The sequence below is a fragment of the Gossypium arboreum genome, chromosome 12, assembly GCF_025698485.1.
Source record: "Gossypium arboreum isolate Shixiya-1 chromosome 12, ASM2569848v2, whole genome shotgun sequence".
Classification (NCBI taxonomy): domain Eukaryota; kingdom Viridiplantae; phylum Streptophyta; class Magnoliopsida; order Malvales; family Malvaceae; genus Gossypium; species Gossypium arboreum.
The window spans coordinates 7,690,290-7,829,914 of NC_069081.1; the positions used below are offsets into that span (position 1 = coordinate 7,690,290).

Consider the following 139,625-nt stretch of genomic DNA (forward strand, 5'->3'; position numbering starts at 1 on the left):
ATAACCTTAATGAATGCTTAATTTATTTTAAATAATATACACTTTTACACTTATTTCTACATGAATGATAAAAAATTTTATCTTCAAAAACTTTATTATTCATATAAAAGTAAAATGAATAGGTATAAACAAAAATATATATATATAACAAATAATAAATTCACATTACTAATATATCACTATGGTTAGATAATTTTTTATATATATACCTTAACCCAAAAAATACAAAATATTATAATGTCAAGAACTTTACAACTATAAATGTTTATATTAACGTTCACCTCAATCATAAAATTATCCAAACTGGGTGATATCCCAAAGTTCATAACAAGTAAGTACTTTTACTCCTATTCTGCAATAATCATATATCTTAATCAAAATTAAAATTAAACTAATCAATTCTATTAAAATGAACCAATAAAAATAAAAACATTTATCTCCACATAAAATCTCATTAACTAAATGCGTGAAGAGTTTTAAAATTCATAGAGTTACAAATAGAGAATTATATGAATTAAACTTCTTTTTAGAAATCAAATCAAATTTCAAAAGAAGTTGATTAAACTAACTTAGGTTATCATGGATGATAAGCAGTGACTATAAACATATTTTGTAATGACGAGTAGTCATTGATTCTAATGATTCTTAAACCAAACAATTTAATTTTAATGCTTGGATCCCAATGAAATTTTGACACAAACTAAGAACATATTAATTATCCTTGTATGCATGGTCAACTTTAGCATCATAGTAAAAAATTTCATCTTTTGCCGAATAATTATCCTCCATTTCATCATTTTGGGATAACGAAATTTATCTCAATATTATTTCCCCTTTTTTTAATGGATGCTTTGATAAAGTTTTACTAAATGCTTAAACATACGATAGGTACATGACCAATGCATTTTCATACCATATTGGTAGCATAAATTTTCAATAACCTTCGAATATTTTAACCACAATTTTCTTGTTTTTCCTTATTATTCTTTTTCTAGTGGTTAGAAGTATCACTATTATGATGTGAGCTCGCAATCAGTTTAGAATTACAAGTCACTCGAATGCCCGATCATTTCTAAACAGGTACTTGTTACGAAAGAAATAAAATAGAAATCTTGAAAACAAAGATTTATATGAGAAAAGAGCCTACGTTAAAGAACGTGACTCGTTTTCTAAACGACAATCAATTGGAAACAAGAATTAGAATCAAACAGACCTCGACCCGTTGTTTATAAAAGAAACAAGAACCGAAGGTATAGGAAATGAAGAAGAACGCCACAAAGCAAAAAGCTTTGACAAGTTTAGTTTGTGTGTTCTAAAGAACTCAAGAGAGAAATCTCACAATATGCAAATTCATTCATCAATCCCCAAAGTACAAATTGAGTAATTATTTATAGTCTATTCTTAGGCATAGAACAGCCAAACCAGCAATGAAGTTAAATTCCTTAATTATGCATGAATGCATGAAGCACACAAATAGTCACAAAACTCCCATATTGAATGTTGGCAATTAAATGGACTCTGGCTTGCCGAATGGTCACTTAAAATGAATGTGAACCCTTTGATATTTCGTCCCTTAAATCTGACGAATAAATATGTGAATCCTTAGGTCTTCCTTCTACTAAATTTAGACAATGAATGCTTGTGTCTTTAAATTTCCTCTCTATTGAATGTGTATATTCAAGACTGGAATTTTAAAAGCCACGTGGTTGCTAAAAAGTCACTTGTTTTTCCAAAGGTCATGTTTAGTTTCCATCTTGAATGCTTTATTAAATTCGTCCATTGAATCTCCATTGAATGATGAATTCTTTAATCTTCCCTCCATTGAATTCTGGTTTGGAGATGAAAGGTATTCAACAAAAGTAACCTGCAAAACATTATAAATAAAGCTTCAATTCATAATTTAAACAAACAAATGCATAACCGAAAAAAATGAATGCAACAAAAACAAACAATGAAACATAATTAAAAACACCACTATATTTATAAATGCAACAAAACAATCAATGAAAGCATAAATAAAATAACTTTATTTATGAATGTAACAAAACAATCAATGAAGCATAAGTAAAGAAAACACAACTTTATTTATGAATGCAACAAAACATTCAATGAAACATAAATAAATAAATAAAAACAACTTTATTTATGAATGCAAATTTGATTAAAAGGTAAATAGACTTAAAATGCTTATTGAGCAATAGATAAAACATTGCAAAGTTGATGCTTCTTGTTTAATTCAGATTGAAATATAGATTGTTCCAATTTGGCACAAATGGCTTGTAAGAAAACATTGAGCGCCTCTTTAAGCTTTCTAGCCCTTGCCTTCGTAATTGGTCCCATAGGTACGTACAAAGCATCTCCAAGTATTGGAACCTTCACGTTTGGAACTAAGGTCGTTCCCATGCTCACATCATATTATAACCACCATGATAACAATTATTAGTACGTCTCCAACCACATCCTCAATTACTACGACAATCACAATCTCTATATTTTGATTTTTCATAATTGTTATGTATTGTTACATTCACTTCAAGGAATAAAGACTTTTTCACTAGAAAGCATGAGATCATTTTAAAATACTTTTTAAAGTCTTTTTCACAATATTGCTACTGCAGGAGCATATAAGATATTTCAATCATAACACGCTTTAGAGAGTATTATTGTTTTCTAATTGTCAAATCATTCTTTCAAATTATTATGCAATTCAAGAGTCAAGAAGATTTTTCACAATTAGATATTTCACTTTTAATCCTTCATGTAGATGATGTTGGACAAAAACAATGATTTTTGCTTTGTCTATGTAAAAAGTCAAATTCGTTTATACTCACAAATCATGTGTGGCTCTATTAGAAATAATCTAATAGCCAACGTAGTTCATTTGGTAAATGTTACCAAATAAAATAAAAATTTTAAAATGGCTACTATTTTTAATCATATCAATAACATATGCTATGAAATATATACATATTTAAGCAAAAATATTCAATTTGTTGATACTTTAATCTTATTCAAAATCTTAGATCATAAACAAGCATACCATGAAATATATAAAACATAAATTCATACTTAAATACGAAAAAAATTAGCATCATTTTTAAAAAAATTTCATTAAGAATATTGAAATCTCAAAATCTTTCAAGCACGTATAAAAATCACCTACCTTAGGAGCCTTGCTTCAACAAGGATGTTATATGTCTAAATTACTTGTTCTCTAATGAAATAGTGAATACTATCGAGCAAGCTCATGCTAATAACATATTATGAAATAATAATAATACAAAGAACTCAAGAATAATAGATGGGAATAAGGGGAATTTCTATTACATTCCTCTTCTTTTTCATCATAATTTCAAGTAGTATACTCCTATACATATATATAGGGAGATTAGACTCCTCATTTTTCTAGTACATGAATAAGAAATGAGCTACAATGAGATGAAATGTGAAGAGTTAAGGAATATGAAAGGTGAAAGATTGATTATAATGAACATCCACTTAATAGCATTCATAACATGTAGACCTGTCCATGGGTCGGGCCACCTGGCTCGGCTCGAAGGCCCGTTCAAAAAGTAGGAGGGTTTGGGTAAAAATATAGGCCCAAAAATGAGCTTGAGCAAAAAAAAAAGGCTTGTATAGAAAACGAATCGGGCCTTGGGTAAGGCTTTTTTGGCTTGGGCTCGGCTCGGCCCAAAAATGCAAAAAAAAATATTATTTTTTTACTGCTTTCTTGTTGTTTCTTTTATCGTTTTGTTGTTATTTTCTTGTTGTTTTTTTTTTTCACTATTTTGCTACAATTTCACTATTATGTTGCTATTATTTTGTTGTTATTGTTTGGATATTATATAGCTCTTATTTTATTGTTAATTTTGTTATTATTTTAGAGTCATTTGCTTGTTAAGTTGCACCTATCTTAGTGTTATTTAAATATACATATTATTTTTAATTTATTTTTAATTGGTTGGAAAACATTTATTTTAATGTTTTTAGTATTTTGATGTATTATATTTTTAAAAATATTATAAAAATTAATCTTGGTAGACAGCCCAGGCCCGGGTTTTAGTATTTTTATCTAGGCCGAACTTGGACAAAGTTTTAGGTCCATTTTTTTGACCGAGCCCGGGCCTACCAAATGGGTTTAAAATTTTGATTGGACACGTCTAATAACAGGGTTAATTTTCTATTTTGGCTTATACATAAAATGTCAAATTAATAATTTAATGTCACAATTGGTAAAAAAACTTGCACTAGTTCTTCTCAAATTTGAAATTAAGCAAATTGACTCCTTTAAAAAAATCAAAGAAATTTAATACTGTCAATTTTGAAGTAAGCAGTTAAGGATAATTAATCAAGATATTAATATTTCCCATCAATTGTACAGGATTTTATTGGTATAATAAAAAAATTAGCCCTCAAAGTTTACACATTTTGTTAATTTGATTTTAATTTAAGAAATTTATCTTGCAATATTTGTGTAAATGTGTAAATGTTGAAGCTAAATTTGTTGAGTTTTTTTAGAATTAAGGTCAAAATGACAAAATATATAACCACCGAAGGCTAAATTTGTTACTATATCAATCAATATTCTGTACAATTGACGAAAAACATTTATATTGTGCTTAATTATACTTAGTTGCTCACTTTCGAAATTGATATAGATTAAATTGCTCCAAATTTTTTGAAAGGGAGCAATTTGCTCAGTTTTGAAATTGAGAAGGACTGGAGAGGCGTTTTTACTATCCCAATTTTAATGGATGGACTATTTTGCTCATCGATCGAATGTACAAGGACTAGTTTAATCATTTTTGAAGTAACAGGTTCAAAATGAAATCCAGAGTATAATACAAGGATTATTATGGTAGTTTTACCTAATAGAGAATATAAACTTATGTAAATCAAAGGCTATGAGATTTTAGTCTTAGGATATAAATAAAGAGGCGAAGAAGAAAATATTGGATGATAATTGATAGTATCATCATAATCTACAAAAATTTCTGGTACGAACTTTTTTACTCCTTTAATTTGACTAATTAATTAATGGAATTAAATTGTTAATCAAAAAATTCGCTCGCTATTTTTGACTTTAAGTTCACAATATTTGTCTAATTTCTCCAATTTAGGGTTTGAGTTTCATTCCGATTTGCTCTTTGCTTTTGGGGTTTGTTCTATCCAGTTTCATGCGAAGCTTGGCTTTTTGAGATCGTTGATATTCATTCGCAGGTAAGGTACGCCTGCGCTAGGGCTGCTTCTAATGAATTAAGTTTACTGCTTTTTGGTTTCTTTTATTTGTTTAACGGGGACAAATGATAGCAGGAAAGGGATCTTGACAAACAAATATTCATCTGCTAAGCTGATAACAAGATCTAGTAAGATGATTTTTTGATTTTTCAGCTCAGCAATATTGAATTTTCAGGTCAATATGATTTAGGATTAATACAGTTGTACTCTTTTTTCTTAAGAAAAATCCTTTAAATGGTTTACTGTATTGACTTAGCAAGTCAATTTTTAATTTAAATTTTTATATTTTGCAGGAGAAGCATTTGCTATAATCTGTGTGATTTGCACCACATATATAACATTTTTTGTGGTAATTTACTGATCGGAGATGCCTAGAGACTTGTCAAGATCACGATCTCGTTCACCCTCTTATCGACGTAGACATTCGCCCTCTCCCGCAGGGCATAGGTATGGGAGGAGGAGCAGAAGGGACAGAAGCCGATCGCCATATTCATCTTATTCTTATAGCAGGTGATCCCGTTTATATTAATACTATTTATGTTAATTTTGTTAACATAAAAGAAACTGTAAGGATTATTGTAAGAAAGATTGGGACTCTGAAAGTTGTCATGCGGATTGGAAATACAAATACTTCAAGTTTATCTGTACACAACCCATACTTGTTTGCATATATTTTGGTGTTCCCTCAACTTTACTGGAAAGAATGTCTAGTTTGCTTGTTGTTTACAATTATATTCTGTTTTGGAATCGCATCCTAGCCAAGAATCCAGTAAGGAGTGCAATTAAGTTAGTTGAATGTGCCAAATTGAAGTTGCTGCTGCAGTTGAGGATTGTGTTGGCAATTTGTACACCAGGTGCTTTTGGCTTCACTTTTACCATGCAGTTGAACCTTTTGGTTGTCTACATTTTGGCATGCGTGTGATATTTTATGTTCAGATGGCATCACGGCTTGACATCCTTGAGGACCTTCAGGATTATAGATTTATGTTTAATGACCACCATTCTTATTGTGAAGTGTTGCTGAATATTGAAAGTTGATGGTGTATTGCTCAACGTCTTCTATGAAATTATCAACATCTCAGTGGGCACCTGACATGTGAGGAACTGTTCTTTTACTTGTTAAAATGGAAATATGCTAACTACAAGTACATTTGGAGCAAAACATAGAGTTCTATGAGAGTTATAGGAAGCATGCCCTTCTTTAGGAAAAAAGACAGTTTCTTCCCATTACTTGAGATGGGAAATGAGCAGGTGATGGGTGTCGATGGGTTCCTTTCGTTGCTTGATTCTGACATTATCTACTTCCTGTCATAAAAGATGGAGCTCAATGCTTATCTTAACAATGTATGAGGTAACTGTATATGCTTTTGTATTTATTCTGCAAGGTGGTGAGCTGTCCGTGTTCTTAGTTAATGTAGCTAGTGATGCCCAAAGTCTATTGCTGTGGCTCAATAAGTTGTGTTGTTGTACAGACGGAAGAGTTGTTCTATTAGTCCACGCCGCCGCAAAAGTCGTTCTCCAATTACAAGGCGTCATAAAAGCCGTTCTCCTACTCCAAAGCGTTATAAGAGGCAAAGAAGTAGGAGTTCTTCATTGTCTCCTGTTCATAAATCATCTAGCCCAAGTCTCGGGTCAATAGAGCGCAAAAATGCTAGTGAGAAATTGAAAAAAGAAGAGGAAGAGAGGAAAAGGTATATAAAATATTATCTTCTTTATGCAGACTATTTTTGTTTTTCTTTTCATGGTTCTTTTAGATATCTTGATTTCTATCAAGTCTACTTGATTTTTGCAACATTTTCTAAATATATTGACTTTACTATCTTTGGGCCACAATCACATTGAGGTTTAGATTCTCTACAGTTCTGATTTATCGGAGGCTTCTATATTATTGGATAGTTTTTGTCATTGCCCTATGATAATTCCTCTGCTGAGGTGATATAGGAAGCCATGAAAGTCGGATCCTTTTTGGGTTGTCAGGTCTTGTCACTTGTGGAAATCAAAACTTATTTTTTGGCTTTTATTTTGGTCCTGTTGGGAAAAGAGTATTCAGTTGCATGTGCACAAACCCCTTTTCCTTCCCTCTTATACTGCATGTTACCTGTTGATGGACTATTTTGTACAGCAGAGGAAAATAAAAAGAAATACCAGAGAGAGAGACAGAGAGAGAGAGAGAGAGAGAGAGTTTATATGCTTACCATTGTAGAACATGCAAAAAGAAATTTCTGCCCTGTCTGAGTGTTTTAACTTTGTTGGTTTGGACATTTACGTGGATAGCCATTCTGACTAAATGTTTTTGACTTGAACCATTTTTATTCACCATCCATTAAAATGTGAGGATATCTATGAAAAGATGTAGTCTTGTAAAAAATGTATTTTGGTGCAAGGTTTGAAGTACTACGGTGATTAGTTATAAAATTGCAGTAAGTTACTTGGCATTCTTCTCCACAGGATTTTCTGAAGGAAGATACTGCTATAAGTCAACTTGTTATATTTGATGATCTGATTGGATGCATCTAATGTTCACCAGTTTTGAAACTCTTTTGTTTGGATCAGGTTCGATTAGAGGTATGCCTTAAAAGCATAGCATATTTTAGTGCTTTTGTCGTCATGAAGGTTAGTTTGCCCGTTTATCATAGTTCATGGTGAATCAGGAAAGTAAGTTAGTGAGAGAGAAAAAAAAATCAAAATGACTTTGTAAGCAGTTTTTATGTAGTGTTTGTCTGGTTTGGAAAGACGTTTGTAATGGATAGTTGCGGAATGCATGTGTCAATTTCTTGCTTGACATTATATTTTATTTTCCCAGGCGTCAACAGGAAGCAGAATTGAAACTGATAGAAGAAGAGACTGCTAAGAGGGTGGAAGAAGCAATTCAGAAGAAGGTTGAAGAGAGATTGAACTCAGAAGAAATCAAGCAGGAAATTCAGAAGCGACTAGAGGAAGGACGGAGAAGACTTAATGATGAAGTTGCTGCACAACTTGAGAAAGAAAAGGAAGCTGCTATTCTTGAAGCCAGGCAAAAAGAGGTAAAACTAAATATCAAAGAAAAAAAAGTCATGTGAATGCTGGTCTGTCGTTTGTTTTGTTATTCTTTTTTATGCAATGGATAGAGCAGGGTGAAGCTCTAGTCTAAAAAGAAACAACATGGTTTTAATTTTGAGTGAAGGAAAGACTGTTCTGGTTGTGGGACATGTTTGGTGTCATTTTGTAATGAACCTTGTTTGATAATTTGATACAGGAGGTAGCAAAAAAAGAGAACGAAGAGTTGGAGAAGATGCTGGAAGAGAACAGAAAGAGGGTAGAAGAAACTCAGAGAAGAGAAGCAATGGAGCAGCAGCGGAGAGAAGAGGAACGATATTGGGAACTAGAAGAGCTGCAAAGACAAAAGGAAGAGGCAATGAAGAGGAAGAAACAACAGGAAGAGGAAGAACGATTAAATCAAATGAAATTGTTGGGAAAGAACAAATTACGGCCAAAGTTGTCATTTGCGCTTGGCTCCAAATGATTGGTTTGGAGAAGGTGGTGTTAGTTGTTGTAATATGTTTTTTTGTTTCTTTTGAACTTTGCTTTTTTGCATTGTAATTTGAAGAAGATACTAATATTTTTTAGTGAAGTAGTTTTTGGAAGTATGAGAAATCTTTGCCACCTCCATAAGAAGAGTAATAGAAAGATGAGAAAAGAGAGAAGAATATAAAAATCAAAGATTGGTCCAACGAGGAAGCAAGGCTTCAACCAGTGGGTTCCTGTAATTACATTCCCTCGGCCTCTTTTCAAGTGTTCATATATACCAAGGTAATTGAACTTGATAATTTCTTGATAATTTGGTACTTAAATATTTTGGATTTAATTGGTCCTTAATTTTGGAAATCATAAGTCAATTTGGTGAACTTTTTAAGTACCTAATTAACACCATTAAAATATGTGGTATTGATTATCAGTAACATGGTGACATGCTATGGTTTTATATTTTGACACGTAGAAGAAAATAAAAATAAAAAGGTTAATATTTATTAAAGAAATTTTGTCACGTGTCAAAGTGTGAGGCCGCTACATGCTACCATGCTATTTTGTTTATTAGTTATTAGTGTCACGCCAGTTTTTTAATGGTAGTAATCAGGTACTTAAAAAAAGAGTAACCGATTTCTAAGTTTAGGTACCAATTAAGTTAAAAAAAATTCATGTATCTTCGAATATATTAATCTTGAGTAAAATTGAAGTATATGCAATTTTTGAAAAAAAAATTACGATTTTTGGGTTGATTTTTATTTATTTATTTAAGAAAATAGACTGATTTTGGAGAGAGAAACAAAAAATGTGTGTTGGACGCATTTTCAGCCAACGGTAACTTCTCCTAATGATAAAAAAGTCCAATGATAAATTTTTTTTTCCAATGGCTAGAACGGAGAGTTTAATTGCTATATAAACCTAAACCATTTTCTTCATTTTACATTCAAATCTCATTCTCCTAATTATCTCAATTCATCTATTCTCTCAAGTTTTTAGTGCTCAAGTTTTCATTCAATCTCTCTCAAAATCCGAAGATCGAATTTTTGAGACATACATACACAATTTAACTACGAAGGCACCGCGTGTTATTGAACAACACTTGTAAGAGGCAAGCTTCTTGCATGTGTCTCGTATGCTAAGGGGGACTAAATTAAATCCCACACTTATTAATGCTTTGGTGGAAAGATGGAGACTTGAGACACACACATTCCATCTTTCGTGTGATGAGTGTACAATTACACTCAAGGATGTAGCTTTATAACTCGGTCTACCGGTGGAAGGGTCAATTGCTACGGGGGCAGTGGTCATAGGTGATTGTTGCGACATTTGTGAGCAACTATTAGGCAAGGTGCCGAACAAGTTTTTTGGTAGTCGGATAGAGATGAAATGGTGGAAGAATATTTCAATTATATCGACAACTCCGTGAGTGCTGTTGAAAAGGAACAATACGCCCGAGCATTCATCCCAAGGTTAATTGTAGATCTTCTAATGCCCGATAAATCTTAAAATCTGGTACATTTAAGGTGACTATTACAACTCGCTGACTTAAAAGAAATGGGGCAACTCAGTTGGGGATCAGCTATGTTGGCGACATTGTATCGAGAGAAGTGTTAGATGACACAACCACAAAAATAAAATAAAATTGGTGGTTGCATACTCTTTTGCAATCATAGGCATGCTACCGACCACCATTTTTACGTCACTAAGTAAATGCCCTTTATTCTTTCCCACTTGTAATAAAGTAAAATTCATTTGATAATATAGTTATCATAATATTTTATTCATTATTATATTTTTGAAATAAAATATTATTTGAATAGGTAGAACAATGAGGCGAGTCATGTGGATATAGCGGACGAGCTCGAAGATATTCAACTATTGTTAGATTAACGATCAGAAGCTGATGTTAGTTTTTAAAATTTTAAATTATATAATATTTACGTAAGGATTTGAAATTTAATATTAGGTACTTCATAAAATTTATAATTTTGTACTATAGTTTGAATGGATCCCATACGCTAATTCGAGAATTCAAGAACGCATCTCAGCCGAATTTTTGGCCAATTGCAATATCCGGCACGTCAAGGTGCCATTGATAGTATTTGCGATGGCTGAGATGCAAAAATTTGATCGAGTGATGCACCAATTCAGGTTTAGGTAAAGTACTCCGCCATAACCCCAAAAAATCGAAGAACTGTACAAGGTTAACTTGCAAAGGAGAATAGACGAAGATTGGGCGAAAGTCCACGAGAAATATATCTACATTTGGAAGCATAGGTACAATTTCATACCTATGTGCGAACCAATTTTCGCACCGAATTTGATGACCTCTCTATTTACATAACATGGTTTAGACATCACGGTAAGTCATATCTACTGTCGGATGAAGAAAGGACTAGGCAATGTCGTCATAAGAGGCCAAGACGACCCCATATGAATCCCAAGTCGGGAGTACATGCCTCAATGGAGTCATCATTAGCTTAAACCCCACACATGACATTGATGGCTCCACCACCTCCTGGTTAATATGGTTCATATTATGCTGGTGCTTTCACTAACCCCGTTATTTTTACACAAGCACCACATTATGCACCACCATACCCGCATCAACCCCTTTTGTAGGTATATTTTTTTACACCACCTTCGTCCCCAACACCATATTACATGCCAATGTCGAGAACAGCACTGACATATCTGTCATCTTCGACAATCCCAACATTTTATCAGTAACACAACAACTTCATATGCGCATGGAAAACAAAGTGCTTGAAATCTCCCACTATAACAACTCGCTTTTAATAGTGTCAAAAATGGTAGTTTCAGAACATCATTTCTGATGAGTGAGTCCGCAAATATTATTATTTAATATTTATAAGGTTAGTATAAAGTTTAATTAAAGTTTCATCCTTTAATTTTTTCAATTGGATAGTTAATTAATGTACAATAATTAAATTATAAAATTGGTAAAAATTAATCGCTATGGATTTTTAATTAATCAAAGACTCAAATGAACAATTAAACCCTTTTAAAGTGACTAAACGATGATGAGCGGTTGTGGAGTTCACTAACTTGGATTAATTATGTTAATGTTTAATTATTAATCTTAATTAATTAAAGTTGAACATTAGTATAAATGGTAAAAAAAAGTAAAGTGGTGTCATCATTTTCTTTTCTCAACTGAACACATAAGAAACCTAAGAAGCCTTTGTTAAAAAGCTTCAACCATTCGACCCTTTTGTATGGTATGTTCAATCTAATCTTTTATTGTCATTTTTATGTTTTTGAGGTCATAAGAACTTGATTTAGCTAACATGTGTACTAATTTGTAAAATAGTTTAATTTTTCAAAAGCTTTCATTGATGAATACTTGATGAAATTGATGTTAACTTGTTAGATTTTAAGCTTAGAAGTGAAAAATGACTACTTTGTAAAGCTTAATTGTTAATTTTTGAACATAGGGACTAAAGTCTAAATATTTCAACATTGGTATGAAATTTTTGCAATTATGGATAGCAGAGAAACTTAGAAGGATGTAATTGAGATCAGTTTCAAAATTGAGGCCCAAATTTGAAAGTTATGGTAATTTTGGTTTTAGGGACTAAATTGAATAAAATGTGAAACTTTAGGAAATATTTGAAAAGTAAAATTGAACTATTATATACATATAACATGATGATATAAGATACTTGGAATTGATAAATTGAAATGAATTATCATATAGATCGAGATTTGAATCAATCAGACGATAATCGAGGAAAAGAAAAAAAATTATAGATTAGTCCTTGACATCCTTTTTTTTTTTTTTTTGCCAGGTAAGTTCATATGGAACTTACTATGTTATTTGTCATATGTTTGAATTATATTATAATGTCTATTGGTTGAGGTTAATTGTAATTTGATAATGTTGGCATATAAATGACTAAATCATAAAGTATAGAAAATATGATTATTATGAATAGATGCAATGTATTGAATGGATGTGAATTTTTATATGATTGAATGATATGTATATGATGATGTTACAAGACTTCAAATGATATGGAAGCAGTAAAAGTACCTGTGTGAACTTAGTAAACAATTAGGATACGAGCCATTCGGGTCCAAAAAGGAAATAGGGTGTTTGATCAGGGATTTATTTAACGATGTCTTGAGATCCAACATGTGTTGCAAATTCTCTGAAGCTTGTGTGAGCAACATCGAATATGTCAACTTGTGTGAACAACCCTGGCTTGAAGCTTGTGTGAGCAGCCCAAAAATGTTAGCTTATGTGAGCAAATCAGTCTCGTGTATCTGAATTCATTTTTCTATAGTTTTTCGGGAGAAAATAAAAATGAAAACGTATTAAATGGAAACAAAATAGTTGAAATGAACGTAAGTGAATGGAATGGATTCTTATGAATGTGAATTGAGCATTATAGTTTTGCTATGCGAATGAACTAATCTATATGTTGTTGTTGTTGAATTGCACTTGTTAGTGAATGGATGCCAATGGACGTCATGTGCTATACCATTGAGTTCAATTGTTTAAATTGTTATAAATGTCAAGGTAAGTTAAATAAATTTCATATGGACTTACTAAGCACCCGTTATGCTTACCCGTTACTTTTTATTTTCTCTATAAATTGTTGAATGCGGAACCTATTGGTTGGATCAACTCGAAGACCACACTATCCTACCATAGACTCGATAGTCTTTTGATAATTTTTAGTCCGGTTATGTAGCATGTACATAGGTGCTTATATGTTTGTATACTTTGAATTGATAATTTAGTTTAGACCTTGATTAATGTTGAATTTGGTATGTTAATGCTCATAATTATGCATAATTTGGTAATGTGTTGAGAACAATAAATGGTATTCAAATTGACATAATTGAGCTTAAAATGACATAGCTGAATGTTGGTGTGAATGGTTAAAAGCATGATTGTATAGGTGAAATTTGAATAGGCTAAATTAGTATGTTTGGTGGCAAATTGTGGCTTATTGGATTGATTGATTTTAGAAATAGTTAAATGAATGTTTTGGTATGTGTTTTGGTTGGTTTTATGCAGGTTTTAGTGTACATTTAAACACCATATGAGTTGATTGTTAAGGTGGCATGAAATAGGCACCAAAATGCAAGTTTTTGACATTTTTGGCACAGAGGTATTGATACCTTAGGGGTATCAATACATTGGTGATTGTTCTTATTTTTTCAAACACTGAACCTAAAAATGGTATCAATACGAGCATAAGGTATTGATACCTTGACAAGGGTATTGTGTTGGATTCGGTGCCCTAAGTGTAGCATTTTCATCTAAGCACACTTGTAATTTTTCGAACAGATTAGTTAATAAAATTATTCACGAATTACATTAATACTTTTTATATTGTCCTCACATGGTTTTTGCACGCAAAGCAAAATGGAAGCAAATGTTGCTCATTGGTTGTCTAATGCTTAAACTAATACTGAACGATATCACGTGGTAGGATTGTGTACAGAAAGACAACTTGTATTAGTAGATGAAACTAAACATGTCCTTAGTCTAATAAAAAATGAGCAAACCGATTGAAAGACTAATATGTCGTCTATCAAGTCCAATTGGGGAGATGTTTTGTCTTGGACATCGGAGCCTCAAAAGATAGAGATATAGATATGACCAACTGGATTGACAGTACATCAAACTGGAACCAAGAATAATGGATCCTAAATTCTTTTATGGATTTATTCACTTGTGATGTTTATAATGTGGCATACCTAAATCCTGAGTGGGTGACGGACTATGTATACGTGACTCGTACACTTTGATGTAAGTAAAAGCCCAAGTTTAAATAGATAAGGAATCGAAAGCTGGTGCATTGGGTGTATGAATTCTACAGTATGTAGCATCATTCACAAAAATGGAATTCATAGCTAGATACATGGTTAAATTATATCCTCTTATTGGCATTACATGGTTGATGAAAATTAAATATGGCCACGAGTTGTTCTTCTTTATGATGAATAACTTGATTACTATTTGATAGTAATTGACTTTTCATGAAGGAAGATGTAATTGTTACCATGAGATAAAATAGGATTATATTGGGAGAACGAATATTATTCCAAAGAGAATAAAGATATTCTATGAGGGTAACACACTTATAACAAGGTTATTGGACGAGCACTATTGCTTTCGTAATGGTATGCCATTGGGGAGAGCTCAGTCATGATACTAAAGTGGAATGAATTCGTGACTAAATGAGTTTATAATTAATAGACGAAAAGCTAGAACTTAATTATAAATCATTTGAGCCTCAAATGCATATATCCAATCGGTCCCTCTGCTAGCTCGTTGAAACCAAAAATGAATTGCATGTTGAATCAAAATGAGCACAATGAATAGAATAAAGAAATGGAAAACATTCAGAAATGGTTATGGTTTTCTCTAAAATGGAGAAATGGAATCATTTGGAAATGAATGTGTTTTTCTCAAAATGAATATGAGAAATGATTTACTTGCAAATGAGCATGGATTTCTCATAAATGATTGGAAGAATGAGTTTATGTTTTCGATCTATTTTAAAGCCTGAAAACAAAAATAAACCATTTGGTCATAGTGAATAAGTTGAACAATTAAATATTAAATATATTTTCTTGAAATTTTACTAAGGGTAAAATCGTCATAATGTTACAGGGGGTAAAATTGAGATAAAATAATTATTTAATATAAATATTGAAGTTTATTTTTGGGAAATGAAAAAACAAATATTGTGTTGGATTAAATTATAAAGTATTGGGTAAAAAGCTCAGGAAGTACTTGTAATTGGACCTGATATGGAAGAGGCCCAAAAGCCCTTTATGTTAATAGGGTGGATTGCTAACCCTAGTTAATATTAACTAGGGTTGTCGCCACCAATACTCCTAATTAGACAAGTAGTTCGTTTTTTAATATATATGCTAGATTAAAGAAAAGAAGCCCAAGACAAGGCCTTTGGGCCACCCAATATACCGAAAACACAAGAGACAAAATATTAAACCCAACTATTTACTCTAGAACGCTTCATTAAGCATAGAGATTTGGAATTCTAGGAGCTAAGAAATTAATACCAGTATCTAAAAACAAAAAAAATTAGGGGAAGAAAAACCTTTTAGTTTCTAAGATTAAACACCCAGCAGACAAACCAATCTTTTGCTCGCCCTTCTTTCGAAACAGTAAAAGTTTTACCCCGGTGCCTCGAGCTAGCACCGATCTTTTTCAACCAACTACTTTGGGAATTTTGGAACACCATTCAACTCGAAAAACTCCAATTTCAGTTTAAGCCCTTCACTCGCTAACTGGTACACCACTCCGTTTGCTGATCTATGAATATGCACAAAAGTATAGATCTGAAAATCTCTACTCATCTTTTTCATGTCTTCAATATATGCTAAAATTTCAAAGATGTCATCCTCATTGCTTTTCATTTTCTTAATCACTGTGAGGGAATCCCTTTCAACTTCTAGTCTCCTTAAACCCAGATCTAAGCACAACTTTATGGCCATGTGCAAGCCACTGCTTCCGCTGCAAAAGGCGACAGGATCCTCTCATAACAGGTGATTTTTGAAGCAATTACAAGTAGTTTGTTTTCCTAGTTGAAATACACTTTTAAAATTCAACAAGGGTTCTACTTTCTTTTCTTATAAATAGATGACACTGGTAGAGCTATTTACACAACTTTCAGATATCGTTATTCTACCAGAAAATGGAGAGACTTTAATTCTTTTATAATTAAATAAATTTTCATGAATAACGATTTTGTTGGTTTTTATTTGAGAAAAAAATTTTTCTTTCCACATAAAAAAAAAGAATTTCTAGTTCTGTGTTTTGATTCAATTGGTTCAAACCCACACTCAAAGCAATTCGTGTTACAAGAATAACGTTGAAGATCAATTGGTTAAAAGTCAGAACGACAAGGATCCGTTTATCGAAAACACATATATGATTTCGGTCTAGGATTTATTGTTATAAATATCATAAACCAGGTAGGTTTTCAAAATTTTAATTTTCCGTTGTGCAAAAAAACTATTTTAAAACCAGATTTTTTCCAACATATCGGTGCTTTAGCTTTGGTATCAATATTTTCATTTTTATCTCCATTTTTCTAAAACGTCAAAAGTCGAAATGGTATTGATACCTTTATGGGATATCGATACCTATTCTATACACTTTGAATACATTACAATTTGGTCATTTTTCATACTCGAGTCTATAAAAGAGCTTTCGTAAGCTCGATTTAGGCTTGAATTTAATTATATCATAATGTGAATGTGTTTAAGATATGATGGAATGTTTGAATGGTTTATTTACAGTGTAATTGACGGTATTTGCTTTGACGACAACTGTAGTATCTTGTAACTCAAGCTCGACAATCGAGTCAGGCGAGGGGTGTTGCATGTAATAGTATCAAAGTTATGGTTTAGTCGATTCTAGGAATAAAACATAATGCGTACGAGTCTAGAAATACATGCCGCAATAAACTGTGATAGTTTAATGCTTTCCGGTCCAGTTTAACTCTATTTTTCTTATAAATAACCATGTCGTCCAAAACAAATCATGTCGTATCTGACGAGGTAGATAGTAATATCCCAACTTTCGATCAGGGAGCCAGTCATAGTGTTCTGATCCCACAAATGCCTGGAAGTGAGGCAAGAGGTGACTTTTTTCTGAATGATGAACAGCCGATCCAAGTAGTTTTTGAGAGCTAACCCTTTAGCTCTGCAACCTTAAGGACAACCTCCACCCTCGATCGTGCCTCTAGTGGCACCCTTTTGTCCTCTGAATCCTAATACAATATCATTATGATATCAACCTATGTAGCTAGAACCTATATTTTGTATAGAATACCTATGGTGTGTACGACTCCAAAGACTTCTACGCCATTCAATTTTGACCTGTATTACATGTCCCCTATCAGAAATGATGCATATATCGAGTTGTGACACAACATGTCTGTTCAAGTTAGTTAAGAAGAAATCCCAATCATTAGTGGATTTTACTCCTGTTATTGCAAAAGTTATTAACAGGATTTTTGGTTAGCATCTTGTGCAATATCCAACAACAACCGATGATTATATCTCCTGTACATGAATGTGTCGTCAATTTATACTAATGACTTATAGTACCAAAATGCTACGATACATTGCTTGAATGTCCAAAAAAATGATGGAAAACTCTTTGCCCATGAACCAAATGGTTGCGAAAATATGTAGGTTTTTTTTACAGATCAGTTATAGAACTTAGGGCATACCGATTCAGTACTTGACACCATTGCCACAAAATCATTATATAATTTATCCCACCCATTATGCATCTTTTCTATAGCCTTCTGTTTTGTGACTCATGCATTGTATTGTGACACGATGTAATCGTACTAACTATGGATATTGGCAATTAAAACCAACATAAGAACCTTAGGACTCACATTCACCATAGGTAAGATAATGTTAGATATCATGTTAGAATCCAATTTGGGATGATCCTCTATCATACCTGCAACAACATAAATATTTCAAAATGAGTAAGAAAATTTCAAAGATAAGGCTAGAATCGAATCTTGGATGATCATGTAACATACCTGCGACAACACAAGTATGTGGAGCATTATATTTTTTAATTGTCCATAACTTCGTTTTCTTTCTAACAAATGCCATGATTTTCCATGAACATTTGATATCATACATTGCGCACTTGGCCTTAAATTTTTCTTATCAGGATTTTCTAACATGGTAGTTGATCCCATGTTTTATGTTGTACCACTTCACTAGAACAACAAAAGCATCTTTTGAGGAAAACTCTATTCCATCTTTTAAATCATCAACATTTAATGAAGAACTTTCATGGCTCGGTCTTCTATAAGAGAGTTCTAGAAATTCTAACCTACCTTTAGCATGGAGGTTGACATTAACTGGAACTGTTATTGAATTAGAAGCACCTTCATCAACACCAACAAAGTGGATATATAACTCTAGTATAGCTAATCCCTAAAATAATATGAATCAAGCATCTCCTCGAGCTTCATGTTGCCTCTGAGCTCGAATATATCATATCTAATGGGGTTCAGTGATGTTAGATATCTATATTTCAAGCTCAAAATTCTTCTTTGGCTTGTACTCGCCACTTTCCTCCTAATTCTTGACAGAAGCTCATGCAATTTTATACTTCGGTTGAAAGCCAATTTTGTGGATTGGGCTAATGCAAAAATGACCCCAATTTTAATGTCACAAATTTCACTATCATAATAAATAATGACTCTAAATCGTCTACTAATCTTCAACCAAATAACTTGTTTCACATGTTTAAAACGAAAACATTATGTAGAAAAAAAGAGTAAGAATTATCTAAAAACAATACCAATGAAACTTACTTGAACTAATATAGTTTGTTGGGTTTGATTTTTGAAATTTAGGTCTTTCACATAAACAAATTTCTCTGTATGCAAATCTCCTTATGAAAACAATTTGCTCGAAATTTCAGTATAGAAGTTCTCAAATAGATAATGGTTCATTTTATAGCAAATACTACCTCTGGATATCAAACATAACTTCAAAATGTTGGAAAATATTGGACTTGACTTATTAGAAGCGTTTTAAAAAAAAATGGATGTAATGTCTAAAATTTATTCGAGAGATTCTCTAGCCCAAGAATTTCTAATTTAAGGTTAAGGTTACAGTTTTGGGGATTTTTCACTGGTTAAGGTTGAAAGTGGGAAGGAAGAAAATGTGCTTTTTAGGACGCTTTTTTAGCTAACTTGGCTACCATGCAGGCCGAAAGCGTGTCCTACAGGGAGCTCTTTTAGAGAACATTCTGCCACCTCAACTGAAAACGCGTCCTGTAGGGCATGTTTTCTTCCCTCGCATTTTCAACCCTAACCCAAACCGTGAAAAAAATTCTAATATCTGGGGATAATTTTCAAACATCCTAGGATAATTTTCAGACTGGGCTCCCACATTGTTTTTTAAAATTTTCCTTCTGGTTTCCTATATAAATGGGGTTTTTCTTCCCCTACTCCATCAGCTCTCTTGGCCACCGTGCCGTATAAAATAAAAAAAATTATCTCATAAATTGTTTTTTTTGTTGAATGTTAAAATTTTTGGATAGAAATATTTATTTTTGTTTGTGTTTAAGGGAGACAGTGTGATAATTTTAAGGTGTGTTTGAGTTCACGGTGATACAGTGGCACTCAGAGACCCCCAGCTTTCATCTACAGTATGGGGATCAAACCATCACCTTAAAAGCCCATCACATTGCAACTTGGGCTCCAATTCATGGTAGTCATACAATTACGAGTTAAAGTATAACTACGGCTCCTAGTTGACGATTGTTATGCGGTCACAGGTTAAAGTATAACTCGGAAGCCCAGTTGACGATGGTTATGCGATCATGGGTTCAAGTTTCATGCCACCCAAAGAGGATGCTTTATAAACCCTATACATAATTTTGAGACCATAATTATAACACCCCTAACCTGTCTCCGTCGTCAGATTAGGGTTACAGAGCATTGCTGTATAAATCAGAACAATAATGTCTTTTAACATTAATTACTTAAAAATCATTACAAACCTAGCCAAGATATACATTTAGGCCTTAAATTGAGCCTTAAAGGCCCTAAAAACAGTTCAGAAACAATTCGAGACTAATTTAAAACAATTACGTCAATTTTGGAAAAAGTTAAAAATTTTGAAAACAAGGGTCACACAATCGTGTGGGCAAGCCATGTGACAAAGCCCAGGCCGTGTGGTATTCGAACAATGGGACACATGGTCGTGTCCCAGCCTATGTCATAAACCATGTAACTTTCTGACTTGTGTCACACAGCCGTGTTGTAGAATGTGTGCTAGATCGTGTAACTCACTGACTTGATATACACGGCTGTGTCATACTCACACCTAAAATAATAAGTGATACAAGGTCGTATAGCCAGGCCATGTGATAGCCCGTGTCCTAGGCTGTGTGCTCCATAATTGCCTCAAAACAAGCCATTCAAAGTCCAAAACTTGTCCAACAATCTACTTCATTAGTGCATACATTCAATAGACCTAAACATACTTCAAACACATATAAACATACCAATTCAATCAACCTATTTCTCCTAGCCAATATGTCATTCAAAGGCACCTCATTTACACCAAAACAACTTCAATCGAAACAAAGCTATATTGCCACATCTCAAGCACAAAATCTAGTTTAACCCTATGCCAACCATGCCAAAATAACCATTCCAAAACATGCCATCATGCTATATACTATTTAGAATCTATGGAGTATGCATGAGGGTTCATTCACCCATATTTACAACTATTATTCATGCCATCATTTACCTTATTAACCGTGACAAGCTTGACACAACTCAAGACAAACAATTTCACTTGAATAACCTTTCAACCCTATTACATGTCATTTATAACCATTAACCAAAATAGCCATAAATACTAATATTTTGAATAAATAGTTTGACAATACTCTGATGAGATTCCAACCGGCTAAGCTTTCTGATAATCTATAAGACAGAGGAAACGATTACGTAATCATTTAATGCTTATTAATTCATATAAGTGAAACTTAAACTTACTAAATATATTAAATTAAACAACCAAACCTACTCTCAGCATGTCATATGCCAAACTTCTTTTCCTATACACATCACCTCATAAGGTTGGTAAATATATCATCACAAATAAATCCCAATTAACTCATGGCATATACATGATAAACATTTAGGCTTTATCCATAATCCATCACCCATACATATATCCTTTACATATATTTTCCATTGAAATTATATGTTTAGTAGATAGTAAGTAAACAATACATCTATGAAACATAACATATATTAAGAAATGGATTCCATGCATATTTCATCCATCACTTGATAAATTATCATCCATTTTCATCTCGTATATGCATATTCATTTTTTCCATATCATATGAACCTTAAGTCTTTATACATGTCTTTCCATTGACCTTTTATTATCTATTGAACCTTTTCGAATAACATTGGATACATGGAATACCTTTTCATGTAAATGTAACCTCTCTTTTTCCTTTTCAATAATGCTTACATAAGCTATGAAGTGGGTCTGCTCATACAAGCTGTGGGTCAGGGCGGTAGCTACACGATGTTTCTCACATGAGCTGTGGAGAATCCACAACACATGCTGGATCCCAATACATATACTTTCTAATGACATGTCATTTGTATCCTAAGCATTCTCTAGGTTTAATGGGTCTCTTTCAATATCCTTATCTCTAACCTTCATCCTCATATTCATGAAATTTACAAACTCATAATTTCATCATAACTCAATTTAATTATTAAATACAATACCATCATCCATGTTATACATAATAATCCATCCAAAATCCATTTACCTTAATTTTGCTTTCTATTTTATCCTTGTTCCAATATACAATTCCTTTACCATAATTCCTCTTTTAATTTTTTTATTCAAACCAAAGCACTATGTCATTATTAATTATCATCATTTTTCGGTCTATATTACGGGATATTGTATAATTGTAAATATAATCATTTATAACATAGTAATTATAAACATGACATACAAAATAACTTATAATAACTTAATCCTTATACAAACTTACCTCGATTAAAACAATTGCTAAAATGGAGTCGACAACTAGACCGAAACTTTTAGCTTTGCCCTCTATTTAAATCCAATCGTATTGTTTCTTAATCTAAAAATAAATTTCATTCAATTAATACAATTTTTGCACTTAAATAATCAGTTTTATTCAATTAAATCCTTCTATCACCATTTTACAAAATTACTCTAACATTTTTCTTTTTATGCAATTTAGTCCTTAAAATCCAAAACTTGCAATTTTACCATTTCTAGCCAAAATTTATGTTAGCCAAATTTCTTTATACACACAGTCCACCCATGTTGGAATTTTCAAGAAAACCATGCATATTTTGATTTAATTTCATTTTAATCCCTAAACATAAAAACTAGCCTAAATCATTTTGCAAATTTAATCAAAACCATCATCAAGCCTCAAGTTCAAAACTTAACATCAAGAACATTCCAAAACATCTTCAGCAAACTTTATAAATTTTGACAAAATCTCAAATTAGTCCTCAAACTAGTTAGCTGCCAAAACAATGATAACAAAAATACAAATCTCATTAAAAAATGGATCAAGAAAACACTTGCATGCATAAATACAACTAGTCGAGCTTCCAAACTCACAACCATGGTGATTTTCGGTGGAATAGCCAAGTGAAAAAGATAACTCCCCTATCTTTTGTTTGATTTTTTTAATTTTAATGCTTAGTTACCATTATAACCTTTAAACTTCATGAAATTTACCATACAACCTATCCAAGAATATCCACTATCTTTAAATATGGTATAATTACCATTAAGGTCCACCAATTCACCTTTTCATAATTATTAGACTCTTTTAACATATAAAATTCAACTTTTGTATCTTCTACAATTTAGCCCCTTTCACTCAATTAATTATTTAAATGTTAAAATTTCTTAACCAAAATTTAATATAGCCCTACTAACACTCCGTAAATATTTAATAAAACCACTTAACTTTAATGATTTACCACATAAACCTAATTACTCATTCAAATAGTATAAATTGTCAATTTAAAATTTATTTTAATACCATATTTGAGTCATAAATATTAAGTAATAATATTTACGGACTTACTCGTAGGATTTGTGGCCCCGAAGCCATTGTTTCCAACACCACTGAAAAATGAGTTGTTTCAATAATAATAGGGAAAAAATAATGGGCTTTACGATATAATCAACTTATTATATTTTTCATCTCCACCAAAGCAATATCCTTAACCCCCTGTTCGAAACCCATGATGAGTTGGGGGCAAGAGGACTTTCAAGGGAAGGAGTGACTGTGATGGTGAAGAAATGACGAAAGCCCTTTCGAGCCAATAACAGTTGTTATGATTAAAGAACTCATTAATAACTACAACCACTGTCGCTCCGACTCGAGTTTTATCTTCTCTCCACTACAACAATCATTTCCCCTTGAAAGTCTTTTTGCATCCAACTATGTCACAGGTTTCAGACAATTAGGTTAAGGATATTATTTTTGGTAGAGATGGAGAAAAGAATAAGTTGATTATACTAGAAAGCCCTTTTGTTTTTCCTTATGATTATGGTCTCAAACTTATGTATGAGGTTTATTAAGCATCCTCTTTCGGTATCATGATACTTGAACCCTTTACTGCATAACTACTTTTAATTAGGCTCCTAAGTTATACTCCAACCCGTGATTGCATAACCATCATCAACTAGGATCCCTAGTTATACTTCAAACCATTACCGTATTAGCACCGTGAATTGGGAGCCTAAGTTCTAATGTGATGGGCTTTTAAGGTGATGGTTCCAACCCGACACGATAGATGAAATGTGTATGTCTTTGATCACTATCGCATCATTGTGAACTTGAATATACCTTAAAACTATCACAATTTCTACCTCAAACACAAACCCAAATAAATCTTCCTCTTCAAATTTCCAACACCCAACACACACAAAAAAAAAAATTAGAGAGAAACAAAAAATGTGTCCTCTAAAATTGACCTATTTCCCTAAATATTAGTAAAATCAGCCTAAAACTCTAATTTTTTAAAAAACTGGCATATACTTCAAAGTTACCTTATTAATCCTTTTTATCAGACAACTCCAAATCCTCTTAAGAAAAAGCTTGGCCTTTTCCTGCATTAGCAACCAAGTGGAAGAAGGCAAAGTATACAACCTTAACTTAAGCCTTTTGTCATTTCTATAATACCATTTTTGAAAGTTTTTACCTTTCCTTTCTTCCATTTCTTTTCTTTGAAGTGATTTTTTTAAAATTATCAATAAATGTTTTTTTTTTGGATGAAAGATGAAATTGATTAATCCAAAAATGCAATTAAACTGCTACAAAAGAACAAAAAAAACATTGTACAGTAACTTTAAACTATACAAACAAATTAACCAATGATACCTTAAGAAGCACAAAGTGAAGCATTAATAAGATCAATTCTATTGATTGGTCTTCCTCCTAAGGAAGCTCGCACACTCTATTTAATTTGCACTAAGACAACATCTTCAATCAAGAAAGATACACCAAAATACCTCTTGTTCCTCTGTCTCCATATCGCATACAAATATGCACTCCAAGCAAGCTTGAGCATAGCAACAAGCAAGGACATTCCTTTAAGTTTCAATATCGCCTAAGCTAACTCTTGCATCCAAGTTCCCACAACCCTATGAATATAGCAAATGCGCAAAACTGATTGCCACACTGTATCACCCCTAACCCTATCTATCACTGGAATAGGGTTACGAGGTATTACCGATCAACCACAACACAATTCATACATTTGTGCAATCATAATTAAAATCCATTCATATAAAACACATTGTCCCTTATAAGGTCCTACGAGACCTTAAAACATGCTAAAAAGTGGTCCGGGACTAAACCGATAATATATGCAAACTTTAGGAAACTTAGAAAATTTTATTTAATTTTAGGGTCACACACCCGTATGAACAGGCTGTGTGCCTCACACGGCCACCAGACACGCCCGTGTCACAGGTCGTGTGAAAACAGGGCATACATATTGACTTGTACCAAACGGCCAAAGACACGCCTGTGTGCCAAGGCCGTGGAAAAACTAGAGGGGTTATTGACTTGGGTCACACGACCAGTAGACACGTCCGTGTGTCTAGGCCGTGTCAAAACTGTAGGGTATACTACCTTAAATCGAAAAGGTACCCCAAGGGACACATGACCATGTGTCTCACACGGATGAGACACACGCCCGTGTCTCTACCCATGTGGACAAAAATAGGCCATTTACAAAGCCAATTTGCCACCCTTCACTCATGCACACATAGCAACCAAATTGGTACCATTTCAACTCATATTTTAGCAACCAAAACATGCCCATTTATACACATACCATGCCATCTATCCACAACCATTTCAACTAAATCATGCCTCTCAAACATATCAATTCCTCATCTATAAATCATACCATAATATACTATTCCTCAAACATTAATAAAAAAACAAATGAGCAACCCTTTAATCATATCAACAACCATGGCAAACAATGCCAAACCATAAGGCATTATATATATTACATATATCATTTATCAAACACATAATTTAGGCCAACTTAAATGACCAAATACATACCAACATTTACAACAAAAAGTAAGTCAAATCTCAAGGCTATACCATATCTCGGAACATATCATCAACACAATAGCCTATACATCCCATATACCAAATTCACAAGTATCCAAAAATACCAACAAGTAGTCAATAGTGTGATGATGGTTCTCGATGATCCCCGATGTCCGAGCTAGTTTCGATAATCTATAAAACACAAACAAATAACACACAGTAAGCTTCATAGCTTAGTAAGCTCGTACTAAATAAACTTGATAGTTCATAACATTCAAATCATCAATTAATAAACACTTAATAAGTCTCATATCATCACTCAATTCTAACCCATAACCATTTATCATATATATTCAAATCTATCAAGCTTCATGCACATAGTATCAACTACCATATAGGTATCGTACGTACCTGTATTCTCCCGTATTTATTTATTACATTTTCACCTCTTTGTTCAATACATTAATCCATCCGGAAATCTTTTGATACTCAAGGAACTCACACACTTAGCGCAAAAATGATTAGCCGAAGCTATAACTATATCGTACACTTAGTACCATCACATTAAACCGAAGCTATCTCAATACCGCACACTTAGTGCCACATATAGCTGAAGCTATTCCAATTCGCACACTAAGAGCCAAATATAGTTAATTTGTTGTCATACTCAACCATAGTCTCATATATACAATTTATGCAATATTAATTCATTCAAAACATAATTGTAACAATGCTTATCATGTAAGAACTTACCTTGGACGTAAAATCGACGAAACTAGTCGATTAGTCGAGTACTTTGTTCTTGCCTCAATCTAAGTCTGAGTTCCTCTTTTCTTGATCTATATAATATCAAATTTAACTTGTTTATTCATTGATTCATTCAATTCAGTCCGCAAACACATATTTAAGCCACTTTAAACTTTGGCCCTAAACTTTCACATTTATTACAATTTAGTCCCTATTTAAAAAATACACAAAATTTCACAATTTCTTTCAGATACATGTTAGCCAAATTTTCCTAGTGTTCATATCAGCCCATATTTATCAATATTTTACGTAATTAACCATACATTTTCATCTTTTCACAAATTAATCCCTTTTATGAAATTTCACTAAAAATCACTTTACAAAACATGATAATCTATCAACAAATACCCATTTTCCATCATCAAACATTCAAGATTTCAAGCATTCATCAATGGTACTTCACAAAATTGGCAACAAACTCAAAAATTAGGGCACAGGCTAGTTAGAACACGAAGCAATGATCACAAAAATATAGAAATCATCAAAAATCGAGCAAAGAACATACCTTAATCAAGCTTAATGTTGGCTGAAAAACACAAGCCCTAAATAGATTTCTGATTCCTCTAATTTTCATCTAGAACAAAGATGATAACTTAAAAATTATAACTTTTATTTTATTTATGTTATGTTAATTAACATTTTACTAATTTACCCTTAATGAAACCATTATGAAATCACCTAATACAAGCCCATTTATGACAATTTCTACTTTCAATAGTATAATAACAACATAAGGACCTTTCATTTAATAAGCCATAGCAATTAGACACCTTTATCAAATAAAATGCAACTTTTTCATTTTATGCGATTAAGTCCTTTTCTCAAATTAAGCTATTAAACTATAAAATTAGCTCACGAAATTTTCACACATGCAGTAAACACATAAAATAATATTAAAATAATTTTACGATCTCGGATTTATGGTTTTGAAATCACTTTTTCGATTTAAGCTAAAATCAGGCTGTTACAAGTCCCCCCTTAGGGATTTTCGTCCCCGAAAATCTTATCAGTGAATAGGTTTAGGTATTGTTTTCTCATAGCATCCTCGGGTTCCCACGTAGCTTCTTCAACCCCGTGTTGATGCCATAATACTTTTACTAACACTATTCTTTTATTTCTTAGTTCTTTGATCTCACGAGCTAGAATCTGGATCAATTCTTCACTGTACGATAAATCTGACTGAATCTCAACTTCGGTTGGGGAAATAACATGTGAAAGGTCAGATCGATATTGTTGAAGCATCGATACATGAAATACATTATGGATCTTTTCTAACTCAGACAACAATGCTAGCCGATAAGCAACTGGTCCAACTAGCTCGATAATTTCATACAGCCCGATGAATCTTGGACTCAATTTACCTTTACGACCAAATCAAAGTATTTTCTTCCATGGAAATACTTTCAAAAACACTCTACCCTCGATCTGAAACTCAATATCTTTCCGTTTCAAATTTGCGTATGATTTCTGGCGATCTGACGTTGTTTTCAAACTATTGTGAATCACTTTTACTTTATCTTTTGTTTCTCTAATTAGATCAACCTCGTGAATCTTATTCTCACTAAGTTCAGTCCAGTACAATGGTGTTCAACACTTCCGACCGTATAAAGCTTCGTAAGGTGCCATTTTAGTACTTAATTGAAAACTATTATTATACGCAAATCCAATCAATGGCAAGTACTTTTCCCAAGTACCTTCGAACTCAAGAATGTAACATCTCAATATATCCTCGAGTATCTGCATAACTCTCTCGGATTGACCATCCATCTAAGGATGAAATGCGGTACTAAAATGTAGTTTTGAACCCAGTGCATCTAGCAGTTTCTTCCAAAACCTCGATGTAAATCTCGGATCTCTATTTGAAACAATAGAAACAGGTACTTTGTGTAATCTCCCAACCTCGAAGATATACAATTCAGCTAACTTTTCAAACGAATAGTCCATTTGTACCGAATAGAAATGAGCTGCTTTCGTCAATCAGTCAACAACAACCCAGATTGCATCTTTCTTACTCGGAGATAGGGGTAAACCCGAAACAAAATCTATAGTCACTCTATCCCATTTCCACTCGAGAATCATAAACGGCTGCAATAATCCTGACGGTACCTAATTCTCAGCTTTAACCTGCTGACAAATCAAACATTTAGAAACAAACTCTGAAATGTCACGTTTCATACTATGCCACCAATAAAGCTGTTTCAAATCGTTATACATTTTTATTCTTCCCAGATGAATAGACAAACGACTATTATGTGCTTCGTCCAAAATCACCTGAATTAGAGGTGCTCATGGGCCGGGCCGGGCTCAACTAAAAATTTAGGCCCATTCATTGGGCTGGGGCCGGGCCGGGCCTAAAAAATGGGCCTAAATTTTTGCCCAAGCCCGACCCAAATAAAAATACTAAAACCCGGGCCCAGCCCAACCATATTTATTTTTATATTATTTTATATAATTTTTAAATATATATATACATCAAAAATACTAAAAAAATCAAAATAAATATTTTCCAACAAATTGAAAATAAATTTTAAAAATATGTAGACTTAAATATTACTAAGATAGATGCAACTTAACAAGAAAATACCTCTAAAATAATAATAAAATTAACAAATGCCTTTAAAATAATAACAAAATTAATAATAAAATAAATTTTATACAATATCCAAATAATAACAACAAAATAAGAGCAACTAATAGTAATATGGTAGCAAAATAGGGAGAAAATAACATTCAAAATAAAAAAAATAGCAGAATTTTTTTGTCATTTAGTGAATTCGGGCCGGACAGGGCCTAGGCCAAAAATACCTTACCTGAGGGGGCCTTATTTTTTTGTCCAAGCCCATTTTTTGGGCCTATATTTTTGCCCAAACCCTCTCACATTTTGGGCGGGCCTTCGGGCCTGGCCGGGTAGCCCGACCCATGAGCAAGTTTAATCTGAATCAACTCTGAATTCCTCAGAACACATAATCGGCCTCTAAATCTTAAACAGTCATCTGAATCAACTTAAAACTCTGAATCAGTGTTCGAGTCACATTGAGCTCGTTTTGCTAACATTTCATTATCAATTTTTTGATCTTCGTAAATTTGCTGTAAAAACAACGATCTTACTTTTAACTCAGCTACAATCAAGCCATCATCATATAGAGCCAACTGAGTATTCGTTGCACGTAGAGCATACAAAGATTTTGGGCTTAATGCATCATCAACAACATTTACTTTTCCCGGATGATAATCAATCACTAGATCGTAATCTTTTAGCAATTCTAAGCATCTCTGTTGTCTCAAACTTAAATCTTTTTGAGTCATCAGATATTTCAAACTTTTGTGATCTGAATAAACATGGCATTTCTCGCCAAATAGATAATGGCGTCAAATCTTCAATGCAAACAAAATTGCTGCTAACTCTAAATCGTGCGTCGGATAATTCTTTCCATGTGGCTTTAATTGTCTCGAGGCATAAGCTATAACATTATCTTCCTGCATCAAAACGCAGCCCAGACCATTCAACGATACATCACTATAGATCACAAATTCTTTACCCAATTCTAGCTGTATTAACACTGGAGCTTCAGTCAAAAGAGTTTTCAACTGATCAAAACTTTTCTGACATTTCTCATACTATTCAAACTTTACATCTTTCTGAAGCAATCTCGTCAATGGAGTCGCAATCATCGAAAAGCCTTTTACGAATCGTCTGTAATTAGCGGTGAATCCCAGAAAACTTCAGACTTCAGATACATTTCTCGTAAGCTTCCAATCTATAATCGCAGAAATCTTGCTCGGATCGACTTGAATACCTGATGCTGACACAATATGCCCCAGAAAACCAACCTCACGTAACCAGAATTCACATTTACTGAACTTTGTATATAATTGTTTATCATGCAGAGTCTGCAATACAATTCTCAGATGCTCAGCATGCTCAAATTCATCTCGTGAATATATCAATATGTCATCAATAAACACAACAACAAATCAATCTAAGTACGGTCTGAAAATATGGTTCATTAAATCCATAAAGACAGCGGGTGCATTCGTTAGTCTAAAAGCCATAACTAAAAATTCGTAATGTCCGTACCTCATTCAGAAAGTTGTCTTTGGCACATCAGAGTCTCTAACTCACAACTGGTAATAACCCGATCTCAAATCTATCTTTGAAAATACTGTAGCCCCTTTTAATTGATTAAACAAATCATCTATTTTGGGCAAAAGGATATTTATTCTTGATCATCACTTTGTTAAGCTGTCGATAGTCTATAAACATTCTCATCGTGCCATCAATCTTTTTCACAAATAACACAGGAGCACCCCAGGATGAGTAACTCAATCGTGTAAATCCTCTATCGGTTGATTCTTGCAATTGAGATTTCAATTCTTTTAAATCTATCGGACCATTCTGTACGGAGCTATCGATATAGGCGTTGTACCTGACATTAACTCAATGTCAAACTTAACCTCTCAGATCGGTGGTAAACCCGGTAACTCTTCAGGAAACACATATGTGTATTCACACACAATTGGTACTGATTCGATCTTTTTTTCAGTCACTTTCGTACCAAAGACATAAGCAAAATAAGCTTCGCAACCCTTTCTCACATATATTTCTAAGCTAACATTGATGAAATCACCGCTGGCAAGCCATTCAAATCATTTGACTCAATTCGGCATAATCTCATTATTCTGACATCTTAAATCAATCATCTTTCTTTTACAATTTACAACAGCATCATGCAACGTTAACCAATCCATACCCAGAATTATATCAAATACATCAAATGGAAACAATATCAGATCACTCGGAAAACAAATATCCCGAATCATCAATGGACAGTTTTTGCACACTTTATCAACCAACACACACTTGCCTAAGGGGTTTGGTACTTTAATTACAAATTCAATAGACTCTATGGGCAAAGTCTTACTGGATACTAAATTCACACATATATATGAATGAGTTGATTCTGGATCTATCAATGCAATAACTTTAGTATCATAGAGAGTAAAAGTATCAGTGATAACATCTGGAGATGATGTTTCTTCGCAAGCGCAAATAGCGTAGGCTCGTGTAGGTACTCTAACTTCAGATCTCGCAGCAGTGTCTCATGTCGCACCTCTACCACCACTCACATTTCCCGTGTTTCTAAGTGGTCTACCCCTAGCAGTAGTGTTTCTCGACCTCGTATTCTGAGCATCATCTTTTTCACCTAACTCTAGGCAATCTTTAATAAAGTGATCTCATGAACCACAACTGTAACAGGTTCTATTATTATTTTTCACCCAACAATTTCCAAAATGTCATCTTCCACACTGTTGACAATCAAGTTTAACATATTTTACATTACAAACACTCGATATCGATGTGGCTTGAGTTTTAGATTTAGTGTGTTGCTTTCCACGATCTTTATTCTGATATCCCACTAAAGCTATCGATCGGTTAAAATAATCTCTAGATTTCTTCGACGAGGAATGATAAGATTTACTCATCGATCTCTTCCTCGAATCTCTTGCCTCTGAATCAGCCTTTCTCTTTTCTTTGCTGAGATCCTCGGCTTTACAAGCCCTCTCAACCAGTACTACAAATTCCTTCAATTCAAGTATCCCAAGCAACAGCTTTATATCTTCATTTAACCCATTAACAAATTGTTTGCACATAATCTCCTTAGTAGACACATATTCTCGGGCATACTTACTTAATCGTACAAATTCTCTTTCGTACTCAGTGACAGTCATTAGGCCTTGCTTCAATTCTAGAAACTCTTTATGTTTCTGATCGAGAAATCTTTGACTTATGTACTTCTTCTGGAACTTGGTCTAAAAGAATTCCCAGGTAACTCGTTCTCTAGGAACCACCGATGTCAATGTTTTCCTCCAATGATATGCATTATCTCTAAGCAAAGATACCACACATTTGATACATTTATTTGGAGTATAGGATAATTTCTCGAATACTCTGATTGTATTCTCGAGCCAAAACTCAGCTCTTTCAGCATCATCATCAATAGTAGCCCAAAACTCTTCAGCCCCGTGTTTACGAATCTTATCAACAGGTGGCTTAATCGAATTGGATCTATCACTTGTGGCACAACTGGGATTTGTTGAGGAACAGGTGGGGTTGGAAGTTGTTGAGCAGCCAGATTCGTTCTTACGAATTCTACGAACCACTTACTCATCTTGGCTACTTGAAATAGGCTTAGAATCGGTTGACACTTCCCCTTGAGCGGGATCAGGTGCATTACTTTCCACATCGTCAACTAAAACTTGTTCAGGATCTATTTACTATATAAAAACATATTTTAACTGCCAGAAATCATCACATTATCGCAGTTTATATATATGGCATGTATAGTTAGACTCTCACACGCTACGTTATTCCTAGAATTGACTAAATCGTAGCTTTGATACCAATTAAATGTAACACCCCTATCCTGTATCTATCACCGGAATAGGGTTACGAGGCATTACCGATCAACCATAATATAGTTCATACATTTGTGCAATCATAATTAAAATCCATTCATATCAAACACATTGTCCCTTGTAAGGTCCTATGAGACCTTAAAACATGCTAAAAAGTGGTTCAGGACTAAACTGATAGCATATGCAAACTTTAGAAAACTTAGAAAATTTCTTTAATTTCAGGGTCACACGCCTGTGTGAACAGGCCATGTGCCTCACACGGCCACCAGACACGCCCGTGTCACAAGCCGTGTGAAAACAGGGCTTACATACTGACTTGTACCACACAGCCAAAGACACTCCCGTGTGCCATGGCCATGGGAAAACTAGAGGGGTTATTGACTTGGGTCACACGGCCGACCACACTTCCATGTGCCAGCTCGTGTCAAAATTGTAGGGTATACTGCCTTAAATCGAAAGGGTACCCCAAGGGACACATGACCATGTGTCTCACACGGATGAGACACACGCCCATGTCTCTGCCCGTATGGACAAAAATAGGCCATTTGTAAAGCCAATTTTCCACCCTTCACTCATGCACACATAGCAACAAAATTAGTACCATTTCAACTCATATTTTAGCAACCAAAACATGTCAATTTATACACATATCATGCCATCTATTCACAACCATTTCAACTAAATCATGCCTCTCAAACATATCAATTCCTCATCTATAAATTATACCATAATACACTATTCCTCAAACATTAATAACTAACCAAATGAGCAACTCTTTAATCATATCAACAACTATAGCAAACAATGCCAAACCATAAGACATTATATACGTTACATATATCATTTATCAAATACATAATTTAGGCTAACTTAAATGACCAAATACATACCAACATTACGACAAAAAGCAAGTCAAATCTCAAGGCTATACCATATCTCAAAACATAGCATCAACACAATTGCCTATACATGCCATATACCAAATTCACAAGTATCCAAAAATACCAACAAGTAGTCGATAGTGTGATGATGGTTCCTGATAATCCCTGATGTTTGAGCTAGCTTTGATAATCTATAAAGCACAAACAAATAACATACAGTAAGCTTCATAGCTTAGTAAGCTCGTACTAAATAAACTTGATAGTTTATAACATTCAAATCATCAATTAATAAACACTTAATAAGTATCATATCATCACTTAATTTTAACCCATAATCATTTATATATACAAATCTATCAAGCTTCATACACATAGTATCAACTACACATAGGTATCGTACGTATCTGTATTCTCCCGTATTTATTTATTACATTTTCACCTCTTTGTTCAATACTTTAATCCATCTGGAAATCTTTCAATACTCAAAGAACTCGCACACTTAGTGTAAAAATGATTAGCCAAAGCTATAATGATATCGCATACTTAGTACCATCACATTAAACAGAAGCTATCTCAGTACCACACACTTAGTGCCACATATAGCCGAAGCTATTCCAATTCGCACACTAAGTGCCAAACATAGTCAATTTGTCGTCATACTCAACTGTAGTCTGATATATACAATTTATGCAATATTAATTCATTCAAAACATAATTGTGACAATGTTTATCATGTACGAACTTACCTCGGACGTAAAAACGACGAAACTAGTTGATTAGTCGAGTACTTTGTTCTTGCCTCGATCTAAGTCCGAGTTCCTCTTTTCTTGATCTATATAATATCAAATCCAACTTGTTTATTCATTTATTCATTCAATTAAATCCACAAACACATATTTAAGCCACTTTACACTTTGGCCCTAAATTTTCACATTTATTACAATTTAGTCCCTATTTAATATAAGCCCATATTTATCAATATTTCACACATTTAACCACACATTTTCATCTTTTCACAAATTAATCCCTTTTATGAAATTTTACTAAAAATCACTTTACAAAACATGATAATCTATCAACAAATACTCATTTTCCATCATCAAACATTCAAGAGCTCAAGCATTCATCAATGGTACTTCACAAAATCACAAAAAAACTCAAAAATTAGGGCACGGGATAGTTAGAACATGAAGCAACGATCACAAAAACATAAAAATCATCAAAAACTGAGCAAAAAACATACCTTAATCAAGCTTAATGTTGGCCAAAAAACACAAGCCTTAAATGGCTTTCTTCTTCCTCTAATTTTCAGCTAGAACAAAGATGATAACTAAAAAATCATGACTTTTATTTTATGTTATGTTAATTAACATTTTACTAATTTACCCTTAATGAAACCATTATGAAATCACCTAATACAAGCCCATTTATGACAATTTCCACTTTCTATGGTCTAATAACAACATAAAGACATTTCATTTAATAATCCATAGCAATTAGACACCTTTATCAAATAGAATGCAACTTTTGCATTTTACGTGATTAAGTCCTTTTTTCAAATTGAGCTATTAAACTATAAAATTAGCTAATGAAATTTTCACACATACATATTCACATGCCGTAAACACATAAAACAATATTAAAATAATTTTAGGATCTCAAAATTGTGATTTCAAAATCACTATTCTGATTTAAGTTAAAATCGGGTTGTTACACACACTTTCCTTGAAAAATTGCACTCAAAGAAAATGTGATCACACCTCTCTGTAGCATCTATACAGAAAAACCAATAAGTATCAATAGAAATCCTAAAATCAAGCAAACGATCCTGGGTTGGGAGTCTATTAAGAATGACCATCCAAGAAATAAGAGCATGCTTGGGAATATGTAAAGGGAACCATAGCAGACGGTGTCATTACACCTTCATACCACAAGTTCTAATTGCCTCGCACAAATGAGAATTACTCACTTTAGCATTAGCAAACTTTTGAGAAGTGGCAGTATCCAAAGGCTTCAACTTAAGCATCATTCTGTAAATTCCATCTACTCATTGAAGTAGAGGTCACATCTAGAAAACTCCTACTTTTAACACATATTCACTAACCCAAGCAATCCAAAGAGACCCCTATCCTGCAAGCAAGGCACATATAAGCTATAAAATACAAGCTTGATTCCATTTTATCACATTTTTTAGTCCCAAGCCCCCCTCAGATTTAGGTAAACAAATTGTCTTCCAACAAACATGAGCTCCTCAACTCGAGCCAACTTTCCCTTTCCAAAAGAAGCTAAAACATAATTGATAAACCTTCTTAAGAACACTCTTAGGAATTAGAAATTGACGACTCTAATAGGCTTGCACACTAAAGATCACAGCCTTAATAAGTTGCAGTCTACCAGCATAACTCAAGTGATTAGTAGACCACCATTGAATATTGCCTAGAATTCTATTGGTTAAAGCAATACAGGTAGACCAAGATAGCTTTCGAGAAACAAGAGGAACACCAAGCTACCTCACTGGTAGTGTACCAACTTTAAGCCCTATGCAAGTAGTCATGAGAGCCAACTACTCTTAAGACACCTCAGAAACAAACAATTCACTTTTGGATGCTCTAAGTTGCAATCCAGAAAGTAAATAAAACTGCTTAAGAACATAATAAACATCAGCCACTAAATTAGTAGTACCCCTAGAAAAATAAAAAGATCATCGGCAAACATTAGAAAAGTCAACTGCACTCGAGGGCACTTAGGATGATACTTGAATACAGAATTTATGGCAGCAAAATCCAATAACATGGATAACACATCCATTGCAAGCACAAAGAGGTAAGGAGAAAGAGGATCTCATTGTCTAATACCTTTCCTTCCTCGAAAGAACCCCACAAGGCTTCCATTAAGAGAGATAGAGAACCGATGAGTAGTTAAACAAACTTTAATCCACTTCAAGAACTTTTCAGAGAACCCTTGAGCTTTAAGTACTGAAAGAAAAAACCTCGGTGCAAAGAATTAAACGCCTTTTGAAGATCAACCTTCAAGGCACATTTAAGAGAAATATGTCTCCTACCATACCCTCGCATTAGCTCATGAGCTAACATGGTGTTATCAGTGATACTACGCCCTTTAACAAAGGCACTCTGACTATTAGAGATCAAAATAGGCAAAAAAAAAGTCATTCTATTAACCAAAACCTTGGTTATGCACTTATAAACTGCACTGCAACAAGAAATAGGCCGAAAATCCTTTACATAGCTAGGATTTTCACACTTGGGGGCTAAGGAAATTGAAGTAACATTAAAGGTAGCCAAGAGATTGGAGGATGCAAAAAAATACTAAACAGCCTCAAGAAAATCAGGTCTTACTATACCCCATGCAGATTTAAAGAAAAAAGTTGTAAAACCATCATGACCAGGGGCTTTTTCATTCCCCTGCCCAAAAATAGCTAACTTTATCTCTTCATTGGTAATAGGGTTAGTCAACACACGATGAGCATTATTAGACAGTTTAGGCAGTAACTCCTGAAGTAAAAAATCTGAGCAGTCAACAACATTGGAATCAATTGCACCAAGAAGATTTTGATAGAACCTCAAAATCTCTACAGAAATTTGATCAAAAGATTCCAACTGATTACCTACTACATCAAAAAGAGAAGTAATAGTGTGCTTATTCCTCTTATCTGCAACAGTATTACGAAAAAATTTAGTGCTTTGATTTCCCTCCCCCATCCACTACACCTAAGCTTTTTTCCATAAAAACAAGCTTCAGCCTCTTGCAAAACCAAAAGATCAGCACTCACTCGATCAATATGACCATTTCTAACTAGATCACCCCGCAACAAAGCAAGCTGCAAGCTCTCCAGCTCCTCAGCCTTAGCCTTAAATCGAGTAGAAATATTACCAAAAACCTCAGTGTTGAGCATCTTCAAGACAAGCTTAAGTCTCTTAGGCTTGGTAAATAACTTTTACATAGGATCACCTACTACAATAGGCTGCCAAGATTCAGCAACAAGCTGCAAAAACCTATCATGCTTAGCCCATAAATTAAAGAACCGAAAAGGCTTTGACAAGGATTGCACAGGCCGCTCCAACCAGACAAAAGAAGGACAATGATCCGAACAACCAAAAGCAGCAAACTCAACCCGTGAATGAGGTAGAAATCGCAACCAAGCTGCATTAACAAGAACTCTGTCAAGCTTCTTTGCAATCGGCCTATCTAAGTGATGATTAGACCAAGTGAAAATAGGACCAAAATAAGCATGATCAAAGACTTCAATCTCCCTAACCAAAGCTTGAAAATCCTTCATGTCAACAGTAAAAAACTGAGAACTATTGACAGAAGAACTCTCCTTAGGCGAAAGCGTGACATTAAAGTCACCACCCAACAACCATGGAGCATCACCAACTTGGGCACTCATAGAACACAATATTATTGGGTGTAATAGTAATACATATTGCATTCTTAAAAGAGAATATAAGTTCGAATTTTGGAAACAATATTATTAGGAATGGTAATTACGAATCCCGAACATGGATAACTATGAAAATAACGAAAAATCTAAATTTTATAAAAAAGTAAATATTATTAGAATGATATTTTTGCCTTTTCATATTTTAACATAAAATTTCAATATATTTATTAAAAATACTACTTGAAATAATTAAGAGTCCAAGATTTATGAAAATCTATGCACAAAATCTTTACTACACCGTAATTCATTCAATAAATGATTTTTAATAATATATATATTATATTAAGAATTTTATTCCATTATGATTTAATTTAAAGTAAAAGTATATTCGATAAATTTTCATATGGTTAAAATGAACATTTTCAACTTTTAATATATTAAATGTTTTTGAAAATCAAATTATTATTTTTACTTCATATACATTTTTCAAGATATGTTAGAATAAAATAAGCATATAGTAGTTATCGTTTTTTTAGAATTTATCATATTTGAAATTGTTAAGGTGATTTTACCCTTTCTTGTAATTATATTTGAATAAATTATCTCTTTAAAAAACATATATTCAAAATATCTTATTTAACTTTGATTCAGAATATCTAAAATAATATATTAATAAAATTTAAATTAAGAAATAAATTATTTTTTAAAAGTCAAACTCTCATAATCATATTTAATATTTATTAATTTATAAAAAGAAAAATAAAATAAAATTTATCCTTAAATTTTGAGTTTATGATGAAAATAAATACAAGAATGGACAGAGCATTTATAAGCGAGTAAAACAGCATCTTGGATAAGCCATAATAGAAGGCCCAAATCTATTTTCAAAAGCCTGTGTTGCTCTGTTCTCCATCCTTCTGAAATTTTCTGTTATTAAATTGCGAAATTCAGCAAGAAGCCAAAATCTCCCGTTTCTCCCACAATCGAAAACCAAATCTATTTCCCGGCAACCGGCGATGAACGTCTCTCTGTTCCAGTTTTCCCCGAATTGCCTCCCACAGGTTGGGAAGTTCCGAAACCATCCTTCCATCTCCAACAATAGACCCAATACTAAGATTCCATGCACCAAAAACAAGCTCAGCGATTCAGCCCTGGCTTTAGATTTGGCAATCAATGTGCAAAAGATTAACACCCATTTGGAGCAAAAAGAGAAAGCCATGAAGAAAAGCAAAGAGTTTCTGTTCACAGAGTTGTGCCAGTATTTGTCATTGAAAGAAGAGGAAATGAACAAGAAATGGAGAAAGATGAGAGAAGAGGAGAAATGGGTTTTGATTAACAAGTTCGTTGATGAATGGAGTGTTCATTTTTATCCTTTATCTGCTAGATCAGTTAAGGAAATGGTGGATGAATATTTGCAAGATGATAACAGGTCTGATCCACCTATGTTTCCTGGTTTGAAGAGATTGCTGGGGATGTCAAAAGATGCTTAAATTGCTTAACATACTTGTAATAAGTAATCAGCTGCTTGTTTAATCTAGAATTTCTTCAGTTTTAGTTAAATGTTTGTTCTTTTTACATTTGTTTATTTATTTCATGACATCCTTTCATACAAATTATTAAACCTTCAAATATATATATAAAACCATGAATGTACAAAGAATTTCTTTGTAATATATGTACTGTATGTATATACAGTCTTTAAAAAAATGCTAGAAAAGTGCAAGTTCAATTAACGACCAGGAAAAAAGCAGCCTAACATTTTAATGTTATTAGGCCATCAGAAGTGAAGTTGCCTGCACTGTGCAGCTGAAGCCTCTGTTGGACAGTAAGGACATTTAAATGTCCGAGATGTGTTTTTTGACAGCTTCATGATTGATTGATTGCAAAGGACATGCAGGCATGGCATTAGCATTGGTGGATTCTCTTCGCTGCCTTGATCTCTACTTACAGGACATACAAATATGGAGTGGAACTGGAGTTCCTTTCCTAACTCCACAGGGACTGGTAATTGTTTCATTTCTTGCCACTCTTGCCTCTTTGCTGCCATTACATTAGCCAGCTTCAGCAGTGTAGGCAACCCTTCAATGCCGGCTGCTACGGCCACACTCAATGGGCTCCAATACGATTGTCCCACGAGACTGCAGAACTGTTTGATGATCTCCTGAGTAAATTCTTCCCAATGGGTAGGAGCCATTAACTCAGCATGAGGGCAGCTATCGAGCTTTCCCACCCATATGATGCAAACCACAAGCTTCTGAAACTCGTTCATGTGCAGAGAAGCAAACGGGGCAAGGTGAGTTCTAGCATAACTAAGTGCATCAGCTTTAGTTCCTTTCTTTACAATCTCCACGAATTGAAGCCTGTGAAGTTTCAGCTCAAGCATTGAACCATTTTGGTTGAGCTTCTCACGATTGAGAGTGATCCAATTCAAAGCAGGCCCGAGGTTCTTAACCTTCAAAGCTTCAAGTACTTGATACATTTCTAAGAAATGAGATCTTATCGCAATTGCCTCTGGTTCTCCAGCTTCATCTATGAGGCAATCTCCAAGGTCAAACAAGCCTTGCTGATAAAAGTGATTTGCAACTATCTGGTTCACTAGGTGGAAGTCAAAGTCAACATTTCTATACGCCTTGGATATGTCGGGGTTGAAGGACTTTTCGAGAAGTTTAGGGTACTTGCTGAAGTTTATGTTACGCTCCTTCTGCAGTCCTTCTAACAGGTTCAGTGGACCAACAGTATTGAGCTTCAGTTTTAACTCAGAAAGAATAGATTTCAGATGAACAGGGGACAAGGGATCGTTAATGGCCTTGATTTTTGCCAAAGCCTGCTCAATTTCATGCCCAACTTGATCAACTATTTCTTGGGATCTAAAGGAGGACAATTTCTGTCTCTTAACAACACGGTCAAATGCATCTTTTAGGGTGTCCAGTTCCATTTCTTAATCTCAACTTGATGCTTCCTGCACAAAATACACAAAAGTGATAGAACATCGAACAACTAAGAAAAACAGAAGAAAACTTCTGGTCATCAAAAGGGTGTAACTTATTGAAGAAAGGAGAATCCAGTCTATACAATGAACCTATATTGCTTCACTAAATGATGCTTTTATCTTTTCTAGTCGTATTTATTTGTTAGAAGTTATGGTGGATAGAGTGTGAAGAAAGGATTGATATGCAGTAGGTAGGAAATGGTAACATAGAAAGTGGCCCTCTTGAAAATGACAAGAGAAGATATTTGTAAGGTATTTAGTAATGGAACTGATAAAGATTAGTCTAAAACAATAGAAGTTCCAAATCAAAGCTTTAAATTTGGCACAAATTACAAATGCATAATGTAACAATCACAATATCTTATCAAGCAAAAATATCACAACTAAAATACGAGCAACTTGTTCTTAAACATGAATGTATAAATCAACTAGAAGATTACCCAAGGATGTAAAAGCACAGTAAGATGGCTTTCAGACACACAAAGTTGTAACCCCCACATCATGCACCAAATAATCACTAGTATTAAATTTCAATGGGTTTGATGGATTAGTTCTTTGTCTGAGTATAGGGTAAAGTTTAAACTACCAAAACCCAGAGCTGCCCAGTATACTAGCCGAAAGAACAAAATGAAAGCATAGCCATGCTAGATGTAATGTTCTAACTTCAACCGCTTTGCTTGGTAGAAAGGATCAAAAGGGGTAAAGAAGGAAACCACTTTGTAATTTAACCGTCGCTATCCTTTTTTCATCTTTCTTACCAAGCAAAGCCTTATAATGTTCATCAACAATGGAAAGGAATAAGAAATAAGACATCATATTTTCAATTAAACCTTTTGCAAACCAAGCTAAATTTGTAAAGGTTACTACATGCTATCTAAAAAAATTATATGAACATTCAATTATAGAATCAAAAACATCATGAAAATGAAAATTTAAATACCTTTGATTGGCAGTTTCAGCAAGTCTTTTACTGCATTAGAGAAACAAAGTCAGGACCGCAAATTGAGAATTCAAACTAAAATTTTAACTGATAATTAAATTATAAAAACATAATTAACAAAGGTCTAATTTTCAGCATCAAAGATAATTGTTTGATTACAGAGAAAACAAAAATGGGAAAAAAAATCTACCTATTTCACTCAGTTCCGATAATAAAAAAGCAAAAGGTTTAAGCATAAAGGAGATGAATAGTAAGAGGCAAAACTCAAATATAATTTTGACATACTTATTCCTGGGTTTCTTCTAGTGAAACAAAATCATGAAAATAAAAAAAAATAACGATAAAAGATATGAAACAGAGATTTGAGGAAACATACCAGATTTGAGATCGAAATTGGAAGAGCGAAAATCGCAGAAGAGAAGTGAGAGCGCAAGAGTCTCTGAAAGGCAGGGAAGCTAAGCTAAGTGAGAGAGAGAGAGAGTCTCGAAAAGCGTACACGTGCGAACAATTCGGTAGCAAACCAACACTCGTGTGAAATTTTTTCATTTCCTCAAATACCCTTGTTCGATTTCGATAATTTCGGTTTTGAATTCATCAACCAGGAACTTTCGAGCTCCTCTGGTCATCAGATTCGGGAAAACAGAGAGAAAAAAGAAGTCCTCCTAACTGTTGTCTCTCAATCAAATGGGCCTTCACGTCCTTAAAACGACGCCTCTTTCGTCTTCCTACTCCAAAGCTTTACTCCTCGCCACCGCTGCAAAACCCGCCGCTTTCGCTGCTGCTGTTCTTCCTTGTAATCCCCGCTTGAGATTTCCATTTTCTTCGCCAAAGGCCATCACTTCATCTGGGTATGGGAGTTTCCTTCATCTGAGGAAGCGTGGGTTTCGTGGGAGTGTCGTCTTAACCATGGCTGCTTCTGGTTCCGTCCAGAAGTCTGAGGAAGAGTGGAGTGCTATTCTTTCCCCAGAGCAGTTTCGAATTTTGAGACAAAAGGGCACCGAGTAAGTTTGCTAACCTATTCATTCATTCTTAGTGTTGATTAATAGTAGCTTAAGTTTCTGTCAAATTGTATACATTTTTCTTAGTGTTGATTAATAGTAGCTTAAGTTTCTGTCAAATTGTATACATTTTGAGCTTCTATGGCTTTTGGATGAAATAACAAGTTTGTAATTTGATTCTTGACATTTTGTTTTGGTACTGTAAAGGTATCCAGGCACCGGAGAATATGATAAGTTCTTCGAAGAAGGTATCTATAAATGTGCGGGATGTGGGACTCCTCTTTACAAGTCCACTACAAAATTTAATTCAGGTTGTGGGTGGCCAGCTTTCTATGAGGGTCTCCCTGGAGCCATAAATCGCCATGTGAGCTACCTTCCACTTTTGCTCAACTTGTTTTCTTCTATTCCAGATTTTACTAATCGAGTGCGTGATGTTTAACCAGCCGGACCCGGATGGGATGAGGACTGAAATCACTTGTGCCGCTTGTGGTGGCCATTTGGGCCATGTATTTAAAGGTGAAGGGTTTCCAACACCCACCGATGAGCGCCATTGTGTCAATAGCATATCACTCAAGTTTATTCCTGCAAATTCTTCGGAGTGAATCGTATTATAACAGTTATCCTAGTTGTGTGTATAGGACATGGGCATAATGTGATGTTTTGCCAATAAGAACTCGAGTTTTTCTACTTATGGTCGTCATTGTATTTGGACTTGAACGTTTTAATGCAATATATATGCAAAATACGGTTACCAACCATGGGAATTTCCGTGGCAGTCTGAAAAGATGAACCCCGTGTGTAGAGTTTGGTTGCCTATTTCAATAGCTGTTCAAGTTTAGAATTATTAAAGGGGCCTGATAAGCTTGAAAAACTCGCATGCCTTTTTCTTTTATTCACTTCAGACCAACCATGTGAATGGTGAAATGCTATTCCAATTAAAAGAGTTCTCTAATTTCTCCAACCAACCCACCCCCCCCTCCCAAAAAAAAAAAAGAACTACAAATTGAAACCATTGCAGTTCTCCCAGTGCTCCTGGTAGCCTTCATGCAAGTGAAAGCTCTCCAGCAGGAATTGATCTTTTGACAAGTTTGGCCCAAGACTCGTTGGTCTCTGTAATGACCTTCAGAGCATATTCCTGTTCATCATCTAGTGCAGGTAAAAATCCTAACAAAAAGAAGCTGATAGGCACTATGGGAATAGGGGAAAATGAAACAAAATCAGTACACACCTTGTTTGCTGCCTTGTTGCCAAGACCAAACTTGTTTGCTGGTTTTCCATCAGGGATCTTGTAGTCTCGAAACCAATCCCTGATTGCTGTTAGTGTCCCCTGAAATTATCACCAAAAGGGCTCTTAAAGTTGGCATTATAAGTGAGATAACCATGCTTAAGACCAGTTTATATAACAAATAACACACAAGTCTTAAATGGCAGTAGTTACAGTACCGGGAAATGCTTCTCAACATCATCGACATCGTTGACAAGGGAAGCCCTTGGATCATCTAATGAGATAGCAACTATTTTCCAGTCAAGTTCCCCTTCATCAATCATGGCTAATGCAGCCAAAGGCTTGACCTTCAGAATATCACCTATCTTTCTCCGGGTTTCACCGATCTCAACAACATCAACTAAGATTTGAAAGAAACAAAAACATCAAGACTTGCAAATCTACTTTTTTCTCAACAACAAAAAAGGAAACCTTATCAATAATAAATGTCAATCAAATACTGTAACCAAGAAGGGGAAATACCAGGGTCATTATCACCAAATGCTCCTTCAACTTCAGAGTTTGCTAAAGAAGGGTCTTCCCATGTTTGTGGAAGCAATCCGTAATTCCAGTTTATATTATAGCTGAGGTACAAGTAATGGGATTATAGCAAGAAGCCAAAACAAAGTGCTGAAAAATAGCCTAAAAAGCATTTAAGTGAGTAAGAAATTAAACATACTCAAAATCAGAGAATCTTACGGGTAATATCGAAGTTTGCCCTTCTTAGTATCCTGCTTAATGGGAGTGTATGGCTCATCAGTAGCAACCTCCATTTTTGCACTTGACTCTTTGGGTATCTCCACAATGAAGTTAAAAACACCATCTCCCAAGTGCAATGGTATATCATGCCAAGGAGAAATCTAAAACACCACTAAATCTCAATTACCATCCAAATACTGGACAATTTCAATTTCAAAAAATTTAGGAAAAAGAAAGTTGGGACAAATACCTTTTTCCCCGAAGTATCTTCGAAGAAGACTCTGTAGTCAAGGGTTTCGGGTTGACCTTCATGTTTGATTTGAACCTGGGGATTATAAATGGCATTGCAAGAAAATAACCTTTTGGATAATCGTCTGCCGTTGTTGAAGCTAAGAGCGTTACGGCCGTGTTTCAAAGCGAAGGGCGCTTTGAGAAGCAAGCAAGAAGAGGAGGCAACGGTGGAACTTCCGGCGACGGATACCATTCTAGCTGCTGCTGCTGCTGCCATGGCTGATTTATCTTTTGGTGGTGGACTGTCGGGTCGGGAGTATTTGGAAGTTTGGTGGTTTACATTCACTGGCTTACCTTACTTTTCCAATTCCTTCCTATATCCTTCTCTTTTCCTATTTTTCCCCTTCAATTTTTTAAGGTAAATTGCATCATCGATTTCCTATAATTTGTTTAAAATTATATTTTAGTCATTCAACTTTTAACAGTTACATAATAATAGTTAATTTTACCAAGTTGTTACATTTTAACCACTCATATATTAACTTCCGTTACTCATTACCAAAATGATTAAAGGATTAATAACTAATTTAGCCCTTGAATTGTATAGCTAATAGACTTTTTCTTAAATAATTCTAAAAAATTTAAATATCATAAATTCTTTAAAATTCTTAAAAATAATTTCTTAGAAGATATTTTTAAAAAATTAAAATATTAGAAAATTCTTTTTAGAGAACTATCGATAATCAAAAAATAAATTATGAACCGTGCAAAAAGATAACAATTAAACATAAATGTACTTCATTCCCATAAATAGGGATTGAATTCTCAACCACATGATTAGGAAATGAAGTGAGCAACCACCACAACTTATTACTTTAATTAGAAAGTTTCATTCTAAGACCAAATCGCTTGTTGGTCTATTTTATTATTAAAAAATTACTTTTAAATTTATTTTATAGTTAAATTTAAATTAAAAAATTTACCTACCAATCTAAACATATCAATCTCCAAAGTTGCTAAATTATTAATAAGTTTATGCTTTGGTCACTTAACTCCAAAAAGTTAAAAAATAGTCACTAAAATATTTAAAATTTTCATCCAATCACTGATCTATAAAAATTATCTTATAAAAATCATTATTGTATGACATTTTTTGTTTACATCGCCTCAACTAATCGAAAACTCTCATTCCCTTCTCCTCTGTAATTCAATTTTTTTTTCATAAAATAACTTCAAACGTCACAAATCTATTAACCAAAATCTAAACTTTTTTCCACGATCTCCAACACTAATCTCCAAATCGACTTGGATATAAGACATATTATTCTACTCATCGATAAATATTAATCCACCATATTGATCATCAAATTATTGCTTAAAACTCACTAGCCAAATTTTTTTTTAAGAAAAAGAACTTCATAGTTCAATAACTCATAAAAATTTTCGAATAGTTCAATGGACATTTTATAACTTTTAAAATTAAATGACCCAAATGCTGATTCTTTTATGAAATTTTAGAGCAACAATGATTAGCTGGCATCCAAGCAACAACAAATGGTATTGTTTAATGCATTGTAAATTCATGTTTTCACCAAGCTTGAATGAGACTCAACTAATGTGGGGTGATTAACAACACAACAATTTCAAGCCCAAACACTTAGATATTCAATGAGACAGACTCCTCATTATTTCAATCATACTCCTTAATCGGACAGTAGCAAGTTTACTTGGACAGGGAAGGAAATTTTTGTCATCTAAATACTAGTATCATAACAACAGAATGGTTGCCCCCATTCCATGTGGGAGAACATATGCATACAATAATAAAAATACGGGTCGATGTTGTTGCTCAGCTTTGTTGAATTCCGCTCGGCCATGTCTGATTCTTCACTGGCTTCAGGATTGCTTCCACCTCAGCTAGAGTTTCATGATCTTTCCCGAACAGTGCAAGTTCTGTTGCAGCGGCAACATTCTCTTCAACCTAGTTATTTACAACCCCGGCATTACTAACAGCCGAAGCAGCAAGCTCGTGAAAAAAAATGCAAACATGTTTTGACAGGTATGAAGATTTAGTAACAAAATTCTATTATCAGGCATAAAATAGATTTCATAAAGTTCAAATGATGAACCAGAACCTGTTTAACCGAGTTCATGCCAACCAGCACTGTCGAAATATCTTTGTTTGACAAGCTGTATTGCATAGCTAACTTCGAAATATTTTTTCCTTTCTCTTTACAATATACAGCAGCAGCTTGGCAGGCAGACTGCAGAGAGGTTATGAATACATATGAAAGCCTTATAATCAAGCACATAAACTATGGAAACGACACATTCATAACATGACTTCGTGGTGAAATAAAATGTGGAAGTATTTAATATTAGGTGTGTTGTGGTGAAATGAACCACAATGTAGCTAGACTGGACAGAACACAAACCCAGATATATAATTTATTTTTAATCCATAGTCCTAGAAATCATATACTTGTTTTACAACGAAAGATTTGTGTTACAACTTCTAAATCAGCATGCAGTATAGTCACTCAAAAACCTAGTCCATTTAATTCACATAAACCATGTCCTGACATAAACTTTTACAGGTTAAAGGCTACCATGTCCTGACATAAACTTTTACAGGTTAAAGGCTATCATTTACACATTGGTTAGATCCAACAGAATATGAAGGCATTTAATTTTTCAGAAACCACCAATCAAGACTGACTAGGTTGCATAAATAGCTTCGTATTTTGAAACAAATGGTCTTATTGTATCGGAGGCTGATAAAAGTCTCACCTTGAGTTCGGGAGATGCTGGATGCCACTCCGGTGGACCAAACTCAGTAAGAAGTCCCATAGCAAGTGGAGATGCACTGATTATGCCAACACCTTTGGTTTTCAAGTAAGGCAATAAATCCTCCAATGTTGAATCATTAATGCTATAATGGCAATATGATAATATTACATCAACAGTGCCTGGTGGAACCCTATCAAGCACATAAGTAAAAATTTCCAAGGGCAACCCGGTGATACCAATGAAACGAATCTTCCCTGCTTCCTTCAGTTTTTGAAGTGCCGGAATCGTCTCATTCACAACCTGTTACCACATACAAAACGAACCAAATTAGCCTAAGCTTTCACATGACAAGGGGTATATATTTGTTAGTGGTGTATTTCTGAAGTGGCAAGAAAGGTTTTTATATAGAAATTATGAAAACGAAAATGGTATTGAAACGTAATTAAGAACCTGATCAAGAGAGCCGAATTCAATGTCATGGCATTGAAATATATCAACATAATCAAGTTGCAACCTCTCCAAGCTTTCATCAATGCTTTTAGTTACTCTCTCAGCACTGAAATCAAAACCTTCACGATATCTCCCACATTTTGTCGAAACTATATATTCACTTCTAGGAACTCCAAGAGCTTTAAGTCCCTTACCCAGCATCTTCTCTGACAATGTCGCTCCATAATACCTTCAAATTATTAACAAAACAAACATACATACATACATATATACATACATATAATTCATCAAATTAAATATAAGACAAGAACCCAGTTAGTTAAAGTGAAGAAATTTAGAATTACGGAGAGGTGTCGAAGAAGTTGATTCCGAGGCGGAAGGCTTCGAGGACGGAGGCGACAGCGTCGCTTTCGGAAACGGAACCGAAGACGCTGCCGAGAGGAGAAGCTCCGAACCCCACGCTGCTGAGCTTGAGGCCCGTGTTTCCGAGAGGTCTCATTTCTAGTTTGGGAACAGCCATGTTTAGCTAGGGTTTCTTTTTCTTGAAGAATTGGGCAAAAATTGTTTATGAGAGGAAGGAGAGTTGAGTGTTTGGGAGTGTAGCCGACAATGATCTTGTTTGTTTTTCTCCTTAAGAAGTAAGATGCGAAAATAAAGAGCAAATAAGGGATGGGATTTTCTTCCTTCTGAAGAAACACAAGAAAAGGAGCAAAATTTGTTGTCTATTGCATACAATGGGTGGGAAAGAGTAGAGCAACAAACTTTATTTAAAAAAATAAAAGAAAGAAAAGAAAATTGCTGTGGAAGATATTTTCTACGAAGTTTCATTCAAAGGCCCCTCTCTCATCTACGCACATCTACTTACAATTCTATCATTCTCGCTTCTCCTCTCTATCATGTTTTATGTCCATTATGCTATTTCTACTTTACTATTTCTAACTTTGTAATTATATTTATTTTGGTCCCTAAACTTTAAATGATATAACCCTTTAAGATTACTTTTATTATTGTTATTAAAATATATTTTAAAAATAAAATATTTATTTTAAACATAATATCGTGAAGTAAAAATATATATATTTAAATAATATTTAAATTTATTAATATTATAATATTTTAGTATAAATATAAAAATAATTTATTGTATCTCATTATTAATATTTTAATATACAAAATATAAATTTTAAATATTTATAAGTATGTAATTAATATTAATTATTTGTAAATTTTAATTTGAATATATAATCTATATTTTAACTATTATTAAAATATAACCATTATAAATTCAAATGTATACTTTTATATATTTTAAATAAATTTCAATAGAAATATACTTAATATAAATATTACATAAAATATATTAAAGTATAAATAAGGGTTAAAAGATGCCATTTTGACTCCAAAAATGCTTCTCAAAAAGCAAAAATAAAATAAAAAAAGTTACTTACGCTTCTGGGTTCAAAAATCAAAAGTTGTCTTTGATTAGCATTGTTTATGGCTCCAACTCTTTGTTGCGAAGTTCAATGGTCAAAAATCATATTATTTATATCTATATATATAGGAGAGATTCAATTACATCAATAATTTTATATTATTTCATATTTTTTAGCTTAACCCAAAAATTGGTATTTAAACTTACTATTTTTCCTATCTTAGTACCTTTTTTTTTTTGTCAATTGGTACTTAAACTATTTTTCTCAATTTGATATATCTATTAGTCAAATTGTTAAGTATATTTAAAAAAAAACTTAACCCACAATTTGGTACCTTAAATTATTTTTTTCCATTTTGGTACCTAAATATTTTTTAATTACAAGTGGTACCTAAACTATTATTATTTTTCCCAAGTTGGTACATTTGTTAGTTCAATCATTTGTTAAATTGATAAGTCTATTTAAAAAATGATAACCAATTAAAATTTAACATGTGACAAAAATGGCAAAAAATTATTTTTTTTTGTCTTTTACATGTATCTTTTTCCTCTTTCTTTTTTCTTCAAAACCAAACTAATTGTTAAATTAGTCGCGCCCTAGTTTATAGTTTAATCAGTTTGTTCAGTTTGATCAAATAAATTATTAAAAAATTATAAAAATATTTAAATAATTGAGAAAATCAGTTCAATAGCTCTCTATTAGCTACAAGTCAATTGGTCCAACCCCTATCTATAAACTAGTACCTTGATCGGTCTCTGATTTGACCGACCGTTCGATCCGGTCTAGTTTTGAAAACATTGGTTTTGATCGGTGAAATAACTTTTTCAATCTCGTTAGGTACAACAAGCGGGTGGTGAAGTTCAAAATTAGAATTAACCACTTGTGTCTTGACCTCGAGGGGGCGAATTTCAGGCATTGTTGATATTGCTAGATATTATAAAGTAAGAATAAAGAAAAAAAACAAAGAGAGGAAATTTTGAAAAAAAATAAAAAGAGAAATAAAAGAATTAATTTTTTTAAAGTTTATATGACATGAAATTTTATTATTTGGTTGGAATTTTTTAACGGAGATAACATTTTGGTGTAAAATGAGTAACAAAATGATAGTTTAAGTATTATTTGTGATAAAAAAAAGTTTACATACCAATTTAGGAAAAAGAGTATAGTTTAGGTACTAATTTGTAAGTTAAGCCCACCATGTCAGCTTTTTTTCACGTCAAATTCCACAGTAGCCGCCATACCATCATTTTTTTTCTACATCAACCACCACATCAACAATTAATGGTCCATCAAGGGCTTTAACAGAAAGTCATATTTAAAGGGCTCAATTAATTACTACCTTTCAATTAAGAGCTCAATTGATTGAACTTTTCAACAAATGGCTCAATTTTTTTAATTATTTTTCAAAGTATTTTTAATACTTAAGCCTAAATGTATTCAAGTCTTTTAATAGTTTATGTAAAACCTTTAAAAGAAACTACTTTAAGATAGGCATAATGATAAATCTAATATTTAACATTTACTCAATTTAGTCCTAATTTTTTTTATGACTTTGGTCTTAAACCTTCAAATTTTAGTCAAATTATTTTCTTTAGATGGAAATGTTGACTAAACTATTAAAATTTCAATGGTATTGACATGACAACTTATGTGACATCTGTACGTAATAAAAATTAAAAAAAAAATTAAAAACTTCACCAACTTTCAAATAAATCATAAAACTATATTTTTTTTAATCTTCATGTCTGCAATGAAGTACACGTAGGTTGTCATGGTGGGTCACCATGTCTGTGCCATTAAAATTATGTTTATCTAAATCAGACCAAATTGGTTAGGATACCGGTCTAAAGAAAGGATTTAGATTGATTGAGCCGTGAAGCATTTTGAAGCGGTTGAACCATGTAACACTCCATACCCGTACTCGAGACCGGTATAGGATATGAGGCATTACCGAAATTTTCAAAATAATTTCAATTAATTTATATCGTTTAGCATTCATTTTCATGTTTCATGTAACATCCTTTTTATATTATAATTCTCGTATCATATCAAATATTCTATCCATTGAATCATTGGAGTTCCAATGGATTTTTCAACAGTACACTCAAAGCGTACATTTTCATATTCCATCAATTCATATTCAGAAATAATCCTTAGGGCGTTTAATCATCAAGCACTCTCTCGAGTCACATCTCATGTAATTGTAGTGAATCAGGATTACCTTTTCAGGTCAAACCTATCCACCTTAGGTTACCATAATGAATCATATATCATGTAACTGTAGCGAATCAGGATTACCTTTTCAGGTCAAATCCTATCCACCTTAGGTTACCATAATGAATCAGGAATAAATCATATTCACTTTAAAGCACCATAGTTAATCAGAAACAAATCCTATCCACTTTGAGGTATTATAGTGAATCAGGAATGAATTCTATCCACTTTATATTCTCGAGAAGGCTTTTGTCAAATTAACCGTCTGGGTTATCTATTTCTGCAACACATGCAGGAACTCTTTAATTTGGGAAATCACCTATATCCATCCGGAACCCATTATTCAAACAAATTTTATCCCTTTCAAGTAGTTTCAGAACATGTATTATTTCTTTCATTTCAACATCCATACATTTCATATATTCAATTCAAACATCATATAAAATACAATATAATATTTAAATTGACATATTTATATGCTCATTCAAGTTATACAAACCTACATGACTAAATTGTAGAAATACTAAGATTTAGGGGTATTTTGATAATTTATCATTTTCCCAATTTTCACCCGGTCTTAAATTAATAATTTCATTCAATTTATTAATTTAGATAATAAAACAATTCATTCCTTTCAATTTGGTCATTTTGACATTTTTACAAAATTGCCCCTTAAAGTTTTACTTTTATTCAATTTAGTCCTTAAGCCTAAAATATGCAAATTAACCATACTAGCTGAATATTCATATATATTTTCCTCCCCCTCCTATCTATTCCACATCCTTAATGTATATAACACACTTGTAAGTAACATTATCTAAAATTTTTATTATTTACTTTTATGAATATTCAAACTGTCCATCTGTGTCATAGTCACTAAATTATTTATATATGCAGTTATAGAGCTCAAAATTAAGATCGGCTAATTTTTCATGAAAATAGACTCATATATATTCTTACCATAAAATTTTCAGAATTTTTACTTTAGCCAATAAGTACAGTTTATTCTTTAAAGTTACCCCTGTTCTGCTATCTGACAGTTCTAACCCTTCTTCACTAAAAATTAATTATCTACTCGTACAGAATTCAAATGATATTCATGTTTATTTCTATTGAAAATAGACTCATTAAAGATTCTAAACATATAAATTTAAGCCCCTAATTATTTTTATCCAATTTTTTACGATTTTTCAAAGTCAGAACAGGGGAACCCGAAATCATTCTGACCTTGTCTCACAAAATTTATTATATCTCATGATTTACAATTCCATTGCTTACATAATTTCTTCTATAAGAAACTAGACTTAATAATATTTAATTTCATATTTTATTCATCCTATAATTAGATTTTTACAATTTTTGGTGATTTTTCAAATTTAGACTACTGCTGCTGTCCAAAACTATTTTAGTGCAAGATATTAATTACCATGTTTATAACACCCTTATTTTCTTTTTCTACACTATTTCTCATCACTTTCTCTTATTTTCTCTTCACTAACATATCAAGAACATAGGAACATATGTAAGGAAACTCTACATTAACATTAATCCCATGCTTTTTCAATAATATCAAACTTAAAAATATATTGAAATCATGATGTTCTTACCTTGTTCTATTTATTTCACTCTTCATCTTGATTTTCTCTCTCCTTCATCTTCCATTTCTTGAATCCAACTTGATATTCTAACTTCCCATAGTCTCCTTAACATTTTTCTCTCTTGGTAGCTATGGAAATTCTTTTGATTTTTGGGTGAAAATGGTGAATTTTTTATAGAAGGACTAAATTGTAAAGAAAGTAAATCTTTCTTTCTTTCTCTCTTTCTCTCACGTTAGTGCATGGGAAAAATTTCCATCCTCCTCTTTCTTTCCTTACATATATATATTAAATAAAATAATAATAAAATAATAAAATATCACTTAAAAATCAATTTAAAGTATTAATAAACTAATATTTATTTAATTTATCTAAAATATCTCCAACATCATCATTGTCTCTAGATTTCTCTCTCCTTCTAATTGACCATATTTCCCTTGATGATCTTTTAAAATTCCATCCTTCAGTCATCATTTAATTTGGTAAAATTGCAATTTAGTCCCTATAATTCTTCACTTATTCAATTTGGTCCTAATTCATCAATTTTCCTTAGTTTCTAGATCATTCCACTCTTAAAATATTTGCATTATTGGTCTTTAAATTTTTTCATATTTACACTTTAACCCCTCCAGTTTTGAGTATTTACTCTTGTACAATAAAACTTTTCACACTTTTACAATTTAGTCCTTTCTTGAATCAAGATATCATAATTTACTTCCTAATGTTGTCATAACTCAAAACTTCCCTTTTTATCACTTATTTCCTTATTTTTCTATATCAAGGATAATATCTTATTATAGAAATTTTTTGGGTATTACAAACCAGGCTAAAAAAATCAGCCTACAATCAAAGTGGTTGAACCAGTTTTTAATATTTTTATTTTTATGTTTTGTAAATGATTTATTTAATTGAATTGTCTGAACCAATCGAATCGACAAATTGGTGGCATGATCGATTCGACTGCTAGTCCAGTTTCTAAAAATCTTGGTTAAAATTTTAACAATTCAATTTACTTTTCCATAGAAAAAAATACAATTTCACTAAAATTTAAAATTTATAGACAAAAGTGATCGAAAAAAAAAAACTTAGTCGAGAGTGATAAAATTGTTGGACGTTTAAAGCTAACTTATTATATCTTTAGAATACAACATCAGAGTTTGATATTCAAACATTAATGAATTAATAAAAAATATTTCAACAAAAGCTTCAAAAGAGTGTTATGTATCATTTTTATAGTGTAAAATTTTAACCCTATCATGTAATCTAGTAGGATTACTAATCTCCAATACATATATTAATACTAGTTACAAAGTCCCTGCATCACACGGGATTTTACGTGTTTATTTTAAGTTTGTTAAATAGTATTTTTAATAATTTTAAAAATATATATATTTACTAATTAAATTATTATTGGTCTAACCTATAAAAAATCAACTAATTTTGAAAAATAACTGGGATGATAAAATAACATTTCAAAGGTAAAGAAAATAAAAATTTGAGAAATAATTTATAGTAAAATATTAAGCAATTAGATAAAATAACTTGTCATTGGAATATGAGTCAAAATCTCGTCTAGATAAAATCATTAATTTAATACTTCATTATCTTTGACATAATATTTCAAACATAATGGTAAAAAAAACCATTTACTATTGTGTAAGTCTTATTAAAATCAAGAATAGTAAAACTATCGAATATTAAATAATAATAACAACTAAACATATCAAATAATAGTGAATATCTTTTCTTTTCTTTTTTTGGTGATGGAAATAAGACCTACTAAATAATACTAAAATATAATTTTTCCAGTAATTTCCTTATATGCCATTGATAGAATGGTAGTATGAATGTCTTGAATCTGTTATCCAGCTGTTGTAACAGCTCAGTTGATTAGTTGTTAGCCAAGTTCTGTTAAAGTTGTTATGCATACGTATAAGCATGTTTTACATGATTACCAGCTTCTCTCAGTCAATATATATACACTGAGTAATAGTTACTGATATAGTTATTTTGAATTTCAGTTCAATAATTAAAAAATATTCATCTCCTTACTTTTCTCAGCTGCCAAACAACAACTAAACATGATATTTTACTGTATTTCTAACTTGGTATCGAAGCCACTATTCCTCTTGGTTTAAGCTCTTTGATTTATCAGTTGTCGATGATTTGTCCTCCCTGTTCACTGCCAGTGTTTGTCATGAATCCAGATCACTCTTCTTCTTCGTTTGGAAATGATATAATTGATAGTCGATTGTTCACTACTAAAAGTCTTACCATTGTACTTGATAATTCAAATTATTTGTTGTGGAAATAGCAGGTTCTGTTGACTCTCAAAACAAACAAGCTTCAACATTTTGTTGATGCTTCCTTTCCTTCTCTGCCTCGATTTCTCACAGATCCAGTTGGTGTTGTTTAGGTCATTTCCTGATTTTGACAATTTTGAACAGCTGGACAGCGCATTGGCATCATGGCTTCTTTCATCTGTTAGTCAACACGTTCTTCCTCATTTGATAGGAATGGACTCCACGGTTTAGATCTAAACAACCTTAAGCAATTTGTATGGTAGCAAAACCACCTCCAAGCTGATGTATTATCGTCAAGCTTTGCACTCTCAAAAGAAAGGTGAGTTATCAATTAAAGATTTTCTCATAAAGATTAAAATGTTTTGTGATCGGCTAGCAAGTTGTGGAGAAGTGATAAGTGAACCTGAGCATGTTACAGCCAATCTTAACGGTTTTTCTCTAGAGTACAAGCCAGTTTTCACAATTATCTCTACCAGCACAACATCGTACAATGTTTAGGGTGTTTCAACAGTACTCTTTGATGTTGAAGCACGATAACAGAAGCTAATGATTTACGTTTCAGTTGTAAGTAATGTTGTTGTTCATGATTCTAATGCAGATCAATCTAGTCATGAGTCTACTCCTACTTATCAACCATCTTCTATTATATCTAGTTTTGGTTCATACAGAAGACGTGGACGAGGCAGATCAAGCTTTAGGTATCAATGTCAACTCTGTGGAAAAATTACACATCTAGTTTATTGGTGCTATAATCATTTCGATACAAGTTACAAAAACACTTCCTATCGTCCACCAGTTCAAGCTCATATGTGTGGTTTTATCATTCCATCAATGCACCCTCAAATGGTCTCCCCCACTCCATCAATATGGTCTTCTCCATATGCACCTCCTCAATTTGTTGGGTTCCCTTCCAACCTGATGGTTTTAGGATATTATAGTGTCATGAGGTTAGAACTCTAGGTGCGGCCTTAGGCGATCTTTTCTTGCAAACACACCTAAGTCAGTCTAACCACTAACAATTGAGGAATCAACTAGAATTCCTTCAAGGCACTAATTTGTATAGTGGAAGCAACTTAGCCAAAAGAAAGCACAAAAGAATAAAAAGCCACAGAAAACAACGCACAAAAGGTGTTTAAGTAAATGCTCTCTAAGAATTCTATTACTCTTAAGAATTCAAGATACAATGGAAGATTTACAAGTAAGGGGAAGATCTCTATTTATAGTTGATCTTCCCCACAACCGATGGTCTTGATTAAGTTACACCGACGGACAAGATTAAGCCTATCCATTAAATCAAGGGATTTATAATATTACAATATCAAATCTAATCTAATATTTACAAGATATGATTCCTATTAATCTTCTAAGATTAGTTCCCATATTTACCAAGATAGCCTATGTTTCTATATCTGTATTATTAGTCCAACCAGGCTTCAATCTGACAGGCTTCTCCAACAACTCTTTGAATCGAACTAGTTCTCGTGGGCTAAATGATCCCCATTTAATCGATAGACCTCTATGGGACGCATCTTGTGTGATGGTCATGAGCTTTGCGCTTTGGCTTATGACACTAGTGCATGGTCTTATCTACAACCTTAGTCTAATCCATTTGTGGTTTTTTCACCATTATGGAGTTCACCACTAGTGCCTTCACCAACGACTTGTTTTTCTCTTCCTATTGAAAATGATGCTTAGATTTTAGTTGCTACACTTGATGTTGTTGATGAAATGGTTGGTATCCAGATTCAAAGGATACACATCACCTTACTTATAATGCTGCATCTCTTACCCCAAGTGTGCCTTCATGTAAGGTTCTTGCTGGTAATGGTAGTGCTTTGCCTATTGCTTGAGTTTGATTATTGTCTTTATTTTCAAGGTCTCACCTTTTTTCTCTATGTTTATTGTTATATGTTCTTGGTATAACCAAGAATTTGTTGTCTGTGTCCAAGTTCACAATAGACAATCAGGTACTTGTTGAGTTCCATCCTACACATTGTCAAGTTCAAAACTTGAAACCAAAGGATGTGTTACTCAGTGGCTCTTTACAACATGGTTTTTATTGTGTTCAGACGTCTTCACACTAAATGCCTGTTACTTCTTTACCAGGTAGTTGTTATGTAGCTAAAAAGTCTATTTCGTTAGATGTTTGGCATCATAGATTGGGTCATCCCTGTGACATAGTTCTTATGTAGGCATTGGATCATTGTAATGTTGTTTTTTAAAAGAATAAAGTTGATGTTGTTTGTGTAGCTTGTCATCTTGGTAAACAACATAAATTTCCTTTGACCAAGTCTGATACTCAATATACAACTCCACTTGCATTAGTTGTTGCTGATGTTTGAGGTCTTGCTCCTTTGCTTTCCAATGGTTTTTGTGTTGGGAAATGTTCCCATATTGTAGTAAACATGTAACTATTTTCTATTTATTTGAACGGTGAATAAATAAATAAATAAAGTTAATTTCACATTCCACTATTATGTCTTTTTTATTTTCTGTTTTTTATATTTTACATGCATAGCGAAATTGTGACAATCAAATATTAGCTCATTGATTGCCTAAAGTTCAAATTGAAGATAAGTAGCATTGTATTGAAGGTTACATTGCGAGAAAGACAACTTACTTCAATAGATAATCTAAATGAGCCCATAATCTCATTAAAAAAAATCAAAGTAAGCATTTGATTCAAATACTAAGAAGGGTTATTATGTCATCTACAATTCCAATTGGGGAGATTGATAGTCTTGGCTATCGGAGCAGTTGACTCCACGAGTAGAGACATAGATGTATTCATTGGTAGAATGATACATTGGATTGGACCCAAGATGAATTAAAAATGTATACATCATACTTTATGAAAGAAACAATGTGTGTAGATTACTATTTTTGTAATATTTTGTAATAACCCTAAACCGAGTCTAGTAGTTTCGAGTATATTTTTCAGGTTCTGAGCCTGAATTTAGGAATTTATCGGGTTAATAGTAATTTTTAATTTAATTTAGGAGGTTAATTTCATCTAAAATCGATTAAACAATAATTCGGAAAAATAAAAATATTTTTGGAAATTTAATTTTAAAGTAATTAAATAATTATTTGTGAAAATAATTAATTTGGGTCGGAAAAGAATTTTAAAATAATTTTTATTGGGGTTAGTTCGAGTTAAAATTAAATATTAATTAAATTAGATTTAATTGTAAAATAAGGGAAATTTTGGAGTATTTAATTGGCAAATAAACATTTAAATTCAGAAATTTGGAGGAAAATGGCCAATTGGTAAAGTAAGGGAAATGTGGGAGTGGCCAATGAGCAAAATTTCCCAATTTTTAAATTTTAGATGGGTTGTTTCAGTTTTAGACACAATGCATCTAGCCTACTTTTCACACCATTTACATAAGATTAGAGAGCTATAAAATTCGTTTTCTTTGCATGGTTTTAAAGATCTATCATCAGGTAATAGATTCAACAAATTTCCTTCTCAAAATACTCTCTCTTTTCACCTGAAATTATTCACAAAAGTAGCCAAAAATATTCTGAAATTTCTCAAAATTCTTGAAGCAAGATTTTCAATCAAAGGATTTAGAACGAATCAAAGGTAATTATTATTTCTAAACTTATTTTTATGATGATTAGAAGCATATTTATATGATTTGAGTGATAATTATATGATTACATGAAAATTTGCCTTTATTATATCTTTTGAAAGGTGGTAATATCTATTTTATCTATGTTGAAGTGCCGAATCTTGAAGAGGATTGAGTTAATTGAAATTGAAGCTTGGATTTGCTTGGTTGATCACTTGGTTATGGTTGAGTTAGTTGTGTTGTGAGTGTTATTAAAGGGCGATTCGGTAAATTGACCCTCACTTATGCTTAATTGGATGATTAATTACTGATTGCAAATATTTCATTGAGTTTTGGTTGGTTAATTTTTCAAGATTATTGATATATGTTTAAATGATGAAATTTTTGTTGAGTGTTGGTAAGTGAGCATCTAGTAATTTTATGTGCTTGATTTGATTGATTATAATGGTGAACTAAACAAGTATGCTGGGGTTTTTGGTTCATGTTATGTTGATATTTCAATTGATAAATGAGATTTGATAATAGGTAACTGGTATGCTAGATTTAATTTGATGTTAAAATGGTTATGTTACATGATTCACATGTGCATTTTGGCATTTCAAATTGAGCACATTATTGACTGAAATTATGTTATGATTTATTGATTATATTAGCATTAGAGCATGGTGGATCCATTGGATATAGTTGGCATGCCATAGGATTTGTGAGTACTCACCAAATTGATAAGTTATTTGTGAGCAATAAGGCTCTAGATGGACTAATTTGGAGTAGATAAGGGAGTGTTGAGTTTGTGTCTCCACTCAACAGGACTGATTTGAGGCAATATAAGGGAGCAAATGGCCTTAACCTGCTCAATCCGAGATTGATTTTGGTTCTGATTGGGAGTAGGATGATTCGTTTATCCGATGTATGATCACCCGATTAAGCCATGATTGTATATCCCAAAATAAATGTATGAAATCTTATATGCTAAATTGATGATTATATGCCATGATTAATTATGATTTTTGATACATGGTTGAGTACATGACATTGAACTATTATGGATTGATGTTGTGACTGAAAATTTGTATTTGATTGGTCTCGATTTAAGCATGATTTGGGTGCTAATTTACTCATCGTTTTATTAACATTCACTAAGCTTCTTAAGCTCATACCCTCACATTCTTGCAGTTAACCGACAGGATTGAGGAGCTAAGGAGCCAAGAAAGAGAGTTCTAAGAGATTAAGGCTCGGTAGAGATTTAGTTACACATTTTAAAATTGTTAATCGGGCATTGTGGAACTTCCGAGACTTAATTTTGGTTGTAATTGGACTTGGACATTTGACATTTTTAATTTTGGATGGTCTTATAATATCATATATGCATGTTTGAGTTTAATTATTGAATAATTTACGGTGTATTGTTGCTTGATAACACAGTGTGTGAGGCATGATGTTTACACTAACCATTGTTTAAATGAAGCTTCCCTGGAGTGGTTTACTAGTGACTAAGGTACGCCACTTGTTTGAATTAATCGATGGGTGATATGCATGAAATTGAATGTTTAATTCTATTTAATTGAGGCTTAGTTGGTGTTAATAAATTCAATTGAATGTGTATGAATATGTATGATATTTAATTATAGCTAAATCGGGTTTAATTGACCATTAAAATACTCAAAATCGGGTTTAAAATAGAATTTTTCGCACAAAAAAACTACAGTGGATTGTTGGGGGGTCGAATTCTGGTCTTTTTAAATTGGTTCTCTAGTCCGTTTAAATTACAAATTAGTCCTGTAACTTGATAAGTTTAATTTGTAACGCCCCAATTTTCCAGAATTCTGTGAATGTTGGCAAAATTTCATGCTTTAATTTTGTCATTTGTGAGTGAAATTATGAAATAGGACCTATGTGAAAATGTTTGAAAATGCTATAGGCTAAATTGAAGTGACCAAATAAATAGGAGTGCAAAATAGGAGGATTTGCATGACAAACCTCCCATTTTACATGAAGTGGCCAGCCATCATGTTGTTGTAGACAAAATGTACACTTGATATCCATAATTTATGGTACAAATTGATACAAATTGATAATAGGTTAGGTAAATGTTCCATGATAATGGGTTAGGTAAATGTTTCATGATAATGGGTTAGGTAAATGTTTCATGATAAGAATTTCATGTCTTTTGTATTAAAGAATTAAATGGATGAAATATGAAGTTTTATTAAAAGAAAAAGGGGTGAAAAGAACAAAGTTTTGTCCATCTTTGTTCATCATAGCCTAAAGTTAGAGAAGAGAAAGGAGAGGAGAAAGCTCTTGAATGTTCGGTCACTTGGGGAAGAAAATTGAAGGTAAGTTCATGGTAGTTTGCTTCTATCTTGATGTTCATGAGTTCTTCTTGATTCTACCTTAACTCTTGAAGCATATTTTGATTTTTGGTTGTATTGTGAGCATTTGGTCATGAATTAAAATGAAGGAAATGGTTGTTGTTTCATGTTCTTTTGATGAAAAATGGAAGATAGGTGAAGTTGAGCCAAACAAATGAACATGCATGTGCCTTAGATGCTAAAGGGAAAAATCGGCTAACATGTTGTGCTTTAAAATGATGAAATAGAGATTATACTTAAGTAAAATCATAGATATGTGATGATTGATTGGTGATATACATGTTTAAATACATGCATGCAAGTTATGTGTGAAAGAGTGAATTTGGTAATAAATCTGCTTGAGACAGCAGCAGTAACGTGACTTTGGAAAATCGCCATAAATTGTGGGAGATGAATTAGAAGCTGAATAAATTATGTAATTAAAGCTTGTTGAGTCTAGTTTCAAATGAAATAAACGAGAACATATTTTGAATTCTGTACAATGAGAAACTTAATTCATAATGAAGAGTGGTCAGATTAGTCAAACAGTGAAACATGCGAAACTTTGAGAAAAATCTGGTATTGATTGGCCAAACCAAAAATTCTGAAAATTTTATGGATATAAGATATATGAGTCTATTTTCAGGGAAAATTAACGGCACTTGATTTGGAGTTTCGTAGCTCTAGTTATAAATGATTTAGTGACTGTTGCTCAGGAAGACAACTTGCAGTGAAATTATGATTATGTGGTAAACATTGACAAAAATTTGTTAATGAGTTGTTTATTGATTTCTTATAAGCTTACTATGATCTGTAGGTGTGGTTGGCCGAATATTGTAAGGGGTTAATACGTAGTTCGTATTTGAATAGTTAGATTAACGTGTTAGTAATCCAATTGTAGGCAGTTCGTGTGTGGATCTCGTCAGCATATCGTCGCAAACAAGTGTGTAATTAACACCCTCTTTCTTAGTCTGGATCGGCAAAAGTCGAAAAGTCGAAATGCTGAAAACCGGTATTTTGTAGATTTGCGAGTGTGCGAATGCTCGTGAGGTAAATCGATTAATGTTTTTGCTAAGCTGCAAAATTTGGACTGCAAAGTGCATGATTTCTGTGCCCTAGATATTTTTGGGCTTAATGGGCCAAAATTGGAATGATGGGCCAATGGGCCCAATTCGATAAGAACCCTCGGTACGTGATTCTGTTAGTACGTGAAAAGTAGGAATATGCATGAAAACCCTAAAATAGATAAATTATGAAATACCTTTAAAATGGAAAATTTACGCTTTTACCCCTAGTAGATAAATTATCGAAATACCCTAGGGTAAAATTGACCTAAATGCATGTTTGATTGTTGTTATTTATCGCATGCCATGTTGTTATTATCTGATGCATGGGATTGGGATATTGAAGGAGGAAGTACTGAAAGTGGCTTGTCCACGTCTTTGGAGGCTTTGCCTCAATTCTTTGATAATCGAGCAAGAAGGTTTAATCGTGGAGTGTGGGTGGGTTGAGCTATTCCCACATGGAGTGTATGGCTGGTACGGTGGAGTGTAGTGGTTGGTGGGTTGAGTAGTCTCCCAAATGGGCTTGCATATGTTTCTTGATGTTGCATGTATTTTGAAATGGGCCTATAGGCCATCTTGTTATTTGAATAAGGGCTAAGGCCCGTTTATTGTAATCTGAAAAGGGCTCGCCCAAGACCACTGTTACTGAGCAGGCTTAGGCCCAATAGGCTTGAGCTGACTTGGGCTTTGAATGGGTTTTCCTTACACACGAGTTTCCCAAACTCACCCCTTTTATTTTCATCCACGCAGAAATCCCCAACCATAGTGGGCTTGGAGTCATGAGGGAATTCGGAGTGGCCACCCGTTCTGAAAGTTTGATTTTCTTGTGGTGAACTGGACATCCTTTTATTTACGTTTGAAGTTTTGGGTTTTTAAATGTAATAAGGCCGCTTAATTATTTTTGATGGTTTTAATATGTATTACTAAGATAGGTATTACTTATTTTAACTGTTGAAATTGGATAGTTTAGGGCGCGTTTTCAAAAACAACAATTGATTTCAAAATAACACGACAACAAGCAAAGCTTCCGCAATGAAAGTATTTTCCAAAATTAATCACTTTTCCTAAAAATGACTTAATCGAATCGGTTTCCTAGAAATATCCATGACGTTAAGGTGTGGCAATGGTGGTATGCATGTCTAGGATTGGATCCGAAGGAGCTTGGTATTAGCGATCCGATGGACTCACCACCTCTTTTCGGTTTCCTACCGGTGCACACTTCCGTTCACTTTGACCTATAATGAAATTATCTTTTAAAACACTAAGTAGGTTTTTCTGGATCAACAATATAAAATGTTTTGAACGCTTCGATGTGGCATGCCGAATCCGGCCATAACTTCTGGGCCGGGTTTGGGGTGTTACATAATTAAAGTCTTTTTTTTTAAACAAAGTTTAATTAGAGTCTTAAATGATAAGGAAACTTAATAAAATTTTAGGATTAGACTTGTAATTTATCAAATTTGTTAGAAACGCACTCAATTTAGTATTTGAGTATAGTACTGATAGTTTGAAATTGTTATGATTTAATTCTTAATGATAAAACTTGAATTAGACATATAAAATAAACTCGGATTAAGCTAAAATTTTTAAGGTTTACATAAATTGACTAAAAGAGGGTTGGTAAATGTATAGATTTAAATTCGGGTTAGTTTAACCGTAGGTGATAAAATGACAAAAATTCCCTTAGGTTAGATTACTTATAAAAAGTTTAAAATTAGTTCACAAATTACTTTTGCATTAATAAATAACTAATAAATGGATAAGATTAAGGTGTTATAAGGTCGAGGTGTGTCTTGTTAGGTCGTTAGCCGGAGAGTCACTTAAGTGACTAATGTAATGGTTCGAATTTGAGTCAGTCCGTCTCGATCAAGTTTGGGGTGTCATATTTTTAATTTTATTTAATAAATAAATGCAAAATTAAGAAATTAGAACATATATAATGCAACATAGTGAATATTAAAATAAATATATTACACCTTAACTAAATTAATAATTTAATTAAATGAATAAACAACTAGAATGTCTTTAAAATAATACATATTTCAATCAATAACTAAAACATTAAAGATTAAAAATAAAACATTTCATCTAAATAAACAATCTAAAATAAATGAAGGAAAGACAATATTGAAAATATTTGATAAACATAATTTTACCAATGCATATTCTATAGAAACATAATTATAATAATGTATTTAAAAATGAAAGTAGGAAATAGTATAAAATAATTTGTGATATATAATTTAGGATTACTTTGAATCAAAAGAGAAATTAAATTTGATTCCAACCAAAACTTTAAGCAAATTCGTGCTTATAAGTATTGTAAAACAATGAGAATTATAGAATGAACAAAAGAGAAAAATGAAAGGATGCTTCAACTTTTACTTAGGATGCAAACAAGCTTATACATACCCTCTATTTACAGGGCCTTAATTATCATAGGTTACAAAACTAATAAACACAATTAAGGTACCTTATAAATTTTTAGGGATTAGAAAAGTTACAAGAAAATGAATTCTTGAGGGGTTATGAGAGCTATATGGACATCCATTTTACAACATAATTATAATTATTTTATATTAATAATTTATTACAAAAATAAATTTAAAGCATATCTATTAGTTATTATAGATTAAAAATATGAGAAACATAGATAATATAAAATACTAATTCTTAATTGATTCATTTTCTTCATCTTAGTTTCTCAAATAAATATAAGTTATACTATTTGTATAGTCTAGATTTATGTTGGATTGAACTAATTTGATTAGATGCAATTAGTATTTATAAAACCTTAAATATAATGATAAACACATTTCAGTCCGCTCAAACCCACATACTCTTACAATTGCAACAATACTGATGCCAACCGAGTTAATACTCAATCAATACTATATATATAATGTTAATCTCACGCGTTTAACTTCTATTAATTATAAGAAATTTGATTTTAACATTATTAATTATTATAATAAAGGCTTAACTCACAAATTGGTATCTAAACTATCTTTTTTCCTTCTTGATATCTAAATTTTTTTTGTCACAAATGATATCTAAACTATTTTTTCCCAAGTTGGTATCTCAATTAGTTAAATTGTTAAGTTTATTTAAAAAAAAGGCTTAACCCACAAATTAGTACTAAACAATACTTTTTTCTCAAATTGGTACCTAAAATTTTTTGGGTCACAAGTAATACCTAAAATATTCTTTTGTTACCTACTTTTATAGCAAAATTTTATGTTTGTTAAAAAAATCTCAACCAATAATAGACTGTGACATTAAATAAACTTTAAAAATAATAATTAATTATTTTCTTCTATTTTACATTATTTATCTCTTTATTTTTCTATATTTTTTCTTTTCTTCTTTTTATTCCTTTATAATATTTGACAATGCTAGTAATGCTAGAATTTGGCCCACCCGAGGTTGAGACACCGACAATTAATTTTGTTTTCAAACTCATTGCCTACTTGCTCAACTTGACAAGATTAAAAAAGTTCTTTTATCGACCAAAATCAGTGTTTTTAGAATCGGACTGGATCAGCCGGTTGGACCAAGAATTAGTGCGAACATAGGGGTTGAACAAGTTAACTCATGAACCAATACAAATAAGTTGAACTAGTATAACCAATTCTCTCTATTTTTTATTTTAAAGAAGTTTATATATATATAAAATAATATTTTTTTGGCTACATGAAAATTTTGAATTGATTATATTTTTTAAATAAGCTTAACAATTTTATTATTGACAGAGGTATCAACTTGGGGAAAAATAATTTAGGTACCACATGTGACCAAGCAATGTTTAGGTACTAAAATGGAAAAATGTCATAGTTATGTACCAATTTATGAGTTAAGCATTCTTAAAAATAAACTTAAAGGTTGACTTGAGAAAAAAAATAATTTAAGTACCACGTGTAAAAAACAAAAAAAAACACTTAGGTACCAAGAGAGGAAAAATCTTATAGTTTACTACCAATTTGTAAGTTAACTTATTTAAAATAAAATGATAATTTTAGATAAAAATATATTTATTTAATTAAAAACTTAAATTTTATTATTTTTAATTTTTCCAATGAATTTAAAATTTTATTATTAATAATTTACTATGTTAATTATTAAGTAGAATTTTTAAAAAATATGACCAAATTAATTAATTTCATATTAATATATTATCACATTAATTAATATTATTAGTATTAATATCGCATAAGAATTACTGATATACTAATAAGTTATTTTTAATGTAACTTTAATAATATAATTAACAATTAAAATTATTTTGGTCAATTAAAAAATTTTTATGAACTTGCGTTTTTATATATTATTATAAGAAACTCGGAAGAGAGACTCTCACAGTTAAGGTATTGGTGTCGTGGTGTAGTTGGTTATCACGTCAGTCTAACACACTGAAGGTCTCCGGTTCGAGTCCGGGCGACGCCATTTTGATATTAATTTTCTTTTGGTAATTTTGCGATGCAAAACCCAAACGACGTCGTTAAACTACTCCTTGCCCTTTACGTCAGTCACCCGCTTATCACGGAAAGAAGTGCCAAGTGCCAACAAAACCGACCAATAGTATTTGTGTTTCGCATAAATTCCTGTCTCCTGATTGGCTATTCAATGCCACATCACCTTTTCTAGAGTCTCCACCACTCATCTACAAATCTCCCATATTTAGGTTCCCTTTCCAAGTTAAAATATATCCAAAGCAAACGAACCACTCGAATAAAAATCTTTGGAGCTCGCCTCTGTATTCGATTCTCTCTCTCTCCCTCTCCCTCTCCCTCTCCCTCTCCCTCTCCCTCTCCGGTGTTGTTATCGGTGGACGGACGACGATGGCGTTTGCCAAATCTTCATCTTATATCTTGCCATTGGTTTTCGCTTTATTTACGCTTCTGTCCTCTTCCAACGCCTTGGTTTCGACTCCTCACCCAAAAGCCATTGCTGTAAGCCTTTTTATAAAAATATATTCCAATTCTTTGATATTTTGTAAAAATATAATTTGATTTAGCTTTCGGGTGTAGGATTTGATAGAAGGAATTGTGAAGTTATTGGGATTCCAAGCCGATGATGTTGAGATATCAGGGTTCGATTCGCGGGATGCACTTGTGGGTCATTCAGTGGCATATGAATTCGACGTTGAAATCGACAGAAAGGTGATTCCTGTTAAGCTTTTGGAGGATGTGAATCGATGGGAGTACGTTGATTTGCCCTTTTTGAGGGTTGAAGAGCTAGCTAGACCCGGTGTTGATAATGGGTTAGTAGAGCAGAAGAGGATATCGGACGATGGGCTACCCGTTTTGGCCCCCTTTCAGTTGGCTGGTCCCATGGAGCTCTGGATTCAGGATGCCAAGAATATACGCATTTCCTTGCCGGTCAGTTTTTATTTGTTTTTCGCTTTTTATAACAAAAATTCTCTTCTTCCAAGTTTTGTATTTAGTTTTTATCATGGCAATAGTAATTATCAGTTCTAGTAATCATGCATATGTCAGAATTATGGAAATTCTTATCAGAACCTATAGAAACAAGGCATTGAATTAGATACATATATTTTGCTTTTGCCTTGTGAATTTAGGTTTTTCTCAATTCTGGTTTGTTGCCTTTTAGCTTTGAGTCTCTCATATGATTTCTTGTGAATTTAGATTTTTCTCAGTTCTGGGTTGTTACCCTTTTTTCTGTGAGGTCTCTCATTTGACTTATTGAAGTCTATTTGTTGATGTTGTTGTTGGTTTGTTTTGATTGTGCAGCATGATGTGGATGCTGGTGTGTTGAAGAAGGTAATATTAGCAGATGGTGCTGTGGTAACTGTCACGGGTGCGAGATCAGTTAGCCTGCGCCATCCTATTGATCTTCCATTACCTCTCAATCGAACTCATAACGGATTTGCGTCTGGCCTTATGGCCCTGGCCGAGCAACTTCATCATGCTTCTCGTAGTCAAGATGCTCCTCTCCTCTCCCTCCGGATTGTAGGCCCGACCTCCCTTACTGTTCCATCATCGGCAACTCCAAATAACAAGTTGAAGCTTAAAAGACTTGCACCTGGCTTTGTGGAACTATCCTCCATGTCTAAAACTAAGGCCATGAATGGTCTTTCCACTATTAATCCACAAGAAGTTGCAACAGTTTTAACCCCAAATCACTTTGCTACAATGTGGCCTCTTGCTTCAATCAATGGTACCAATGCTAATTTGGTTGGGTTTGAGACACTCCTATCATCTTTTTTGGGTCCAAAAGCAAACAAGAAAGGTTCCTTCAAGTTATTGAAAGCTGATGTGTCAGCTCAAACATTTGTGAAGATTGGTTTCGGAGTGGAGAAGAAGTTGAAACAAGGAGATGGGTTTGATTTGGAGGGTTTTCCTGGGTGGAGGACAAAGCCTGAGAGGGTGAGTATGCATTTTGAAGTGTTGGCCAAGGTTGAAGGTGAGAAAATTATTCCAGAGAGAGTGGTGCAGGTTAACCCGGTGGATATCGAGGACACGGTGGCACCAAATGTGGTGACAGGGAACATAACCATGTCATCCATTCCTGTTGTTTACCCACCATCCAATCCCTTCACCTTGTAAATTGTTAAAGAGGGAAAAGGGCTAAAATTTTGCGTAGTTAAAAAGAAACTGTAAAGAAGAGAGGAATGAATCATTACTTTTTTTTTTTATTTTTTGTCTTGGAAAATCTATGAGAACTGTAAATCATTATAAATTGGTTTATCTAATGGAGTTAAAGATTGTTAGATGCTCAGGTATGAAACAAATGACTAAAACAGAAATACGAGACTTGTTTAAGGGAGAAACACAAATGCATAAACCAAATTGATACTTTTTGTATTATGAATACTTAGCGTCTTCATAAACTTACTATTGTATATATAGACCTTTGGAACGACTACCCTTTAACAAATTGATAGTTATACTGACTAACAACTCCAGTTTTCTTGAGCCATATACGTTAACATTCACCCATCTTCTTGACGGGCAAAACCCAAAGAAGAGTACGAAAATGAGTAAATGACGATACGAAAAGCGGCTTAGTGAGAACATCAGCAACTTGATCACACGCGGGAACTTCACCGACTATAATAGACCCATCAGCAACTTTCTCACGTACAAAAAATAGATCCAACTCAACGTGCTTGAATTTTGAGTGTAAAACGGGATTAGCTGCGACTGCAATGGCACTGGAGCTGTCGCACCAAACATTAGGAGCATCATCAGACTTAATTTGTAATTCCTGAAGCAACGAAAGTAACCAAGTAACCTCACTAGTAATCGCAACAAGACTCTTATATTCTGCTTCAGCCGAAAAACCACTTGCTGTTTTTTAAAGCACCAAGAAATGTGAGTGTGACCAAAGAAAACGCAATAACCGGAGGTTGATCGCCGATCGTCAAAATCTAACCCCCAATTGGCATCAGCATAGCCAACCAATGATAACCGAGAAGATGGACGAAAAACAACACCAAAATAAATAGTGCCACACAGATACCGCAGAATGCGTTTCAGTGCAACCATATGAACAGTGGTAGGATTATGCATGAATTGACAGACCCGATTTACGACATATACAATATCAGGTCAAGTAAGAACAACATATTGTAGTGCACCAGCAAGACTCCTATACTCAGTTGGGTCCTCCAAACGCTCACCATCATCTTTAGACATGGTAGACGAGCTCACCATCGGTGTATGAACACTTTTTGCATTGGTCATCAAGCAGCGATCAAGAATATCACGTATATACTTCTTCTGACATAGATGTAGGCAGCCAAATGAGCGAGTAACTTCTATCCTGAGGAAATAGTAAAGATCACCCATATCTTTAAGCGAGAATTCATCATTTAACAACCGAACAAACCAATCTATAGTGGCAGACTGACTTCCAGTAATGATAATATCATTTACATATACAATCACATAGATAGTAGATCCAGACTTGATTCGGACAAACAACGACGCATTAGACTTAGACCCAACGAACCCGACAGAGATGAGAAATTGCCTCAGCTTCTCAAACCACGCATGCGGAGCCTGACGAAGACCGTATAAAGCTTTCTTGAGACGACACACCAATGGTGCACCGCTTGAATCATACTGAACGTAGCCTGGAGGTTGTTGCATAAATATTTCAGTGTCTAGATCACCATTTAAGAAGTCATTGTTTACATCAACCTGACGAAACTGCCACCCTTTTGAAATAGCAATGGACAGGATAATCTGGATAGTAGCGAGTTTCACCATCGGACTAAACGTTTCCTTGAAGTCACACCTAAGAACTTGAGAACACCCTTTGGCAACTAACCGAGCTTTTCGTCGAGCAATAGTACCATTAGGATTTCTTTTTATTTTGAATAACCACTTGCATCCAATGACCTTACGATTAGGTGGCAGCAGTACGAGCTCCAAAGTAGAATTGTTAATAAGAGCATCATACTCAGCCTGAGCAGCAACTCACCACTCAGATATAGATAGGGCTTCCTCAATCATAGACGGCTCAATAGCTTCAACGGTCAAGGCTCTGGGTTTGAATACACCTGCCTTAGCTCGAGTCACTATAGGATGAGTGTTAACAACAAGCAACGGGGAAGCCGGATGAGCAGGAGATGACGCAATACCATCATCAATTATTATGGAACAATGAACATCATCAGTTGAAGAAACCAAGGGACGAGTCTCAGGAGCCACCCCAAAATCGATTGGTAAGATGTTAGACGAGGATGAAACCGGTGGTATAATGGAGGCTGCAATGGGGTGAGACCAGATTTGCCGAACGAGATGTACAACCGTCGACACATTCGTGCGAGGGGCTAAAATAGACTCCTCTGAAGTAGGCTTGGAGGAGAGGAACCTATTCTCATCAAACATAACATGCCGGGAAATAACAATCTTACCGTTGGGTAACATGCACTGATAACCTTTATGTTGAGTACTATATCCCAAGAAAATAGAAGCTTGAGAGCGAAACTCCAACTTATGTGCTACAAATGATCGTAAATAACTGAAACAACAACATCCGAACACCCGTAGATGGGCGTAAGTGGGATCACGCCCATAGAGTGCCTGAAACGGATATTGCTATTGTAAAACTGTTGTAAGAAGATGATTTGAGATGCATAGCAGAAAGGGTACCCCCAGTAGTTCATAGACAAAATTGATTGAGTGAGAAGAGTGATACCCATTTCAACAATGTGTCGATTTTTGCGCTTAGCTACGCCAGTTTGTTCTAAAGTGTAAGGACAAATCAACCAGTGAACAATCTCTTGAGATGCCAAAATGGTCATAAAAGCACGATATTCTCCACCCCAATCACTTTGCAGTTGTTTAATGGATTTGCCAAACTGTGTCTGGACTAGTCGTTGAAACCGAGTAAAGCATTCAACAGCCTGAGACTTTTAACGAAGAAGGTACACCCAAGTAAAACGAGTACACATATAAATAAAGGAAACATAATACCACTTACTGCCACAAGCAACGAATGCAGGTCCCCAAATATCAGAAATAATTAGTTCAAACAGAGTATACTTAGTAGTTGAAATAGAAAATAGCAATTTATGTGACTTCCCTTTTTGACACGCAGTACAAACACCATCAAGACAGTATTGATTTGAAACAATACTACATTTGTCTAAAACATTTTTAACTACAGAAGCAGACGAGTGACCAAGTCGGTTATGCCACAAAGAAAAAATCGGACACTCCACAGGTTTATTCTGAATCCCAGGAGGAGTGTTATTCTGAATCCCAGTATTAGCAGTAAACGGAACTTCAGCAGACCGAGTCGACGGCACTGGCAGAGGAAAATGATATAAGCCTTCATGAATGTGGCCCTTCAGCAAAACTTTCCGGGTCACGATGTCCTTAATAACACAATAGGTCAGATGAAATTCAAAGAAAACATCATTATCATTAGCAAACTGATTTACCGAAAAAAGGTTCTTCCGTATACTGAGCATACACAAAACATTAAATAATCGAAGCAACTTAGACTTAGTGGGTAAAACACCATTACCAAACGAAGAAATCAGTGCGGGCTTCCCATCACCCATTAATAGAGAGGACGTACTTAAATATGGCGTGGCGTCACATAGCGCAAACGTGTCGCGACATACATGGTTACTAGTACCAGAGTTAGGAAACCAAGATCTGATGCCAACAAGCATAGGAATATACAAATCAATACTGTCACCATTAGACCCAAACTGTGCGGTATTAATATGGGAACCGGAAGAATCAGAATAATCGGAGGCATGCAAGTCACCTAACCGAGGAAGACCAATGCATGGGTCAAAACTAGTGTAAACACGAGTACGTGGTTTAGTTTGTCATGGAACAGCGACACCCGATGACCAAACAGTTAGTCTCGCCCCAAGTGTAGGACCAACTTGGACGTAGTTGGAAAAGGGCCCATTCGAACTAGGAAGAACAAATGGCCCATTTGAGTTTGACGAAGCAAATGGTCGGGCACCACTAGGAGGACCAAACGGGCGTGGCCCAAATTGAGGTACATGTGTAGCATACCTATGTGACATACCACTATACTGACCAATATCAAATCGATTTTGACCCTGCTCAAAATTATTTTGACCAAACCCATAAGTAAACTGAGGATTTTTCGGTTGAGGCATCCATCCTTCAGGGACCATTTCTTCATACGACGGCATCGGAGATGAAGAGTAAAAAGGAACCGCTCGCGGATCTCTTTGGTACGACACCAGAGTTACTGATGGTGACGCGTCTGAATCCCGATGATATTGATAGAAACATCGTTGGGCCAAGTGACCGAATCGCCTGCAGATCTGACACTAGAGACGGGAACAAAAGTTTCGCCCTCGCCCATATGAGAAAGAACAGCCTCCACGAATGGACCCCGTAGCTTCTTGCGGCGATGCACCTTCAACAAGATTTGTATGAAGAGAAACTTCAAGAATCGCACAAGTTTGACGACTTTCACATTCAACCAATGCATCAACCACTCGTTGAAAAGAGAGGACACCGGTCGATAGCAAAATGGAGGAGACAACCACATCAAATTCCAATGGTAAGCCAGCAAGCATAATCTCGATCTTCTCCTCTTCCGAGATACGAGAGCCAGAAGTTTCTAGAAGTGCACAGAGGTTCTTAATCTGAGCAACATACGACTTGATAGTAAGATTACTTTTTTTTAAGGAATGAAGTTCATGCCGGATCCATGAATGCTTTGTACCAGTATCGGTTGCAAACAAATTTGTCACCGTGGTCCAGACGTCACAGGCCGTGTGAGCATCGGTGAAGGAAGGCAGGAGCGAAGAACCAATGGTGGAAAGAAACCACGAAGTCAGGAGTCGATCTTTCTGTTTGAACACCGATGCCGACGGATTAGGAGCAAGAGTCCCGTCTTGAGCATGAACGAATCGCGACGGCTGAGACAAGGTACCATCCAAAAATCCAGTTAGATCATAACCATCAACAATGAGTTTTACCTGTTTGCGCTATTGCACGAACGTGCCTTCATCCAGCTTGATCACCTCATGCTGTGGAAAAGAATTGACAACACGGTCACCGGTAAAGGCAGCAGAACCAGGTTTAGTAGAGTCGAAATCGGTGGAGTGTGTGGTAGCCATAGATCTTAAGATTATCCGGCAAATGATACCATGTTAGATGCTCAGGTATGAAACAAATGACTAAAACAGAAATACGAGACTTGTTTAAAAGAGAAACACAAATGCATAAACCAAATTTATACTTTATGTGTTTTGAATACTTAGCGTCTTCATAAACTGTAGTATTGTATATATAGACCTTTGGAACAACTACCCTTTAACAAACTGATAGTTATACCAACTTCTTCTGTTACAACTAACTAATAACTCCAGTCTTCTTGAGCCATATACCTTAACAAAGATGACTTTATTGCCACCCATCAAGCTCTTTACACCTATGATTACTTGACTTGGTGTGGTGGGCGACAATTCTTTTGAAACTGTTGTGAATTTTATGAACAACTGAATATTAGTGGAATCTTGTGATGAGTGCAAGGTAGGTATAGAGTTTAAGTTAAATTGAGGCCTATCCTGCAATTCTATTTTATTTTCTTGACTGAAGAAATTCATCCACATTAGAGAACTCTCAAATAACGGTCCCCCACAAACTCCCTCTAATCTCATGGTTTCTGGATTTTTCTAAATCTAGTCATGACATTCAACAATATTATTAGGGTTTGTGCTATTCCACTAAATCTTCTTCCAGTCCAGAATAATGTCCATTAGTACTCAACAATTAAACTTTCATCACAACTAAAATTAGTTACATCATTAAATTTGTTAATTATTTTCTCAAATTGGCCTTTATACTTTTTTTAAATCATATTGGCCCCTAACATTGACATCTTTTACACATATTGGTCCATATGGTTAATATTATTAATTTTTTAACAATTGGATGATGTGACCAAACATGGAAGTGACACATGGACAAACAGGAATTTATGTGTCTTTCTATTTAATTATTCTAAAAGTTAAAATATATATTAAGTTAAAAAATGTAAACAATTTTTAAAAATATAATAAATAAATGTAAATTATAAAAATTCAAAAATTGAATATGTATAATGCAGAAATAAGAATAGTTAATTAAAAATTACAGAATTTTTTTAAAAAAAAAAATGTTGATTGAGTTTTAACTAGAGGTGTGCATGGATCGGGCTTGGCTCAACTAAAAATTCAGGCCGGTCTGCTAGGCCCGGGTCTGGCTTGAAAAATCGGCCTAAAATTATTCCTAAGCTCAACCCGGATAAAAATGTTAAAACTCAGGCTGACTCATTACCATATTAATTTTTATATTATTTTTATATAATTTTAAAATATATATAATACATCAAAAAATAAATTTTTCCCAACAAATTGAAAATAAATTTTAAAAAATATGTATACTTAAATAACACTAAGATAGATGCAACTTAACAAGCAAATGCATCTAAAATAATAACAAAATTAACAAATGTCTTTAAGATAATAACAAAATTGACAATAAAATAAGTTTTATACAAGATCCAAACAATAACAACAAAATAGTAGGAACATAATAGTAAAATGATAGCAAAATAGGGAGAAAACAACAAGAAAATAATATTAAAAATAAAAAAAGTATTTTTTTTTTACCTTTAGTGAATTCGGGTAGGGCCGAGTTCGAAACAATATGCTTTACCTAAGGCCTGGCCTATTGCCTTATTTTTTTGTCCAAGTCCATTTTTCGGGTTTATATTTTTGTCTAAACCCTCCCACATTACGGGCAGGCCTCTGGGGCCCAGCCGAGTGGCCCAACCCATGAACAGGTCTAGTTTTAACTCGATTGGGATAGACATTATTGCAAATATAGGAGAACGTGAGTTTAAGTGCGCTAAAGCGCATTATCCTCTTATTTATGTGTTGGGGAGGGGCTATGCCTAGTTTTAGGCATTGTCAAAAATATTTTTACTGTTTATTTATTTTCAAAAATATTTTTTTATTTTTTAACATTTTAACTATTTTTTTATTTGTATGTTTGAATTATATATATATTTTAATTTTTAGAATTTATATATATTTCTTATATTTTCTAAAAATGTGTACTTTTTTATGTATACATGTTTTAAAAATATAAGGTTTTTTATAGTTTTAGAATAAATAAAGAGGAAGACGTGTTGTTTTCTTTTTTGTCCACATGTCATCCTAATTTGACCACATCATCCAAATGTTAAAAAACTAATGGTGTTAACCATAAGGAACAATTTGTGTAACGGATGCCAACCTTAGGGACTAATGTCATTAAAAAAAAGTCTAGGGGCTAATTTGAGAAAAGTTGTCAAGTTCAGGGGCCAATCTATGTAATAAACCTTTTTAAGCTTGCAATCTTAAGGTTAGTGTTCTTTTGTTTCTAGTTAAATATGTCATAAGTCCTTGTACTTTTATTTTTAGGAATTTAGTTCCTCAACTTTTCAAATTTCAAAATTCAAGTCTAGTTGTTAATACTGTTAAAATTCTTTTGTTAAATTCAGGTTCATTACAACGCCATTTTTACATGGCAACCATGGGAGTATTTTTTATTTCAAAATGTCACACCAATCAATTTAACAAAAAAATTAAATAGTGTTATCAATTTGACTTGAACTTTGAAATCTGATTAGTAGACAGACTAAATTTCTAGAAATAAATGTACATAGAATAAATTCTAATTTTTTGAAGAGTACGTGGACTTATGTTACTTAAAACTAGAAGTTTTCTTAAGAAAAATGAGAGGAACTCTCTCAACTGAGGAAAATGAGGAGCTTGAGAAATCAAATAGGAAAATGGATGATACATCAGGCAATGCGAAGGAATACGGGTCATGTAGGAAGAAATTGTAACGACTCGACTTTTTTCAATGTCGAAAAATGTGGTTTTGGAACCCCATTTCAGAATCAAATAGGAAAATGGAAGATACACCAGGAAATGCGAAGGAAGATGGGTCATGTAGGAAGAAATTGTAATGACCCAACTTTTGTCGATGTCGAAAAATGCGGTTTCGGAACCCTATTTCTGTAAACTAGGTCCATAAAAGTAAAATAAGAATAATTACGGAGTTAGTAGGAAAATATATTAAAGATCGGTTAAGTAATTTAACTGAGAAAATCATTAATTAACGCTTAAAGACTAAATTGTAAAAGTTTAATCGTTATTGAGTTTTAATTCAAAAAATGCTTAAGGACCTAGTTAACAATAATCTAAAGGACCAATATGGTTATTAAACCATTTTTAAATATGAGATGGTGGAAAATGATGATGAATTGTATTTATTCTTAATGTACTAATCATGCTTAATTAAGTTAAACTAAGGATTAAACTAAGTATAAATATAAACCTAAGTGACAACATTGTCATCTTCTTCCTCAAGCCTCAACCATCCAAACAAAGAAGAAAAGAAGAAAAATCTTATTTTTCATTCTAATTTCGGTTCAAAATTTGCTAGGGTAAGTCTTTTCCTTAAAATTTTTATAGATTCTTGATCACAAGAGCTTGATTTAACTAGTCCATGTCAATTTCTTCAATTGTTAGATGTTTAACAAGTTTCGATTAGAGTGAAATTGATTAAGGGTGAGCAAAACTCGATTCGACTTGAAAAAAATAAAAATAAAATTGAATTTTGAGTTAAACGAATCGAATTATTTGAATTAATCGAGTTATTCAAGTCAACTCGATTTGTTTTTCTAATTTCAAGTTCAAATTGAGTTTGGTTTTTGAATTCAAATAAACCGAATACCAAATTATAATATTTTATATTTTTATCCCAAACTCCAAACCTCTTTACTTTCCTCCAAAACTTTTACTCTCTCCCACTTTCCCCCCAAAACTTTTATTCCCCTCTCACCCCCATTCTACCCAAACCCATTTCCCCCAAATTTTTTTTTTGAATATCCCCCAAAATTTTACTACTCCCATTTACTTTCCCCAAAATTTTACTCCCTCAACCTCCAAAACTTTTTATTTTCCTAAAAATTAAAATCAAAATTAAAATCATCCAAAAATCCCTAAACCTAAATAGTAATAATTATATCTACTATTTATATTATTAAATTAAATTTCACATTTTGTACTATTTATATAATTAAATTGTTTAATCATATTAAGTCTTTATAATTTTTGTTAAAATTGAATTATTGATGATACCATAAAATATTCATGTTAAAATTTTATATTGGTATTAATTTTTACATTTTATCTTTAAGATAAATTTTATTTAAAAATCACATTTTTTAAATAATATATTTTTTAATTTCAAAATACATAGTGGCAAGAATCAGAAGATAATTGAAGCAACTAAGCAAGCAAAGAAGCTAATCCATATATAAAAGATTAATAAAGAAATTATGAGGGGATGAAAGTTAATAATAAATTTGATTACGGTGGGTGACAGTGATTACAAGGACCCAAAGTCATTTTTTAAAAAAATTTAAATCGAACAAATATATTCGATTTGATTCGATTCGAATTTCATCTCACTCAACTCGATTCGAGAAAATTTCAAATCGAGTTAGGATGATAAAATAGGATTTGTCAACTCGATTAATTCAAAAAAAATTTCATTCGATTCGATCGAATGCTCACCCCTAAAATTGATAATTAGGATTGAATATGAAGAGATAGATAATTAGAAAACTTGAATTATGTTAAGGATTAAGTTAGAAATTAAGTTAAACTTGTTAGAAGATTTTGTGAGATTAGGGACTAAATTGAATAAATTAAAAATTATCATGAATTTATGCTATAGATGAAAATTACAATGTCCCTAATGAAATAATATGAAATCAGGTTTTGTTTCGATGTTAGACATTGAAAAATATGAGTGTAACAACCCATTTTCAGTGGTGTCGGAAATAGTGAGTATATCAAATATAGGGGCTAAAATGAATAAAATGAAAAATATGTTGATTATGTGTTTGAATGTATTTGGATGTGAACTGATATTATTTTTATAATTGAATTTGAGCGTAGCTAAAGACGATGATGGATCGTCTTGAGAGAAGGAAAAGATGAGATTCGTAGATAAGTGACGAAATTTTAATTTGTACTTTTATGATTTGAACTCAATATGCATATACATATACATACATGATTGTTACGAATGAACTTATGTAAGGTAAGTGCTCTATTTGTCTCATGAATCAGTTTGAATGAGGTAAAATGACATGTTGTGAAATTGAATTGAGATGAACATATCATAACCGAGCATGATATGAAATATGATATGTAAACATGTATATTATGTGTAATTGGAACATTGGTTACGCTATTATCTGTCTGAGGTAGAGTCGATATAGTTGGCATGTCATAGGATTAGATTTATGTACAAGATTATACTTCGGTTTATACCAATGAGGCGTGGAATGCATATTATATTTTGAACATTTGATGAGGTGCGATGCACATTTTACTTCAGCTATATTGATGGGGTGCATAGAACATTTTACTTCGGTTATATTGATAAGGTGCGGAGTGCAATTTATACTTTGGGATATTTCGATAAGGCACTGGGTGCCGAATTGGTGTGATGGTTGGATAATCTGTGTATCTGTCTTTAGTCTGTGTCTAGTTAATAGAGATTATTAAACATGAAATTTTTATATGATAATTGATATGAATGTAGGTTAAAATGATATGAGATGTATATATATAAATGTGATAAATAAAAGCATATAAAAGACCATGTAAACCGGTTTATGTGAGCCTGAGGGTCGATATGGTTATAAAGGAATCAATAGATTCAAGGAAGAAATTAGTTAATGAAATGAGTAAATGGTATGTTAAGAAATGAAAGTGAATATGACTTGTTAGAAAGCTGGATATGATATGGTTATAAGAAACTGTCAAATGAGATAGTGCATAAATTTGGTATATGAGACATGAATAGGTGAATTGAAATGGTTGAAATTTGATCATGTATTGATTGTATCCATATCATGTTAATTCTTTTGTGTTATTGAATTGAATTATGAAAGTATCATTGAGTTTTATCACTCAGTGTACGGTTTGTTTATTCCATGCGTAGGTTTCATAGATCTCGAGGTTCCGAAGAGTGAATCGGTATCTAGACCGTGGCTCTTGACTTAACAATGTTTGCATAGTTTTGTTTATGTTTCATTAAACAACATATACCTAAAGTTGAGTCGGTTTTATATTACAAGTTGTCATTTTGGTATATTGAATAGAAATTGTTAACTTAAACAAGAATTGAAGCTATGTGTAAAGAATAGAGTTTGAAATGTTCTTTGCTTACCAAGTTAATGAAGTGATGTTTAGTTTTGAATGAACGTATATAGGAAATTGATTTATGCATTAGGTTGATTAAAGGATTGTAATTCCATCAAGTGACATCGCGACTATAGACCCTCATCATCGCAACGTGAACACACCAATAAGTGGTGTTGCGACCACAATTCTTCGACGTCATGATGTGAATTCACCAGAATATTACATTGCGATGTCCGTTGTTCTGTGGTCGTGACGAAACCCATTGTATTCTCAAAGTTACGACTTCCCTTGCTAAAGTTGTGACATCAAGCCCCTGCTTTCAATGTTGCGACGTGAGTTCCCTTACCGTTGCAACATTAAATTGGTACAAAAAAGTTTACATTTCAGTCCTCAATCAACCTCAGTTTTTCGTAAGAGCTTTCGTAATCATTTAAAACTTGTATTTGATTAAATAATATATTGTAATTAAGTATTGATCATAATGACTTGTATAAACTATTTAATTATTATGTAAATGAAATATAGTTGCTCCGACAATGAATGTGACATCTCGTATCTCAAACTTGATGATCAAGTCAGATGTGCGGTGTTATAGAAAGTGTCTTACAAATATTTATTACTCAATTCTACTTAGGGGAACAACCGGTTGAATGTAAGAAGGATAGGATACAATTGACATGCTAAAAGGGTTAATTACGCGTTGTACGAGATATATGTAAATGATGATACGAAGTAAAAGATTGTACAAAAATATCACTGATTATACCATAATCCAACATTTATTGCAGATTACCGAATTATGTCTCTACGGAGACTTTGGTTTGGTGGAGGGATGTACTATTATTTTATATGTGTACCTACGGGCTTTGCAATTCGGTGCTTTGGTATGTTGTAGTTACTGCTCTGACGAGTAGTCTAGTGTGGTGTAATTACTCGCTTATCCGTTTCTATTCATTATAGTTCGTCGGGCTAAACGGATAATGAAAAAGAGAAATGACAGAATGATGATATGTGTTTGATTAGAAATGTTTACATATGATTGGAATGTTGTAAATGGTATATAGTTTATGATTTTGATTAAATGGTGCTAAATTGAATTGAATTGTATGTACAAATTGAATTGTTATATGATTCGGTATTTAATGAACTCATCTTATTATTGTGAAATGTTGTAATAAGAAAATTGTATAGTTAGCTAGTTCAATATGTTAATAGTAAATTGAGGTAAGTTTTCTGTTTTAAAAGCTATGAACTTACTAAACATTCAAAATGCTTACTCTTTTTCGTTTTTTGTTCTGTAGTGATCATTTTACGAAACGCGTCGACTGAATCTCCTCGAAGCTCACATTATCTAGCCTTCGATTTGGTAGTCTTTTAATCGTTATTATGTGGCAGTATATGGGAGTTGTTATGTTTATATGTTCACATTGAAATATGATGATTTTGGACCTTCAATGTTGTTTAATTTGAATGGTTATATGTTGTGTATAAAACTGTGCATTTTGTAAATATGTTAATCTATAGTTGAAGTATTTGAGTAACAAAGTTGGCAATGAAATGCTTGAGTGTGAATGGTACTAAATGTTTGAGCAATTGGTGAATTGTATAGGTTGATGTGTTTGGCAAGGTACTTATTTAATGTCTAATGGTTTGATTGAACTTGGAAATGGTTAATAGTATGTTTGATTAATAGGTGAAATTGGTATGTATTGAATTGTGCATAGTCCAATTGGCATGAAATGTATAGATAAAAGTTGCAAGTGTGATTTCCATTTGGGGCATATTAGTATAGTTGATTGGTTTTGGTTAAACTGTGGTTGTTGGTATGTTTTAAAGTTGGTTATTTGCAGGTTTGATGAGTGCCTATAAGCACCATTTGAATTGAATTTGTTTTGAGCATGAAAAGGGCACCAAAGTGCATTATTCTTGATCTTCTGGAGAAAAGGTATTGATACCATAGACTAAGGTGTCGGTACTTTACCAAATTTTCATGTTTTAGAAATAGCAAAATGCTGATTTGGCACCGATACCGGTATAAAGTATCGATACTTATTCTTAAGAATCAATACTGTATAAAGGTATCGATAAAAATTGACTTGTATTCAAATTTTAAAAAATAGCATAATGCCAAAACATCGATACTGAATTTGGTATCGATACTTCTTAATAGGGATATCGGTACCTTATTCCAAGTAGCGATGCTTGGAAATTTTACTTTGAATTTTGAAACATAGAAGTTGAAATTGGTATCGGTACCTGAAGTGGGCATTGATACTTATTTTCAAAAATCTTGGAAAGTTTTTAATATGGTCCTTATTCATGGTCAACTTGGGACCTCTCCTAAGATTGGTTGAGTCTCGATTTTATTTGTAAATCATATTGTACATGGAATTATGAAATGAATTGGTGTTTAAATAAATTAATTGTTATGAACTGTGTGTGATTTGCTCCGTTAACAATAGTAGCATTTTGTAACTCGGGCCTGATTACCGGACTAGGTGAGGGGTGTTATAGTTTTTTTCTGATTACCGGACCGGGCGAGGGGTGTTATAGTTTTTTTCTTAGTATATCAATGAAAATTTTACACTTATTCATAGCTAAAATGAGCATACAATTGCGTATTCTTAGACACTAGAAACATTTAATTAGAAAAAAAAAGTTATCCCTCTTTAAACTCTCCCAAACTTTAGCAAGATGATGCCCAAGGCAAACTAAGCTAGGATTTTGTAGAAAATAAAGAGGAATACTAAAAAAAGGAATAGAATCATGTATGTTAAGACAATAAAAATAGGTCATTCATCTCAAATTGGGGTTTGTAGGGACAATAATAAATAAAGAAGGCTTGAAAAGCTCAAACAGTCCAACAAAATTGCCTAAATCCTCCTTAAATCACTAAGCCTCCTAGGATTTTCCCTCAAGGGCATTATCAAGCCAATTCCAAATACTTAAACCTTTATGCATACTTAGATCTATTTGTCGCGTGAGAAATGATATGTGAAGTGTGCAAGTATACACGTTGAATCAAGTAATATAGTGATGAGTGAGTGTCATTCCCGCGAGGACCGGATTGAGGCATAAAAGTGGTCAAGTTATTATAATAAAATGCAATTAATGCTATGGTAAAGCTATGGTAAGTATGTAGTGGAAATTAAAGGAATAGTGATGTATGCAATATGTGGAATTAATGAATACTTAGAAATGCTATGGCAAAGCAAGAGTAGAAATGTAATGGCAATTATGAGAATTACTACGGGAATATTATGTAAATGAAAAAATAAATAACTGAGAATGATATGGTAAAGATACAGCGGCAAAGAATAAATGATATATGATTTGGAAGGTCGAGATTACTAAGAACCTACCCTTATTGTCAATAATGCCTCAACAAAATCATACTCAGTTTACTCCTCAGAAGAGTTCTAAAATGGTTTGCTTCTTTTGAGAGCAAAAATCTCAAGTTACCTTGCCCGTATTTATAGGCCTTAATATGGTACCCTGTATTGTTTTCCTTCTGTATGAATGTTGCTCTACGTCTAGAGTTTATTACAGGTATCAGTCAAGTACTTGCTCATATCATTCAATATCGATCCAACTAATCCAACCTTTTCAGAATTAGATTTAGTTTATAGGCATGCTAAACAGTCATCTATGTCAAAATGCATACAATTTAGAAATAAAATAATTGAATGAAACAGTAAATTGATTTGGATCTATGCTTCAACCATTAAAGAAAATAAAATTTTCATCATGTAATCCCAATTCGATGAGATTTAGCTCATGGTTTGGCACATAAAATTTAAAGCCAAAATAACATCCCACACCATTTTCATCATTAAATTCACGGAAGAAAAATTTAGAAATATGGAAGACTTCAGGAAGACAGCTTTCGTGTGTCCAGTTCACGCTCCAATAGCACAATGTCCTGCAATGGCTAAGAGAGACTGTTTTCGTCTTCCTCTTTCCGTCTCTACTCAATCACTACCCTCTATATCTGCCTAAGGCTCTCCTTCTTGTTCACTGTTTAAGGTTTCCTCCTTTGGCTATTATAGCTCTTTCCCTAGGGTAAATCCAACAACCCATGTTTATCTTCTTCTTTTTTAAAATTCTTTTGTCAACAACCCAAGATTATCTTCTCCTTTTTTTAAATTCTTTTTCCAACAACCCAAGATTATCTTCTTCTCTTTTTTAGGCAGATTTTTCTAGTACAAGTACAATTGGGTTGAAACTGGTATGTATTGAATGTTGACTCGGTCTTTTTGGAATTGCCGCGACATTTGTGCTGAAAAAATGTTCGAAATTTTGCCCCGACAAACCTTCACTTCTTTAATTCTCGTTCCTCAACCTGCACTTGCCAAACCACCAAACACAACCTTACCACAAGCAATTAAAAGTACCTAATATTTAAACACAATCGAAGCTCCCAATGAAATGATGAAAATACAAATGAAATATCTTAAAATGAAACTAAATGTACCTAAATACAAGCAATTAGTTAGGTCTAAAGGCATAAAATATAACTCTTTTCAAGAGTTATCAATCTCTAGGAAATTAAAATTTCATGGTTGAACTATGTGCATTTACTAAGGTTCACATTCGCACCACAATTCGGCTAGCGTAAAAAATCTCTAAGTACTAAATGCTCACTCCTACACAAGAGTTATCATTATTATGCAATTTTTTTTTATCACTAAGCTCCCTCACTGAAATAAAACCAAAGTAAAATGTCTATTACATTACAACCTAGACACTATGTAAACATAATAATCTTAAAACAACATCCTAGGCCTAAAAAAATAAGAATTATTAAAACATAAAATAACAACTTAAACATACTCCCCAACAAAACTTAAAGGAAAAAAATCTCCATTGTTACAATAATCAAAATTAGTAAAAGAAATATTTAAAAAAAAACAACAAACTAATACTAAATAAAAAAAATGAAAGAACTAAAAATAACGAAAGAGAAAAAGAAAACAACCTCCACTTTTATTGATGACTATTGTTCTTGGTGTTGGTGTCGAGCTCTTCTCTAGTAGTAGGGCTCCATGGTTCAAGTATATGTTTCAGAAATTGAGGTAAGAAATCAAAGGGCCATCTATTGAGCTGATAATACGCATCTAAGAAGCAATAATACTTTCGCTCAACAAGTCTGTCCAACATTTGATCAATGAAAGGAAACGGGGAATGATCTTTCCTAATGGCCTTATTTAACTTCTTGTAGTTCATGCAAATCCTCCAATTCGTGACAGTTTTAGTAGGAATCAGCATATTGTCATCATTCTATATTACTGTAATTCCATTATTTTTCGATACACACTGAACATGGCTCTCCCAAAAACTGTCAGAGACGGGATAAATGATTCCAACATTTAGCTATTTAATGATCTCTTTCTTTACCACCTCCTTCATAATCAGATTCAATCTCCTCTACCCCTTGATAGACCCCTTTTTATTGTCTTCTAGCAATATCTTATGCATATATAAAGAAGGATTAATACCTTAAATATATGCAATAGTCCACCTGATAGCCTTCTTTAACCTTTTCAAAATCGCAAGTAACTTTGCTTCTTGGTCTTCTTGTTGGAAAATCGGGGATGGAAAACACAACGAAAAATAAGTTTAAGGGAAAAACCAGAGTTTTAATTTTTTTCCAAAAACAAGAACTTCATTGTGATATCTAAAGTAATAAGCATTTAATCAAAATTGTACCTTTTCTATTCATCTAAAATGAATGCTTCGATCTCTACTATCCTCAAGCTCACGTCTGGCGAGTGTGGGTTCGCTTTGAATAAGAATTTTTTTTCACAAAAATTACCAGTGAGGCAATTTTGCAATTTCTCTAAACTTCTAAGCTAAATTGTAAATAAAAAAAATATCTCTAGAAATATTCTGAAATAATTTATTTAGAGAGTTTTCTCTCTACAACATTCTCTTGAATTCAAGTGTGTGAAAAATAATGACCTGTGACTCTCTTTATATAGGGAGAGTTTAGAAAGTTCAACTATGATTAAACTTAGTCATTTTAATATCAATATAAGTATTATATTAAATCTAATATTAAATCTATTAAATTAATAGAATATTTATCTATAAAATAAATATTAAATTAAATCTAATATTAAGATAATCAATTTAATATTAAATTAATAAAATATTATCAAGATAAATATTAAATTAAATTTAATATTAAATCTATTAAAATAATATTACTTTTAGAATAATTAATCAAATCAAATTATACGGTAGAGTCCTAGTATGAGTGTGATTCCTCCACTGCTCAATCGCCGAAGGACCACCTGTCGGCCACTGGAATGTCGTCCGCACTGTTCTGTCCAATGGTGCCACCGTAGGTGTGACACCCTCATAGCACTCCGAGTCGATTTGGTTGTTGCCGATTTGGTCTAGGCCAATGATGGCCCGACCGATTCGGTTCTTCTATTGGTTAGACCGCTGACCCGGTTTCACATACTAGGCCCAGTTTGACCAGATTTAATATTAAATTAAATTAATAAAATACTATCAAAATAAGTATTAAATTAAATTTAATATTAAATATATTAAAATAATATTATTTTTGAAATAGTTAATCTGAAATCAAATTATCTGATAAAGTCCCAGTAGAAGTGTGATTCCTCTATTACTTAATCGTCAAAGGACCACCTGTCGGCCACCGGAATGTCGTCGTCGCTGCTAGCACCATTGTGTCATGTGGTGTCATCGTAGTTGCGACACCTTTACGACACCCCGCGAACTGGTTCGATTGTTGCCAGTTTGGTTCAGGCCAGTGACGTTCTGACCGGTCCAACCCTACCATCGATTGGACTGTCATTCCAATTTTACATACTAGGCCCGATTTGACCAATTTTTGGGTTCTTGGACCCAATTTTCAATCTTAGGTCTAATTTTCAAGTTCAATTACTTATTGTGCCAATTGTCTAACTTGAAATTAAATTTTAAAAATATCATATTAATTTTAATTAATTTGATTAATTTAATTTTGCTTGATCAAATTAAATTTTCAAGAAAATTCTTTAATCAAATTCTCTAGTTGAACAATTCTCACAACCATCCAATTTAATTTCACATTAAATAAATCGACTCAATTAAATTATTTCTGAACTCGTAGAATTTTCTTCTGATTCAAATGCAGTTTGATTCAATTAGGCTTGAGTAATTGCAATTATGTCTAGAAGCATCAATTCGATAATTTACAATTTACTTAATCATGAAGTCAGTCCACAAGAAGTACAACGATTGGAAACTCCTTATTGTATACTTTTTACAAAAACAATTCATCCAACTACTTTGTCAAATGACCTTGTTATGTGTGTGTTACCCTCATATGATGTCATTGATTAATTTGAGTTAAATTCGTCCACTCAATACAATCCTATTTTATCTCATTATCATCATTGTGTCTTCTTAATAATTAATATGATCACTATCAACAAATGAATGTGATAAATTTCTTGTTCGAGAACAAGCAACCCGTGACCACGTTCCATATTTATCAATCCACACAATGTCAATGAGATGATACCATTAACTCTTTAATCAAGCTATGAATTCCATTGTTTCTAGTAAATCCATATCATACGCAAGTCATGTACCTAACATATCAGCTATGGGCTCGATCATCTTTAGAGTTATGCCTCCACTTATGCCAAAGCACATGAGTTACATACACATGGTTAGTGACTAACTTAAGATTTAGGTAAATCACACATTGAACGTCACAAGTGAACTAATTCATAAACAGATTCAAAATTAATTTATCATGGGTCCAATCCAATGTATCATTATTCTAATGAATATTGTCGAAACCATTTTTTTATTTTGGGAAAAAAAGGGGATCGACTTTTGAAACAAAGTGTGGAGTCGGCACCAATCCTTTTGTTTAGGTGTGATTGGATCACCTAATAAAATATTTTATCCCATTTAAATCAATTTTGGTCTACGTAAATTTAAAAATGGGTTCGGGAGCCGGTTACGTATGAGGAAGGGTTAGGACCCTCACTACGTCCAAAAATTGGTACCAGATTGATTACGTGCTGTCATTATGTCTAAGATTTTAGAAAAACTTTTTGAAATATGGTTCCTATTAAAATATTTGAGTGGTTCAAGTTGGTCGTCAAAATTCTCTCGTTTCAAAGGTATGCAGTGTCACATCCAGCACGACAGGATATGATCCTTTATACCTTTGAAAACACGATTGATTTTTGACTTCCAAAAGCTCATACGCCAAAAATTACAAAAGGATGTCCAAATATTTAGTCCAACGAAAAATCGAAACCCAGCACAGTAGGGCATGATTTCCCGAATTTCCAAATATTGAACATTACCTTATTTTAAAATTTTTGAATAAAAAAATTGGAAATTAGCTCAAAACACATTTATTTGTCTTAAAATAAGATGGAATAATTAATTTTAAAGAGTTGGAAATTATAAAGCGACATTTGTAAATCAAAAGAAAAATAATAAATATGGGATAATATGCACACATAAAATACAATACTTGATGAATGAAGATAATATAACCATATTTAACCAACTAATAAAACAAACAATTAAATATAATTAATCCCAAAATATAACCCAAATTCACAAGCATGGATGAACAACAATTGATTTAATAATACATAAAAAATAATAAAAGGTGTAACAAATATACATGAAATAATATAAAACAATTAACACATGAGGTACCAAACAACATAAAACTAATATGATACAAAACAACTTCTAAGAATGATGCATTGATGAGCAAATAACACATGCTAGAACTTGAAATAATTTAAAAAAACTATAATTTTTAAATTTGATGCTGCAAAGAAGAAGCCATTTGAATCAGATAGTATGCCAAATATTTAAAAATAAAACATTTATTTAAAGTTGACAAGATCTATACAACAAAAGATAATTTAAATACTACATAAAATATGAAAGGATAGCAAGGGTATAAAATATGAAACTAAATATATGTAAATGTAAATAAATTTTAGAAGCAATTATATGTAAAAATAACAATGATAAAGGGTGAGAAGGATGAAAGCGAAAGCAGATCGTAAAGTTTGTCAAAGTCGCGGATTTGACTTAGGGCTCTAGACGTTCGGAAAGAAACTTGGATTTTTTTGACACAACCTGAAACGAAATTAAATCCAAGTTAGATAAAATAATTAAAACAAATAATAAATCAAAGATTCAGGAAGTGAATAAAGAAGATAAATGGAAAGATAAATGAAAATATAGAACGTGGCGTGTAGAAGTCCTAAGAAGCCTTGGAAACATGAAGAATCCACAACCCCCTTCAAGCGGCTCTAATTTCCCCTCCAAGATAAAAACCTTGGTAAGAAAAAGTTTGAACATGATCTCCACAATCTAAAAAGATTGCTAAAACTCTTCTAAAAGAAACTCAAGAGAAATTCTTGAAAAGAAAAACTCAGAGAGAATTTATTAACTCAAAAGAGAAATAGAATAATAATGAATTGTCTGTTTTGTGTACAATGCGAAGGCCTACATATAGGCTAGCTAAATAAATTTAAATAAAACTCCTAAGTATACTAGAACTCTAATTTAATTTAAACAAGAAGTAGTTTTAAATTAAACTTTCTTGTTAACATAAAATTCCTAAATAACTTAAAATGCTTAATAATTATAAAAAATTCGGAATAAAACAATAATAAAATAATAAGACTGATAAATAAGATATTGGGCTCATATATAATAAAAATTAAGCCTAAAACCCAAACCCAATATAATTTAAACTCGAGTTAAAAGCCCAAAACTCATAATTCCCGTCTCAGAAATTCTGCTCACACAGTCTTCACTAAAATGATCATAACTTGAGCTCCTAAACTCAAAATCGAGTGATTCAAAATGCGTTTCGAAGCTAGGAGATAGATTTTCAAACTCTATGAGACATCTCAATCCAAAAATGCCAGGATCCCATCCAAAAAGTCGTTGAAATTCTGCTGATTTCCCAAGCCTGAAAATTGGCAATTTTGATGATTGGAATCTAATAAATTTCATCCCATCTGCATGTATCAAATAACATGGAATTAGAATATGAATTATAAGATTGAATTAATTTTATCATAAATTATATATGCAATAGATTTTAAAAACATAATTATGTATACAAATAGATTTTAACAAAAATTATATGTATAAAATAACATGTATTTAATAATGTAAATAGATCAATCATATGTACCAATATATGTGTATATATAATAATTTAAATAATACATAAGATATGTAGGATTTTCCTTTAAATAATAAAGATATATAATAAAATATGTGAATAGATTTAAAAAAGTATATGTATAAAATAACATAAGATTAATAATATACATAAGGTGAAAAACTAGATATAAATAAATACATATACAAGAATAATAATATAAAACAATGTTCAAAATCAATAAAATACTTAAAAGAAATAAATTATATATAGAGTTAAAAAATATATATCAACATAAAAAAAAAAAAAAAAGAAAATAGAATATATACATAAAATTCACCATCAATATAATAACAATGTATAAAATTATTTTAGATCAATATCAATTGAATTTTTAAATCAAAGGTATATTAACATAACAAAACAATTTCAAGAAGCAATTATACAAATGAAAGAAATAGAAAATTAAACCAATATTTGGAAAAACTATGCTAAGATAAATTTAAAAACAAATACTAAAATTTTGCATAAATACGAGTAAATATATAAACTAAACAAAACTTGATTGAAATAAAAATAAGATTAAGAGGACAATTTATAAACCAAAGGAAAAAAATTAGATTAAAATGAAACATGTACCAATGATCAGGGATCTAAAACATAAATATCTCAAGCTTCGAAACGCACCATTTAAACAAGGACTAAATTGAAACAATGCGCAAATTCAGAGGATAATGTAAAAACAAATAAAACATAATTAAGGCTAAATTAAAGATCAATGTAAGAGGGGAGGGACTCGTCGCACAAATAACCCTCGAAGACCAAAACGCACGGATCTGTTTGCGTCTGGGTCGGGTCCTCGGGTCATGGTTCCTAAACGGTGCCGTTTTGAGACCATTGAAGCTGGCCTAAAACGACGCCGTTTTTGCTCCTTTATAAAGGCTAAAATCTAGCCTAATTCGGCTGAACCAAACCCTAGCCCCTTTCTTTCCAATCTTCAGCCTTAAATCCCTTTCTTCGAATGTCGGTCCTCCCTCAACGGCGATCAACGCCTTTAAACTTTGGGGGACAGTTTATAGCCTCCAGATTCACTTCTAGCTTCGATTTCAATGAAGCGAAACAGAATCTGTGGCCCTTTCTTAAGGTAAAATCTCTTTTCCATTTTTTTTCCTTCTTTTTTATGCGAAAAATGAAAGATCAAAAGAACAAAATCGGGGAAAAAACAAAATAATAATAAAAATTCAGAACTTTGATTTAGGAATCACCTCTTAATTTCAGTAGCCTTTTTTGTATTTCAATATGCGTATTTAGTGTGCGTGCAAATGAAAAAAGGAAAAAAGTTCCTCCTCTTAGATTACAATCAGCCTTTTTATAGCCAAAATAAAATACAAAATTTACAAATTTCATTTTCTACTCTATTTTTGTTGCCGTTATTTTGTTATCTTCCTCTATTTGCTGTCAATCTACACTGCTGTTATTCTGTTTTGCAGGTGTGTTGGCGTGGCACGTGTGGAGAAACCGCAAGAGTTTCTAGAACCTTGCTCGGGCCCTGTGATTTGAACTGCTGGGGGTGAAGGCCGTTGCTGCGGCGCGATGGCTAGGGTTCCAGTTTCTGGAACAAAAATCTGGGTTGTTTGGGCCATTGGTCCATTTTAGAAGTGGGCTATTGGGGCCATTGGGTCTGAATTTATTAGGTTTAGCTTGGGTAATAATTTGGGCTAGGATTTGGGTTTAATGTTTGGGTTTGGTTTGGTTTAGGCCCAAAAATTTGTAAATGGACATTGGACCTTTTATTTCTTTTTTTTGAGGTTTTTTATTTTATTTTTTTTTGGCTTTTAATTTCTTTTTTTTTATTCTAACGGGCTCGGGCGAAATGGGCCTATTACAAATACATCTATATCTCTACTTGTGGAGTCAACTGCTTTGATAACCAAGACTAGTCATCTCTCTAATTGGAATTGTGAACAACATAATAATCATTCTAAGTATTTGAATCAAATGCTCACTTCGATTCTTTTACTCGTTTAGGTTATTTGCCGATGTAAGTCGTCTTTCTTGTAATGTAAACGTTCTTACAGTGCCACTTATCATCAGTTTGAACTTAGACAATCAATGAGTTAATATTTATTTGTCACAATTTTGTTATGCATGCAAAATATGAAAGACAAACACAAAAGACATAATAGTAAAATGTGAAATTAGTTTTATTTATTTATTCATCGTTCAATTATATAAAAAACAATTATATGTTTATTACAATATGGGCACATTTCCCAACACTTTTATCAACTCTATTGAAATAATGACAAGTAAAGTAGAAGATGAACCCAAATATGCATATCTTAAATGAGAAGGCAAAACCTTTAATTCCAATTCGGGAGGTTCAACTGATGCTTTTGGTGCCTTGAACTCTCAGAATGACAACTCTAATTAATCAAACCGAGCTATTGTTCTGAATCCTTTCGAATTTGCTTCCAACCAAGGTAGATACTCATCTTCATCATCTTTATGTAGAAAATCAAATAGCAAGAGATGTTCCAAAGGATCATCAAGAGAATTATGTTCTAACTCTGTAGAAACCAAATAATCTACCATTGAAATAGCTGAGCATTCTACAACCTCATTAGGGATTTTCTTAACCTTGAAGACATTAAAATTTACCTTGTCATTGTGGACCCTCATGGCAAGTTCATCCTTTTACACGTTAATCAAGGTTTTACAAATTGCAAGGAACAACCTTCCTAAAATAATAGGCACCTCTCAATCCGCTTCATAATCTAACACAATAATATCAATGGGAAATATGAACTTATCAACCTGAACCAACACATCTTCAATCTTCCCATCAAGATGAGCAAGAGATCTGTCTACAAATTGAAGAGTAACTGTAGTAGGTTTGACTTCACCAATCCCCAATTGCTTGAAAATTGACTTTAGCATTAATTTTTGTACTAGTACTCAAATCACACAAGGCCATCCCACAATAAAAATCTTCAATATTGCACGGAATGGTGAAACTCTTTGGATCTTTCATCTTAGGTGGCAACTTGCCCTGCAAAAATGAGTTGTACTATTTAGTTAGAGCTACGATTTCAAATTCCCCTAACCTTCTCTTAGAAAAAATATCCTTTTTAAATTTCAGATAGTTAGGCATTTTCTCAAGGGCTTCCACAAATCGAATGTTGATATGCAACTGTTTCAATACATCCAAAAACTTCTTAAATTGAGTATCTTACTTCTACTTCTGAAATCGTTGAGGAAATGGTTGCTGCTGAATTTTCAATCTATCAAGATGGCTTTGCTGTGACAATATTGCAACATTTGGAGTAGGTGTAAATTTCAGTATATTATTTCGTGGATTCGGATTTTGATTTTTGCGGATTCAAATATTCGACGCATGATTGAAAATATAAAATTTGGATTTTTTGTGAATTCAGATATTTGACGGATAATGATATTTAAATTGAATTTGAATTTAGATAGAAATACTCGAATAATTTGCTGATTCAGATCTTTAAGTATATTTACAGATTCGAATTCAAATTCAGATAATCCAAAAATTGTAGATATTCTACTCGTTGCCATTCCTAGACATCCCCTTGGCCTTGGTTACTAATTGAAGCGAAGTTATGGGTTATTAAAGATGGATTGTTCCTCGCAAGGCAACTAAACTTTAGTAACATTGTTATTGAAAGTGATTCTGAAATTGCCCTTAAACTTATTGAAAATGAAAATGCTAATAATATTGCTCTTTCTACTCTTGTTAATGATTGCAGGTGCCTCTTGCTTAAATTTGCCATGGTCACTCTTAATCTTACTTTCAACAGGATTATTCTGGCACCTTTTCTAACTGCAATCTTTTGTGTATTTGAAGAGATCCTCATGATTGTATTGACTTTAATGAAATCTGATGTCTATAATCATACTTTATATCCAGCCTTATTTTGATTTTTAATATATTTATGCACTTTTTCTCATAAAAAAAAGATTGTTTAAAAGTAGTTGAATCTGCTTTCATAGACTTCTAAACTAGCATGGGATTGTCAATGGATGTACTTTAGGCCTAAAACACGATCGTTCCCTCATTTTGATAAAATGGAGCTATTATTTCAAAATGCAAGAATTTTAGGATTCTAGTTTAACACATATCAGATAAAGACAAAAACCTAATATTCCAAAATTGTCAATTTTATCTGCCTAGGAATCTAATTCCAAGGCCCAATGCGATGCTTATCAGTTAGCCTAAGAAGCATCCTCCTTATGCCACCACTACCCCGAAAGTAAGAATGAGATTAGGGTTTAAATTTGCCTCAAAATCAAACACTTTCTTCACTCATTCCTCGCTACCACCCGCATTTCCTTCTTCCCTTCCCTACTTCCCTTCACTTTCCAAAAATTTCACTTTCTCAGGTCCCCTCTTTGCTCTCTTTTATTAACTTTTTTTTTTTAATGAAAATTGGTAACTTCTCTTTTTTCATTCATTTGTGGATATGGGTATGCTGAAATTTGTTTGCTTTGACTCTCTCCAGGGAAAAAGAAGTTATCTTTGTGGGTGCAAAGGGTCGGATTTAAGACTGAGACTCAGTTAAGTGATAAAATGGAGTCAGGGAACCCAACTGAACAACTTATCAGGAATCTTTATCCTCCTATTGAGCCTTATAGCACAGGTTTTCTCAAGGTTTCTGATGTTCACACAATCTACTGGGAGCAGTCAGGAAACCCTGATGGCCATGTCAGTACCCATTCCCTGTCTCAATCATTTAGGATGGAATGGGGATTTTCTATTTTTGGTATCTTGTTTTTGTTATCTGTTCTGTTCATATTTTGCAGCCAGTCGTGTTTCTTCATGGGGGACCTGGAGGAGGAACATCACCAAGTAACCGAAGGTTCTTTGATCCTGAATTTTATAGGATCATTTTATTTGATCAGGTAACTCTTTGTTCCTTCATGTTCAAATCTCTAAAAAAGTTTCATATTTTAACCACTAATAAGATATGAGTTCTGCTTCAGCGTGGTGCTGGAAAGAGTACACCCCATGCTTGCTTGGAAAATAACACCACTTGGGATCTTATTGATGACATTGAAAAGCTAAGAGAACACTTGAAAATTCCAGAATGGCAGGTGCTAATATCTTGTTTTTAGTTGCTTAACCAATGTCAGGTTTATTGGCAGTTATAGGCAAGTTAAGTACATTGTTTTTCTGCTTTCTGCTTATTCAGGTCTTTGGTGGCTCTTGGGGAAGTACACTTGCTCTTGCTTACAGTGAATCACATCCTGACAAGGTGCATCATTTTGCTGGTTGAAGCTCCTCATACATACAATCAGGTCATCAGCACTTCCCATAATTCCCCCCTTTGAGTTTGAATTGATGGTGTCTCTCGTTTATTTTTAAGGTTACTGGCTTGGTCCTAAGAGGGATATTCCTTTTGCGGAAGAAAGAGATCGATTGGTTTTATGAAGGTGGTGCTGCTGCTATTTATCCTGATGGTATGTGTTCCATACTTCCGTTCTATATGTTAAAAATAGTTGTTCTAATGCTGTAAGTTAAGTTCTTATTTTTCCCATTATATTTTGATTTCAAGATGCATGAAAAGATGTTTGATTTGTAACATTTTAGTGGGTTTACTTATGAATGCTGATCAAGATGTGCAAACATTTCTTCAAAATATGCAGCTTGGGAACCGTTTAGAGATCTTATTCCAGAAAAGGAGAGGGAGAGTTTTGTTACTGCTTACCACAGGAGACTGAATTCTGAGGATTTGGAAATACAAGTAAGAGGAATCATCTGGTTTTGGATACACTGCTTTCCTTCCTCTACCCTTCTTGTTTATTGAACCTACGACTTGTGAGCTTGCGGTGGTTTTTTTTTTTTCTATTATATGTAAAAAATGGTTAAATGTTTTTTCTGTTAACTCTCTGGTTAACTTCTTAGTATGCAGCTGCTAGGGCATGGACCAAATGGGAAATGATGACTGCCCATCTTCTACCAAATGATGAAAACATCAAGAGAGGGGATGATGATTATTTTTCACTGGTGAGTTTTATGCCCGAGAAGACCTACGGTTCAACATAGAGCTGGAAATTATAGAATAGTCTAAACAAGATGCTGAAGTTTTACTGCAAATTTGATAAATTTGTCTCTTCGTTGTTTGTGTCTAGGCTTTTGCAAGGATTGAGAACCACTACTTTGTGAATAAAGGGTTCTTTCCTTCTGATTCGTTCTTGTTAGACAATGTTGACAAAATAAGGCATATTAACACTACGATTGTACAGGTATGTAAACGTTTACCTCCCAGACAATGCAGGCCACCTTTCTGCTTCTTCATAAGACATTTTAACATAAAGAGTCTTACAAATATATTGCATTCTAAAAGTTTATGAACATGTGTAATCTGGTACCCCTTGAACCATTTTGAACAGGGAAGATATGATGTTTGCTGTCCCATGATGTCTGCTTGGGATCTCCACAAAGCATTTCCAGAGGCGGATTTTAAGGTAAGATCTAAATTATCTGTTGAATATGATGCTGCGGCCTATAATCACATCAGGTTTATCTTGTTCAGTCTGCATTTGCATGCAATCACTCAACCATGGAGACTAATTTACGACTTCTTATAACTGTTTTGCATAATGAAAAAAAAAAAAACACTTTATTATCACAGGTTGTTCCAAATGCGGGGCATTCAGCCAACGAACCAGGAATAGCTGCTGAACTTGTGGCTGCAAACGAGAAGCTGAAAAGCCTTGCCAAGAAGAACAAACCTTGAAATTCGAAAGCTAAGTCTACATGTTGATTTGCCTCATAAACACAAGCAGTTTGATAATCAATTGAAGAGAATTTGGTTTAAACTTAGAATGTTGAATCCATGTGCTTATATAGGTATACATATGCATATATTGAGAAAAATGCAAGACATGAGAGAAATAAACCTGGAAATAAAAAACAAAATCACCTTTTCACAGAGAGTTTGTATTACTGTATATATATTTTCATCATTATCTAAAACTAGGAAAATAAATGTCATGAGTCCTCGTAATGATGATCCGTCTCGTCAAAGATCTCCTCCTGCTCAAGCTCACATATAAGAGTCAAGTGTTGAGAAAATTGATATTAGAAACATGTTAAATAGGGTCAGAGGTACCTGTAAAAGCTCTTCAATCACATCTTGCATTGTTATTATGCCAATAGCCTCTTCTTCTGTGAGCGTTGGGAGTGGATTGTCATTTAGATGGAGGATGTCTGAATCAGTACCTTTTGTCCATTTTTTGCTCCGAGAACCACCTTTAAAAGATCTTCCTGTAGCTGGAAAGCTCTTCCACTTGAGTGAACGTTTACGTCTTAAAACTTTTTCTTTTGGATGTTTGTCGGCATCCATGTCGACTCTCACTTCTGGCAGGGGCCCTGTTTTTAAGCGAACAGATAGAGAGAGATTAGAGCAATAAATACCAAAACGGAAGCCATGTATAAATTAGTTCCTACGCAGCAAAGTCAAGGTATAAGCGGAAGGAAATCTGGAGAGAACTGAATATATCGATTGAGAGGTGGATACTTTCATCACGGTTACTAGTAGGAGATTCATCTGTCCTGTTGCACTGTCTTACAACGACGGCCATGTGGCTATGACCTTTCTGAAATTCATTTAATATATCATATAATGGCAATTCTTCTTGAACCCTGTAACATGCAAAAATAAATATATAGAAGCAACCAATGATTAAAGAGGTAAAGAGTGAATGACACAAATACAGTCAGTCCATTTTTTTTTTTGTTTGAAAGAATTTCATTAATTTACTATAAGATACCTTGGAATCCTTCGTATGGTAACACTTTTCACAGGTACTTCATCTTCAGGGTGAATTGTCAATAAATTATTTACCTTTAAGATTAAAAGAAGTAAAGAAAGAAAAAAAAAAAAACCCAGAAACTTTAAAAGAATAAAAAAGACCCAAGAAATAAGAAAATGAGTGCAAGTACTAATATTCGGAATGGAACCATTAAATATAAGGGAAAACTTATTTAGAAAAGGAGGCTGCATTGGCTATTGGATTTGTTACAAATTCATGCAATTATAGTTAGTTTAGCAATGCTTTGATAAAAAAGTGCTTTCGAGATAAAAGTACTCCTAAACAAGACGTTTTTGAGGGAAAAAAATACTTTTCAAAAGTAGAAAATGCTCCTAAACAAGACGTTTTTGAGGGAAAAAAACATTTTTCAAAAGTAGAAAATGCCCCAAAAGTGCTTGAAAGAAGTGTTTTTCAAAAGCAAAAAATTTTAATTTTTCTCAAATGCGTTTTTTGTTCCAAAAGTGTTTCTTAAAAGTATTACTAAGCTAAGCCTATCAATGTCATAAACTAGAAAGGCCAGCATATCACAGAGCATCATCCAGTTCCAAAATCTCATGCCAAATAGTTAAAGGGAACATTTTGGAGAGAGAAAAGACTAGCTGAAAATAAGTAAAGATAGCGCTCGACAAACTGCGTTGTAGCCAAAGAAAAATGGTTACCAAAATGAGTCCGATGATGTTTGTAGTCTGCTCGTAGTAAACTGGCACTCTGCTATGCCCTTTCTCCAAAACTAAATTCATCAAGTCCCTGTCCATAATGGTAGTTTTCCTAATGAAAAATGAAAACAGATGCAAATGCTATATCTTTCTTTATAATTTACAGAAAGTAAAACCTGTCAAGTTTGGCATTAATATCAACTGCAAACGCTTCAGATAAAGGAGTCATGGCATCTTTAGCTGTTTTGGCACTGAGCTCAAGTGCTCCAGCTATAATTGTCGTTTCATTATGTGTCAATTCTCCACCTTTTCCAGCCTAATTAGAGGTCCATCAAAAGGATCACAAAAGCAGAAAGTTATAATGAAAGAAGCAGATTTCTGAAGTAAGGCATTGTGATTCAAAAAGCAAAAATACTCGAATAAATTTACAGAGGCAGTTTAAGCATATAAAGAAACTAACTACCGTAATAAGCTAGTGGAATGGCAGGTGAAATAAATTATCAAAAACAAACATTGATTCGATAAATGGCGACAGCCAAGTTAATTACGACTTAGTAACTGCATACCATGGTATACACATAGGGGAAAGTAAAAGCTTTTATGCAATATGTCTCAAAATATAAAGAAGCTGTTAAGCATACCTCGTTGCCATGCAAATTTACTAGGGTTTTCAACTCAGCTCTTTGAAAAAGTGCTACATGTCCATGGCCCAGCAGCAAGTCTAACAGCTGAAAATCACAGAAAATAATTGATAAGAGCTATTTGCAGGAACTTACAAGTTTGATTGCTTTTCTCACTGTTAAAAAGGCAAAAATGGTTGAATTCTTATTGTAACATCCATCACCTTACTTATTGGATAGGCAATAGGAAAACAGACCCAAACAAGAACTTGAACAAATGGAGCCACTGTCGCACCAATTGCCAAACCATATCTAGAACAAACAGATTGTGGTATTATCTGCACATACAATTAAATAGCAATTAGAGCATGCATAGAGCTTGCTTCCTTTTTACCGCAGTTACATGTACTTTCATTTTCCAAGAGCAACTCTTAAGCCAGAATGGTTGGAAAACTAAGTGGCAAAAGTTTCTCAACAAAAATTATAGCAGATGTTATCTGAGTATCACACACAAAAGTTAAACATATCACAGAATATCATGTTCAGCGTTTCAACAAGGATTGTTACTTGCGCCAAATTCAAGGGCACTTTCAATTCAAATCATGTAAGGTGGTCTAACCTCACCAAATAGAAGAATCAAGGTCACCGATATCAGGATAGCACCCCAAGCAGTAACCAAGCTATCAAGGAAAATGGGAAGTGCCTGATAAAGGTAACAAAAAAGTTTATAAAATATCAACTAACATTCAGGAATACTAGAAACAGATCACACCATTGAACATATACCTCCATTGCAGCAGCATTGCATAGAAGTAGTGTACAAAGCAACAAATGCTGTTTTCTGACAACAGGCAATATCTTTGCTGTTCCAGCAAGGGAATAAGTTAGCACGGCTAGCATTTGATCTGAATATTTAAGTTCAATATGCGGTATCCATAGCAATTTATGACAATAATTTCATCAACTAAATGTAATCTGTAAGTCTACCCTTCAAACTTCAATGACTTTCGGCATTTCATTTTTTTTCATCCACTTGAATCATAAATTTCAATGAAGAAAAACTGAAAACTTCACATCAATCTCGCTCAAAAAGTAAAATATTCTAACATTTAATTCATGATTCCAGTCCATATGTTCTGGTGAATCAAATCAAAGCAAAGATTACAACTTTTCAAGTACAGATTACGTCATTTATTAATTACCATTGCCAACCCATGGATACATTATCAACTTTTTGATTCTTTAATTTGGTTTCCTTAATTAAAAAAGAAGAAGAAGAGGAAATGAAGAAATTACCAGCATGTCTACGATCGTTGGGAGTACCAGACATAGCAAGAACCTCAAGGTCAACAAGACTCATGGACATAAGGCCCAAAGTAAGACCCGACATCAGACCCGCGAACACCACCAACAATACTATTACCAATATATGAATAAAGAAATCCGTTCCACAACACTTGTACTCCACCGCCATTCAATTTCCCTCCCCCTCCCCAAACAACCTTCCAAATTCAATATTATAAAAAGACCCTTGAGGTTTTGTTAGAGAAACGATGAACAGAGGCCAAAACCCTCCTCCATTGTTAAACCCAAATTTGCAAGAGCTTAATAGTTTTTGGTTTTGCCGGCGAAACCACGTATTTATACGGTTGGAGAGTGACGTGTGGGTAATAGCTTTGTGCTTTTGGACTGGAGCTGGAAGTACGAAACTCTATCTGCGGTGTCTATTTTATACAGTCGTGGGTTTTGACTTTTGAGCTGTTTCTGTTTCCGGCTATCAATATTACTTAATAACATTTTTACTCTTTATTAAATTATTAAAAATAATTGTTTTAATTTTTTTACTAAAACATCTAATGATTTTAATACTCTTAACATTAATGGATATTTTGGTGATATTTAAATTAAAAATGCAATTAGGAGTCCTCAATGATGATCACTCCCATCAATTTAAAGTTTGAGCTACTGATCCGATTCCATGTGGTAGTCTTATCGACAGTTTTCATGATTCTACCACTCAATCTTTAGGATCATACATATGACTTTATCTTGATTTCAACATCAATTTTTATTTCTATTTTAATGTTTGAATCTTAGTATTTGACTTTTAAATTCTTGTACGGTGGATTTATGTATTTGTACTCAATACTTTTGATATTTATATTTTGAATATTTTCTTACTTTTGTTTTCTATTCTTCATAATATAAGTGTCATAAAAGGTAATAGTTTTTTGAATATATATATATATATATATATATATATATAAAAACCCAAAAAAGTATTATTTCGTGACCTCTAGAATTGTCACAAAAAAATGAACAACCTTTCTGTGATGTTTTCAAAGCGTCATAAATACTTTCTCATACAGTTAATACGTGACGGGTTTTTTGTTTTGCAAAAAACATTTGTTCAGTGAGAATAAATACAAAAGTTAAGTGAATAAAAATATAAATTTTAATATATTAAATAATATAAATATTTTAATTCTTTAATATTGTTCACATAAAAGAAGGTTAGATCATCTTTAAATGATTTATTTATATTTTAATAAATTAAGAAAATGAATTTAGGAAAAACATGAGTAAGTGGCTTCTAATATTTGAATATCTTTAACTAAACCATTCTATGGTGAAGTACAATAACAATAGGAAGACAAACACAAATCTTTTTCTAAATGTAATCACAATGATAAAATTGTTCAAACACTAAACGAATTCAAATATGACATACAAAAACGATATAAACATATGTCAATATATACATCAATTAAATTATTAATAAATGAAAAAAATTATAATACTTTAAACACACATTTTTTAAAAGAAGAAAAATCTTTCCTTCTTTCTTTAAAGGACACCCTTATTGTCTTTGAAAACCAAAGAGATAAAAATTTGTATAAATTAATGTGAAGCAAATATATATATTTTTTGACCATTTCTTTTACTCATAGGTGTAGTTACTGAGACTTTGCACACCTCAAATTGGTGCAACTTGTTAGCTGGCACTAGGTCAAGGTGCCTACACAAATTACCTCACTAACTTAATAAAATAATGGAAAACCAGAATGTTTAACTTCTCTCAATACTGCCTCTCCCTATTTCTCTTTGCAGCCACCAACTTTGTACTCACTGTCGTCTGCCTTCTTTCCTTTGCTTTAGGTTTCTTCTTTTTCTCCTACTCTTTTACCAAAATAAAGTCCGCACCTTGCCTCTTCTCTTTCGTTGGTCTTAGACCAGGGCCATGAGAGGCTTTTCTCCAACAGCTTTTGGTGGCTCCTCCCCCCTTTTTCACGACGTCGGGCTTGGACCATTTGGCTTCCTCTAGCATCCTCGGTGTTATTGGGCAGAACCTCTTCAACCTTGACCTCCCTGGTTTGAAGTGTGACGGAGATCGAAAAACGCTACTCCAAAACAGTACATGTTGTCGGCTCTTCTCCAACCCACAGTGGACGAAGGTGCTTCCTGTCGGAGGCATTACAAGTCGGTGATAGATTACAGGGCTTCTGACCTCCCCTGGCACTATCCTCCAGTGATGATGGCTCAAATGTGTTGATAGCTAGGGGTTTTTTTACTTGCTTGTGGCTTTAGGGTTTGTTGGCTCTACGTTCTAAGCTTTTGACTTTTTGTTCTACTTTTGTAGGCTTTTTTTTTTCTACCTTATCTCTTTCATTTATGAATGCTAGATGTTGGGGGAAAAATAAAACAACCATATCAATACATGGTTAGATAATAATAACTAAATTTAACACTGTTGATCCTATTCAATAATCTTCAACAAAGATGATTGCATGACTTGACCTTTTCGTTTTTAGTAAGACAACAAAAGATTATCTTATTTTAAATGAAAAATATTTAGATATATTTATGACTAAATTCAAAATTATTTATTCATCAATTCTATATGCTAGATATATAAACAAAAGATGCTTCAGGCATTCCTTTTCTGACATATTACATAGTAATGATCAAATTTTAATTTTTATACAATATGATACTTCAATATTTATGATTTTATTAGTTAGTTTAAATACTTAAAATTTAACTTAAATTAAAATAATTATTTTTAAATTAACTCTTATTACTATTTTTAACTCTAGTAAACAAATACTTAAAGGATTTGTCGAATTCTAAACTCTAAATATTAAATCCTAAATCTTATCCAATTTTAAACCTTAATCTCGACATTAAATCTTAATCGAACTATTTCCATAAAATCATAAATCTTAAAATTCTAAAACCACTATATGTTATAAACCATAAAACAAATTAAACAAAAAAAAGTTATAAACCTTGAGGTATTATTATTTGTTAATTTTATTTATTTAATCAATCACTACTTAAGGTTAAAATATTGTTATGGAAAATTGATCTAGTGCTATTGATGATATTTATTAATTTTAAAAAAATAAAGTTATAAGTTTTTATTAAATGCTTAAAAGTGAGTTTTCAGGATCATTTTATCACAATTTCAACTCAATATTTTATTCTAATTAAAATATTAAAATAAATTTTTAAAAATTTTAATATGTTAAAATTTTCTGTTAAGTTCAAGTCTATTTAAAATTTTTTTTATTATATAACCACGGATTATATTTATTTTCAATTTTAATATGTCACATTAATGAAATTAATAAAAAATTTAATATTTTAAATCTGAAAACTAAATAAAATAAATTCTTAAAAATAAAATTATTTTATAAAGGTTTGTCAGATTCGGGTAGAATTTTGTTAAAAATAATAAGCTATATTAAAGAAAGGGTGAAATAAAAAAACTACGCTATTTATATTAGTAGTAGGCATAGCCAGCCAATTTATGGATTACATTTATCTTAGAGAGGGCCACTTTCTAAGAACCAAATAATCTTGAAAATAAAAATAGCTTGACAATATATGCATTTATATCATGTATATGTATATATATTATTTTATTAGATTAGAGTGGTATTTAAGGTATATATTAATAAATCAGAAAAACAAATTACCATATTTGGAGGAAGCTAAGACCATTGCGTGTCTCTATCCAGGGGTTTATTAGACGAAAAAGCTGCTTTTAAAAATTAATTAGAAAATTAGGTTGTTTTTCTTCAAATTTAGAGAAATGAATCGATTTTGGAAAGAAAAATAAGACGTGTTTTCGTTTAACTGCAACTTTTACAACAATAAAAAGTTCCAATGGCTAATTACTAATGTTTTTTTTTTGGAACGGCTAAAATTTTTAATAGTTACTTTATTTATTATATATACTCAACTCATTTTCTTTCTTTTGTATTCAAATCATATTCTCTCAATTTTCTCAACTATTTTATTCTCAAATTCTTATTGTCTTAATTTTATATTTTGTAACTTCTTTGATTTTATTTTATTTTTATAATTTTAAAAATTTCAATGCCTCTTATTTATTTACATGACAAACACATTTCCGGCGTCTAACTACAAATAGTAATAAAATATTATTATTATTTTAATTAAAAAATTATTAAGTTGTTAACATTATTAATTTTATAATTTGTTTATGTTTATATAATCATATCGCAGATTGAATTATCAAGACGTATATACACAATTTAAGTGTGAGAACACCGCGTGTTATTGAACAACACTTGCAAGAAGTGGGATTCCTACACATGTCTCGTATGCTCGGGGGACTAAATTGGATCTTGCACTTATCTGCACTTTGGTGGAAAGATGGAGACACGAAACACACACATTCCATCTTCTGTGTGGTGAGTGTACAATTACACTCAAGGATGTAACATTATAACTCGGTTTATCGGTTGATGGGACAGTCATTATGGGGGTAGTGGGCGTTGGCGATTCGAGCGCAATTTGTGAGAACTATTAGGCAAAGTGTCAGACAAGTTTAGTGGTAACTAGATAGAGATGAAATGGTTAGAAGACAATTTCTCATATATCGACAACTGCGCTAGTGCCATTGAAAGACAAAAATACGTATAAGCATTCATCCTGAGGTTAAATGAGGGTTTCCTAATGTCAAATAAATTCAAAATGTGGTACATTTAAGGTTCTCCTACAACTAGTCGACTTAAAAGAAGTGGGGTGACTCAGTTGGGGATCAACTATGTTAGCGACATTGTACCGAGATATGTGTCGGGCATTGAAAACATAAAAAATTAAAATCGGTGGTTGTATACTCTTTCTTCAGTCAAGGGCATGGTACCACCTACCATTTTTATGTCCCCGAATAAACGCTCTTTATGAATTCCAAATTGTAATAAGGTAAAATTATTTAATAATGTAGTTATCATATTTTTTTTCATTATTATATTTTTGAAATAACAGATTATTTGAAAAGGTAGAATAATGATACGAGTCATGTGAGTATACTGGATGAGCTTGAAGATATTCAACTATTTTTATATCAACAATCATAAATCGAGGTTAATTTTTGAAAATTTCAAATATATAATATTTATGTAAGGATTTGAAATTTAATATTAGGTAGGTAATAAAATTTACAATTTCATACTGTAGTTTGAATGGATGTCATTCTCTGATCTAAGAATTCAATAATGCATATCGGTCAAATTTTTGGCGAATCGCAATATCTGGCATGCCAAAGTGCCATTGATAGTTTTTGTAACGGTCGAGATGCACAAATCTAATTGATTGATACACTATTGTTTGAGTTCATGCAAAGTATTATGTCGTCACCCCAGGTGTTACACCTCAAAATATGGATTAAGTTTTTTGGGTTATATCTATAATTTCCAAATTTGTTTTATTTCCTGTTTGAGGGTGCAATTGGGCCTTTTATCTGGGATTGGATTGTTAAGAGCTTTTGAAAAACCTTAAATCCAAAGCCCTAATTCTCTCTTTATCTCTTCCCTAGTGTGTCGCATATTTTTGTATTGTAAACCCTAGTATGTTGCATGTTCTTGTGCTGTAGACCTTAGTTGTGTCGTATGCTCCTATTGTGCTTCTCAAACCCTAGGTATTTAAAAACACTTTTGCTTGGTCAACCCTCTCTTTCACTTTTCCACTTCCTTTGTTTCTATTGCCGCCCCTAACCTTAGTTTTCTGAATCCTCATTTCTTCTTTTTCTATGCCGTATCCCTTCCTTCTCTTCACTTTTCCCCCTAATGTCTTTTTCTCTTTTCTTTTCTTTTCTGCCACCGAACTTACAATCTAGTATTACTCATTTATTTTCGTCTTATACCTCACCACCTTTAAGTTGTCAATCCTATCCTCTTTGTCGAATCATAATCTATTCATTTGAACCCCATTGGTGTGTAGGACTATGGACGATAGTTTCAGTACTCATTTGTTGTAGTTCGGCAAGTGAAATCTCTTGTGTTGGTTAAGACTCCGTTATCTGATTCGCAATTGAGTTACGGGTTGCTCTTCTCTTTCTTATTAATCGGTTTCTTTTAGATCCATCTGAAATTTTTGCCATCGATTCTAATGTTGTGTGTTTCGTGCATGTATGTCATTTGAAAGGCCACATATAGGTGAACTCGATCATATCTTAACTGAAGAGGTGTCGCGCGAGTGTGTGGGTGAAGGTATGTGTTTTCACATGTGATGTAGTGTCAAAACTGTGTGTGTTATGTATTGGTCGAATGTGTAGGTCCCCAAATCGTGTGTGTATGGAGCTTATTTTTCATATTAAATTGATTAAATGATTTTAATACATTTTCTTTTGGCTTAGAACACCAAATCTATTAAGGTAATGACCTTTTTCAGGATTTTAAAAGTCCAAAAATTTGACACTGTTGAAACCGCAATTGTGTGCGATAATGTATGTTGTGATATGATACCATTTTTGCTCTGAAGCTTGTCATCTGTATGAATATGTGTTGTAACGTGGATAACTTGTAATTCTATGTTGGTCTCTATTGGTTGGTTAAGTAATCACTGTTGCATGCATGAGATACTGTTGTCACATGCCTATTGTTATTATTGAAATATTAAATTGTTATTGTTTGCATGCTAGAAACTAGTTGGTATTTCTACTGTTGTTACTGTTGTCATCGATAACTTGCCATACTATTGCATTGGGGTTTTGTCATACCCTAAAATTGGGCTTAGTAGTTTCGAGGGTAATTTAGAGATTTTGGCTTGGAATATGTTCGAAAATATTGAATTATGGTAACCCAAAATTATTTTTTACTATAGATTTTTGAAAATCAAATCAATTTTTGAAAATAAGGTAGGAAAGATCTTCAATTTTGAAAAGAGGATTGTTTTCTAAAAGGGTTTAAATTAGGAGTGGTTTTAAAGCAATTATACTAAAGTTTTAAAAATACGCTATTTTCCCCTCCATCTACATTAAACTCACGATAGTTTCTTCCTTCACCCTTTTTGTTACTGTCCCTTGATTTTCCCAATGACCCTTTACTTATTTTATTTTTCAAACATCAATTCCTTTGATTTCTATCATCTCTCAATCATTAAACTTCTTCTTAGAGTTCCATAAAAAGCTTTAAAAACATCATTGATTTCACCATTGGTCCACTTATGGGTTTTTCAGATTTTCAACCAAACATTTAATTTTCTTCCATGAAGGTAACAATTCGATTTCCTATTAGTTTTTGATGATATCTAGTCTTTTAAATAGAGTTTTTATCTATTGAATCAAAAGTTTTGAATAAATGCCAAAATTTGGGTCGTTAATCGTGAAATTTGATATTTTGTATAAAATCGATGTTTCAAAGTGTTTTTCAATTCATTTTAATGAGATTAGAAGGTTTCTAAAATTTTCATCTATAATGTTTTAATAAGTTTTCATGAAAAATGGCTATTTTATGTTAGAATTCCAGAACCATGAATCTGTGTAATTTTGTGTGGTTTGAGGGTTGAGAATTATTCTTAGATGTATAAATAGATGATTGAAATCGATTATAGGCAAATGGGAATGAGTAAAGATTAAGAAATTTGATTTTTAAGTTTGTTAGTAGAAAATTTCAATTCCAAGAGGAACTAGCCTTAGACCTGTGTTTTTGTTTGTTTAAGGTGTGTTATGACTACTAATTAATTTTGTTTATTGTGTGATTTACTTTGGTGAAGTTTCAGATTCGTTAGGACCTTCCTTAAGTAAGGCGAAAGGCAAGGAAAAGCTAGCTTAAGCTTTAAGCGACTAGGCAAAAGCATGAGCGGTGAGTGTTTGGAATCGCTACTAGTAGATACGATTCATAGTATTAATTAGGAGCTTAGGAGTGGCCTAAACCTCTATCCCGAGTTTTGAGTGTAAATGATAGCAAGTTAATTTTATGCTTTTAATTTATATGCTTTTGGCTAATTTTTTGAATAAGATGCTACTAAACTTGTGTTTTTTTTATCAAGGATGAATTTGGAGTGCCAAAATTCAAAATCAAACAACATAGGCTAAATTGGAACAAAAAGAAAAGAAGAGGCCAAATTGAAGAATTGAAGACTTAGTGGTTAACTAGTTAAAATTAGATTTTTTTTTAAATTGTCAAAATTCTATAAATAGTTTAAATTTGATTTTTAGTTGATATTTTTAGGAAAAAATCTTGCTAAATACGTATGTCTGATATGTTTTAACCCAAGTATGACATGTTAGTGCGTAATATGCTCTTATTTAAGGTATGTGATTTATCTATGTATGATCCGTCTATCCAATATGTGGTAATAGAGCCTACTTTTATGTTTCATGTTTCCAAGTTGCCAAACTATCATTAATTGACTAAAACATGGAAATGTTATGTGTAAATGCATGTGAATATATCTAGATAGGACACAAGTCATGGAATAGTCACACTTGTATAGTCTAATATCATATTTCTTGATTTTTTGTGTGGACTACAATAAACAAATAAGTGTGATATCTCATATCAACTTATTCGTGCATGGTCATGCATATCTAGTTTCACTCTATCAAGAGGCCTAAGATATTGCTCCAATTATGTAGGAGGGATAAATCTTATCTTGATCAACCATATCCCACTACATGGGTTGTGGTATATCCATTATAGTACAACCTGTTACGGTATACTTTTGAATGTATCAAAGTATACGACTCACGACGTTGGGACAATGATGATCTAAAGTCTGAGGATCATATACATAGTTATCACTTTGAGTAATGTTGTGACCATTACATAATAATCCAAGAAACATACTCATAACAGGTTATTCCAATATGTTATTCTCTAACATATACTAATGTATTTCTTTTGACATCCCTATGTCAATGACAACACTTTGTCATCAATTAACTACACATTAGTCTCAATGCATTATTGTTGTCCAAACCCACAATAATACTTAACTAATGACCTTTTAAGAATGATCATATTTTCTTAGGACTTTATTCTAATTTAGGTTATTTATATACAAAAAAAAAAAAGAAACTGAAATAATAATAACAATTCCTTATATTAATAAACAAGGTAAAACATGTAATTACAATCATCTCATGATTGGTTATTGGGCATACTATAACAATCCACCCTCCAAGAAGACCTCCAAGTTTGAAACTGTTCGAGGTATTGCAATACTGATATCGCGAGGGGACACAATTGAACAAAAATGATAGTTTTTGTCCACCCGAAACACCAATCATTGAAGTCTCGTTCAAGGGTATTTTGGGTACAGAAATTAGGTCAGAATAACTATTATATGATCGAAATTTTGGCTAAGGGAGAAAGGAAGCCACATTACCTTAGTTTAGGCTTAGTTTTCCTTAGGTTTTCTCAGCTTTTCTTCATTTTTTTCTAGGTATTCTTATTTTCATTTCCTTAGATATAGATTTTACATTTCCCAACAATTTTACTTCTAGTTTTAGTTGTTCTTAGTGTTAGTTAAGTTAGTTATCATTGTAGCTTAGGTTTATTTGCACCTTTAGTCCATGTACCTTAGTTGTAATACATTTTTAGACTTAGTTTAATGTATTTCAGTTTCTTTTACTTTACATCTATTAAAGTTTGTTCCTTTTATTTTTATTGCTTTAGATTTTCTAGTTAAATGATTCTCTTTACTTGCCATTTAAGTTTTTTTTTTTTGCATAAAAATCCCAACTTTTATATTTTTCTCAAGCTTTGCTTTAATGGTTTCTTTGCTTTTCATCTTCATTGTTGTTAGTTTTATTTCCAGCATGAGTAGTTAAACCTTTAAGGGGTTGGTTGATAGAGATGAGGTGAGTTAATTTTTTGGATGAAGGATCAAATTATAATAAATTGGACTAATTTGAATGAACTTAAAAACTTAGGATTGACAACTCCAAGGGAACATTTAGGCAAATGAGGCCGAGAGAATATCTTATTGGGCACCAATTCATTAGTACCAGGTTAACCAATGGGATCGAGAGATAATCCGGATTAATTTGTCTAACTTGGTAAAACGGAGACCGAGAGATAAAATGGAGTCATTTTGGGAGTTTAAGCGATTTGGATCCTTAATTCAAGGATTAGTGAACCACATCAATGTCAAACAACCATCGTTTGTTAGTTCCAAAATCGACTTATTTCTGCAAAGTTTAGAAAATCAACCTAATTTTCTAATTAAGTTTTAAATTTGACTTTTTTGCTAATTTTCCTATCTAGCCCCTAATAATAATTTTTATTACATAGATTTCTAGATATTTGTATTTTCGTTATCATTTTTCTCATGTCATAACTTATTTTAATTATTATTATCATGCCATATTTGTATTGATTATAATTGTTTTTAAATATAGAAATGAATATGAAATTGAAGCATTTTCATTAATAGTGCAAATAATAATTTATTGAATAATTTCAATATCATTTTGGTATTTAAAATTTTTAAATTCAATCAACATACGAGATGTCATATAATTATTTGGTATATTGATAGTAAAAATGTTAATTCTATAATTAAGATTAAGAAACAGTGATGCACAAACAATAATCCACCTAGTATTTTGCAAAAGAGGTTTATCCCTTAATCGGTAAATTTAAAGAAAAACAATTTACAATTAAATGAAACTATCGAGTCAAGTAATGAATTATGGTATAAATATTTTGAAGGAATTATTTATTACAATTTCAAGCGAATAACTACAATTATTCGATTAATAATTATAATATTTCTAAACTAAATCAAATTAAATCTAAAAAATACTTACATACAACCAAATTTAAAACCATTAAACAAACAACTCACCTCTTTAATATTGCATAGGTGGGCTGGTTCCCAACAAATTATGATTTAACTAAATTCTGATATTTATCTTTCTCGGGTAACTTAAGACAATCTCGAATGAAATGATTTTGCGACCCACAATTGAAACAACCTTTATTATTCATCCAGTAGTATCTAAAATGTCATTTACCACATTGTTGACACTCAATTTTTTTTGTTTCTCACAATACCCACACTCGACACTAAAATAGCCTGATCTTTGGGACTCGTGTATTGCTTCCCGCGATCTCTATTAGAATAACCCGCTGAAGCTGTTAAACGATTATATGAATCCTATGATTTCTTTGACGAGGATTGATAGGGTTTATTCATTGATCTCTTTATCGAATCTCTAGCTTCAAAATCAACTTTTCTCTTTTCTTGCCAAGTTCATCGGCTTTACAAGCTCTGTCTACTAGCACCACCAATTCTTTCAACTCTAAAATCCCGACTAGCAATCTGATATCTTCATTTAACCCGTCTTTGAATATTTTACACATAATTTCCTATGTGGAAACACATTCTCGAGCATACTTATTGTATCTCACAAACTCTCTTTCGTACTTAGTTACAGACATTAGACCCTATTTCAGTTCTAGAAATTCTTTGCGTTTTTGATCGATAAACCGCTGGCTTATGTATTTCTTTTTGAACTTGGATTGAAAGAATTCCTACGTGACTCTTTCTCTCGGTACCACGAATATCAAAATATTCCACCACTGATATGCAATGTCTCTTAAAAGTGATACGAGACATTTAACACATTCAGTAGGTGTGCAAGATAGTTCATCAAATACTCTGATCGTATTCTCAAGCCAAAACTTGACTCTTTCAGGATTGCCATCAACAGTAGCTTTGAATTCTTCAGCCCCGTATTTTCAGATTTTATCAAGTGGCGGCTTACTCAATTGTAAAGGTTCCAAACCTTAAGGAGCTACGGGAACCGGTTGAGGAATATGTAGGGGTAGAGGTTGCTGAGCAACCGGATTAGTTCGGACAAACTTAATGAACCACTCGTTCATCATTTGAAAGAAGGCTTCCTTAGCCTCTCCTCCCTGACTACCCGATATTGGTCTCGACTCTGATTGCGCTACTCCTGGCTCATTACTTTCAACATCATTAGCTACAACTCGATTGAGATCTATTTACTATATGAAAACACGTTTTTAAACTGTTAGGAGATATCACACTATCACAGGTTATATATGGCATGTATAGTTAGACTCTCACATACGTACGTTAGTCCTAGAATTCACTAAACTATAGCTCTGATACCAATCAATGTAACACCATTCACCCTATCCAATGTTGGAATAGGGTTACAGAGTATTACCGGACTTCTTACACAATTGAACATATATTTCTCATACATTTTTCTATTTCAAATATAAATTATTCACAAACATCCATATCATCCCTAATACGAGCCTATAATGCCCAAATCATGCATTAGGAGTGGTTCAAGACTAAACCGATAACTCAAAGAACTTTTAGAAAACTTAGAAAAATTTTCAAAATATAGGGGACGCACGCCCGTGTGGCCCGACCGTGTGTCTGACACGGCCAAAGACATGTTCGTGTCACAGGCCGTGTGGACATTCGAAATGGAATCACATGGCCGTGTCCTAGCTCGTGTCTGACTTCGTAAAACTCTCTAACTTGGGTCACACGGCTAATCATACGCACGTGTGATCAGCCCGTGTGCCCTTCGAAATGGCCACACATGTCTGTGTGCTAGGTCGTGCCAAACTTATAGGGTATACTGACTTATGCCACATGGCCAAGACACAAGCGCTTGCATTGGGCCGTGTGGAGCATACTGACTTAATTTCTAATTAAACACCAAGGGACACATGATCGTGTCACCTGACTGTATGTCACACATGGCTAAGACACACGCCCGTGTCTCTGCCCGTGTGGACATAAATAGGTTATTTACCAAGTCATTTTGCTTACCCAAATAGCATACACCTACACCAACCTAATTGGCACATAATATGACATAAACAGGCTCTCAACCAACCTCAACCAAGCATAATTCATACCATTTCAATACCAACATTTGCAAGGCACACAATTACCACCATATATACCATTCAATCTCATACCAAAAATTCACATTCTTAATTCATCAATATAGCCACTATCAAATATGCATTATTTTACCTAAAATTCCCAAACATACCAAATTTAAAACTCAATCATTTAGTAAGCATCACATATCAATCATCAACACATAGCAAAAGTCGTACGCACATATATATACATCACCAAATATGCCAAAATAAACCAACTCTCATTGCTACACAAAACCAAACACTTAACATTTATAAGCCAACTCAAATGGCTAAATTCATTACTAACATATACCAAAATGACCAAAGCTCCTATACATGCCAGATATCCAAAACATAAGCTCAAAAGTACCAAAGTGATAGCTTGATAGTGTGATGAGATCTTCGATGATTCCCAAATCCGAGCTAGCTTCGAAATTCATTATAGAACATGGAAAAGTAAACAAAGTAAGCTATAAAGCTTAGTAAGCTCGTATAATAATAAACTCATCTTACCATACATAAACAATTTAAGCAATTTAACATATCATGATATAATTCATATTGATACAAAAACCTATCACATAATTCATTCACAAGGTTAGATATGAATTTTCACCATTTTTTCGATTCAATGTTAGTACGATTCATGTGTATGCTTGTACCATCTCGTATCAATCTCATACTCATCCGTATCTCTAATGTACCTATTGAACCATTTGGAATACTATTGGATACTCGGGAAATCTTGCACCCTAAGTGCCAAATGCATAGGCAAAGCTATTTCAATCTTATATCACATATAATGCTAAAACTCGAGCTATCAACAGGTCTGCTCACACAAGCTGATGGTCATGACGAAGCTACATGGTGCTGCTCACACAAGCTAACGAGAATCCGCAACATATGCTGGATAACTCAGCCACCGATAGGACGTACGGACCAACACCAAAATCACATAACCCCTAATGACATGTCATTTGTATCTTAATCTATTCCTAAGGTTCAATCGGGATTTCACTTTTGACAAATCATCGTCGAATGTGTCCCCAAGGTTGTATGCACAATTTATTCAAAATTAAAGCATTTAAAATACAATTATAATAATGCTTATTACATACGAACTTACCTCAAATGCAAAAACGAAGAAATTGATCAATTAATCCAACACATTGTTTTTCCCCTATCTAATTCTGAATTTTGCTTTTTTTTTAATATCTATATGATATCAAATTTAACTCATTTAAGCATCAATCTATTCAATTTATCCCAAAAAATTTACACTTTTACCCCTAATATTTCAATTTCTTTACAATTTAGTCATTATCTCATAAAAATACAAATTCATACAATTATGTCCCTACCCTAAATTTTGTACAAGTTCGGTCTTGGATTGGGTTCTTGCCTTGGAGAGACCTGACGACTTATAGTTATCGTCCTTGGCTGGCATACAATTAAATCCAATCCATCCCAATCACGTATAGGGAGTTGTACCAAATTTTGTTTGACACGCATATTGTATCCCCTTTTTTTACGTAGAACCAATACAATCTCCATACCCTAAATGGTACGATGCAAGCGGCCAATGTGAATACCATGCGGGAATCACAGGGCATTCCATCGAGAATTGTACCACTTTTAAAAAGTTAATCAAAAGATTTATCAAATTGGGTATCGTGAAATTCGATGATCCCTCTGGTGCAGAAAATTCGTTACCCAACCTTTCTATTAAAGGGATAAACATTATGAGTTCCATGATGGATAGGGGCATAAGATCTAAGGACACACCATGCTCAGGACTCTAATGCAAAACCTGATATTGGGGAATCTGAACATTAACGACGTATCAGAAGAGGGAACCCGAGAACAGAATTTTTCAAGCATCTGCCCTTACATACTTGAAAATGTTTTGAACAATGGGACTGTGGAAGAAATCCCTGTATTTTTAAAGCTAATCTAGAGTAATATTCAAAACACACTTGTTGCTTTAAGCCTAGAAGCAATAAGAATCCTTTTGTGAAATAGGCTTCTGCCCAAAATCTTTATTTTAATAAAATGCATATTTTTGAAAAAATATTCTTTTATTAGTTTTTCTATTTCATACTGTACAAATATTTGTTTTTAGATTTTTTTGTTCTTTGGACTTTCTTTCAAAATTTCATTTATTCTTCATTCATGATTATACCATACAAATAATCATCCTTAGAATCATTTATTCTTTAGAATCTGCCTTCAGTAGGTCTCTAGATATCAATGACGTGAGCAATACTGTCACTGACTCCGAGTCTCCTTTTGAGCGAAACATGGGCCTAAAGGGATCTCAGCACTTTGAAGATGACAGAGATGGTATCCTATCTCCTGATTTGTTAAGGATGGTAGAACAAGATGAAAAAACATATCCTACCTTATAAAGAGTCAATGAACAGTAGGCCTAACAGAAGAGAAAAAGGCAAGGATCGAAGCCTGCGTCACCACAAAGACAATGAAAAACGTCCATATCAAGATATACTTGGGCTACTAAGACCTGCGGATGCTGTTAAAAGAGATCCCTAAGCATTTCAGAAGGATACATACTAATGGCCAGGCTATGAGATTCGGATTCTACTAGTCTGATGTAGAAGGGAATTGCATCAGTTACGCCGTAAATGCCAAATTTATGAAGACAAGATTCATGTGCCCCTTCATTTCTTCGTAGACTTTCTCTATGTGGGGTATGAAGGTTATCTCGTCGAAAGCTTCTAGATGCATCAATTACTTCGCCAAGAGGGTAAAAGTCACTTCATATACCAATGTTACTAAGCCAATAGTCATCAAACTCAAAAAAAAAAATAAAAAAGAGACTAGGTGCCGATAAAGAACGTCAGAAGTTGGTAGTCTACTCAAAGATCAGACGTCGTATCATAATGTAGCAAATACAGCAAAAAAAAAAGCAAAAACAACAAAAAAAGGATCGTGGAAGAAAATCGAGACTGGTAAAGATTGGCATAAAGAAGTTACCATTTACCCTCTACGCTCATCGAACATCAACCAAGACCTTCATCGAGGTAACACCTTTCTTACTAGTTTATTGGAAACAGTTTTGGCCCATTGAAGTTGAGATTCCTTCTCTCCAAGCTTCAATTAAGTCAAGAATTGGATGAAGCAGAATGGGTCAAGTTTTAATATGATCAAGTGAACGTAATCCATCATGGTCAAATGTATCAGAAACGAATGATGCAAGTCTATGGCAAGAAGACTTGCCCCAGAGAATTCCACGAGAATGACTTAGTGTTGAAAAGGAAAGGACCTCAGAGGAAAATAGATGCTGAATTAGGAAGGACCTTATGTGATAAATAAGGTCTTCTCTAGAAAAACGTTGGTTTTGACCAAGATGGATGACAAGAACCTGCCCAATCCCATAAATCCAGATTTAGCCATCAATTTAAAAAAAACAAAAAAAAAAAAGAAGAAGAAGAAAAAGGAGAGGCCAATGCGAAAACCCGCAAAGGGCGCCTTGAGACCAAAGGGGATTTGAGTTGAAAACCCGAAAATGGTGGCTCAAATTTGGATCAAAGTGGGGCATACAATAGTCTTACTATGTCTGAATTAACAATGAAGAAGTATGCTACGTCTTGGGGCATCGACAAAGTATTCCGGATTCCCTAAACACAAATTGAGCTCAAAATGGTCCTTAAGAAGTTAGTAAAAAGAAACTCAAGCTGCAATATCTAGGGCATCTAGTTTTTCATTTTGTCCATATTAAATTTGCTATCTTTGATTACCTTATTCTTTTTAAGATACGTCTCAATAAATTTCCTTCTTATTACGTTTGTTATCTTTTGATTAACATATTTGTTTCGAGCTATGCTCCTAATTATTTTCTCTCTTATCCATTGTTATGATCTTTTTCAAGCATTTTGCATCGAAATAATGATTAATGGACTAATAATGCCTTCACAAAAGGGGTTCTACGTATTACAAGATATTCTGCATATGCATCTGGTCATGTTAAAAGTATCAGATACAAGATATTGCATTGGTGATATAACCTCGACGAGTGACGAGCAATGTTCACCCAAGCATTAAATGGGATCGGCTCGAAAAAGAAAATTGATATTCTGCATACGCATCTGGTCATGTTACCTAGAGAGGGGTGTAGTAAATCATTTGATTAAAAAAGATAGTACAAATCCTATACCCTTGAGTTGCAGTGGGATAGATTGAAGAAGATGATTTTCTGTCAAAGGATACTAGCTGAGTAGAGAAGACAGGATAATACATTGGTGACAGAACCTTGATGAAAAAAAGCAATGACAACCCAAATATTAAAAAAAAATCATTCTCATGACATTTCTGCATTCATATCATTTATCTAATTATAAGCATTTGATTCATTCCGATCATAACATCCTAATAATTTGACATAAACATAGGTACATAAAACCAAATCTACAGATCATGTCTCTAGAGGACGGTGTAGTAATATCGGTGAATTCACAGCCTTATCTCTCTGAGGTAGCAAGAGAGCAGGTTGAAGATTGAAGTCTTATCTTCCTGAGGTAGCAAGGAAACAGACTGAAGATTACAGATCTTATCTCCCTAAGCAATAGCGGAGCAGATCGAAGACGGTGAGCCTTAACCCCCCTAAGCGTAGGGTAACAGGTTGAAAATTACAGATCTTATCTCCCTAAGCAGTAGCGGAGCAGATCAAAGACGGTGAGCCTTAACCCCCTAAGCAGTAGGGTAACAGGTTGGAAATTACAGATCTTATCTCCCTAAGCAGTAGCGGAGCAGATCGAAGACGGTGAGTCTTAACCCCCTAAGCAGTAGGGTAACAGGTTAGAAATTACAGATCTTATCTCCCTAAGCAGTAGCGGAGCAGATCGAAAATAGTGAGCCTTAACCCCTTAAGTAGTAGGGTAACAGGCTGAAAATTATAGATCTTATCTCCCTAAGTAATGGTGGAGCAGATCGAAGACGGCGAATCTTGTCTCTTTAAGCAGTAGTGGAGCAGATTTAAGCCACCATCCTATTTCCCTAAACAGTAGTGGAGCAGGCTGAAGATTGTAGATTTTATCTCCCTAAGAAGTTGATCGCGTGATTCGTAACAAGTAATAAATATTTATAATGAAGATCAAACCTGGACTAACTATTATCATGACGAAAAGGCAAGCGCACCTATCGAACAATAGTAAAGTAATGGCAAGACCGGGATATCGTACCTAAGGGAACCAAAAGTACTAGTAATAACTATCATTTTATTATCTAGCCTAAGAATAAAAGGGTTTGTTTATTAAACTAATTATCTAAACTAATACACCAATTTAATTAAAGCAAAGAAAAAATTTGGGAAAAGACTCAAAGAAAAGCAATTGATAAAGACGACACCCAAGGAGGAATCCACCTAGATTTCACTTGTTATCTGACTCTGAACTAGACGATTTATTCACTTGACTTGATCCGTGAGACTCCCTAACCTATGCTATTATCCCTTTTGAGACTAATAACATCTAACCCTCAGTTGAATTAATCCAAATTTCTTTCTTGATTAAAACCCCTAGGGAAGCAGTAAATCACTTTATGGGCTCCCATATTAAGTTTCACCCTAATCCGGTAAAATCTCGTAACCCTATTTCTAGGCGTTCGATTAACTCCGCTTAATTATGCCAAATCTACTCTTAGGCAGGGTCTATTCCTCCTCTGCATAAGCACATCAAATCATGAATTAATACCCGAAATATTAACTCAAGCATTAAGAACACATAATTAAGAACAAATCAAGTATTTATCATACAGTACAGATAATAATAACAAGATTCATCGTAGGTTTTATCCCCCTTAGGTATCTAAGGGGTTTAGTTCATAATAAAATAATAGTACATCTCAAAAGTATGAAAATAACAAAACATAAAGAAAACTCTAAAACCCTTGAAGGAATTCTGAGAAAGATCTTCAGTCTTGAAGTAGCTCCGGCTTTTGAGATGGATCGTTTGGCTTCCTTCAAGTAATTCCCAACGTTGGTTCTGTATTCCAAAAAAGTTCTGGAGAGGCGGCCCTCATTCTAGGTCACACTTAGGGTGTTTATATAGGCTTTGGATTAGCTTTCTTCCTCCCTAAGTATCATTTTCCGTATAAAATACAACTTTTTGAAAAAGGGACACGCCCGTGTGCCACGACAGTGTTCGATCCGTTGAATTGTACACGGCCGTGTGGGCTCAATGGCTAGGCTGTGTGAATCATGAAAACCTTGGTCGACACCCCCGAAGGACACAGGCGTGTGAGATGTTAGTGTGGCAAGGCTTAGGCTGTGTCATCTTCTCGATTTGGTCCGTTTTATCCCTTTTTAGCTCGTTTTTGGCTCCTTTCGACTCTTGGTGTTCTCTTGAGTACAAAACATGAAATAACAAGATTAAGAGCACTAAAATACACAAATCTAGTAATAAACATCCATAAATATGCTAAGTATTTGGGGTATAGGTATGTATAATTTGGCGTTTATCAAATATCCCCACACTTAAGCATTTGCTTGTCCTCAAGCAAAATTCTCATTTACTGCTAGAATTCATTCTTCTCAATCATATAATCATTACTGATAATGTTACAAGTTATTCCACAGAAAATCATACAGTGAGAATTCAACTATAGGGGCATTAAAAACCTCAAACAATTTAAATCGAATATTTTGATAATAAAATCATAGGTAATCTCCTTCCTCTAAGTAATTAACTTTAGTCCTAAATATACAAGAGATGCCATCCTTACTAAAGGTTCACTCAAATCACTCAAAGTGTTTAAGGTTCAAGATTAAGCACTCGATTGTCTAACATGAAAAGTTATTACCATAGGCTTGCATGAAAATCAAATCTCCACCACTTGTAAATGATAAGATATACTAATCAAAAGGTCTTTGCATGGTTGTAACGGGGTTTAGGATACAGGTATGGATACAAGCTGAAGAGAAAAGGGTTAGAATCAAGATAATTTCAATAAATTACCCCACTATCAAAAACTTAATTACTGAACTACAGACAAATATCTAGAACTATTTTACATGAGTTCATGATAACTTTAGCTTGCTGAGAATTACAATAATAATACTGAGTTTTTTTTTTAAAGAACAAATCAAGTCGATACAATAAAAAAATCATACTTCATGATTCAGTAACAAAAATTGGTGAACATAGCGAGGTAAAAATATTAAATTCAATCTCGATAAAAAGGGTCAAACTAAGTAAGAGGATTTCAACAATAATGGGTTAATGGGTTAATGATGAGGGTTAATCAAAGAAAAGGGTTAGGAGGCTCAAAAGGGGTTCACTAAGGGTTTAATTATGTGAGAAGGCTTTTTATGGAGTAAATGGGTTAAATCCTAAGTGCCTTTATCATCTCAGTATATCAAATCATACGTGTGAACTCGATATGTATAATCGAAACAAATTCTAGAATAACAGTTCAATGTTGACACACTCAAACCACAAAAGAAGTGAGCAAGAAAGAAAGCTATCTGCTCAAAAGGCTTAAAAATCTTACCAAAAATTTGGGTTTTTTTTTTTGATGACATTCTTGTATACTTAAGATTTCAAGATAATACCTCAATTTAGGAAAATAATCTAAAAAATTTTAGTTATCAAAATATCAACTTATCATGCTCGATTCTTTAAGGTCCTATAATCAAATAATCATGCATAATTCCCTTGGCCTAATTCACAACATATCAACAATAACTATAGATCAATCAGAATTCATTCTATCAATATTATGAGAAAATCACTTAAGCGCAAGACCAAATTCAAGGATATGAAAATAATGCAAAAAGTTAGGTTTCATGTTCACCCTCCACACTTAAGATGTACATTGCCCTCAATGTACACAGATAGATTATTCAAAACAAATAAAATCATAAGAGGAAATGAGGTGAAACTCCCTGTTATATGGATGTGGAGCTTGATTCGGAGGATGGAGTGTTCGGGGGAAAGTGGTGGCTGCCATTGTTCTTGGCTAGATGAAGAAATTGAGTCGTTGAACATGGCATTCGTGAGGTATTGTTTCCCTTTTGTTTCCTTATTCCATAAAATATTCCTAGCAGCTTTGCTTGGAAGTCTGTAGAATCATGAAGAGTTTATTAAGAGTTGGTGTGGAAGAGAGCGTAGTGAAATTACTTTCTAGGAATACCAGAAAACAGAAAAAAAAAAGAAGTAAAATTTACTAATATAGATATCTCTTTCAAAATAAAATAATAAAATTGAAATGAAAATAAAAATTAAAAAAAAAGAAAAAGAAAATAAATAAAATAAAATTAGATAAAAAAAAGAGGATTCAATGATCCTCGTCGGTGGGGCCCTCAGGTGGTGGTGCTGGAGTGGCAATATGAAAGTGTTGGCACAACGGCTACATCATGGCCTGCATATCGTCCATTTGTCGGTCCCGTCGTCGATCTCGCTCGTGGATCATCTCGAACTGTGTAGTGCAATACTGCTAGAAATGGGCGAGTCGGTCAGAAAAGTGTGCCAATAAAGTAGCCATATGAGCTGGTCGTTCCCTAAGTGGTGCGGTAGAAGGCTCCTCATACTGTGGGGGAACATCATCAGGGATGTCCTCAAGATCCTCCTCGTCAATGGCATGCGAGAGACGGTACTGAGGAGGATAGGTCCCACATCGGCGCTCGATCATCCTCATGTGTAACATAGTCGTGATGCCCTGTGGGGACATCTGACCTATCAGGGTAAGCGCTGATGACTGGGCTGCAGTGTTGATGAGGCCCAAGTGTCTGGCAAGGCGAATCACGTAAGGGGCAGATGGAGATCACTCCCTTCCTATGCCGTTAGGTCTGATGGCGAATGGCGAAAGCAATGAAGTAGGCCAAGTCAGTCACGTGTGCATTCACCATGCACCATAAATAGTAGGCGTCGTGGGTGTTGACAATGCCGGTGCTCTCTTTCCTCTTGGTCAAGGTGTATGCCAATATGGTATGGAGATATCATAGGAAATGAGGGAGAGCTGAAACCTTCAAATGGTTGGGGTCGTAGGTGGAAGAGAGTGGTGCCAAAGCCTTCCAGCATAAGGAGAGGGAGATGTGGATATTGTGTGGTAGTGCATTCATGTCTTCCTCCTCCACAAACTCATCGGTGTAAAGTCTCAGAGCAACTTCAAACTCTCGAACACTCATCGCATGAACTAGACTGCCTAATTGGAAGTGAATGGTGCCTAGGTCGTCATTGTTCGTCATCACCACCTGTAAATGAAAAGTAGAGCATAATTCTAAAGTTAGCTCTAAATAAGTAGGCTCGGTAATAGCGAAGAACCGTTCCCATGGGTCTATCGACAGGAGGGCGCGGATGGCATCAGTGAGCTAGACTTGCTCTACGGCAGCCCAGTCGATGCAGTGACCTGTGGTGATGGGTCGTACGCGTAATATCTGAAATAGTTCTTTCTGCGAAGCTTGTGGAAATTCAAGGAACGGGTGCCGAACTTCAGCTGTAGCATGCACCGAGGAAGAACTCGGTCCCCTACGTCTCTTTGAGGATGAGACCGCGGCCTTCTTTCCTCTCGATGACGACATAATGTACCTGAAAATATATGAGCATTGATAGAATCCAAGATACATCAATAGTTAAGCAAGAGGCCCAAAACTAGTATATGCTATTTAGTGACTTAAATAATTCAAATATAGAAAATTCTAAGGCAAATTCTTTACTTGTCTAAAGCAAAATATTACAATATCTATATAAAGCATGTAGAATATTAATGTAGCACTACAAATAGGAAAAATAAAGTTGAGAAAGTGAACCAAAGGCTGTTGATGTCGAGCACAGGCGTGTGACGCGGGGATATAGCCGTGTGGAGGAAAAATAGAAGGTATAGAGAGGGGAAAGTGGGGATTAATGCAATGGGAATGAATTTCAGGGTGGTTTGAGGGTTGGGGAAGTGAGAATCTTGGGAATGGTGGCCAGAATAAGGATTAGGGAGTAGAGAGGAGGAGTTTTCAGCTAGGGTTTTGAAAGGGGGAAGAAGATGAATAGTGGTTTGTTTATATAGGGAAGGTGCACATGGCCTAGGGCCACGCTCGTGTACTCTGAAGGTGAGCTCGTGTTTTTCAAATTTTGCGAGTTAGGTCATGCCTGACTACTATCATATGCCCTTGTGTCTTAAGCGTGTGTCAAACACGACCATGTCACACAACCGTGCCTAGCTTTGTTCACTTCTCCCACGCACGTGTTTTATGGTAGCACGCCCGTGTATTGTTGTACACGGCTGAATGGCACGGGCGTGTCGCATGCCCGTGGTTTTCCACTCCCACGCCCGTGGTCTCCTATCAAGTTCACCCACGGCCATGTCGCACGGTCGTGGGGATTTATCACACCCCGTGTTTTGGGGAAATCATGTCCTGCTTCAACACGGCTGTATCGCACGGCCGTGTCTCTTCCCCTGTTTGGCCATGACTTTAGGCACGCCCATGTGCCTGGCCGTGTGTGCTGAAAAACTTTGTAATTCAAAGACTAAGTTAATTGATTCGAAGTGTGAGAAGTTAAAAATAAAGAAATCAAAATATGTTAGTGCTCGGGTTGCCTCCCGAGAAGCGCTTATTTATAGTCTAAGCTCGACTTACCTCTCCGTTGAATGATCGTGGTGGTTCGAGGAGTTCATACTCCTCGTTCCTGCTGTCAATCTTAAAATAAAGTTTTAATCGGGTGTTGTTTACCTTAAAAGTGCCGAACTTGGGATGGCTCACCTCATCCGTACCAAATGGGAAAATACTGAGTACCGTAAGAGAAATTTCCTCATTTGGTGTGGTAGTGACAATGTGAAGATCAACGGCATCTAGTAAGACTGTATCGCCAACCTTAAGTTGATTAGGAGAGGTATCGAGCTTTTTTTTGCGTAGTTTCTGTTTATCATGTATTCTTGGTTTGTGTTCTCGCCATTCATCTAGCTCCTCTATCAGTAGTCTTCGTTCTTCATGGACATCTTTGTTCTCTTCATGATAGTAGCACACTGTTTCTGTTGTCTTTGTTCAAGGAAGTTCCTGCAAGGATGATTGAATATTAGTTTTCCCATTGACAGCTTTTATAGCATTATCTTGAGTCTTAAAGGTTTTGACTGAGTCGTGTGCTTGGAGTGTTACTGCGTCGTTACCTGCACGAAGTGTTAGCTCTCCTGTGCCTACATTAATAATGGTTCTAGCAATTGCTAAAAATGGTCGTCCTAAAATTAAAGGTACCTCGTTATCCTCATCCATATCTAAGACAACGAAATCTACTGGGTAAATAAATTTATCAATTTTAACAAGAACATCTTCAATAATACCCTTAGAAATCTAACTGTTTTGTCAGCCAATTGTATGCTCATCCTTGTCTGTTTGGGTTTACCGAGACCTAGTCGTTTAAACATTTTATATGGCATAACATTTATACTTGCCCCTAGATTAGCTAAAGCATTATTCACAGATAGACTACCAACTAAGCAAGGAATTGTAAAACTCCCTGGATCTTTCAATTTGCTAGGTAGCTCATTCTTTAGAATAGCTGAGCAGACTGCATTGAGTTCCACATGTGATGTAGTGTCTAATTTCCTTTTATTGCTCAGAAGCTCCTTTAAGAATTTTGCTGAGTTGGGCATCTGCGAAAAAACTTCAATAAAGGGTAAGTTAATATGTAATTTCTTTAAGAGTTTGACAAACTTACAGAATTATTCTTCTGTTCTGTCTTTCGTCATCGCTTTAGGATATGGCACACGAGGTTTATGATTCGTACTTACTTGTTTGGGATCATTATTGTTTACCTTTTCTCGTCCTTTGTTCATCGTGTTGTCTTGCTGAAATTCTGGTTCAGGTGCAATGAATCCTTCCTTATTTTGAGTGCTAATTGCATTGAAGTGTTCCATCGGATTAGGTTCAGTATTACTTGGTAGGCTACCTTGTGGTCATTTGGAGATTAGTTTGGACAGTTGGCTTATTTGAGTTTCGAGTCCTTAGATTGATGCTTGTTGATTCTTAAGTGCTGTCTCGGTATTTTGGAAACAAGTTTCTGACACCGAGATGAATTTAGAAAGCATCTCTTCAAGGTTTAGTTTTTTCTCCTGTTGATAAGGTGGCTGTTGAAGACCCTGAGGGTTTTGTGGCTTTGGATTTCCTTGACCTCCCCAGGAAAAATTTGGATGGTTCCCCAACCTGCATTATAAGTATTACTGTATGGGTTATTTTGATATCTAAAGTTATTATTACCCATACAGTTGACTTGTTCCTCTTCGGTTGTAAGGTTGAAGGATTGATATTCTGTATGCACATCTTCTCCGCTTGAGTCACACCTCATTACTGGATGTACCTGCGTAGAACCAAGTAAATCGTCAATCTTTTTATTGAGAAGTTCTACCTGATTGGAGAGCATGGTGACTGAATCGATGTTATAAACGCCGGCTGTTTTCATTGGCTTTGTCCTCATAACTTGCCACTGATAGTTGTTCAGTGACATCTCCTCTATGAATTCATAGACATCTTCCGGTGTTTTATTGTTGATGGTTCTGCCAACAGCTGCGTCAATCATTTGTCTTGTCGAGGGATTCACACCATTGTAGAACGTTTGAACTTGCAGCCAAAACGGTAACTCATGGTAAGGGCACCTTCTCAGTAAGTCCTTGTATCTCTCTCATGCATCGTAAAATGTTTCTAAATCCATCTGCACAAAAGAAGATATATCATTACGCAATTTAGCATTTTAGCCTGCGAAAAATATTTTAGTAAAAATTTCTCAGTCATTTGTTCTCAAGTAGTGATAGACCCTCGTGATAACGAGTTCAACCACTTTTTAGCTTTGTTTCTTAGTGAAAAGAGAGATAACCGAAGACGAATGACATCATCAGAAATACCATTGATTTTGAATGTATCGTAAAATTTCAGGAAATTTGCTAAGTGCGTGTTGGGATCCTCATCCTGCAAACCATCAAACTGAACAAACTGCTGTATCATCTGAATTGTGTTAGGTTTTAGTTCGAAATTATTCACAGCAATAGCAGGTCTAACTATACTAAACTATACTAGACTCCGTTCCTATTAAAGAAGGTTTAGCATAGCCATACATAGTACGTGGAGCAGGATTTTGATTAATAACAATTGCAAGAGGTAGCTGATTGCCTTGGTTTTCGGCCATCTCTTCGATTGGGGGTTGAGTATCGTCTTTTCGCTTGTTCTCTGTGTATTGTAAACTACGCCTTATTTCTCTTTGATTTCTACGAACTGTGTGATCGATTTCTTCGTCAAAAAGTAATGGTCCTGACGGGTTTCTTCTAGTCATAAACTATAAAAACCTACCAAGAGAGAGAAAAAGCAAATTAATAAATAATAAAATAAAATTGTAAGAAAAATAAATGACTAAAGTAATAAAAATTTAGTGTTCCTAATATTTTAGTTCCCCGGCAACGGCGCCAAAAATTTGATCGCGTAATTCGTAACAAGTAATAAATATTTATAATGAAGATCAAACCTAGACTAACTATTATCACGATGAAAAGGCAAGCGCACCTATCGAACAATAGTATAGTAATGGCAAGACCGAGATATTGTACCCAAGGGAACCAAAAGTACTAGTAATAACTATCTTTTTATTATTTAGCCTAAGAATAGAAGGGTTTGTTTATTAAACTAATTATCTAAACTAATTAACCAATTTAATTAAAGCAAAGAGAAAATTTGGAAAAAGACTTGAAGAAAAGCAATTGATAAAGACGACACCCAAGGAGGAATCCACCTAAATTTCACTTGTTATCTAACTCTGAACCGGACGATTTATTCACTTGACTTGATCCGTGAGACTCCCTAACCTATGCTATTATCCCTTTTGAGACTAATAACGTCTAACCCTCAGTTGAATTAATCGAAATTTTTTTCTTAATTAAAACCCCTAGGGAAGCAGTAAATCACTTTATGGGCTCCCATATTAAGTTTCACCCTAATCCGGTAAAATCTCGTAACCCTATTTCTAGGCGTTCGATCAACTCCGCTTAATTATGCCAAATCTACTCTTAGGCAGGGTCTATTCCTCCTCTGCATAAGCACATCAAATCATGAATTAATACCCAGAATATTAACTCAAGCATTAAAAACACATAATTAAGAACAAATCAAGTATTTATCATACAGTTCAGATAATAATAACAAGATCTATCGTAGGTTTTATCCCCCTTAGGTATCTAAGGGGTTTAGTTCATAATAAAATAAGAGTACATCTCAAAAGTATGAAAATAACAAAACATAAAGAAAACTCTAAAACTCTTGAAGGAATTCTGAGAGCGATCTTCAGTCTTGGAGTAGCTCTGGCTTTTGAGATGGATCGTCTAGTTCCTTCAAGTAATTCCCGGTGTGTGGTTCTGTATTCTAGAAATGTTCTGGAGAGGCGGCCCCCATTCTAGGTCACACTTAGGGTGTTTATATAGGCTTTGGATTGGCTTTCTTCCTCCCTAAGTATCCTTTTCCGTGTAAAATACAACTCTTTGAAAAAGGGACACGCTCGTGTGCCACGATCGTGTGACGTGACTACCAAGCCGTGTTCGATCCGTTGAATTGTACACGGCCGTGTAGGCTCAATGGCCAGGCCGTGTGAATCGTGAAAACCTTGGTCGACACCCTTGAAGGATATGGGCGTGTGAGATACCAGTGTGGCAAGGCTTAGGCCGTGTCATCTTCTCGATTTGGTCCGTTTTGTCCCTTTTTAGCTCGTTTTTGGCTCCTTTCGACTCTTGGTGCTCTCCTAAGTAAAAAACATGAAATAACAGGATTAAGAGCATCAAAATCTACAAATCTAGTAATAAACATCCATAAATATGCTAAGTATTTGGGGTATAGGTATGTATAATTTGGCGTTTATCAGTAGTAGTGGAGCAGATCGAAGATAACAAATCTTGTCTCTCTAAGCAGTAGTGGGTAAAATTTAAGCCACCATCCTATCTCTCGAAGTAGTAGTGGAGCAGGTTGAAATCAACAATTTGTATCTCCTTGAAGTTTCAGCGGAGTAGATCGAAGTTACAAATCTCTTCTCCCTAAAATGACATTGGAGCGGCTCGAAGCCATAATTCGTATCTCCTTGAAGCTCTAGTGGAGTAGATCAAAGCTGCAAATCTCTTCTCCCTGAAATGGCATTAGAGCGGCTCGAAGCCACAATTCGTATCTCCTTGAAATTCTAGCGGAGTAGACCGAGGCTACAAATTTTTTCTCCCTAAAATGGCTTTGGAGTGGCTCGAAGCCACAATTCGTATCTCCTTGAAGTTCTAGCGAAGTAGGTCGAGGCTACAAATCTCTTCTCCCTAAAATGACATTGGAACGGCTCGAAGCCATAATTCGTATCTCTTTGAAGTTCTAGTGGAGTAGATCGAAGCTACAAATCTCTTCTCCCTAAAATGACATTGGAGCGGCTCGAAGCCATAATTTTTATCTCCTTGAAGTTCTAGCGGAGTAGATTGAAGCTACAAATCTCTTCTCCTTAAAATGGCATTGTAGCGATTGAAGCCACAATTCTTATCTCCCTAAAGTTGCATTGACGTGGATTGAAGATAGCAAATCTTATGTTTCTGAAATTGCAGTAGAGCAGAGTTAAAGCTATAAACCTTATCCCCCTAAAGTTGCAATGGGACAGGTTGAAGTTACAAGTCCTTATCCCTCTGAAGTTGCAATAGGGCAAGTTGAAGTTATAAGTCTTATCTCCCTGAAGTTGCAGTGGAGCAGACTGAAGAAAGCAGATCTTGTCTCCTTGAAGTTGCAATGGAGTAGTTCAAACTATATTTTAAAGCCACAAACCTCATCTGCCTGAAGTTGCAATGGAACAGGTTAAAGCTACAAGTAGTTGCAGTAGAGTAGATTGAAGCTACAAATCACAAACCTTATCTCCCTGAAGTTGCAATGGAGCAGGTTGAAGCCACGAACCTTATCCTCCTGAAGTTGCAGCGGGGTTGGTCGAATTTACAAGTTTTATCTCCTTGAAGTTGCAATAGAGCAAATTGAAGATACTTGAAGAAAAGAAGCGCCAAGAGAAGTTGAGACTTAGCTAGTCCAAGCAAAATTAGCCCTTTTATAGTCTTTGCTCTATTCCCGTTGCACGACAATGAGCAAAAAGGGGCAGCTGTAACGGGCCAAATTTTTTCGGGCCCATTCAGCCCAAACAGAAACACCAAAATAATAAACAAAACCCAAGAATAAAATTACAAAACCCAAATTGCCAAATTTATTAGCAAACCCTAACCCAAATGCAAAATAGGCACGTTGGCCCAAAACCTAAACTAGGTTTTTAGTAAATCAGAAAACCCTAGGTCCCTATGCGCCACTCCCCCATGTGCGTCCTCTGATAGCCACTTGTTCCACCTGCTCTGCCATCAACCACCAGCCTGCAGAAAAGAGAAGAGCAAACACGCATCAAACAATAGAATGAAATAATGTATTTCGGCTATAAAGTCATGACAAAACGATTGTAATGGGGGATTTTTGGAATACAAAAAAAAGGAGGAGATTGTAAAAAAAAAATCAGTGTTTCAAACATATATCTGAATACAAAGAAAAAAAAAACAGCAAGCATTGAAAAAAAAAACAGATTCAAACGTGCCAAGGATTAGTTTGGGTAACTTGGTAAAACGGAGACCGAGAGATAAAATGGAGTCAGTTTGGGAGTTTAAGCGATTTGAATCCTTAATTCAAGGATTAGTGAATCATATCAATGTCAAACAACCATCGTTTGTTAGTTCCAAAATCGACCTATTTCTCTAAAATTTAGAAAATCAATCTAATTTTGTAATTAAGTTTTAAATTTGACTTTTTCTGCTAATTTTCCCTATCTAGGCCCCTAGTAATAATTTTTTATTACATAGATTTCTAGATATTTGTATTTTGTTATCATTTTTCTCATGTCATAACATATTTTAATTATTATTACCATGCCATATTTGTATTGATTATAATTGTTTTTAAATATAGAAATGAATATGAAAATGAAGCATTTTCATTAATAGTGTAAATAATAATTTCTTGAATAATTTCAATATCATTTTGGCATTTAAAATTTTTAAATTCAATCAACATACAGATGTCATATAATTATTTAGTATATTGATAATAAAAATGTTAATTCTATACTTAAGATTAAGAAACGGTGATGCACAAACAATAATCCACCTAGTAATTTCATTTTATGAAGAGGCTTATCCCTTAATTGATAAATTTAAAGAAAAATAATTTACAATTAAATGAAACTATCGAGTCAAATAATGAATTATGGTATAAATATTTTGAAGGAATTATTTATTACAATTTCAAGCGAATAACTACAATTATTCAATTAATAATTACAATACTTCTAAACTAAATCAAATTAAATCTAAAAATACTTACATACAACCAAATTTAAAACCATTAAACAAACAACTCGCCTCTTTAACATAGTATAGGTGGGCTGGTTCCCAACAAATTATGATGTAACCAAATTCATAATCAATCTTCATCTCTTTAATAATCAAATTGAGAGTTTTGTCAAATTTGCTTTGATTTACAACAAACAGCATAGGATCCCCACTTTAATCACGCACTCAAAGTATACATGTATAGGGAGGTGGGAGAGCGAGCGGGGGGCCTCAACCGCCTATTCTCTCATGCCTCCTAATTATATTTTTGTGGCCATTAAAATATACCTATATTTCTATTTCCTATTAACTATTTTTCTTATTTAAACTATTATTTCTATTTCGCCATTAAAAAATTTCAAGAGCCAAAAATAAAAATATAAAAAAATTTTAAATAATTCTTTCAAACTTTTGAATTTTTTTCATCTTTTCTTGATGTGGACTACCATATCAGTGATGTAACAGTCAAAGAAGAAAAATATTAGTTAAAGAGTTTATTTGATGCAATTTGAGGGTTTGAGGTTTAACTGGGTGCATTTTTTTGTATAGGGGCTTAATTAAATTTTTCGTTAAATTTCAAGGGTTTATATATCTCTTAAGCCTAAATATTTTTATAATCGACTATCATATTTCATACTCCTTTTATATAGATCATAAACTACAAGTTTTTCAAAATTAAAAATATTGATTTAACTATGAATTTAATCCTTCTACTTTATTTAAAAGTTGGATAGTGTTATCCAATTGGGTTAATTTCTCAGTTTTGTAAAGTTTTTAACAAGGAAGACTAACTTTATAATTTCCATAAAGCAAAGAGATGAAATTCAAAATAAAACCTAAAAATGTCTAACTATTTCTTTGAAGTAAAAACCGATTGTTAAATATATTGATAAAGACAATATTTTAGATTAATATGATAAAAATTATGGCAAACTACACCATTAGTTACTAAAATATAGGTAAATTTTCGTTTTGTTCACTTAACTAAAAAAAACATACAAATTAGTCACTGAACTATTCTACCCATAGATGAGTGAAGAACATGCCTTAGATTCAAATTGATCAAATGAGCGCTATTGGAGATCGAAAAAAAAGTTGTTTGAATTTTTGTTCGCAGATTCATGATACCTAAAATTTATTCACGAAAAAAAAAAATTAAACTAAATTAATAAGAGAAGGGGAAAGAGAGTTTTTTATTGGTGCAGGTAGCACGAATAGAAAAACACTGATTTTAACAATCTAGTGATTTAAATAAAATTTTTAAATAATTGAATAATTAAATTGTAAATTTTGTAAGAATTTGAATCTAAATAACTAAAATGCATAAATAATCATTTATTTATGCATACAAAATAATCATTTTAGGTTCATGCACCTGTTGAAAAACGTTCAGGTTTTTTTTATAGCCGATGGCTTTTGATTTTATTGTACAAAATCATTTGTGCGCATGATTGATGGAGAGCTTCTGCTGTACGTGGCCCCAAAAAAGAAGGATTTTATTAAATCATTAAATTCTAAGCTTGATATTTTTTCTATTACAAAATTTGTTAATGTTACAGTCAATATGCAATGTTTTCTTTTCTTAGGGTATTTGGAATTTTAAGAGGTATTTTAAATATAATTTTAAGTATGTATTAAATGGAAAGGATTCGTTACATAAGTGTAAAATTTATGTGATTTTACATTTTTTATAAATTTTCTATATAATTAATATTTTAACAGTACAACTATCATATATCATATATATCATATAGATCATGCATGCCAAATTTGATATAAATTATAAATTTTAATTATTTATTTTATGTAAAAAAAGTTTCAACCATTAAATATATATTAATATAAATAGTATTTTAAATCAATATAATAGCGTATCGGGTCAAATTCAAAATTTACATATATGACAAGTAAAAAAATCTTGATAAATTTAATAGTTGAATTTTAAAATATTAATTGTATAAAAAATTATAAAAAAAATAGAAAACCACTTAAATTTTATATTAATACAAATTTACCTAGTTCAATGCCTTAGACGGAGCGTTCATTTAAGAGTGAATTCCAATTAAGAGGCTAGTTATTCATAGCACGAATGAAGACGAGCAACGTGATGGCTTGATCTAGAGAATAGAGAATATACAAACAAGTTACTACATGAAAGGACAAGCGGCAAATGATTGTCGAGACAGAGTTGGACTCCGAAGATGATTCAAAGTTGCATTTCTTTTATGCTTTGGGAATGCAACTTAAAATATGATACTATTAAACTTTGAATTTTATTATTATTATTATTATTATTATTTGTATATGTTTTTGTTTGAGTGTTTTGTTTTTTTTTTTTTAGGTCACTCATTCGAGGATTGCACAATATATTCGAGCTTTAACGTAGAGGAGGACTACTTTAATCTACCTCACATCACTTCGTGGAAAAATAAGGGACTCCTAAACGATTATATTTAGTTGGGAACACATTGGGGAAAATATGTTTTTGTTTTTGCTGTTTTAAGAATTATATAATTTGTTTCCTTTTTGTCTAATTAGATCAAGCCACATTAACTCTTCAACATTACAGTCAAGCGTCGTTGAATCAGCCATGGCAACATCCAACTCATTTTGAGTTGTCATCACCCAAATGACCTCCATCAACGATAGCACCTCCAATATCTCCACTTGTTCTCACTTCTTCAAAGTTAAAGACAATACCTTCCTTTTTAGTATAATATAATTTGAAATTTTTAATGAAATTTGTAATTATTTTATGATGGTTAAAATATGTCCATAGTCTCTGTACTCTTTAAAAATTAAGAATTTATTCTATATACTTGTACTTTTAGGAATTTAGTCCTTCTACTTTTCAGATTTTAAAATTCAGGTCCAAATGTTAACACTATTTTTTTTTTTGTGTTAAATTTGTTGTTATGGCATTTTGAAACAAAAAAAAAGAAAAACTACTCGCTTGATGGTTATGTAATTTAAAAAATGATGTTGTATTTAACTTGAATTGAACAAATTTTTTTTAATAATATTAACAGTTGGACTTGAATTTTGAAATCTGAAAAGTAAATGTCTAAATTTCTTGAAATACAAATACCCAGACTAAATTCCTAATTTTCAAAATGTACAAAGACTATACGCATATTTTAACATTTTATTATTTCCTTCTTTGATCAACACCCCTCCAAAAAAAAAAATTTGAATTCAATAAATTAAAAAACACTTCCGACAGTCACGGTTGAGTTTGATTTAGTTATTTCCACATTTTAAGAAAACATGTATTTAATTAAAAATTTAAAATTAGAATTAATTGACTCATTTTTATAAAAAATAATTTAAATTTTGATAATTGCATTATACTTCATAGTTTATATTCAGCTTTAAAGAAGCAAAATTGTAAATTAAAATAGGTATGGATGTATATATATAATATTTGTGGGTTTGATTAAATTTGAAGGAAACAGTTTTAGTTGGGAAAAAAATGATTTGTTTCCTTGAAAGTTTCTCCTATTTGGATCCTAAGTCTATGGATAATCTTTTGATTTAGATGAACCAATTATGCAAAAATGTTGCCATTTAGCAAGGTCCTCTTATTTTTTATTTGTTTCATTTTACATACCAAAATTTTCTTCCATTGTTTAACTTATGCTATTTGAACTTTGGATGAGGGCCGGATACGAGTATATGATTGTCATAATTAAGTTTCCTCATGTTTGAAATATATATTGGATGATGGCTAAATATATTGAATTTAGGATCAAATTGATAGAATGTATAAATATTAGAGGGCTAGCATTATTATTAGACAATTAAAAAAACTCTTAAATCGAAAAAAATTAAAAGTTGAATGACCAAAATAGAACGCGAACAATAATTTAGTGACCATTTCAGTACTTTACCCAAAATCATTTTAGCTTTAAAAGCAATGGAGTTGAGGTGTAGGTGTGTAGTTTTTGTGCCACGTTACTTCTTTTCATTTTCATATTACTATTCCTACATCATACACCTTAATGTTTCTTCTACGTCAACTTAATTTTATTTTAAATATTTAAATTTTGAGAAGGAATAAAATAAGTAAATTATAGATTTAGGTGGCAAAGGGAATTATTATTTAAGAAAAATTGATATAAATAATAGATGAGGTGGAATGAAAGAATAAAAATGAGGATGACTTTCAACTTTTCTACATTCATAAAATGTTAAGTAAATTTGACTTCCATGTATGCATCCGTGATTCAGCTGCCAATGAAAACGGTTTGATATTTTGGTATAATGTATCAAATTTTCAATCCCACGACTTAAAATCCTTTATTAGAAAAATCAAAATTTCTGAATTTCGTAATTGGAAGCTGGAATTTTTTTTACAGCAAACTCTTTTTTCATCTTATCAAATCTAGACTCTAAACTTTAAAAAATATTTTTTAAAAATGAATCTTTCGATGTTTTTAACACCTAAACCAGATCAGTTTTAATTATAATAAAGAAAAAAATCAAAGGTATTTTTCTTATAAGTTGAAAAGTTGATGTTCAATGACAAAAGGTAAAATAAACAATGAGAGTTGTTAACTTCTCATGTAAAATTTGGGTCACTTTTTTATAAACCTACACAATGAGATATGATAGTTTAGGAAGAGGTGTTTAACATCCTTAAATCTTAGGCTGATTTGATGACTGAAAATGGAGATAGGAGAGGGATAATTTGAAATTTTGGTTGTAGATCTAAGAAAATCAAGGCTTAATTAGGCAAAGATTTGGAAAAAAAAAAAAAAAAAGGAAAGAAAATAATATTAAGGTGGATTTTTGGTGTTGATTGACGTGGTGATCAATTTCTCCGACACTTGATGGTGGTGGGCAACGGTCTTTTTTTGCAATGGTGGTCGAAATCTAGATTTTAGCATACCAAAATTTATGTGGTTAGAATTGTTGATATTTAGTAAAAAAAAATTAGTATCTTATTAAAAATTTTGAAAACTTATAGAAATATGGGATTATGAATTTTGTTTTATTTAAAAACTTACGAAAATGTATATTAAAAAGCGTGGGGTAAAATATTGGTGATTTAGGCCTGGTTTTAGAAGGAAAAAGTTAAAACCAAGGGGAAGAAACGTGTAAGTTGCTAACCAATGACTAAAAATGAAAGCCATTCTAGTGGAAGAAGCGTGTAAGTTGCTAGCCAATGACTAAAAATGAAGGAGCCAAGTCATTTTACCTTTCAAACCAATGGCTTTGGATCTTGGTCTTGGTCTCGGTCTCTGTCTCTACCACATTACTTTCATTTCTTTTTCGTATTACTTTTCTTACAGAAGGAGCCAAGTCATTTTACCTTTCAAACCAATGGCTTTGGATCTTGGTCTTGGTCTCGGTCTCGGTCTCTACCACATTACTTTCATTTCTTTTTCGTATTACTTTTCTTACATTATACACCACGTTAACTTTGCTTAATTTTATTTTAAATTTGAATACATTTAAAAACTTATAAAATATATTTATAAAAAGATAATATAAATAACAAAGAGACTTTGATCGAGTAAAAAATTAAATTATGGAATTAATCATGGTTACTCATGTTGTTTAAGTGTACATTAGTGTTAAATAACAAATTCAAACTGGGATAACTCTTCCCTACTAGTGGTGCAGTTAAAATAGATTTGGGTAAAGCGGCTTCAAGAGGTGTCTTGCGAGATTGGGAAGGTGAATCGATTTTTGGTTATAATAGATGTTTGGGTAAGTATTCAATTTTTTATGTTTAGATATTATGTTGAGTAGGAACTTTGAGAATGTTTTGATTCAGACTAATAGTATGGAAGCAACTAAGGCTATTAATGATTGTTTAATGTCATCCTCGAATTCTACATTGATCAAGCAAATACGAAAAATGTTGAAGGAGGTTGGAAATTGATTTTTACTATATATTCCCAGAGAAAATAATAAGGATATTGGTTGTATAGCTAAAATGGCCTTTGAAAGAGAAGAAAGTTTGGAAATCTTTAGGGATCCACCTAAGGGGATTCCTAGTGTCTTGATGTATTAACCCAAAAAAATCACACAAAATTTGAATAAATATATTAAAATAAATTTGGAAAAACCCAACCTTAACTTTTCTACAACATTTTTTTGGCATGCAAACAAATGTCTTCGTTTTGTTTATTTGCCATTTTGGAAAGACTCTTTGAGTTAAATAAAATTAAGGGTGAGTTTGAATAGGCAGTGCATTTACTTGTTATTAGTGTAAAAAAACAGTGGTGATTATCAGTAGTTACTACTTAAACAGATTAACTACTCTAAGTTAATCAATTCATTCTTCTGTTAGTTAGTTATCTTCTATTAGTTAGCTATTCTCTTGATATTGTAATTAGTGTATAAAATCACTCTCATTGTACCTACAATGTTATGAATCAAAGATTATTTTTTCTCTATTTCTTGTTTCTATTATGGATGTTACAGTCATGTAATATTAGTGTGCCTCGTACTAATGAGTTTACTTCTATTTGTAATGCGTGCTCTCTTGAAAAAAGTCACAAATTGTAATTCTTTTCAACCACATATGTATATTCTGCTCCACTTGACCTTGTTATTATTGAACTATGGGGTGTTGCTCCTTGTTTTTCAACTGGTTTTCAGCATTATATCTCATTTGTCGATGCTTTCTCATTTGTCGATGCTTACTCAAGACATTCTTAGATATATTTTCTAAAAAATAAAACTGATGCCTTGTCTACATTTTTATCCTTCAAACAACATGTCGAGTTACAGTTAGAGACTAAAATTAAACAACTTCAAAATGATGGGGGTAGTGAATTTCGAAGTTTTGATCCAGTTCTTCAAAAATTTGGCATCAGGCTTCGCTACTCATGTCCTCATATTTCTGAACAAAATGGTATAGTGGAATGTCGTCATAGACAGATAGTAGAGACCAGATTGATGTTGCTTACTCAGGCGTCATTACCATTTTCATTCAATAAGAAACCAAATTATAAGTTTCTCAAAGTTTTTAGGTGTTTATGTTACCCTCTCACACGATCTTACAACCGTCATAAACTCCAGTTCAAATCTACACCATGTATATTTCTTGGTTATGCAACAAATTAAAAGGGCTATAAGTGTCTTGCAAAGAATGGTTGTGTTTACATTTCAAGGCATGTGCAATTTGATGAATGTGTGTTCTCTTATGCCAAATACTTCTCTCAGGACACATGTAGTCTTTTTTCGTCAACAACTGATAAAGTACCAGTCTCCTTCTTACCTATCATTATGCTACCGTCTCCTATTGTGTCAGTTGTCCCACTAGCATTAATAATTCCTCCAAACATGTGTGCTACTAGTCAGCCTTGATTGCAACCTCGCACTGAAAGCCCCTCGAGCTCAGCTTCTTCAAGCACTCCTCCTAACAACTTTCATCCTATGGTTACTAAGAGCAAGACTGACATATTTAAGCCAAAAACATACACTGTGACATATTGAAGCCATGAGTACTCCATCTTGGAAGAATGAAGTGTATGATGAATTGTATACCTTAGCTCGTAATGGCATATGGGACTTAGTGTCTCCCCCTTCTGATAGGTCACTCGTTGGGTGTAAATGGATTTTCAAGAACAAAAAGATTCCAAACGGTAGTGTGGCTCGAAACAAGGTACGTTTTGTAGCTCAAGGTTTCTCAAGCTATAGGTATGGACTATCATGAAAGTTTTAGTCCAGTGGTAAAAGCAAACACTGTTCGAACAATTCTAGCTTTGGCTATGTACAAAA

At 33.3% G+C, this 139,625-nt stretch overlaps 9 protein-coding genes and 2 non-coding genes across 19 annotated transcripts; 7 read left to right on the forward strand and 4 right to left on the reverse strand.

Annotated features, from left to right (window-relative positions):
* Nucleotides 1–4,870: 4,870 nt before the first annotated feature.
* On the forward strand, nucleotides 4,871–8,871 carry LOC108479725 (uncharacterized protein At1g10890-like). 9 transcript variants are annotated; one of them, XM_017782473.2, is made up of 7 exons: nucleotides 4,871–4,997; nucleotides 5,121–5,220; nucleotides 5,314–5,413; nucleotides 5,532–5,748; nucleotides 6,711–6,929; nucleotides 8,042–8,261; nucleotides 8,474–8,871. In XM_017782473.2, the coding sequence occupies exons 4-7, from the start codon at nucleotides 5,606–5,608 to the stop codon at nucleotides 8,738–8,740; spliced, it is 849 nt and encodes a 282-aa protein (XP_017637962.1). In that variant the 5' UTR covers nucleotides 4,871–4,997; nucleotides 5,121–5,220; nucleotides 5,314–5,413; nucleotides 5,532–5,605; the 3' UTR covers nucleotides 8,741–8,871. The 9 variants fall into 9 exon arrangements, with proteins under 9 accessions (XP_017637962.1, XP_052878971.1, XP_052878973.1 ...); XM_053023011.1 differs by having other exon boundaries at nucleotides 4,908–4,997; nucleotides 5,174–5,220; XM_053023013.1 differs by having other exon boundaries at nucleotides 4,908–4,997; nucleotides 5,174–5,220; nucleotides 5,314–5,366.
* A 30,402-nt stretch (nucleotides 8,872–39,273) lies between these two features.
* On the forward strand, nucleotides 39,274–39,985 carry LOC108479349 (uncharacterized). Its single transcript, XM_017781890.2, has one exon. It carries the CDS (start codon nucleotides 39,442–39,444, stop codon nucleotides 39,913–39,915), a length of 474 nt encoding a protein of 157 aa, XP_017637379.1. The 5' UTR covers nucleotides 39,274–39,441; the 3' UTR covers nucleotides 39,916–39,985.
* Nucleotides 39,986–40,027: 42 nt separating this feature from the next.
* Nucleotides 40,028–42,868, reverse strand: LOC108479345 (protein RMD5 homolog). Its single transcript, XM_017781887.2, has 3 exons — nucleotides 42,731–42,868; nucleotides 42,355–42,384; nucleotides 40,028–41,384 (listed from the first exon to the last, which is right to left on the reverse strand). The coding sequence occupies exon 3, from the start codon at nucleotides 41,358–41,360 to the stop codon at nucleotides 40,203–40,205; it is 1,158 nt and encodes a 385-aa protein (XP_017637376.1). The 5' UTR covers nucleotides 41,361–41,384; nucleotides 42,355–42,384; nucleotides 42,731–42,868; the 3' UTR covers nucleotides 40,028–40,202.
* Nucleotides 42,869–42,926: 58 nt separating this feature from the next.
* On the forward strand, nucleotides 42,927–44,142 carry LOC108479347 (peptide methionine sulfoxide reductase B5-like). Its single transcript, XM_017781889.2, has 3 exons — nucleotides 42,927–43,355; nucleotides 43,560–43,716; nucleotides 43,796–44,142. Exons 1-3 carry the CDS (start codon nucleotides 43,039–43,041, stop codon nucleotides 43,952–43,954), a joined length of 633 nt encoding a protein of 210 aa, XP_017637378.1. The 5' UTR covers nucleotides 42,927–43,038; the 3' UTR covers nucleotides 43,955–44,142.
* Nucleotides 43,862–45,978, reverse strand: LOC108479346 (soluble inorganic pyrophosphatase 6, chloroplastic-like). The gene is made up of 6 exons (XM_017781888.2): nucleotides 45,566–45,978; nucleotides 45,316–45,476; nucleotides 45,100–45,200; nucleotides 44,796–44,977; nucleotides 44,581–44,679; nucleotides 43,862–44,487 (listed from the first exon to the last, which is right to left on the reverse strand). Exons 1-6 carry the CDS (start codon nucleotides 45,821–45,823, stop codon nucleotides 44,395–44,397), a joined length of 894 nt encoding a protein of 297 aa, XP_017637377.1. The 5' UTR covers nucleotides 45,824–45,978; the 3' UTR covers nucleotides 43,862–44,394.
* Nucleotides 45,979–47,187: 1,209 nt separating this feature from the next.
* On the reverse strand, nucleotides 47,188–49,753 carry LOC108479971 (L-galactose dehydrogenase). Its single transcript, XM_017782849.2, has 5 exons — nucleotides 49,131–49,753; nucleotides 48,787–49,015; nucleotides 48,337–48,636; nucleotides 47,682–47,810; nucleotides 47,188–47,527 (listed from the first exon to the last, which is right to left on the reverse strand). The coding sequence occupies exons 1-5, from the start codon at nucleotides 49,304–49,306 to the stop codon at nucleotides 47,396–47,398; spliced, it is 966 nt and encodes a 321-aa protein (XP_017638338.1). The 5' UTR covers nucleotides 49,307–49,753; the 3' UTR covers nucleotides 47,188–47,395.
* A 17,937-nt stretch (nucleotides 49,754–67,690) lies between these two features.
* On the forward strand, nucleotides 67,691–67,764 carry TRNAV-AAC (transfer RNA valine (anticodon AAC)). The gene has a single exon. It is a non-coding gene; the product is annotated as a tRNA-Val (tRNA).
* A 230-nt stretch (nucleotides 67,765–67,994) lies between these two features.
* On the forward strand, nucleotides 67,995–70,072 carry LOC108476969 (uncharacterized). Its single transcript, XM_017779361.2, has 3 exons — nucleotides 67,995–68,270; nucleotides 68,349–68,699; nucleotides 69,072–70,072. The coding sequence occupies exons 1-3, from the start codon at nucleotides 68,160–68,162 to the stop codon at nucleotides 69,885–69,887; spliced, it is 1,278 nt and encodes a 425-aa protein (XP_017634850.1). The 5' UTR covers nucleotides 67,995–68,159; the 3' UTR covers nucleotides 69,888–70,072.
* A 25,358-nt stretch (nucleotides 70,073–95,430) lies between these two features.
* LOC108479859 (proline iminopeptidase) lies at nucleotides 95,431–98,094 on the forward strand. Its single transcript, XM_017782683.2, has 11 exons — nucleotides 95,431–95,648; nucleotides 95,768–95,970; nucleotides 96,069–96,167; nucleotides 96,249–96,359; nucleotides 96,458–96,520; nucleotides 96,632–96,725; nucleotides 96,912–97,009; nucleotides 97,171–97,272; nucleotides 97,398–97,511; nucleotides 97,659–97,733; nucleotides 97,901–98,094. The coding sequence occupies exons 1-11, from the start codon at nucleotides 95,525–95,527 to the stop codon at nucleotides 98,003–98,005; spliced, it is 1,188 nt and encodes a 395-aa protein (XP_017638172.1). The 5' UTR covers nucleotides 95,431–95,524; the 3' UTR covers nucleotides 98,006–98,094.
* On the reverse strand, nucleotides 97,523–102,135 carry LOC108479858 (DUF21 domain-containing protein At2g14520). Its single transcript, XM_017782682.2, has 11 exons — nucleotides 101,656–102,135; nucleotides 101,146–101,222; nucleotides 100,979–101,062; nucleotides 100,584–100,697; nucleotides 100,381–100,467; nucleotides 99,916–100,055; nucleotides 99,743–99,830; nucleotides 99,042–99,115; nucleotides 98,789–98,913; nucleotides 98,381–98,640; nucleotides 97,523–98,304 (listed from the first exon to the last, which is right to left on the reverse strand). The coding sequence occupies exons 1-11, from the start codon at nucleotides 101,831–101,833 to the stop codon at nucleotides 98,260–98,262; spliced, it is 1,272 nt and encodes a 423-aa protein (XP_017638171.1). The 5' UTR covers nucleotides 101,834–102,135; the 3' UTR covers nucleotides 97,523–98,259.
* Nucleotides 102,136–127,115: 24,980 nt separating this feature from the next.
* LOC128286121 (small nucleolar RNA R71) lies at nucleotides 127,116–127,222 on the forward strand. The gene has a single exon (XR_008276666.1). It is a non-coding gene; the product is annotated as a small nucleolar RNA R71 (small nucleolar RNA).
* Nucleotides 127,223–139,625: the final 12,403 nt, after the last annotated feature.

What these genes read in the sequence shown, in the direction of transcription:
- LOC108479349 (XM_017781890.2), top strand. Translation starts at nt 39,442, where the DNA reads ATGAACGTCTCTCTGTTCCAGTTTTCCCCGAATTGCCTCCCACAGGTT.
- LOC108479971 (XM_017782849.2), bottom strand. Translation starts at nt 49,306, where the DNA reads ATGGCTGTTCCCAAACTAGAAATGAGACCTCTCGGAAACACGGGCCTC. An exon ending in CAGCATCTCCCGAACTCAAG is followed by an intron (nt 47,811 to 48,336) that starts GTGAGACTTTTA and finishes ACCTCTCTGCAG; the next exon opens with TCTGCCTGCCAAGCTGCTGC. An exon ending in GCATGAACTCGGTTAAACAG is followed by an intron (nt 47,528 to 47,681) that starts GTTCTGGTTCAT and finishes GTAAATAACTAG; the next exon opens with GTTGAAGAGAATGTTGCCGC.
- LOC108479346 (XM_017781888.2), bottom strand. Translation starts at nt 45,823, where the DNA reads ATGGCAGCAGCAGCAGCAGCTAGAATGGTATCCGTCGCCGGAAGTTCC. An exon ending in AAGATACTTCGGGGAAAAAG is followed by an intron (nt 45,477 to 45,565) that starts GTATTTGTCCCA and finishes GTGGTGTTTTAG; the next exon opens with ATTTCTCCTTGGCATGATAT. An exon ending in GGCAAACTTCGATATTACCC is followed by an intron (nt 45,201 to 45,315) that starts GTAAGATTCTCT and finishes CTTGTACCTCAG; the next exon opens with CTATAATATAAACTGGAATT.
- LOC108479725 (XM_017782473.2), top strand. Translation starts at nt 5,606, where the DNA reads ATGCCTAGAGACTTGTCAAGATCACGATCTCGTTCACCCTCTTATCGA. An exon ending in TCATCTTATTCTTATAGCAG is followed by an intron (nt 5,749 to 6,710) that starts GTGATCCCGTTT and finishes GTTGTTGTACAG; the next exon opens with ACGGAAGAGTTGTTCTATTA. An exon ending in TTGAAGCCAGGCAAAAAGAG is followed by an intron (nt 8,262 to 8,473) that starts GTAAAACTAAAT and finishes AATTTGATACAG; the next exon opens with GAGGTAGCAAAAAAAGAGAA.
- LOC108479347 (XM_017781889.2), top strand. Translation starts at nt 43,039, where the DNA reads ATGGGCCTTCACGTCCTTAAAACGACGCCTCTTTCGTCTTCCTACTCC. An exon ending in TTGAGACAAAAGGGCACCGA is followed by an intron (nt 43,356 to 43,559) that starts GTAAGTTTGCTA and finishes GGTACTGTAAAG; the next exon opens with GTATCCAGGCACCGGAGAAT. An exon ending in CTGGAGCCATAAATCGCCAT is followed by an intron (nt 43,717 to 43,795) that starts GTGAGCTACCTT and finishes ATGTTTAACCAG; the next exon opens with CCGGACCCGGATGGGATGAG.
- LOC108476969 (XM_017779361.2), top strand. Translation starts at nt 68,160, where the DNA reads ATGGCGTTTGCCAAATCTTCATCTTATATCTTGCCATTGGTTTTCGCT. An exon ending in CTCACCCAAAAGCCATTGCT is followed by an intron (nt 68,271 to 68,348) that starts GTAAGCCTTTTT and finishes TTTCGGGTGTAG; the next exon opens with GATTTGATAGAAGGAATTGT. An exon ending in ATATACGCATTTCCTTGCCG is followed by an intron (nt 68,700 to 69,071) that starts GTCAGTTTTTAT and finishes TTGATTGTGCAG; the next exon opens with CATGATGTGGATGCTGGTGT.
- LOC108479859 (XM_017782683.2), top strand. Translation starts at nt 95,525, where the DNA reads ATGAGATTAGGGTTTAAATTTGCCTCAAAATCAAACACTTTCTTCACT. An exon ending in GGATCATTTTATTTGATCAG is followed by an intron (nt 96,168 to 96,248) that starts GTAACTCTTTGT and finishes GTTCTGCTTCAG; the next exon opens with CGTGGTGCTGGAAAGAGTAC. An exon ending in TTAACACTACGATTGTACAG is followed by an intron (nt 97,512 to 97,658) that starts GTATGTAAACGT and finishes CATTTTGAACAG; the next exon opens with GGAAGATATGATGTTTGCTG.
- LOC108479345 (XM_017781887.2), bottom strand. Translation starts at nt 41,360, where the DNA reads ATGGAACTGGACACCCTAAAAGATGCATTTGACCGTGTTGTTAAGAGA.
- LOC108479858 (XM_017782682.2), bottom strand. Translation starts at nt 101,833, where the DNA reads ATGGCGGTGGAGTACAAGTGTTGTGGAACGGATTTCTTTATTCATATA. An exon ending in GCAATGCTGCTGCAATGGAG is followed by an intron (nt 101,063 to 101,145) that starts GTATATGTTCAA and finishes TACCTTTATCAG; the next exon opens with GCACTTCCCATTTTCCTTGA. An exon ending in ATTAATGCCAAACTTGACAG is followed by an intron (nt 99,831 to 99,915) that starts GTTTTACTTTCT and finishes CATTATGGACAG; the next exon opens with GGACTTGATGAATTTAGTTT.